This window comes from Eucalyptus grandis, chromosome 8 (genome assembly GCF_016545825.1).
Source record: "Eucalyptus grandis isolate ANBG69807.140 chromosome 8, ASM1654582v1, whole genome shotgun sequence".
NCBI classification, from domain to species: domain Eukaryota; kingdom Viridiplantae; phylum Streptophyta; class Magnoliopsida; order Myrtales; family Myrtaceae; genus Eucalyptus; species Eucalyptus grandis.
In genome coordinates this window covers 57,191,708-57,333,398 of record NC_052619.1, presented here as the reverse complement: position 1 = coordinate 57,333,398, position 141,691 = coordinate 57,191,708, and the positions used below count along the sequence as shown (strand labels likewise).

At 40.0% G+C, this 141,691-nt stretch overlaps 13 protein-coding genes, 1 long non-coding RNA gene and 1 other non-coding gene across 28 annotated transcripts; 5 read left to right on the top strand and 10 right to left on the bottom strand.

Annotated features, from left to right (window-relative positions):
• Nucleotides 1–6,503: 6,503 nt before the first annotated feature.
• Nucleotides 6,504–9,113, bottom strand: LOC104415245 (WRKY transcription factor 23). The gene is made up of 3 exons (XM_010026505.3): nucleotides 8,337–9,113; nucleotides 7,666–7,809; nucleotides 6,504–7,352 (listed from the first exon to the last, which is right to left on the bottom strand). The coding sequence occupies exons 1-3, from the start codon at nucleotides 8,912–8,914 to the stop codon at nucleotides 6,854–6,856; spliced, it is 1,221 nt and encodes a 406-aa protein (XP_010024807.2). The 5' UTR covers nucleotides 8,915–9,113; the 3' UTR covers nucleotides 6,504–6,853.
• Nucleotides 9,114–24,398: 15,285 nt separating this feature from the next.
• On the bottom strand, nucleotides 24,399–31,599 carry LOC104417554. Of its 10 annotated transcripts, none has more exons than XR_005545637.1 (6): nucleotides 29,589–31,599; nucleotides 27,295–28,239; nucleotides 27,121–27,192; nucleotides 25,210–25,322; nucleotides 25,027–25,129; nucleotides 24,399–24,791 (listed from the first exon to the last, which is right to left on the bottom strand). It is a non-coding gene; the product is annotated as an uncharacterized LOC104417554 (transcript). The 10 variants fall into 10 exon arrangements; XR_005545631.1 differs by having other exon boundaries at nucleotides 24,399–24,772; XR_005545633.1 differs by having other exon boundaries at nucleotides 24,399–24,772; nucleotides 25,027–25,322; nucleotides 27,295–27,874; nucleotides 28,025–28,239.
• A 6,897-nt stretch (nucleotides 31,600–38,496) lies between these two features.
• LOC104415244 (transcription factor bHLH148) lies at nucleotides 38,497–39,841 on the bottom strand. Its single transcript, XM_010026504.3, has one exon. The coding sequence runs from the start codon at nucleotides 39,382–39,384 to the stop codon at nucleotides 38,689–38,691; it is 696 nt and encodes a 231-aa protein (XP_010024806.1). The 5' UTR covers nucleotides 39,385–39,841; the 3' UTR covers nucleotides 38,497–38,688.
• An 11,736-nt stretch (nucleotides 39,842–51,577) lies between these two features.
• LOC104415242 (hypothetical protein) lies at nucleotides 51,578–53,436 on the bottom strand. 2 transcript variants are annotated; one of them, XM_010026502.3, is made up of 3 exons: nucleotides 53,320–53,436; nucleotides 53,034–53,135; nucleotides 51,578–52,207 (listed from the first exon to the last, which is right to left on the bottom strand). In XM_010026502.3, exons 1-3 carry the CDS (start codon nucleotides 53,416–53,418, stop codon nucleotides 51,776–51,778), a joined length of 633 nt encoding a protein of 210 aa, XP_010024804.2. In that variant the 5' UTR covers nucleotides 53,419–53,436; the 3' UTR covers nucleotides 51,578–51,775. The 2 variants fall into 2 exon arrangements, with proteins under 2 accessions (XP_010024804.2, XP_010024805.2); XM_010026503.3 differs by having other exon boundaries at nucleotides 53,034–53,132.
• Nucleotides 53,437–58,666: 5,230 nt separating this feature from the next.
• LOC104415241 (hypothetical protein) lies at nucleotides 58,667–59,634 on the top strand. The gene is made up of 2 exons (XM_010026500.2): nucleotides 58,667–58,826; nucleotides 59,023–59,634. Exon 2 carries the CDS (start codon nucleotides 59,045–59,047, stop codon nucleotides 59,408–59,410), a length of 366 nt encoding a protein of 121 aa, XP_010024802.1. The 5' UTR covers nucleotides 58,667–58,826; nucleotides 59,023–59,044; the 3' UTR covers nucleotides 59,411–59,634.
• Nucleotides 59,635–64,530: 4,896 nt separating this feature from the next.
• LOC104415240 lies at nucleotides 64,531–65,548 on the top strand. Its single transcript, XR_720342.3, has 2 exons — nucleotides 64,531–64,655; nucleotides 64,901–65,548. It is a non-coding gene; the product is annotated as an uncharacterized LOC104415240 (long non-coding RNA).
• A 1,908-nt stretch (nucleotides 65,549–67,456) lies between these two features.
• LOC104417553 lies at nucleotides 67,457–68,482 on the top strand. The gene is made up of 2 exons (XM_010028808.3): nucleotides 67,457–67,583; nucleotides 67,849–68,482. Exon 2 carries the CDS (start codon nucleotides 67,871–67,873, stop codon nucleotides 68,171–68,173), a length of 303 nt encoding a protein of 100 aa, XP_010027110.2. The 5' UTR covers nucleotides 67,457–67,583; nucleotides 67,849–67,870; the 3' UTR covers nucleotides 68,174–68,482.
• A 4,844-nt stretch (nucleotides 68,483–73,326) lies between these two features.
• LOC104415239 (calcium-binding protein CP1) lies at nucleotides 73,327–74,245 on the bottom strand. Its single transcript, XM_010026498.3, has one exon. It carries the CDS (start codon nucleotides 74,130–74,132, stop codon nucleotides 73,551–73,553), a length of 582 nt encoding a protein of 193 aa, XP_010024800.2. The 5' UTR covers nucleotides 74,133–74,245; the 3' UTR covers nucleotides 73,327–73,550.
• Nucleotides 74,246–79,554: 5,309 nt separating this feature from the next.
• On the bottom strand, nucleotides 79,555–87,920 carry LOC104415238. The gene is made up of 16 exons (XM_010026497.3): nucleotides 87,525–87,920; nucleotides 86,702–86,896; nucleotides 86,364–86,438; nucleotides 86,097–86,264; nucleotides 85,667–85,830; nucleotides 85,207–85,425; nucleotides 84,903–85,029; nucleotides 83,808–83,996; nucleotides 83,350–83,436; nucleotides 83,027–83,184; nucleotides 81,898–82,017; nucleotides 80,939–81,164; nucleotides 80,694–80,753; nucleotides 80,446–80,619; nucleotides 80,251–80,360; nucleotides 79,555–80,138 (listed from the first exon to the last, which is right to left on the bottom strand). Exons 1-16 carry the CDS (start codon nucleotides 87,714–87,716, stop codon nucleotides 79,973–79,975), a joined length of 2,430 nt encoding a protein of 809 aa, XP_010024799.2. The 5' UTR covers nucleotides 87,717–87,920; the 3' UTR covers nucleotides 79,555–79,972.
• A 2,315-nt stretch (nucleotides 87,921–90,235) lies between these two features.
• On the bottom strand, nucleotides 90,236–96,936 carry LOC120286698 (protein SIEVE ELEMENT OCCLUSION B-like). 4 transcript variants are annotated; one of them, XM_039299113.1, is made up of 9 exons: nucleotides 96,047–96,237; nucleotides 95,239–95,288; nucleotides 94,724–94,789; nucleotides 94,183–94,254; nucleotides 92,910–93,352; nucleotides 92,544–92,644; nucleotides 92,331–92,461; nucleotides 91,198–91,686; nucleotides 90,236–90,970 (listed from the first exon to the last, which is right to left on the bottom strand). In XM_039299113.1, exons 1-9 carry the CDS (start codon nucleotides 96,057–96,059, stop codon nucleotides 90,383–90,385), a joined length of 1,953 nt encoding a protein of 650 aa, XP_039155047.1. In that variant the 5' UTR covers nucleotides 96,060–96,237; the 3' UTR covers nucleotides 90,236–90,382. The 4 variants fall into 4 exon arrangements, with proteins under 4 accessions (XP_039155047.1, XP_039155048.1, XP_039155046.1 ...); XM_039299114.1 differs by lacking the exon at nucleotides 96,047–96,237 and having other exon boundaries at nucleotides 94,183–94,647; nucleotides 95,239–95,290; XM_039299112.1 differs by lacking the exons at nucleotides 94,724–94,789; nucleotides 95,239–95,288; nucleotides 96,047–96,237 and adding an exon at nucleotides 96,642–96,936 and having other exon boundaries at nucleotides 92,544–92,638.
• Nucleotides 96,937–116,081: 19,145 nt separating this feature from the next.
• LOC104417549 (putative ubiquitin-conjugating enzyme E2 38) lies at nucleotides 116,082–117,511 on the bottom strand. The gene is made up of 2 exons (XM_018860473.2): nucleotides 117,009–117,511; nucleotides 116,082–116,844 (listed from the first exon to the last, which is right to left on the bottom strand). The coding sequence occupies exons 1-2, from the start codon at nucleotides 117,509–117,511 to the stop codon at nucleotides 116,082–116,084; spliced, it is 1,266 nt and encodes a 421-aa protein (XP_018716018.2).
• A 2,693-nt stretch (nucleotides 117,512–120,204) lies between these two features.
• LOC104417548 (putative ubiquitin-conjugating enzyme E2 38) lies at nucleotides 120,205–121,402 on the bottom strand. Its single transcript, XM_018860472.2, has 2 exons — nucleotides 120,912–121,402; nucleotides 120,205–120,748 (listed from the first exon to the last, which is right to left on the bottom strand). Exons 1-2 carry the CDS (start codon nucleotides 121,400–121,402, stop codon nucleotides 120,205–120,207), a joined length of 1,035 nt encoding a protein of 344 aa, XP_018716017.2.
• A 6,088-nt stretch (nucleotides 121,403–127,490) lies between these two features.
• On the top strand, nucleotides 127,491–129,152 carry LOC104417547 (probable pectinesterase 67). Its single transcript, XM_010028803.3, has 5 exons — nucleotides 127,491–127,771; nucleotides 127,942–128,104; nucleotides 128,241–128,447; nucleotides 128,555–128,802; nucleotides 128,882–129,152. Exons 1-5 carry the CDS (start codon nucleotides 127,491–127,493, stop codon nucleotides 129,033–129,035), a joined length of 1,053 nt encoding a protein of 350 aa, XP_010027105.3. The 3' UTR covers nucleotides 129,036–129,152.
• Nucleotides 129,153–130,670: 1,518 nt separating this feature from the next.
• LOC104415236 (huntingtin-interacting protein K) lies at nucleotides 130,671–133,848 on the top strand. The gene is made up of 4 exons (XM_010026496.3): nucleotides 130,671–130,963; nucleotides 131,417–131,472; nucleotides 133,388–133,454; nucleotides 133,541–133,848. The coding sequence occupies exons 1-4, from the start codon at nucleotides 130,832–130,834 to the stop codon at nucleotides 133,619–133,621; spliced, it is 336 nt and encodes a 111-aa protein (XP_010024798.1). The 5' UTR covers nucleotides 130,671–130,831; the 3' UTR covers nucleotides 133,622–133,848.
• Nucleotides 133,849–134,218: 370 nt separating this feature from the next.
• Nucleotides 134,219–141,485, bottom strand: LOC104415235 (dual specificity protein kinase splA). Its single transcript, XM_010026495.3, is given in 14 exon segments — nucleotides 134,219–134,784; nucleotides 135,115–135,209; nucleotides 135,507–135,588; nucleotides 135,694–135,743; nucleotides 135,885–135,953; nucleotides 136,072–136,170; nucleotides 136,630–136,708; nucleotides 136,869–136,969; nucleotides 138,117–138,185; nucleotides 138,768–138,808; nucleotides 139,190–139,847; nucleotides 139,924–140,338; nucleotides 140,599–140,744; nucleotides 140,747–141,485. Coding segments are annotated over 14 exon segments (2,304 nt in total). The 5' UTR covers nucleotides 141,020–141,485; the 3' UTR covers nucleotides 134,219–134,657.
• Nucleotides 141,486–141,691: the final 206 nt, after the last annotated feature.

Sequence of the window (141,691 nt, the reverse complement as noted above, 5' to 3'; positions counted from 1 at the left end):
GGAAAGTTCCTCGAGTTCTTACTACCTGCTACTGATGTGGTAGTTTAGAGAACTTTGATTCTTTCACCTGTTCCCCTGAATGGCAGTGCCACAAAAGTGTAAATCGACGACGCATGCATAGTCAATATCAGTTAAGAGATCAAGCAGACTCAACCAAAACAAGTGGCTGATCAATGACGGTTGCACTTATGCCACATCTATATAAGGATCAGGGTTAGTCTCACAAAAAATTACAAACTAATACGCCTATAACAAATTTACCATAAACTAATTTAAATCTCAAATTGATATATTTGCAACAAATTTACCTTCCGATAGTTTCCATTAAATTGAATTAATATAAAAAGACTATAAATTGATACACTTGTGACAAACGGAGTATAAAACTCCAAATTAATGTACCTGACAATTGTCACATATCATTTAACTAGTAATTTGACAGAAAAATTTAATAAAACTAATGGAGATTAAATTTGTTATAGGTGTACCAATTTGAGTTTTTTTGTAGTCAAAAATTAGTTTGAGATAAATTTATCAGGTTTGAGATTTTTCCTATTATTAATCCTAAGCACCAAAGAATTAGGTCAGCACCCAATGAATAAAAAATGGCAACTGATGGGCCGCACGGCTTTGGGCCTATACATGTCTTGTTTTGATGGTCATGGGGGCCATGAAGATCTTCTAACCGGGTCGGTCCATGATTGGAACGATTGCACATCCCCTGAAGAAGATCCTATGATATCTTTTTAGGTGCTTTTGTTTTATGGAGGAGGGGTCCTCTATGAAATTAATAAATAAATAAAATAAAAAAATTAGGATCATGTATGAGCCTCCACCAGCACCACCACTGTTGCCATCGCAATCGCCATCACATCTCAATTTGCCCAGCAAATCACGCATTCGGATCTTGATTAGCACCATTGGTCGGTCATCATCCCACGCCCACCAACCAGCAACCACCGCCACCGCCACCGCCACCACCGTCATCACCGGGTTGGCTTCACAAATTTAGCACTCTCTCAATTAGTTTAAGAGAAGGCCTCTAAGCATGTGTGAAACTTCAAAACGGAATCAGGAATTTCTTTTTCCTGATGTGATATTTGCCATTGAAGGAAGAACAGGTTCTGTTCAAAAATAAAATAAAATGAAGAACAGGTTGTCTAACATCAACACTGTTAAACCCTGCGTGAAAGATAATTATTCTGTTCTAAAAATCAATTTATGGCTAGGAATTAATTTTTTTATTTTTATTTCCCGGACAAGTTTCTGAACAAAAATACGCTTTTGATGACTATACAAACTTTATGTTTTTGGAATAGAAATTCATTTGATAACAATTCAAAATGTCTACCTCTCGGGTGGCAGTGAAATGTGGCCAGCCGGGTGCGCAAGAACAGGTAGGCGGCGTCTAGCATCCAACAATGGGCATTCTCTAGCGTCCAACGGTTGACATTCAACGTTTGACAAGCGACGTCCGGTGTTTGGCGGAGCGGCGGCAAATAATAACGAAAGTAAAAAATGAGAAGAGTTTTCATTCCTCACTTTTAAAAGTTTTAACTTTAGATTTTGTTCAAAATCTATTTCTTGATAAAAAATATATTACAAAAATAGAAAAATGAAATTGTGTTATCAAAAGAATTTTTATTTTAAATCTATTTCGAAAATAGAAAAATAGAGAACTGTTATTGTGCTTGGCCTCGCGTGGCCTGAATTTTCAAATGGGATTAGGGCATACTATCCCTGTTACATGTAAGCTAGGGTTTCTCTCGGGAAATGCAAGAAGCTGACATGACGAAAAGTCAAACGGACTAGGAAGGAACTAAAACACCAAGAAAAGAGATGGCATGATAAGAAAAGGGAGTGTCCATATTTAAACCTTTAGTATGCGCTCTAATATGGTGATAGACAACAATTTATTTTAGGAATTTAGACTGTGTTTGGTTGTTTGAACGTTTTTATTGGATAAGATTGCGTTGAATGGGATTAAGAAATGATGAGATTTTAAATGTCATCTAATGTTTGTTGACGTCCAGATATAGCATGGATTCAAATAAATATTATCCATTCATGTCGGACACCCCTCTTCTCCGTGACTACAGGGAGGCCGTCTCCTTCTGCGACCTCCCTTTCGTCGCCCTTGACCAACAAGGACAAATTTTGCCCCACTCTACCCCAACTTCGTCGCTTCTAGATGCCCCCGAGTTTCACTTTTCCATCAGTCCCGCCATCTCCGCAGTCAACTCCTTCAACAAGCGTAAACCCCACGTCGACTCCTATTATTGCACTTCAACCTCGTTCGACAGCCTCAATAGCTTTCCCCGGGACGGCACAAATCCGGTTTGTGAGCGACCAACTCCTCTCGTCCACACTTGCTTCAAGTGATGCGATTGAGGAGCTCTGTCGCTCCGGTTGCCTGACTTCGTCGGATCATCTTCTTCATAGAGGAGGCGTCGAGCTCTGATCGGGATTACGAACCCGCCAAGATGGAGTTGAGCGACATATGGAAGAGACAAGGTAGGCGCTCCGACGTTGCTTTTCCGGCGGCCAAAGGCGGGAAGCAAGTCAGCTCTGGTGGGAGGAGCGTTGGCCATTAGAGTCTGCTTAGGCTTGGCATAGATTCCACCTCATAAATGCGTCGGCCCGACTTCTCTCGGTTGCAGTTCGCACACGCGACCCCTTATTTTTCACTTTTCCAAATTTTACATATCCTATATGGTCTATCCCACCTCTTAAGTGTAAGTTCTTTATTTAGTCATATTCGGATTTCACGTTACTCCAAATACCCACTAGGTCAAAAGTTTTCATATCCAAAATTTTATCCGACCTACCAAACGCAATCTTATGGCGAAGAAATGACAAATGATGATATCTTTTCCTCTTCCAACATGAAAAGTCCTTCAGCTTCATCGACCTCTGAAAAGCTCGACAAGGAGAACACTACTGAAAGATATGTTCAGTATACATCGTGATTACATTTTTCTACGACTCAAAATATTCAAGGAAAAAGGGTCTTCCAATTAATAACCCAATTTAAGAGCCTAAATCAAGTGGCCTGAATCCAAAATCCTCTTTCTTACTACTATTATGCCTACCATTCTATTATTGTATTCTTGTCTCTGGGGTTGACCGATTGATGTACGCGTGATGTTGTCCCGTTTGTGTTGTACTTTCCCAACACAATAAAATAGATATAGTGGAAAATAGAACGGTCGTCTTAACCCTATTGGGAAAGTAGTTATTGTGCCTTCTTGAGGGAGGGAAGTACCCATAAATATTGCTCCATTGACGAAGGTGGCCGTTGGCCACCACACACCTATCCATGTTCTTTGTCAGCCTCTTGACCTTTTCATTGCACTGCAATATATTCCAATGGAATAAATGAGAAAAATGAAATAGGGTTGAATCTGGTTAATTTTAGTGGCTAGGTTGTCGTGTCTGCTTGTGTAGATCACACATGGTTTCCAGGCCCTAGGGTTTATCATCGTTGCCCATTCTACTGAATAGGGTGGTCACATGCCCTATACAAGTTGCACTATGCGTTCACATGATGTTTCCCAAGTTCAGAATTTCGCAAGAAGCATCGAATTATGTAGAGAAAAGATTCTGCAGATCCAAGAGATCATGGAAACTTCACTGTCATGGTGGGGGAATAGTCACATACATGTGTCTCCTTGCTGTACATATAGCCCACTATTTGTCATTGATTTTTTTTCATTTGCGTGTATACGAAAAAGCCAGCTTATTATTAGGGGGGGCAGGAATATAATCGACAGTATATGTTCAAAAAGATGGCGCCGAGTATTTGGTTCTTAATGGAATCTCTTTTTGACTATAAGCTGCACTCAATGGATGATTGATATGCACGCATTTTCTTTGTTTTTCGTTGCTATACCAAGAGCAATAAATCGCTTCACTTTATGTTGGCCCTCTACCTAGAAACTCCCTTTCTTTTTTTATCCTTTACATCGATTCAAGTAAGCTTCAAGTTTTTCCTGCTTACATGATAAGTGATCTTTTTTTTCTTTTTTTTCTTTTTCCAGGTTTGAATATGAAAACGTTACCTAGCGCTAGAAATCTAAGCAAATTAGACTTTTATGTACATGTCATATCCCTTCTATAGCATTAAGCTTTTGGATTTAATTAAAATAGTCTGAGCGTTGGCACGGCCAGTCTCGAATAAAGAGCAAGGCGTTCAACCGAACCAACTCTAGGACCCCGAAACGAAAAGTCTAAATCAATAATTAAGCAAGACCTCGAAATGAAAAGCATAGCGCGCACAATTTACGAAGTTCAGATATAGTCAATCTTTAGCTGTAGAAAAGTATAGCAAACAAGAAAGCATTCAACTCCCTTTTGTCAGACAGCACATCTGTTAGCGGAGACACAAGTTGTTTACGGCAAATCCACGCGGTCTTGTGTTTTTTGACTTGCTGCTGATGCGTTTACACACGAGTGTTTTGCTCATACTTTTGATGGTCCTATTGACTGATATTAAGAATTCTTATCGAGAATAAGTGATCCGCAAAGTTTTAGTAAAGTATTTAAACGACTCAAACCATTTTGAGTGTTATTCTCACTTTTATTAAACACTCGTCAGCGATGTCATCTAGTTATTAATCAACTATAACATATGTTCCTAATATACATAGTTTTACTCCTTTTTGTATGTAATTATTTTCGTGGAATATATTCTTTATGTCCGTAATGAAGAGAATCGATTTGTGTAGTGGTGCTATCTATACGATATATGTATAAATTGGCAAAAGATAATCAAGACAAGTGCAAAGCACACACTAACCTAATTTGGATTTGCTCTTGTGGAGACTTTCAAAAGGTCTCAAGCTCAATTTTCCACCGTTCCCTACCCCTTATACGCCTAGAGATAGACGCGCTTTGTCAACAGTCGTCACATGTAAGCTTATTGCACAAAGGTCCGTGTGAAACAAAGAAGCGGAAGAAAAAAAATTCTCATTCTTAGCACTTAATTACTTAAGAATAATATATAACAAATATCAAAAACACCTAATTACATGGTACTTTTCTTCACTTGGCCATAGTTTTAGTGCTTTGATCCTCCGCCATCAACGGCTGATTCATGCCCATAACGTCATTATTCATTGCCACACAAGGCATGCACATGAAGATTATTCCTTGTAATCCATAGGCAATATCTAACCTGAGGAAAAAGTACATGAATGCGTATATCTACAAAAGGGATGAATGGAGAATTGGTAATGAGTTATGAAAACGAATCTTTTTCACCACCTTGATATAAGATCGCACATCCCATACTTTGGGAAAATATAGAAGAACCCACCTTGGATCCTGTAGAAAATACGTCGCAACACTTCCATATTCTCTAAAGAAAAAAAAAATGTTGAACATCTTCCCCCCAACGACGTGAACTTTGCTGCAAAAATTAAGTTTGATGTGGTGGCAAAAGATTAACAGGTTGGAGAAAGCAGTGTAGATTAAGCTTCTATAAAGTAGGCCATTAAATCTCGTTTCATCAAGCTTCATCGTGCATGCCTCAGCTCCATGTCATCCATGCATGGCTATAAGCGGCAAAAGCTTTCAAGAACCACACATATGCAAAAAATCTCACAAAATATGCGGACAAGGACTTAACAACTCCAACATAGGAATCATCATGCCAACATAAATCATGAACTATATGCTCAAAAGCTAGAAAGAAAAATAAGAAAACCAACATCATCCACTCAAAGAAAGATCTTCAAACCCATCCCTTCCATAGAAAAGCCACCCCCTACCTAGCTATATATCGTTTACATCACCCCCATCAATGACTCAAAACTCCCAAGAGCAATCACTTGAAAAGGAAGCCAAAAAAAAAAAAAAAAGTGACCCAAAAAAAAATAATAATGAAAGCCATCTAATTAATTGAAAAGGTAGATTGAGATCACTCTGTACGTCCATGTGAGATGTCTGAGAGTTGTGAAAGCATATATGCATTAAATCTCTCCCTATGTAGCTTTTCACACGACCATCCCATCTTTAGGGTTTATTCCCAGCTTTTGCACTATTATGCATGATGGAAGAACACATTCCCAAGTTGAATCTCCACATTTCCAAATTTCCTCGCCAATCCCCAAAATGCTTCCAAAAAGAGCTAAACTAAACAGTTCTCTCCAAGCCTCCCACAGGCTGACAAACCCTAATCCCATATCTCCGCCAAATTATTCCACATGAAAAAGTTTCGACATCCGGCGTGAAAAGTTTTAGCTCAGCTTTCAACACTTCACCTAACATTTGAACATGACAAGCATGCACGCATTTGAATTCCCAAAAAAAAGAAAAAAGAAAAAAAAAACAAGAAGAAAGAAAGAAACGATGTTCCTTACGTGAAAAAAAGAAAGAAAGAATGTATGCCATGCATCTAACACGATCTGCAACTACTAATCACGTCGTGCTGTATATACAGCATAAAATCCCATCAATCACACCTGATAACCAAAGAGAGGAGGAAAAGGGAGGAGATCAAGAACCAAAAAGAACAAGAATTGAATAACTTATCAAAAAGTTTAAGATACAGTACCGAATGCCCCCATGACTAATAACATGTTTAGATACAAATAACCAAAGAAGAGGTCAAATCAAAGTACCCATAAAACTAAATTACTCCATTTGCTAAAACTCTAAACCATTTTACAAAGAGAAAACCCCAAAACAAAGCACCAATGCATGCAATGGTGAAATGGGTACTCCTAAAAAAGAAGATACAGACCCCATAATAAGGCTACAAAAAAAAGAAGAAATGGTTAGAGGAACTACATACCAGTAAAATTAACACAACTTAAACGAACATATGCATATATCATCATCATGTGTTTTGTCATTCCTCTTTTGGCTCCTGCTTATTCCTCAGCTGCGATGGCACAATGACGTCCTGAAGCAGCCCGTGATCTCTCACCAAATCCAAACCCGATGACGAGGAGGTCGACGATGGCACGGCGACAAAAGGTTTCTCTTCATAAAACCTCAGAAATGAGGGACTAAAACGATGTGGTTCGGAAGTAGTGGTAGTTGTAGTACTTGTAAGGAGGCTCAAATTAGAGGGACGTGAAGTGAAAGAGTAAGGCACATTAAGGGGTTGCAATTGCTGGTGGTTATAGTGATCTGGGATCAGAAATGAGGCGGCAGTTGCTGGAAGACCACCGCAGTAGGATGCAGCGGCTTCTGATTGGATTATGCCAAGGCCGCTCTTCGTCGTAGCGGGGCTGAGGTGGGTGTGTTGGCCCTCGTAAGTGGTGACAACGGTGGAGGAATCCTCGGAAGATCTCTCCACCCTCTTCTTCACTCCACACCCTGCAGTAGTGCAACGATAGTAGCTCCTGCTCCATCATAAACATGAAAAGAAAAATAAAGAATCAGAAAAATAGTTAAATTCACAAAAGAAAAAGAGTCTACTTTCAACGATTGCACCCTAGATTATGTTTACCAATGAGAAAACGAACAGTTTTCACAAGAAACGAGCGCCGAGATCAAATTTTTTTATCATGTCTTCAGGTGCGCATGTTTTACCAGTGGTGGACGGGCGTTTTTTATATTGTTCTCTATAGTGTGAACAATGTATGAACGCGCACTCGAGTGTGAAATGAGGAAAAACGTGAAGCGGGTCTCCTTTTTCTTTTTTCCAGAAGATACCTCGGATAAGGACTGTTCTTGACGGCTTTCTGGCCGTACTTCCGCCACCGGTAGCCGTCGTCGAGGTGATCGACCTCGCTCTTGGTCACGAACGCAAATCTCGGCTCCCTTTGCCTTTTCTGGTTCTTCTTTTTGGGTTTCAACCTGAGCTCGCGCACATAAACAAGCACAGTACATTCACTTTCACAAGATCTTCGCTACAGAGAAGACAAAAAGAGAAAAGAAATGGAGGACTCACGAGACCCTCATCATATCATATATTTCTTGATTCTTGTCTGTGTGTCTCCACTAAATTTCATGCTTAAAATGCGCGCGGACAGATGCACACGCACGATATAAATATATATGTATGTATGTATGTATGTATGTATAGCTCAAGAAAAGGAACTCATTCATCAAGCAACCTAATTTTTTTTTGGAAAAACAAGAACATTTTTTCCATGTTAATGGGAATCTTATCATCTTAAGAACAAGACTCATGAGTTATCACAGCCCATGAACCGAAAAAAAAAAGAAAAAAGAAAAAAATAGGGTACTGGGCGAAATAATATATGGGACCATTATTTTCTGGGGCACCTAAGTACTGAAGGATAGGGGGAAAATTAAAGGGAGGATATTTATAAAATAAAACCGTGGAATTAATTAAGCAAGGGAACAATAATGAAACTCACTGTTTCTTAGACTTATCTTGATTCTGCTCTTCCTCCTCCTCTTCCCCGGCCTTGTTCGCCTCGCGCTCCTCCTCATCATTGCCCGCGGCCTCGTTCGACGACAGCGACACCGACGACGAGTTCGGCGTCGCCGGGTTGTTCACCACCTCCGACGACGTCTCCGGCACGGTGGACGCCGGCGAGGGGAGCGGCTGCTGCTGCTGCGAGGACGGCGACGGCGTCCCGGCCGCCCCCGGCAGATGCTGCGGCGGGGGCTGGTAGTGGTGGTGGAGCAAGTCGTGTATCAAGAAAGAAGGGGCGCCGGCGGCGCCGGCGGCGGCGGGAGGGGCGATGTCGTAATTGTCGGGGATGGCGAGCAGGTCCATGAAGCCCTTCTCGACCTCGTCAGAGGGCATGTCGAAGATGTTGTAATTTATCATCGTGGGTTCGTCCGCGAATAGAGAATTCGCCATTGACGGAGCATCCACCATCATCCTGTTCCTCTGCTGCTGGGGATACCGATCTTGATTCTGCTGCTGTTGCTGCTGCTGCTGTCGATGATGGTGATGATGGTGATGGGGCTGGTCTTTCTCTTCCATAAATATGTATGCGCGTCGATGGTGATGAATCACGGCCGCATCGTCGTCGTCATCATTTTCTTCACTTCAGCTGGGAAGCTTGCTTTAGCCTGTAGCTTTTAGCTTGGAGAGCAAGGGTTTAGAGAGCAGATAGAGAGAGAGAGAGAGAGAGAAAGAGAGAGAGAGAGAGGCTTTTTGAATTGGGATTTGAATAGACAAAGGTGGGGCTGGGGGCCTCCTTTTTTGGAGAACAGCTTGGATATAGGAGGTTCCACGCCTAGGTTTGACCGGCATTTGCCGGTCGCGTTAAGGTTACTAGAAATCGAGAAGGCCAGGAATTCCCCCCACCAATATATGTAAGCTCCCACACGAGCCAAACTCGAAATCGCAAGCGCAAAAGAAATTTAAGACGAGAGCCCGTCACCGGCCTTTCGGTTAGGTACGACCTCGCCGGATCTAGCCTCCAACTTGATGATATACAGTGTCCCCGGAAATTCGATGTTTACACTAAATTTCAATATATGTAATTAAGCCTTTTTTTACTATATTATATGGCGCAGAATTTAAATGGGAGGGCAATTATCGGATGCGTGGTGGTGTGAATAGAATAGGGGCGGGGGGAGTGCTGTGGGCCGGTCGGGGGCATTAAATGAGGGAGGCGACCGGGTACCGGTTGCGGTGGTTAGTTAACGCGGAGATTTGACCGGTTTTTCCCGGACCAGTGTGGACGGGGTTTTCGGTTCCCCATGGGCACCAGATAAAATTAAAAAAATAATTATAATAAAGAAAAAGAAGAATACGCAAAAGACGTATTCCCTTTCGCGTCCTTCTATCATCTTCGCTTTCTTTTTCTTTTTCTTTTTCTTTTTCTTAACCCCTCTTTCCAGACTTTTTTTTTTTTTTTTTGGTAAATGAAAAATTCTTTAGATACGCAACCCCCTTAAAAGGACTATTTATTCCTCGCCAGAGAAAATCGACCGTACCTTTTTTCATTTGATGGATTAACACTATGAATATCACCCGCCTAAATGCAAAGCGGGTTGAAATTAGAAAGTAAAAAGTGTTTGTGCTTGTAATCTATCGATCGGACACATGGTTGAAAGAAAATTTATCTCAATCAAAGGGGGTGAAGGAAAGGTTTTGATCCCAGATTCATAAAAAGTATCCCGTCGACAAATGAAACTTCGACGTTAAATCAAACTATTTTTCTTTGGTTCGGATCTTGGTTGCTTTTAGGCCTTGGCTTTTTACGATCGATTAAAAGTCAAAAAAGTGAGTTTTCTTTTCCTAACTTTCTGTCAAAATTTAACATGTCATCTACATTTTAATAATTATGTAAATTTATGCAGATCTACTATTGAACTTATACATGTGTTATGAGAACTTGACGCATTTCAGATTGAAAAAAATATCACGATGCGTTTAGCCACAAATTTTTTATTAAGTAAAAACTAAAAACTAAAAGCTAATTGGAACAACCCATTTGTTTAATTAGTTCAAGTGATTCACCTATTTATCTCAAGGGATTTTTCCGTTTCCCTATTCGACGGGGTTATTCAATTCTATCCGGTCCTTTAGTCTTATTCATCAATTTAGAAACCCACAAAACAAAGCATCTCGACTTTCTAATCTCGATAATAGCTTTCCTCTTGTTCAACCGAATCATTGCATAATTTATTTAGATTGAGTTCACCGAAAACCCTTATGTCTTTTCAAGCATATCTAACAAGAAACTGTTTAGAATCGTATACTTGCCGAGAAATAGAATAATTTTCTCGATAAGCATGTTTAACAAGTGTCTAGATACCCATCAAAGACTTAATAGGGCACCACCGTCAGGACAATCTTTTGCGATTTTCAAAAAGGAAAAAAAGGGCCAAAAAAACAAAAGAAAAAGAAAAAGGATTGCGCGGGGGGAGATAACGCGGGCAAGCGTGGGAGAGAAGCTTCTCAGCACGTGTGGGGTCGGGGGGCGACTGATGTGAAAGTCTTATGGCGGACGCCGACGCCATTTTAACACCGTCGCCGCCCTCCCTTCTTTTACCGACAAATCCAACGCCCTCAGACGACCTCCATCCCCAACCCTCTTCTTCTTCCTCTTCTTCTTCTTCTTTTCATTATTATTATTATTATTTTGTCGCTTTTAGGTTTACCTCAAACTTCAAACTTTGTAAATAAAGATGAGGTACTAACTCCAGGCCCTAATTACCTTAATTACTACGACATGGTAAGTATAGAGAGAACGGGAGGGAAAATGAATCGTAGCACAAGTCCTGGATAGAAGTGAAAATAAAAACCGCATCTAGTGCAACCATCGAAGTTGAGAATTACTTCTTGCTTTTTACTTATGGGTTCTTCTCTCTATAAAGTTTAAATTTTTTAATATATATATAGAGGATAGGAAAACCTTGTCGAGGAGCCAGGAACCTTTCTTCTCAGCTAAGTGATCCACGTTGTTTCTCTTTTCACCACATGTGCATGGTTATAGAATTATGTAACGTTATCGGTACAATCGTCTCGATTCTGTGCAATAAGTTTTCTAAAATGATTGGGATATGTTATGATCTCTCTTGACTTTAAGAAGAATCGATCTCGAGAAATGGGTCATAAATTTTACTACTTCGGAACAAAAGGCCTTCCTACTGTCAAATGAAAAAGGTTAAAAAAGAAAGAAGATGAAAGGCATGAGGTGCTCGGTTTGATTAATGGGTGATCGCCCCTATTAGTTTGTATGACAGACAAAGTGGAATGGGCAAGATCTTTGATTATACCTTCCTCCGAATTATCTCCCAAGCCCCACTAATTCAATAATACCCACATCATATCCCTTCTATCATGCCATCCAACGAAACGCGAATTTAAAACCCTACCCTAACGTGAAACCTAGGACATTATTATTAGCCACGGAATCGTCCTGTCATAGTACAATCAAGAGCGAAGATGATGATAAAACCCTTTTCTTCGTCACTTTTTTTGTTGCGGAGTGGGGTTAGGGCGAGGCGCTTTATGGCCGTGTCCCGTCTTTTGCTCGATTCGGTGGCCAAATGCATCGACACTTCCCATGCAAAATCCGAGGCGTCCTCGTGCAAGCAACCCCATTTGATTGGGCGATGCCATTACATATCGGGCGCCAGCTTTTGGCGACAACAACGTTCGTGCCCATTTCGCAAGCTATCATTACCAGATAAAACCCTCTCTCCCCCATGATGAGCAACATGCAGCAGCAGCCGTTTCTCGAGCAAGAAACCTCCGAGGGGAACCGTCTCCTTCCCTTCTTTTGAATTCGGATTTTGTCCCCTTTTTCTTGATGGAGAATATATCGTTTGGTACCACCCCCTTTTCCATTTAAGTGAAATCCAAGTTGCCCGGAAGTTGCCACGCCCCAGGAAAAGCTTTCGGGGATCGCGTGTTGTCTCTTGTAAAATCTCCAGAGGCATCGTGGCCACTCATCGATTCCTATGTTGACCCCATGGCCCAAGTTCAAGAAAGTGGTTAACATATCGGTTTCTTTGGGAATTCTATCTCCGATCTATCATAATGACCCCCTATCGCGAGTCATTTCGTCTTTTTGTTTGTTCATTTTAATTTTGAAATTATGATAATTTCGAAAAGGAACAAGATATTTCGGAGTTTTTAAAATATTGTAAAAAAGTACTTCTAAATATTAGATGTGCGATAAAAATCAAATCGAAAGATCACAAGACTAGAATTAGATAAAAAAAAATAAAAATGCAAAGTAGAATCCTCCAAAATAATATTATAAAAATTTATATATCGTTTGTATGTCATTAACCTATCTGTTTAATTTGCGCGTTTGATACATTTTTATGTAAATATTGCTATGTTGGTCGCATATTTAGAACATACTTACCCAATTTCTCCGACAATTTATGCCACTCGATTACGACTAAGAGTAGATAAAAATAAAAATAAAAATGTGATAAACCATTCGTATTTTATCGACCCTTCATTCCAATTTGCACTCTCGATACGTCTGAACTTAGAAATTGCTAACGCGGATCGCATATTTCTTCCACGGTTCACATCACTCGATTCCGATTGATTTCGACCGGCCCCGTCGGCAGATCCGAACACCGGTGCGATCCGATCTCCGACACGATTGCTGAGGACAGCTCTGCGCAGGGCTCAAGGCGGGTGCGGACAGGCGGAAGTCGGTGTCGGCCCCACGAGTCGCACAGTTCCGCCCACGTGTCGACATCAGGGGGGCGCGCTTTTTCTTGATCAGGGGGTTGTGAAAGCACATGCGCTTTACGCGGTTTTAGTATATTCTACGATTGCTTCCAATGCACGCCCTCCAGATCTTTTCTTTTTCTCTCTCTCTCTTTTTTTTTTTTTTTGCTTTTTTTGCCCCTTCAATCAAGTGATCTCAAGGCTCGCGCACTACCGTTTCTGATTTAATTTTATTTTTTTGGACCCCGCCGTAATTTTTTCGAGCACTAAGTAGAAATAAATATTTTATTATGGGCGGGTTTCTCAACTGCCATTCAAAGGCTATTTTTAAGGTAAAAGGATGTGATCATCTCGCGGTCGATGGCAAGGGTCGCTTTTTGGATCCCCTCTGTTTCATCAATCAATAGCAAAAGGTCTTGAAAAGGAAGCGCGCATCCTCAATTGCACAAATTATATGTATGTATTTGCACGTATAGGTGTGAAATTTATGTGTGGGGGAAGGAGGGGATTTAAAAATTACTTTTTGTAAAATTGTATGTTAAGGTAAAAAGGGTATTATAAGTAACTCGAAAAATGATATGTAAATATTTAATTGAGCTAGAATATGACTAATTTCATGAAAGTTTGTTATTTTTCCTTGTCGGGCGCAAAGAGACTTCACTGGAAATTTTTGTTTTTATGGCAAATGAATAGTTGAAGTTTGATGCAGGAAATAGTCTCTTTACTCTGATGAAAACGAGATTGAGTGCGTAAACAATTTTTTTTTCTTTATAATCCAAAAAGATGAGTATAAAGACGTGAAAGGCTCGTGAAACATCATATAAACTATATTACCTGATTAAATCCAAGTCTTTGACCGATGCAAGGCAATCCTAATCCTAAGCATTTTGCACGCGGTCGGTAACAGGTGATCTCCACATCCCAAAACCGAAAGCCTCTTTGACATCTCAATCAATTGCGCCAACCCTAGACGTTACGGGAAATAAAGTTTTAGATCTAACGAAAACAACCCCCTAACAATATGCGTCAATGTTGATCTTTAATCAGATGGTCCATCTAAGAATGACCTGTCCATCACTCTCTCACCCTCCCTCTCTCCCCCACTCTCCAAGCCACGTGAAAATTGCAAGATTGACCACACGGAAAAGGATCCGTTCACGAGGACATTCTTACGGATTCCAAGGGATCCTTAACTTGACCCGCGCGATTAGATTATGCCAACATGATCTGCCCGTTAGCTTGGACTTTTGTATTATAATGAATACAAAATCATCTTAGGGGAAGTTTCCTCTTTGACTAAAAAAAATGCACGGGAGCGAGATACATGGGTAAACCCTAGAAACCCTGTTTAAAACGCCTTTGACCATGCACATGTAAGGGTAAGTGCTGTGGAAGCTGCGAGACCCTCTAACCAATTGCGCACTAAACCATTAAAGAATCCATCGGTGACAAAGCTTTCGTTAGCTTCTGCTTTGGTGGGGGAATCCATGGCCTTACAAAGATCGACCCCCGTGATCTAGAAGATCGGTTTTACTTTTCTAAGTCATGCCCATCCATCATGTGGAGATGACAAAGAGGATGGCGAGTCAAATTGGGTGATAATGATTTTGTAAAGCTTTCGTGCATCCTTGGCTGTTGAAATGGTCTAAGTCATGAGGGAGAAGCGTCGTACAGGAAATGCGCCGACCCCATGTAGGGTCGACAAAGTTAACATAGACGTTTATTGCACTTGTATTGCGGGGGCCGTTGTACAAAAATGTTAAGTAAAAATGGAGCGCCAGACGCTTTACGTACAACATCATTTGATGCGTCATTAGTTGAGAATAAAAGGCGCACATGAAAGTAAATAACCAAAGTAGAAAGCAACTAATTAGTGTCAAATGTATATAAGCAATAGAAAATTTTGATGGCTACCCAGTATAGGAAAAAGCTTTAAATTACGTCGTTATGCCGAAATAAAACAATTTTTTAATACAAATGAGTAATAATTAAATAGTAAAAAATTGAACGGAGAGGAGAAGGATGAGGAGCAATAGATTAGTGGGTATGCATTTTGCTAATCGAGAAGCAAGAAAAGTTAAATTTCAGCTGATAATCTTGGACATAACTTGTATCATATCAAACTCGAAACGATATAATTTATCATGTAACAACTTTTAAGTGGTAGACACGCCTCTGACTAGTTAAATAATCCGACAATAAATTTGCTTTTGGCCCCTGGATAGAGCTAATACCTTATGCATTAAACGATTCTACATACTTGGTGCAATCAATGGGGATGTGAGGAGATTTTTAGTTTAAGAAATATGGTGTTACATCAACTACTTGCAAATTACTTTAGGACAACATCGCCTGCACAGACAAAAGGTTTGGAACGAATCGGTTCATGAGATTCGCACGATGATTGACAAGGCTATCTAGACAATCGGACCTACAAATCCGCGTACCTAAATCGTTAAAAACAAAAAAACCTTAGTGAACATTACAAAGAGCGCAAAAAGTGGCACAAGACGGACGGGCCACTTGATTCCCAATTGGGCAGCAAGGGGCAATGAGGTCATTCCACCCCCAACTCGGCGAAGTGCACAACGGATACATCGCGATCGGAACTCCCGAAGTTTGACCGTGGTTGCAATGCAATACATGGACCGTCTCAGGGGTGACATTACAGCATCGCTTGTCGTCTTCCCGGACCGCGAAATAGGATTCGGTCAAAGGTCCAAAAGTCCCGAATTTAATATTTCAATTTTTCCTAATTTTTAATATTTTTTTGGTTCTTTTTTTGGTATTTTATCTTCCGTTGCGGTTCCACGACAAAAGAACAGACGTAAACGTGAAGTGATGTAGTTGTTGGTGTTGGTGGGGGGAAGCCTATCTTGTATTATGGGTGTGTTAATACCTAGGGTTTTTGCAAGGCTGGTCCTTTTCCTTGGTATTATTATTATCTTTTTCGGGGAGGCGGGGAGGCTAATTTAGCCTTGCCGGGTCATTCACATGGTAGGCCACAAGCTTATTCAGGATGTGTGTGCAAATATCATCCATCGAGTGGGAATTTCTCCCCACCTTATAAGTAGCATCCTATCTCTTCCTCCTCCTCCTTATCTTTTCTATTTTTATTTTTTCTTATTCACTATTTCTTACGTCAGAGGTTTTTATTTCCTTCCTTTCAGTGTTATTCCCATTATGGGTATGTGTTTTTGTGGACGATTTTTTGCCACCGTGGAAATGGTTGTATGATCACCGGTACGGTGTGCCAAGGAATTGAGAATTATCTAGAATCAGACAAACGGTTCCCAAAAAAATTAGTCCAGTACCTAGTTCCAATTTATTGGAATTAGTGGGTATCGGTCTGATTCTCAATTTTAGATGTGGAACTGCCTACCGGAATCGAACCGTTAATATATACTATTTTTAAGAAATTTTCGACAAAAAAATTAAGAAAAATGAAAACCCTAAAATCTCTAATATGAAGCTCAACATCCATTGATTGAGTGTTCATATCGTCTCACTCTCATCTTGCCTAAGTCATTTCTCTAGCTCTCACTGCATGGCCTCAGCTCTCAACTTTCGATATGAGACCAATCTTTTTTCTAATATTGCCATTAAGAATAGGGAAGCTCTTTATTTTTTTACCTTAATTTGGCTTGTTGGAAAACATTGCACTGAATGCATGAAGCTTGGTAGGATTGGTTCCATGAACCCACCCAAGAATTGGACTGTCGACATGCAGTTTCCAATTCCAATTTTTAGAACTAGTCCTTAGCGGGAATCATTCACTTGAATCATGCTCACCCCTAACTACGATCATGCAATTGGATCTCTAGCCAGAAGTAAGGCTAGAGCTCACGCTAGGGGGTATATTACTACCTTTTCGAAGACTCGAGGTGGGACATTTGCAAAAATTCAAAAGTCGAGGGATCGTCACAATGCCAAAAACTAGGGGTGAATTGTATTTGCGCCGTATTTTCGCACACCTTCTTTGAAATCTCGCCTCGATATGTTTCTTGTAGGTGTTTATATCATTTTATAGGGGGTGATCAAACTTCAATAAATATGAGAGAAATGTTAGGATTTGACTGCGTGGACAGTTTCATCTAACAATTTTGAACCGAATGTGGAATTGAATGTGGAATTGAGCTGTGAACGCAGTCATTCCACGTGGAGAACCGAATGTGGAATTGACGCACTAGAAGGTTCTCGCCCCTATAAATTTGAGATGTAATATCGTCTAAATACCATGATAAAATATTCAATCCCAAAGTTTAAACCGATATATGGAGAGAGACTAAATGATTATATTAGTGAGACAAGCAATGGACGACACTTTAGGAGGAATACATCACTAAAATAATAAATTAGGTAAGACGCTAATAAAAAAACTTGGGAACAAATTGCCCAACAAGGGATTCATGCACTCGACAGTGCGGAGGGGAATTGAATTTCCGCCGTGCGCCTAATCTAAGCATACACCGCCCATTTGCTTAAACATTAAATTAGCTCCGCGGAATATGATTATGCCAATATCATCTGAATAGAATATAATCATCACAAGGAGACAAAAGCAGAATATCATGCTAGCAAATTCATGGGTGTTGGAATACTCATCGGGGTCTAAAACTTCCTTCAACAGGAACTTTAATTTATCAGATTTGATTCGATACATCATGGGCAAACAACGCTTCCTCCTCCAATATAGAATCCACCTCTCAAGACCATGATTGAAGTGCAAAGACAAAAGAGGCGGTCTTTTTTTTCTTTTCTTTTTTTGGTCGGTAAAAGAGGAGGTCAAACATGAACATGTGCGACAAAGAAAGTGCCATGTCGATATAGCAACGCATTGGAAAGGAGAATCTCTTCAGGATCCCTCCACGATATAAACAAAGCCTCCCAACTGCTTTCAACGGATTTCGCAACGGAACCACGGAATATATTCTACGGCCGACCAGTTTGGTTTTGTTCTTTTTTAATGGTTTGATTTGTTGTTATTGTTATCTTTTTGCTTGCTTTAGTCTAAGGGCAGGCTCAGCAAATGTACCGAGAAATGCTCGGAGGAGGGCGTACGTTGTTACCGAGCGCGGGGGAGCGCATTAGCTAGCGAGATAGGATCTCGTGTCGGATGGTTAAGGAGAGACGGTCAGGATGATTGAAGATGTGATCGGTCCACGGCTTCGTTGTTTGTGATTTGAAGTGGACGTTCGTCGGACTAAGTGAGCCAACGTGCGATTTTCTCTTGGATCTTATTATGGTGAAGTATGGGGCTTCTGTTTATCTTTCAACAAGGGGTGCTGGAGTGGGGGTCGATTGGATGATCGCCATCACGAGTCTTCACATTTTTATCGTTAGTTGGCTCATAATTGAGTGGCTTGACAAGGTGAGTCTAACTAGGTGTCGTGTTGAACGAAATGGAAAATAACCAAGTATGATAATGGGTTCAGACTCAATCTCCCTTTCGGTGACTTTCAAAGGTATTAGGCTACTGTTATGGATATTAGACAACATGAATAATCATCCAAAATGTTATAAACCTATTGTACGACTGTCAAATCAGTTATAACTTTTCAAATATATCAACTTAGTCATAACTTTTTTGTCGATTTGTCAATACAATCAAATTTGGCTAGGAATTGCTAACACGGACAAGGCCTGGCAACCCAAAATCCTATATGAATAACAAAAATAAACCGAACTTCAAAATCTTTGGAAACATCATTGATCCTATATCAATAGATATTCAGTTTACGCCTCTTGAGCATGGCAAGGTTTCCACAATGAAGTAATTTCTCGTCAATTTCTCCCCAACATTTGATGACCATTCTTTGATCTGGACGATAGCCGATGTCCGGAAATTGATCCGTAACACTACCTAACCAAACGAGGAAAATAAAAAAGGATACCATTTAAGTCACATATCTCTATCAAAAATATTCTAAGATCGAGCTTGATTTAGACCTACACACATAAAATAACAAACCGGAAAAACCCAATCCCATGTTTTTTTTTCAAGTATCTTCGCATCTCCATGCATTGCACTTGACGATTCTCTTTCTAGATTGATGCCCTAGGACGATAGAATTCTTTTCTATATTATCTCGTTCAACGGAACAAGCCTCGCTTTCGAAAAAAGGGAAAAACATAGTGTGTGCTCAAAAATAGACCCCGTGAATCTAATCGAGCATGACACAAACTGCTCACGAGAAGACAACATGTTCCCCCCCATCACAAGGCATCTTAGACAAAGCAAAGCATGAGCAAAATCGTCGGGGGTGATTCGAGAAGCTTTTTCAAACTATATAGTCGAGTTTAGTGCAATAAATCGGGTGATTAGATAGAAGAGATGTGTGCATTATTTGTGAATCTATTACGTACCCAATACGTCGATGGGCTTATGCATGATATTCTATTCCTAAGATTTGACGTTGGAAGTGGTAACCCTAACGTGCGATGGCAAACCCGACTATGCTTTCGCATAATTAGTACAAAAACCCTAGTTAGATTCTAGGGAGAGCCAACCACTAATTATTCCCTTCGCCATATAAATTTGAAAATTGGGATCGGTACAAAATAATATCCTTCCGATCTCGTTTCGAGAATATTGGTTTTTTTTTATCTCCCGCATTGTCAATTTGTTCTAAAGTGTTTCTTTTTTTTTGGAATGGTTCGAATACTAGCCCATGTCCACGAATGAGGAAACGAGAGTAAATTCACCATACTATGCACCCATAAAATACTATAAAGACAGCCTAGGTCACATCTCTCTGCAACACGCAACATACCAAAACCTAGGTTAAAGTTCGTGGTCCCTAAAGACTATAGTGCATACGTAGTTGGGTCGTTGAATTTTGATTTCAATAGATCAAACACTCAAATCGCCCCAGCCATGCAAAGCCGTAAAAGAACAACGTACCCCCAGAAGTTTCTCGGTCGATGTTCACCTTTGAGCGATACACTGCCGACACCAACTTAGCCAAAAAGAAACCCTAAAAAGTTCAAATGAAAGAGAGAAATTGAAAATTTCTCCATGTTTTGTTATCATATAGCGTGGCGCTCCTTGAATGTATCAACTTATTAATATCAAAGTTCAACACTCGTTGGAATATACAGAGTTATTAAAATCAAAATTCAACGATAAGATGAGAAACACACCAAAACCAAAGCCATCATCATTAGAAGTATAGAGAACTCAAAGTGGCCATATGTTTCTTGCGATGTTAAAAAGAAAAATTTTGATGTAGATAACTCGAATGAAACATCAAATTCAAGACGACATGGATGTGCGACTCTTTAACAGCAAAGAACATGATGACGAGTGCCTTGACATTCGGGCGAGACAACTTTGGACATGAATTGACCATGATTCAAGATGTTTTGTGCGAGCAAATGGACATACTAAGAATCAACACTGGTCGATGTCGTCCTGCTCGACTTGTTTAGTCCTCTCTTAAGCCTCATTGTATGCTTGCTACCAAAACTCGACACACAAACATGAGTTACCAAGCCTCACTCAGAAATATCGCCTTCCCTTCATGCATACTTGAATCTGGACCCACACCTGACCCGATCCAAAGCCGAACCCGTTGACCATTTCGCATCTAAAAGTTTGGTCCGATAAACATCTTTTTATTTAAATATTCTTTTTTAAAAAAATTGAAGAGAGAGAGAGAGAGAGGGAGGGATTGACCGCTGATTGCGGCATTTGCAAGTTATTCTAAGTCACCTCCGATGGAGAGAGGGGGCCCTTCACGACAATAATAATTATTTCCAGGCCTCCCCCCTATAAATTATCGAATTTACCCTTTGGGCTCCCTTCTTTTTGACTTGCCTCGCATCCTAGCCACACAGTCCCTAGAAGTCAAAGTCAAACAGGAGTTTTTTTTTTTAATTATTCTTTATCTAATTTTTTTTTCTTTCGATTTAAATCTTTAAAGAAATCTTTCGATGCGTTAACGCGTTTTACAGAAGCGGACAAAACGACTTTAATTTCGCCAACGCAGTGAAGGACAAATCTGCCTCGTTTTGCGTGCACGTCTCTATTTAGTTTTTTTATTTTTGTTTTCTCTTTTTATTTATTCCTTCCTCCTAATTTATTTATTATTTCTTTTCCGAAGTGGTGCCGTCACGATTTTGCATGAAACGGTGCAAGAAACTGTATATTTTTATTTTATTTTTATGGGTCGTCGGTGATTTCACCAATCGGGGGCAGTGTTTATTTATTTATTTATTTTTGTGTTGATTTTATTTTATGCTCATGTGGGAATTTTCCAATAAATGAAAGCATTCTTCTAATTGGTTCTCTGTATTTTTAAGTTCTCAACTATTTGGTCCGTCATAGTTGCTCGTAAATATTTCTATTTTGTGTAAAACAAAATTATGTCAATAGTTGCCAACCCTTTTATTTTTTTAATGCTATATTTTGTTTGAACAGATCTCGTGATTTCTCAATTATATTACTAGACGCTTTTTTTAACTTTCGATCGGATCGTTCTTTTCAACAATCGGCTCTTTTTCGCTGTTACCTAACTTTTAGATCACACTGAACTTCAGTTTGACTTTTCATCCACTTAAAACTCATCGGCTATTAATGAAAAGCAAACCAATTTAAGTTAAATTAAAGGAAGAACAAAGTTAGAATGACCTAATTGAAGATCCCAAAAGTCAAGTGGCCAATCGGAAAATAAATCGAGTAAAAACAACGACTGATCTGAACGACCGCTTCTATGGTTGACTCGGTCTTCACATCATTAGCACCAAATATGATGCAACTTTTTGAGCACATACGAGCCATCCATCTTAAACGTTTGTATACTAGTTTAGGGCAAGATAATTTCAAAGTTAAAAGTCACTTCAAGAACTCTCCATCCTTCTTATTTCTAGCATCATTTCAAGTCCTATTATTTTTAATTTTCGTGGACAGCATTTTTCCCAATGCCAAAATTTTTAGGCGGGTCATTGTTCAAGCCCTACGAATCTAACAAAAATAAATATATCAAATAAAAAAAAGGGGTTCTTCTCAATTTCTTTCTTGCAACTTGGATCTCCCCATTGGCAAAAAACTTAACTCGACCTACCAGATGAGAAAACAACATCGCACGACCCGGTGGGCACCTAAAATTCTAATGATTTCAGAAGGATTTACATGTGAGCATGTATGATCAAAGAAAGGAATCTTGGGACGAGAAATCGGGGCAAATCAAAGCTCTTTTCTCTGTGTTGCAAGATACTCTAAAAAATAGAATGTTAGGTTGTCAGGGATCACTACACACATAAATATGCATAATTCACTATCTTAAATTTAATTTTTTGGTGTTCAATTTTTTTTAATTCCTTTATTTTATTTTATTTTTTTGGGGGTTCAATCAAGCAAGCATGACCGGTGAAATGCGGTCAAACCATATGGGGACAGAATTGGGACCGGCATTGAATGAATTTGCATGGTCCCTCCTCCGCTGCAAAAGGTCAACCCAGTGTGAGGTGGTTTCAGCCTTTGGACCTATTTCCATGTTGACCGCTTTTGTCCATCAATGTCTTCCCCATGGAAACACCTTTCTTCTTTTGAGAGAGAGAGAGAGATAGGGGAGGACAATTTTAGTTTCTTCCATTGTCTGCCTAAGCCAAGTAGTTCGTCGGTCGCTTCTGTGCTTGGTGGTATCCGAGAGACCGATTTGTTCTAATACTAATCAATGATGTTCACACAAGAATCTATCTCAACCGTTTTAGATGATATACAAGTCGTGCCATTCATCTTCTCATGCACTCGTCAATCTCTCGTTATGGAAATTCCGACCGGAAAAAAGAATCTATTTTGCTGTAGGACTTTATCTCGATGATTTTGCAGATTTACATTCAATCCATTCAATCCCAACATTTTGTAATTGACATTCGCCTTTAGGGGGCACAAATTCAGATATCATCATGTTGGTAGGATATTATTTGGTCCAATCACCGGCGATTAGTACACAAACTACACACGTAATGATGACATCGGCAATGATGAATTAGGTGGTGCAATTGCATATTAAAAACAGAATTCCGGGCGTCACCTCAGTCCCCTATCGGTCAACAAATCTGGCTCTCGGTGCCTTTTGAGTCCTGTAAAATATCATTGTAAGGGGTCCCCAATCAACTGCTTTTTACATGTTGAGGGACAATGAACCGATTTTTTTCGCATAACAATGTTCCTCTTTTTCTTCCAACATTAGCTTCAAAACGATGACCTTGCATGTGAATGTCGCTCAAGGCTCCGTAATTTTCGAGTTGGTCGGGCTCCACAAAGATCGACTGTAACTTGCATGAGATTCTCGAACCACCTGTGTAACTTACAGGCTCAGCGTACCACCGAGACAGGACTGAATGAAAAAAGGAGCATCTCCAGGAAGTCATCCTGTTAAAGGACTATGAACATCACAACTCGGAATCGGGCGTGTCGTGTTCAAGTCGAGAAACATCCGTAAGGAAGAGAGCCGAGCACCTCAACCCACGATCTCATCACAGCAATTGTCGAGAAAATAATACTCGAGCGATCATCCGAGCATCGCTTGATTTGCAAGGCAGTCCAAAATACAGATTTATTAAGATGAAAGTGAGGAGCGACTTCTTATCATCGATTGTACCACTGCTACCCAACACACCCCACGCCCCCGAATTGTCAAGGGCTGGCGTAGAACCCAAAATATTCTCTGCCTCCCTCACATGAAAACTTTCAAAGAGATCGCACAATGTCGCAACCTAGAATAATGCAAATGCCGTTTGACTTTGGAGGATGTCTACCGACATGCCTGGGTCCATGCGAGAAAACCTAGGTCCAATGGTGAACCAGAGCATGAGCCCCCCCATTCAACTTCCTGTCAGATGCATATAAAAACACACACTGCCTTAACAAACAACCAACAATGAAGCCCCCACCAGAACCTGATACATCTGAGTCAAAAAAGCAGAAAACATTGTAGCAGAATGACGCATCTTTCAAGCTCCTAACTGCTTAAAATAATTTTTTCCTTTCTGGAAAGGTGCTGAGACCGAGTGTCATAATCCTCAGCTATAGTATGAAGATTGACTTGATCACACATCTGAGTCATTAATCATGTTCTTTCTGACCCAAGAACTGGATAATATAATAGAAAAATCGATGATCCATGACCCTTTTGATGGCTTGAGATAAGGTGAGGTCTGACAACATATAGACCCACCAAATTAAGACACTGTCACTTGACTTATAAAAACTTTTGCTGACACATCCTTCAAAGTGGAGCTCATACAGGTCCAAGTTCTTCCCCCGAGTTCAAATTTTATTGGTTCTTATTAACGTACATGATCAAGGTTAAATGAGACAAATTATATCGACAAAAGATAACTCAACATTAGTGTACAGCATTCAAAAAGTAGAGCTCAAGCCCAAGAGGTTCTAAATCAATATTTCTTTGCATGACATGAGCTTTTTGTACTGCAACAAATGACTCTAAACCTATCCAAAATCACTTGGTTTCCAAAGTTACAGTTGAGACCACAGACCAGTAAGTAATCCATGCACCTAACGGCAAATGGGAAGATCGGAGTTATACTCTCATCAGGAGTATACATTCTGATACCATGATTTGAATTAAAAAGAACCCTTTACACATCTTTTGCAGCAGCAACAGCTTGATAAACTCTCCAGTGGTGAACATCCCAATCATACACACCAGCAATTGTAACCTGCCAAAAAATAATTCACCTGTCAAGGGTTGTTTTCCCCCAGAAAAAAAAGGTTAGAATTTTTCAGGTGCACACAAGTGTGATATAACCATAAGACAGGTTGTCACAAATTACCATGACTTTCCAATACCCTCAAGCCAATTACAAAAATCACAGCAGCAGTAATTTGAGATTAAAAGACCTACCCAAAACTGATGAAGTAAATGGCTTGAAAGGTAACATGGACCCACAATTTGCACAAGATTCTGACTTACCTGTGTGATTGTTACCTGGTCCCTTAAGAATTGTAGATCAGCAATAAGAACTTCTAAACTTGCTTTAGCATTCTCTAAGTTCTTTCATAGAAGAGTTGAAGGCCTGCAACATGAATTTATGCAATAAATAAGATACTTGACATTATTGGAAAGAAAGGGACATTGCTTAAACTCAATTATGACCTCTTCACATGAATTCTCCAACACATAAAATTTGCTCCCCACCATAAGCATATACTGAATCAGTATTTTCAATGTGAGATGTCATCACAGACTGCAAAATCAGCCAGGAGTGCCTGTATCCAAATTACAGAGCCATAAAAACCATTCAGTTTGATGCGTGTCTTTAGCTTGGTAGAAGTTTTGAAGGCCTTAGGTTTTTAAAGCCCACTTTGATCCCAATCAGTTCACTTTCTTGACCATTGGAGTTCACACATCACAGTGACTAGATAAATGTTATGTTACAGGTGATATTTCAGGTGTCCGGGTAAAAAAATCACCCCTCAATCATTAAGATCAGCATTGGCTCTTTGAATCACTAACCTAGATTAAGGACATAGAAGAGACAATAAAAAAATTCCACGTCAAGTCAACTGCTTAAAAATTAGTTCCTAATAAAGCAAGAATTACACTTAGCGCATCCTCTACCTGCTTCCTTAAGTTAAAAAGAATATGATCGGTTCAGAGACTTTCAAGGAGTAAAAAGATATCTGACATGCAAAGTTTCTTGCATAATAAGAATGTGAGAAAATTTTATCAACATCACAGTCAGAAGATGATTGATGCAGGGTTGTATTACAGTTTAAAGTAACTCCAGAGGATAAAAGAGAGAACTCCTGATTTCAACAATATGATATGTTGACAAGATCAACAAGTTTACATAGCAAAAAGCCTCAAAAGTTAGCAGCATGAGAAAATCTATCATATACCCATTAGATACCTCAACTCAAATACAGGCACAAAGGTATTCAGCTTGAATTTCAATAATTAAATCCAGCTCCCAGGCGACTGTTCTATCTTATAATGCTAGAAACATACATGCTCATTGCACAAGCAGCCAGCCTAATGGCATGCTCAATCACAGCTTACTTCGCTATAGGTTATATAAGCCTCCCTCTGGGTGCCCAAAGAAAATCTAGTATCCCCTTATTGAGATATCTGAATATAGACTTGCAGGATGGAAAGGCAAATGTCGAAAAATGGGAGAAAACTAAAGGACTTAGCCTTCTGGGATTCAGTCATTGAGCTATCTGTGCATAGACTTGCAGCCAATATGAAACAGTAAAAACAAAGTAAAGAAATTAACTTCCGAATTAGATACACCTCAACCTTTTCCGTCACCTTATTAAGCAAGCCCTAAACTAGAATGACAAGTAAACCAATACCATGTTCCTGTAGTCTCGTGATTCCTCAAATCACAGAGAAAGGATCTGTAGAAGTAATTGCCATTATAGAACCCAAGTGCAAATACTCACTCTACATCATAATATTAACATTTGAAAAACTCTAATGCATGACTTGGCAACAGGGGAGACAATATCGTTATTTTCAATGCCAACCCATTGACAAGCTTTAGATGATAATTAAGATGTGGTATGGTATAAATAAGGTGAATAGGAGATTTACTAACAACTGATAGAAAAGTTCAGTTTACCACACACCAGATTCGGATATCATTTCTTACTTAAAGGGATCATATGAAGATGGAGCACCTAACCAGCACACTCCTCCTACGTGCATCAACACTTTTCATTTCAGTAAATGAGGGAGCAAGCATAAGACCTAATGTCTTGTTTCTATGCTAATTATTTGTGATCATCTTGAACTAACTTGGTCTCCACTAGCTGTCAAGGATAAGAACCTGTATCATACCTCACTAAACAGAAGAAAGAGCAACAGTCATGTGGTAACCACAATCCATCTTCAAGATTTAAAACCTCACAGTTTCAGCATGTAGTTTGTCCAACAACTCAGCACATCTCAATCAAATTACTAAAAGGGAAGCTCGTTCTTAAAAAGCAGATACCTCCACTTCCCTATCAACTTGTGAAAGAATAATTAAACCCCCAAAATCTAGTTTACACAATCAGGAACCTTGCCAATAGCCTGCTTGGCCTGCAAAGTAGTGACTATGTGTAAACACTTCTCTGTATCAGGACCATTTACCTGACATTAAATATAGAGATTGAATTAATAACTCAGAAAAAGCAAAAGAACAATATATCATGCCGACATCATAAAGATTAATATCTAACAAAATGAGCTCACCAAGGGTTAAAGCGGGAAAAGAGAGCTAAGTGCCTTCATATCTTCCAGTTGTTGTAAAGAGAAATTTACTATGAAACACCATGGAGATGCCGGCCTCACTGTTTATAAACTTTTTATTCTTTTTGGGCCAAATATGTGTTGTTAACATACACATCTCAGAACCAAAGATCGGATTAAACTAATTGCAGGAGTAAACCAATCTCATCTTCCTTTAAGGGAAAAAGAAAACTCGATCGAGCTTGAGAGAACATTAAACCAGAAAAATAGAAACCACATAAAAAAATGATGAAGAAAACTGCAAGCAGGTGTAGCAACCTTCCTAATCGAGGATATGCCCATTGCATTCATGAGACGTATAAAATGCTAAATAGACAATCCACTACAAGAGGCAGCCCACAAGCTTCTGTTGTGTGACTTGTTTCTCTTTCCCAAATACTCTCCTTTCTCAAACTAACTGATCATCATGATTGAAGCTTTGGTGTCAATGTCATTACACCTCTTAAGCATCACCATAGGAGTTGCACATTTAATGCTTCAAAGTTGTACTCGATGTTCAAGGGCGCGCGTGCACAACACACTTCTAAAGTGATCATTCCACAATATTTCAGAATTCCATTAGTTAATAGTATATTTTCTTTCTAAAATAAAATACAGTGGCAGCACAAATGCAACCAGGAGGAAAAGTGTATATGGTACTCAAATGTACATATGACCATGAGTCATTCCTTACCATGAGGCATATCAACCAAATCCCATTAATGAGATTTATTGTAAAGCTTAGCCCTCATCTGCCATTGCTTGCCGCCAAAGAATTCATACTAGCTTCTCAATATGTGCAAGGTCTACAAAGGGAAAGCAATAGTAATTATGAAGTCAAAACATAGGGTTGATTCACACTGGTGGAATGACAATTAGAGGATGATGGAATGTCCAAGAGTAGAGAATCTGTAAATGGAGCAAAATGTCAGATGTTATGGAAGTGGTATTGCCAGAAGGACATGCATCGAGATTAGGAGAAGACAACCTGGAGAAGAAGGTTCATAAGTAAGCAAAAGTGTGGTATTTTCTGGGAATAAATCCACTAAAGCATTGGTAAAGAAGGGGACATGAGTAGAAGAATTAAAGAGACAGAGAGTGGAGAATATCTTGTATTCCCAAAAGGTAAAGTGACCAAACACGCGAAGATGATAAGAGACAGGATTGCAACATATATACTCTTTGTGCTCAATGTCATACCAACATAGGTGGACATGAGATTCTAACTTTGTGAGTTCATGTGGAAGAAGATGCACAAAACAAATACTACCAAAGACTCAAAGAAGACAATTATTGGGGACATTGCCATACAAGTGCTCCTAAGGAGACATGTTTCCTATGACGAGTGACAAAATAAGATTGATAATGTATACAAAAGTATGATAAACCTCTCCAGATAGTATTTAGGACAAGAGGCGGCACCAAAAGAGGGTGTGCGATATCTAAGATATGTCTAGTTTACGTTTTGCTTAACCATTTTGTTAGGAAATTCCTGGACAAGAATAATGAATGATAGTATCATTTTGAAAAAGAATTTTAAAAGATTAGGTGTCTATATTTCAAGGCATTATAAGTACAAAAAACTTTAATATCTAGAGAAAATTGTTTTTATCATGGCAAAAAAATCACAATATGTACAACTAAATTTGGATTAATTCTTCATAAGACAAAGTTAGTAAAACTAGAATGATCTTCAACAAAAATTATAAAATAGCGAGAATAGCTCGCAGTGGGGATTGGAGATGGTTCCCAAATGTCAAAGTGAATTAGATCAAAGGAAGCATGAGAGACAAATTCACTAAGATCAAACCATAAGATGTGATGTTTTCCAACTTATAAGCCAAACAATCAAAATGTTTGTTGTCAATAAAACCTAGATGACAACTTGAAATCAAAGAACTTCATTTAGATGAAGAAACATGATCAAATTGAGAATGCCAAGTTTCTGATAACACAGTGCAACACCACCAGCGAAAGAGTTCGGAATATTTAAGGAAACAAGCTCAAATAGGCATCCCAATATATGGCCTGTCCCAATTGTCTATCCAGTTCATGGATCAAAACTGAGTACACACAATTGTCCAATGAAAATCAAATTTAGTGAGAGTTTGGGAACCAGTAAACAATTGTTCAAATTTAGTAAGGATAATGTAGATTTTGAAAAGTTTCCCCCATGACTAACTATCATTGTGAATAGTAGGTGCACATACAGTGAAAGATTCAAATCGACACAGGTCAGAATCTGAAGTCAGAAATACCTTGAATGACAGACAAAGTAGTATTGCCAGGGATGGAGGAGCTAGAAGTACCAGATTCTCGAAGAATGGCACAAAGAGGATAGAGTGACAAACAGTCCCTTTGAAGAAGCCTCTATGGTAGGATCAGTGGCAGATATTCTTGCATATGGCCCTCAGTTTCGAGATCGATTGTCCGGCCCTATAAGTTGCTTAGGTCATAGTTGGTAGCAATTGGATGCAAGATGACCATGTCGGCGACAATGCTTATAAAATTGGTTGAGCAATGAGGAAGAAGTGGAAGTAGCAAGCACCGTATTAGTAGGTGTAGAGATGTATATGGTATTGCATTGCGCTTTAAAGTGCCAATCAAGTCTCCTCAGTCAATAATTCCAAGACAACTGTCTCAAGACGAGGAAAAGGATCTCTATGCATAAGTGAACATCGTGCAGGTTGAAACTCCACATTCAAGGCTATCAAAAATGCATAAAATGCATATGATCACAATATTCAGCAAATTAACAAGCATTGGTTGCTGCATCCCATCATGGTTCAAATAAGGTTAATTGATCCCAGATAACATGCATCAAGGATAGAAAATCATTGATGGAATGACCTGCCTCCTTATGCATATAGCTTCCTTAACAGTTAATATTGATGGGCAACATCTGAAGTGGAATAATGACTAGCAAGCAGATCCCAGACTTCCTTTGCTGTATTGAAAAGACCAAACTGAAGTCGAATAGATAGAATCTAAGTGTTTCAAAACCATGTTAGAATCTAATGATTCTTGCTATCCCATCCATCCAACTGCTCAACAAATTTATCCTCAAATTCAATCAGCAGGCTCAGTAGACTCATGGATATCATCAGTTACATAATGCCAAAGTCAGACGTCCTCTCAAAATACTAGACATTTTGAGAGCCCATAAGATATAATTTCATCCATTAAAAATGATTTGAATGGGTAAGGGAGTTACAAGTTCATCCATGATATGCAGTTTTCCAGTTAAAAACAGCATAATGGATAAAGAATGTGAACAACCAGTCAGAAACAAAGATGTGTCAGGGGACATGGTCAACGCCAATCAAACGTCAGTAGACTCGTCCGGTGTTTCCTCATATGACAAGAAGGGCTCTACCACCAAGTTAAGATGCATGTTAAATCACCGAGAAAATGTAATGCGGTGTATAAATTACAGATCACGAACTCTGTATATAGGGTGCAAATGCAATGAGACCTAACCACAATTAACCTAATCCTAAAGAGTATGTAACAGAACCTTCAACTGATGACCCAACCACTCAACCTCCAAACTAAAGCCGGAATTACAACTACAGACGCCTGTAAACAATAAAGCCCTATACCTCCAGGACACGCCTTCTGACTATGAGCAGCTGCATCACCGTCCAAATCAAAACCAACAGAGCGAAATACGACAGCCCACCAGAAGATCCCCATGTTTGAGCTAGGAGTCTCATCTCTACCAACCAGTATTTGCCGTAGCTTGCAAGCAAGCACCACACCAATCACAACAAGCGCCCCAAGAGCGGAAAAATCCAAATTTAAATTCCCCTCCTTCCCCAGCAACTCTGCCGGCTCATTCCGGATCGTTTCCGGAGAGCCTTCAAAATCCAACAAGCACCAAACCACACAACCACACAACCACACACGCCTGCAAACGATAAAGCCCTAGACCTCCACGAGCGGGTCAAGCGCGCGACATCATTTAAATTCCAAACGAATCGAGCATTGACGTCGAACGCCGGCGGCGGAAAAACGGAAGAAGAACGCAAGCGATAAGAATGCGATTCGTGAGCACCGCTCCGGGCCTGACCGAGCGAGGGGGAAGTCCGAGCAACTTCCGCGGACGGAGCGCCCGACGCTCCTCTTCTCTCCGCCGCGACCTCGCCGGGACCCGACGCTGCGCGCGGTGGTTCTGGAGTCGTCTTGAGTCGGCGGTCACGACGTCGATCATTCCCGATCGGAGAGAGTAAACGACGCCGCGCGCGGTGGTTCTGGAGTCGTCCTAAGTCGGCGGCCACGACGTCGTGTTGGAGGATCGTTCCGGATCGGGCCGGGCGGTCTAAAAAGGATCCAGTGGGTGGGCCGGCCGGCCAGTTTAGGCCCCAGACCAGTCACGCCTGGGCTTTCAGTTGGTCAGGCCCAGAACCTTTGACCTAAGCCCATTGTCTTTTTAAAGTACAAATTTCACGTGAAAAAGAACTATTTTCTCTTGAATGATCAGGTGATCTCAAACACATTTCGGTAAATTACTGTGATAAAACCTGGTACTTTTCTTCTGGTATTCTATATAAAAAGATATGATCATCACTCATCGTATCGTTTTTCAACACATAAAATTCGCTTGGATTTAGGTAATTATTACTTTTACTGTGCACTTTGAGGAAGCGGCGCAGTTGATTGTCTAGTACGAACTTACCGACTGCCTGAAATTACGCCTATGTACTATGTTGAGACCATAATCAAACTTTCTCGATTTTGTTCCTGGCTCAAGTTTCAAATCACCTCAGTGCTTGCCTCTTTCAGCTAAAAGGGCAGGGCAAAAGAAATCAAACCCACAAGTTTCAGAGTCCCATCAAGAGCCAAACATATATAGCAAACTAGGGTTTTCTACCTAATCCCAGATTTAAATTTCATATGGCCAAAGTCCAATAATTGACAACCACCATGCATGTATCAAGCAAAGAATCCATCCTAGGATAATAAAATAAGCTTTCTTAAATCAATCAGCTATCCAAACAAATGGGGGCAAGCAGATTAGGCTGGCCAAACCCGCACCCACTTAGATTGGTAAGGTGCCTCTCAATTTCAGTCGCGCTTTACTCCATTGTATCATGCTTTTTCCATCCATAAAGATGACAGATGTCTAATCTGTATGCTGACTTGTTTCCCACCTTTTGCATATGAGCATACTTATATTTTATGTAAGTGATTAAGCATCGTAGTTAGATTCGAGTGATCGGAATTAGTATAAAAAGACTAAGTTTAAAAGGCGGCTTATTTGACACACAGTGAAAACCGAGCATTTAAAGCAAGTGGCCGACCAAAAAGAATATTCGTCACATCACTTTGTAAATCGCCTTGGTTAATCAACCTTAGTATGCCTAGCGTAATCTAAGGAATTTTATGCAATAATTCGCCAAAGAAATCAACGAAGACCTCATTCGATTTTAGTTACATATTGTTCTCCCGATCATGCGCCATTGACTATCTTGTATGAATGCTTGATACACATAATCTTTGTATTGAAAATTCTAAAGTAAAGATTTCATGAAAATCTCAATCATCTCTCTCTCTCTCTCTCTCCAAACACAAGCACAAACATAGAGGGAACATGCAATATGCTTAATGTAATTATCCATAGTGGACCCTCCTTTTCGTGTGAAAATGACACTACCACTAATTCCTTGCAGGAGGCATGGATTCATTGTACACGAAAAAGAGAACAGTACTGCATTTATTGAAGTGGACAGACTGTAGATGTAAAGGGGGCCTTAGGGTTTCTCTCTTAGGTTCGACCGGTTGACAAAAGAGGTGACCCGTACAGGGTTTTTCCATCCTCTTCTGGTAACCATTCTCGTGCAGGGGAGAGGTTTGAAAACACGAAGATCGTAAAGATCGACGTTAGATTAACTTGAGCGGCAGAGAGAGCTACATAGAAAGCTTACACTACGACGCCCGACTATCTACTTTGATTGTTAGCATCATTCCCGCCTTTCGTTGTTCAAACACCAATAATCACTAGCTTCTAATGGTAATGTCAACCTAAAACGCCGCGGTAGTACGATAACCGTTGCCCAACGATATGATTCAATCATTTCTTGCTTGGTTTCATGAGTGCTAGTCATAGAAAGATTGGCTTTTCTTATTTAGTCTTGAGCTTTTCTAGGAAAAACGTTTACTTTGACATGGGATCAACTTTAAGTAAAGTAAGATAATTTCAACAACGTAAGACAAAGAATATATTACATTATTTCCATAGTACTTCGCACAAAGAATATATAGCATTGTTTCTATGGTAGTTCACACGTTATTGTCTCGTGAATGATGCTTTGAGTGAGGGAAAATTATCTAAGTTGTTCTAATATATTGTACGAATATTAATTCAGTTTTAAACTTCTCAATTTTGTCAATTTAATCTTAAATCTTTACGAAAGTTCAATATTATCTCTCCAGATTGACATTACAATGTGCACCACATAGAATAGATGGCAATAATTGGACCATTTCATCGGCAATTTCTGGTGAAAATTAGTCAAAAATATTATATTTGAATTTTTCACAAAAATATAAGACTAAATTGGCAAAACTAAAAAGTTTAAGACCAAATTCACATATGTGTAAAGTCTAGAACTAATTAGACTATTTCCCCTCCTGAATGAATAAACATTTCACCCACATAACAAGTGGGAAGAAGAAAACCCTATTGAACAACATGAAACGAAACATAGAGAATTTCGATTCCATGCTTTGTCCAAAGTCGATTCCGGTGGCTTTAATTGTATATATCAAGCGGTAAAAAAAATAAATATTTATTTTGGTTTGCCATCTAAGAGACCTTTTTCTTTTTCTCGTTTTATCTAATTTTATGTACTTGATTTCTAAGGGACAAAGTTTTGGGCCCTCCACGTTGAAGCAGCTTCTTTTTTCTCTCTTTCTTCTTCCTTCGTGACGTTTTAATGCATGTGCTTTATCCGCTTTTCTCATGTTTCTGTGCTAATAGCTCACATCGTCACATGCTGCGCACCATTACACAAAAGGAGAGATTCTAATTGCTTGCATGGCCGGAAAGAAAAGTAGGGTTTGCAACTTAATTTTGTTAGGGTTTTCCACGACAATGGCTCGTGTTGAGTAATGATTTTTCATCTTGTATGGCCGCTATTATAATGCTCAAGACGTTTTACCCCAATCTAAGGAATCTACTCGTCATCTATGTCTCTTTTTCACTCGTCTGATCATCAGCAACGACGGATTTGAGTCGCTTTTGTTTTTTCAACTCCCTATCTGCAAAGGCAGCGTGAGAGGTAGAGATGGTAGCGGGATGAGTTTAGATCGATACACATCGTCTAGGCTTAAGCTCGATGAGTAGCGCGCGATCATATCTAATCAAAGCACGATCCCAAGGTAAGTAGTGAAATATCAAAACTATACTCGACTTTTTTTAGAAGAAAGTATATGAGTTCCGGTTTAAAAAAGGTGAAAGGAATAAAATTGGCTTAACTTCATATAGGTGTGATTTGAGCACTCTGGATGATAACTTTGAGCTTGACCCTACCATGCAAAATCCACGGCATTTTCAACAACTTTATCCTAAATCCAAAAAGAGAGCTATTGACACTCGATACTTTTTGGTCAAATCGAGAAACTTAACCTATGATAACAAGATTGAGAATGAGAGAGAGCTCGATGAGTAGTGCACAATCATAACTGATCAAAGCACGATTCTAGGGTAAGTAGTGAAATATTGTTTTTTAGAAGAAAGTCTATGAGTTCTGGTTTAAAAAAGGTGAAAGGAATAAGATTAGCCTAACTTCCTATGGGTGTGATTTGAGCACTCTCGATGATAACTTTGGTTTAAAAAAGGTGAAAGGAATAAGATTAGCCTAACTTCCTATGGGTGTGATTTGAGCCTCTGGACGATAACTTTGAGCTTCACCCTGCAATAGAAAATCCATGGCATTTTCAACAACTTCATCCTAAATCTGAAAGGGAGTTATCGACACTCAATACAGTTTGGTCAAGTCGAGAAACCTAATCTATGATCACAAGATCAAGAATAGAGATTAACAAGTAATCCCTGAATTTAAACAAAGAGGGTCTTATATATATATATATCAAATCCTAACACATTATATAAGAGCTACTATTGTCGATGAATTTCAATATCGAGGTGTGAGAATAAAAGAGTGGATTATTTTTGAAAAATTAAAGCACACACCCTTAACGCAAAGAAAACTTTGCACATGCGATTTTACCTATGATCAAGACTGTACTTATGAAAAAAATAATTATAGTGCTATAATTGCTCTTAACTATTTTCTTTATTGGACCAAGGTAACTACATTTTTAGCAAATCCAGTTATTTAAAGAAAAGATCATGATCTAAAACTATGAACTTCTAATGAAATTTGGTAAACCTCTGTGGCCTACCCATATTCCTCAAATGATGAGATCAAAGTTAATGAAATCAATGTTAGAGTTAAAACAAGAAAGAAAATCAAAATCAATAATTAAATACATCATTGTGCGTTTTTTTCGCGGAAAGTGCATAATTTGATAATATTTTATAAAAAAAATGGTCGGTTATATCTTTTTAAAAATAATGAATAAAATTTTTTTCATCGTTCATAAAAGTCTTTAAATATAAATTGTTATCTACAATAAAAATATTTTTCAAAACAAACCTATCATTAACTTCGTTCTCTCATTCGTTTAGCCCCGCGAGAGCTTGAGAAGCGATCGAGGAGAGTACCAATTACCAAAGGAGGAGGAGGACTCCGAGGAAGATGCTCCTCCTCATGTTTTGGCCTATCCACAAACATATGAATTTGTTCCTTTTTTCATCATTTTCCTTTTTTCACCAAAAAAAAAAAAAAAAAAAGAGAATGATAAATGACAAAATATAATAATAAAAAAATCAGTTTTTTTGACATGTGGACAGCTAAAGAAAGGTGACCTGAGAATCTGTCGCAAGGACAAAGGAATTTCATCTTTATCAAAAAAAAAAAAAAAAGCAAAGGGAAAACCTCCAAAAGCAACGGAAACAGGAACAGTCGAGAAAAAAGAGCACGAAATAGGAAACCCACATGGGAGAGGGGCTTTGGCATATGTGGACAAATCGAGATGCACGCTGACCCATGTGCCCTTTTTCCTTACAGTGTGCAGGAACATGCGCCTGCCTAATTAGCCAGAAATCAACGCCCCCCTTCAATTATTATTTCGACCGACCGACCCATCTAAAGCATAACTCGAGAGGAATGATATTGTTTTGGGATGAATTCGATTGATGGATCACAAAAAACTAGGTTAAATTTTATAGTTAAATAGTGATGATTGGAATCATCCAATTGATCGAGTATGGAGAAATTGAAGCTTTGGTATAATTGAAATTGTAATGAGATTACAGGGAATGTGCTGAAACTATTTAATTTACTTGCTTATGTCATGCATGAATAGGATTTGACTTTAGTTGCGAGACCGGCCTAGAATAATATCTAACCGGTGAAAACAACATCCTATACAAGAGGCCGGTTTGATAGATAACTATGATTATTGCGTAACATGGAATAAGAATCATTCTTCGGTATATTGGCTATGGTCTAATTCGAGAGGCGAGTTCTCGACACGCATCACGGGGGCGGCTGGGTCGAGTGCTTTGAAAGAATTATTAATTCTTTGAAGAGAATGCTTGGATTGATGGGCAACGAACGTGGTTTTGCCATTCCGTCCTGATCGAACTGGACAATGCCGGAGAAGTGACAACCCTCGCGGCAAACATGCGCTCCAATTGAATTCAAGCTGGGGACGGGATAGTGAGAGGACGGAAAGCCACCCCTTTTGTTGTCGGAAACCAGGCCCATTCCGGTCCGGTCCACCCCCCTTGATAGCCTCCCTTTCTCTCTCTCTCTCGATCCTTCTTAAAATATCATTTGATCAAATTTTTTATTATTATTATTATTATAAGAGCTGATAATAACGCATGAAGGGTGCTTTTTTAGTGGACTCGCGCTGTATTTCTTACAAAAGAAAAGAAGCTCGTGAAAGACAATTTAGATACGCATGATCCGAGTGGTTCCGTGGGGAAGGCGAGGTGCGACCATAAAGCGACGGGCTTTGTGAAATATCTGAGTACTCGACTCGACCGGGCATTTCTGTTTGAACCAGAATTGATGGGCTGGTGGGGTCCTCTCTTGCGGCAATCATCAATGGTCCATGATATACCTCCTTTTTCTAAGTTTATTTGGTTATTGTTATTCATTATTTATCGTTATATTTTCTGTCGATTTCTCTTGGCACTGTAGTTGATTCCCTCACAGAGCAAAAGTGGCTTTCTTCTCAATCGGTTTTAACGCCTCCTTTGCACTTTTCTGGAGGGAAACCCACGCCTCTGGGGACTCCGTGTATTTGATGATTCCGTGTATGAAGGTTTTAAGGTTCGAATTCACCTGCGATTATTCTCCTCGGACAAAAATTCCTTTGGCCTTATTCACTAATTTGGAATTTAAGACGCCAACTGAACTACTACGTAGGCATTACCCATTTCTAGCAGATCCTCACATGAACATCTTCGATAAACCAATTGAATGTTGAAAACTACAAAAATCAACACATGATGAGATGAGACTTGTTTGATAACCATAATTAACAGTGTCCCGAAAGATTTGATTAGGTTAATGAATTGATTGATAAGGTTAAATAAGCGGGCAATAACTTAACTCATTAAATAGAAAGAGTAATGAGATCATTCAAAACATTTATTACATTGAGTGATACAAATTCTTATGAGGATTTTCGAATCATCTCAATCACTCTTGCAAAAGAAATTGAAGTTTGATTTTTTTTATTCTTTGAGTAAGTGCTTCAAGAAACTGCAGTTCACTGCACTTTAATCAAATTAATTAGTTCACAACTAACGTGTTTGACTTAAAAGGTTAAATCCAAAATGCATAGGATTCATAGATAATGAGATTTGCATAAAAACAAAACGAACTAGATCAATCTTTTTCCTAAGCTGACTTCAAAATCAAATTCAAGTCATGCACGCCTTTCACAACCTCGACAATGTCAACTTTGCTCACAATTGATTTCATATAATATTGCTAAGTTGAGCGACAATCAATTTGTTTATTAAAATCGAAAAAAATTACTGATCCTGCGAAAAAAAAAAAAAGGTTGGTAGGAGGAAGATAAAAAAACTAAAATACCATTGGAAAAGAAGAAAGAAGAAGAAGAAGAAATTAGAGAAAAGAAAAAAACTCAATGCATGTATATTCACAATATCATATAGAAGATAGAAACAATTTAAGGCAAAAGATTGGCTTCACAAAATGGAAGTCGTTGTCCCGAGCGACCGGCCGACACGTGGCGGCGCAGCCGGAGTCACTGGCCCGGCAGCGGCTCGGGAGGAGAGCCGGAGCTCGAGCCGGCGCCGACGGAGGCGCCGCCGGAGAGGAGCCGCGCGAGCTCGCTCATGGCCCTGACCTGCATCTCCAGAGCCTCGATGTAGTCGGTGGCTTCCTCGAGTATCACCGGCAACGGCTCCTTCCGGCAGCCGGGGACCAGCCGGCCGAGGAACCTCACCTTCCTCTGCACGGCCGGTATCCCCTTCCCCCTCAGCCGCGACACACTCACCCTCGGCTTCCTCGACCGCCCGGCCGCCGCCGCCGCCGCCGCCACCGCAGCCGCGGGCCTCTTCCGCTTCCTGAACTTGCTAATCCTGATCCGGCCCGCCAGGATGGCCCGGCTCCACCGCGTCCTCCCCTTGGCCGACGCCGCCAGGGCCCTGTCGGCCGCCTCGCGGACGGCCCTCCCGCCGCTGCTGCCGCCGCCTCCCACTCCTCCGCCGCCGCGGCGCCGGGATTGGGCCAGGGCGCGGAGGAGGTTGGAGGAGAAGATCTGCTGCTGGGCCTGGGACTTCCACTTGGAGGACAGACTCCGGGCCTTGGATTGGGCCTGGGCTTGAGCCTGAGCCTTCTTCTTCCTCCTCCTCGTCTTAGCCTCCCGCGACCGGTCGGCACCGGCGGCGGCTGGGTTGCTCGTCCCGATCGGATTCGGCGAGATCAGGGACGACGACATCGCACGAGGTGGGTCGATCCGATTCCTGGCTCTTCAATTCAAACACGCAAAAGGGTCTCGGAATCTCAGAACTTCGCAGCCTTTTGACGGATGCTATCGCCTATCCTAGAGAGAGAGAGAGAGAGAGAGATGGGGAGGGAGGGAGAGAGAGAATCTGAACTGGGAACCGAAGGGTCCGCCGATTCGGTGACGTGGGTGAATCGAATCGAACCGAACCGAACCGAAACGAAACGATCAGATGCGGAGGTCGGGAGACGATGAGGGACGAGAATTCTCGCTGGAGGGTCGGAGGGATCGATTCATCTGCAGAATTCTCTGGGGGAATTGATGACGAACCAACGATCGGAGGGAGACGGGAAGAGGATAAAGATGGCGGACGATGCTGCTTTTAGAGAGAGAGAGAGGGAGAGGAAGAGAGGGAGAGGGTATCAAGAAAGAGCACGCGTCGTGTCGCTGATCACACTTTTTATATTGCTCTGCCGATCATTTCACGACGGGCCCCCCCTCGCCCTTTCCTCCCTTTTAATTTGCTCTTCTTGTTGTGTGCTTTGGTTAATAATTATGTGGAGCCTCCTCTCTTTTCTCTCTCCTTACTGTTTTAGGCCCTTTTTTTCGTGTTAAGGTTCTCTCTTAGCATTGATTTTTAGGGGTCTAATTAGAATTCGACATGCATCCATCCATCGAACTTTAACATAAATTTAAAATACCAACATTACCCGCCTTTCTCTCTCCTCCTCCTCTTTTGTTCTTGGTCATCTTTGAGCCCAATTTTCACCGTTCACGAAAAATGTTTAGATTGATAATGAATATATTTTCTAATGACTGATTATCTTACACGAGAATATTATGAGAAACGAACAATACTTGTTAAGCTCTACTAAAATTATCTTGTCTATCTCCGTACATTTAAGTGAAACCATTCATTTTTCTCGCTTCAGATTTTCTAAATCGCACTTCCTTTCATTATCTCCCGCCCACCTATTCTTTTAGATAACCAACCTACTTTCTTTCTTTCCCTCTCTCACTATTAAATTTCCTAAATTGCCCTCACTTTCTCTAAACTTATGCCCACTTATTATACACAAATACTGATTTTCTTTCTATGCATAATTATGTATATTATGCACAAAAACCAAAATAATTTTTCTTTTCACTTTTAGATTATCTAAATTGCCCTTAAACAAACACTCACCTCTTATTATACACAAATACTGATTTTCTTTTCACTTTTAGATTATCTAAATTGCTATTATATTCTTAAGCGCGTACTCACCTATTTCATACATAACCATTCATCTTATTTCTGTGCAAAGCAAGCTGTTCATGCACGCATGCCTTGACCCTAGTATTCAATAGGTAAGAGCAAGAAGGTGGTGGGGTTACCCCTCGTCAAAAAATCTCCTTGATCTTCAAAGAATAAAGACAAATTTAAACTAATATTTCTAAATAAGCGTGCCATATTTTACATTTATTATCGTACGATTTTTTTTTTTTAAAAAGAGAGAGAGAGATAGAGACAAAATTCTTCTGTGAAATGTCCGTATCAAGGGAATTCGCTCATTCACTTAAGAAGATTAATGCAGGCATTAAACACTAATCATCCTTGATGTCCAGGTTTACCTTTTTAACATTGAAATATAGATGCAGAAAATACGGGACAGAAGCTCTTGTCGGGCACTCGTACCTCTTTTATTTCGCTTGGGGACATCTCATTAATAGTGCTGAAATAAAATTTAGGATCATCTGAAAATGAAATCATATACAATTGATTTTACTAATAAATAAATGGATGCACACTGTCTAGACGAGGCACAATATGCAAGCTCGCTTTTTGTCGAACCACCGAGCTTCAGCGATTTCATATTTGAGCCACTTGCTCGAGCTCTATCTCCCATTTTACTTGATTCACAAGATTAACGAGTATTTCACGAGCCGAACTTTGCTCACTAAGTTTCTTCGTTTTTAACGAAAAAGGCAATGAGATTTTTACCGTGTGGAACATGAACATAAGGTTTATCTCGTGTTTTTATTATGTCGGGCGAGAAACTTCGTGGCCAATGTGAATGCGCCTTCGTCTAGTCTTTTCCTCATTATTGCCACCTTTGTGCACTTTTTGATAACTGTTAGAAACCCTTTTTTCATAAAAAAAAAAAAAAAACATGCGCATCCACGAATGCTTTAATCTCTATATTACAAATGCAAGGAAGTAGATTTTTTTCTCAGAATATAAAATTAAAAGGAGTTTTTATTTCTACTGGATTTTTTTTCAGGTTATTTTGAGTTGGCAGGACATGAAAACTTTGAGGTACAAACCTCTAAAACAGTTGCTATCATTGGCAGTTGGGGTCTCACCCATCGAAGATGCATTGGCCTAATTCACATGATTTATCGGCTAATGTGAAATGAAGTAATGTAGGTCCTTAGTAAGGAATAATTTTTCCAAGGAGAGCTATTTGTAGATTTTCCTCACACTCTTTCGGTACATTAATTCACTCCATATGAACCGTCTAATCATATAGGTCCGTGCATGAGCTAACGGCAAATCCACATGAAAAACTGCTTACTTGGAGCGGGCTTGTCGGGCCCTCAAGTTGGCTTCTCATCCATGGCTTTTCTTCTTAGTAATGTCCGGCTTCTATCAACATTCATGTCGCATGATATTTTCTTAGTAATGTCCAGCTTCAATCAACATTCATGTCGCATGATATTTTGAGTCAATTTTCACGTACATAATGAAATTCATGTATCATGTACAGTTAAAGGGAACTCTTCATACAGGACAAGAGGACTCGTAAGGGATCACATATGATTTTCTTGTTTCCACACTCTACAATATTACACTGGACATGTTGAAATCTTGAGACCTAAAATCTTCTATGAAATGGTCAAGTATGGTCCTACATCACTTAATAACGAGTAAAAAATACTCTTTATATTTATGTGGTCTCTTTTCACCTAACAACTTAAACTTTTGAGTTAGGCATTCTGACATGGTATTAGAGTAAGTGTTATCTCTTTCTCTAGTCAAATTCCAAGAGTCTTTTGAAATTTGATATATGAGTTCCCATTTTTTCCCTTTATCCTTACGGAACTGTTTTCATGCCATTCAAGCACTGAATTAAGGGCTAATTGACACACGGTCATTTGAGGCTAAACCCATTAAAAAAAAATACAAATTTTACACTCAATCCCCCTCTTATAAAAGGGCAGTTTTTCTTTTAACTAAAATGAAACCCAAAAGAATAATTATTTGGAGCGTACGTTTCTCAATAAACTCTTCACCCCGTAATCACTCCCTGTCGAACCTAGTTTTGTAATTCATGGAACGACAGTTCATACATTTCAACACGAACGATGAATTGATGATCCGTCAAAACTCCGTTGCTTCCGGAACATATTCATTGTGCTCAACGGACCTGACCAGGACAGCAGAAAAGTATAATTTGATTAAGAAAACAACCGAAAAGAGGAGCATAAACTAAAAAGATTCACAAAATTTGCGGTGTTGGCTTCCACCACCACCACCACCACAAGCACCACCGTCAAGTGGTGGCCGGTGGGCCCGTTTTTGTTGTCATTCCCAGCAATGATTGGTTCCGCTGGCGATGATCGCCAAAAGAAAAGATTATAATAATTAAACAAAAGGGGATTGCATGTGGTGTGTTGGCTTTATGGCCTCTTTGATTGGAATTCCCTTGGGATTTTCTATTGTCAATCGAGGAACCTAATGCCCCACATCCTCGGCACAAGTCTTAATGTTACATGATAAGAAAAAAAAACAATAGTTATATCATGATGATCATCAAAAAAGCATAGGCCGAATTACATACTCTCAAATGAAGTCATGGAAACGTTTTTGTGGCTCCAAGACTCACATGAATCTCGCCGGCTCGCTCCAGCTGGCTTCCGATGACCATCTTATAGAAAAGAAAACTATATGGTCATAATAATTAAATAAAGATAACTTAATTTACTGATTTATAAAAAAAAAAAGGGTTTACTGATTATTATCGTTTTGATGGTAATGCATGCGTTAGGCAACAAACAAGGGAAGATCAAACCCTGGGGTTTTCAGGAAGGGTGGTGAAACATGGCAGATGGTTTGTACTCATTAAACAGGAGTGATGTTGAATCAAGGCACTAAATCTTTGCTTCGAAGTACAAAAAAGCGACTTTAAATATATGGGTCTTTATAACCCACATGGAGCGCACACAAGGCGTGTCTCTCGAGACCCTCTGATGCCGTAATGATGATGGATTCGATTCGATTAGATCTAAGGTGCGACATATCGTCCTAAACCTAATTCGGTTTAGGGTGAGGTTAGGAGAGAATCTGGACAGATGTGGGTTTTTCGTTTTAAGTTCTTCGAAGGCATTATTGTGTAATGGTTTTCTAGAGAAGCTTGCCTCCCTTGCATTCGACATAATGAAACATTTCCCACCAAAACGGAGGAGGGGCATTCAAATTGCACATGGGGGGAAATTACCGTGTGGTGCAAGTGGCAACATTGGTAATTTTTCTTTTTTTTTTTTTATTAATTCAAGAACACGGACGAAGACCTAAATACGTGGAAATTCATGAAATATCCCACAAGCCCACAAATCATGTGAAGGGGATGACAGGGATGCATGGATTTATTCTTTTGACGAGGTGGATAAAAACACTCAATATAAGCATTGACACCGGTGTATTTAATGGTCACTTAATGGCGTAAGTGCCACATGGACGATTCTTGTGCATGCACAGAACGGAAGTTTCGGATTGAGTGTGATTTGAAAAAAGTCAACTTACTCAATTGAACATCTAAGAAAATTTACTAGTGGTGCCATTACCCCAATAGAAAATGAGAGGAACGATTAGAAACGACCCAATGGCCACCAAGCAAATTGATCTTATAAGGTTGGATATTTAGAAAGATGAGACAAATTCTTCCTTTCAATTGGGTGAATAAGTTAGTCAAAAGATTTAATTTAGACGATAAATTTCATTCAAATAGGGTAGTCCGAAAAATGAAATTTTAATGACATTACTCAAGAGCCTCAACTCTAGCCAAACCGCGCCAGCCAAATCCAGAAACCGTCATGGACCACTGGACGGTGACATGGAGCGTATCTCAATTCACATGTTCGAGGGATTCATCCAAGTACTTCAACAATGGCAACTATCCAATCTTATGTCAGCATGAACGAGGAATATCGGCATGTTGATCTCGAGAATCCGAGGGGATGCATGGATCCCCGACAACCGCTGATTCATCTCCAGAGCTGGGAAAAAAATTGGGGGATAAAAGAAGAGAAAAGAGTGAAAAACACGACCAAACTCTTCATTGTTCTTTTATTTTTTTGGGTACGATATCGTGCATAGCATGAAGGTAAGAAGTTGGCCGTTGAGAATTATGGCCTGCGCGGAAAACGATTTTTATTGTCGGCTGGCAAAACGGTTGCCAACAACGTTTTACGCCAAGAAAAAGGGAGACGGAAAGAAGGATGAGGAAGGAGTAAAGTTGAGGCAACCTTTGCGGTTCGATCCAAGGGGAGACCACCTCGGTTCATGCCCTGAACCTTTCCCTCGAGAAGACCCGTTCGTTGCTTTACGCGCCTGAAATAAATCTTTTGTTCAATGGGAAGATTTTTCAGATGAGTCTCAGACCCACGAACGATCTTGGTTGACAAAGTGATGATGGCATAGTATGAATGGTTTGCTTGTCAGATTTGTGTGGTTTTGTTATGCGTTCACTTGGTAAATCCATTTTGTAAAACAATCTAAGTACCGTCAGCATTTATCCTTGAGCCTTGTTTTCTCTCTTTGGCATTGCTGCCACCGCCAATCGTGACAGGACGGTGGCTGCAACAAGCCCAAACTGAGATCCAGGTTAGGGTCAAGTGCGAGCCAAAGACCTCTGGCTTGGCTATGCTCGGCTTGAGCCCTAGATCTCGCTCAATGCCAGAATGAGCTTGGCTTGAGCCCTAGATCTCGCTCGGCGCCAGATTGAGCTCGATCCTTTGGTCGGCAATGATTGTATGAGGTTTTTTCCCGTCGCGTGCAAAGGCCAGCAGTTGGCTCGTCGGAAATGGCGGGGTCAAGCGGTAGAGAGACCGGAGGCGCAGTGCAGTTCGAGGTGGAGGGGAGAGAGGGAGGAGGGAGAGAGAAGGGGCGAGCATGCTAGGAATTCTTTTTTCAATTAGTATAAAAAACGTCATATAATGCAAATTCAACAGTCGTAAAAAAATGAACAGGTACATCCCTCATCCCATCGCACCCGCCCTTCCTCGCCTAAATATTCTAAGACAGGGCAATGTACTTCAGCCCTTAGATCCAACAAACTTCAGGTGAGATTCACGCGATCGAATGGCCTATATTCATCAAGTTCATGTTCTCATATCGAACAATAGCTAGCTTCTGAGTAAATTAGGGTTTCGGATTATCTGCTCTTAGTGATTATAACTTGTGGTTTTAACAAGGACATTGCTTGAGAGACCCGGTTGGACTCTCTACTAACCCCGTCTCTTCCCCCCACCACCACCACCATCCAACCACTCTGCTAGTGACCTTGTTAACTTTTAGATGCGCACTCATCGCTTGTCCAATACGCTTTCCCAGCAAGTTGCAGGAAAACGAGCCTATCATACCGGAGTCCCCCGCGCCCTGCTGACCAATAAAGAAAACTAAATTTTCAACAAAGCAGAAAGCAGCGATCGCCAAAGATGATAGGGCAGATTAGAGGAGCGTCTTTTTGGGCTTGGGGATCGTGCCTTCCAGGTACCACGCACCACCTCGCAAGTTCGTCTCGATGCATCATTGATCTAGACTCGGCATAGCTGTAGTACAGGCTAGTGAATCGAAATATTAGGTTTATGCGTCGAGAATCGGATCGAGTTGTAAGACATGGTGAAATATCGGAAATCGGTACGTGGGTCCTAGGTATTCATGAATGATTTTTGTTAATGGGGGCAGTTGTTAAGATTCCGAGAACAAGTGATGATTTCTATGTGTAGATCGATATGTTACTCCATTTTCATTGTTAATGTAAGGATTACGTTCTATCATAAACCCACAAATCTTTACATGTTTTTTTCATTTATAAAGTGCATATTTTGCTTCCAATATTCTTGAAACTATCAAAATATAACCTGCATAATACAATACAATAAAATCAGATAATTCATAGGTACAGATACAAAAATCAAATTGCTAGAGTCAATAGATACATGTTGCATTGTAAATTCACAAAAGAATCAATAAATTCATTTGCGATTTAGGAGATCAGTGGTTTACTTGATAGTAGATCATGAATTGAATTGGACAAATCTAGAATCAATCGATTTTAATAGCTGTAGCATGAATGAATATTCCGAAAAAAGAAAGAAAAAAGACCCTCTTGCTTCCCCTGCTTAATCAGCTTTTTTTTGTTCCATTGATCCCGGATCTTTCTCACGACCACCTCCTTAATTTCTTTCGAATCTTTCCTACGCTGTTTCTTAATGGGTATAACTAAAAATATCTACACAAGATTAGATTTCCTCCTCCCTCCTGATGAAAATGTCACGTCCCAAGAAGCAAAACCCAAAAGGAGCAATCACCGATTCCTCAATTAATCGCTAATCAATCACGTACTTGATCCTGATACATGAGTTGATTATGTCCGAATCATATGATAATGAATTTTGCATCGGCATCGGTGGCTGCTAAATATATTAGACAAAGAACCATTATAATAATAAGCTGAATAGAAAGCAAACCCATGTGGCTGGAGGGAAAGAGATGGAAAAGATGCAGACGTCACGGATGATGGAGAATCAACAGTACCTAACAGTTGGATTAGTTGAGCAGTCCAATTGAGAAAAAAATAATAAAGCATTCAGCCAGATAAGTGCATTTGTTCTCGACGGAAATCATGCGTGCGTGCGTACGTACGTGGCTATGGACAGGGAAATCATGTAGAAGTACCTTCACCAGTCCGATGAAAACCGCACCGGTCACGTCGGTATCCCGAGATTGAATGTGATTTCTTGAAGAGGAAAAAATACATCGGTAGTTAATCATCGATTTACTCAAATTTCGACCTTGTTACCGGTCTAGGATGGAGAAGAAGGTAATCCTCACGTATGCACGCGATTGGTTTCGTTAGAACGTCTATTAAGGATGTGTTTGATTTGCGAAAAATAATTTTTAGGGAAATATTTTTCTCATTTTCCAGCGTTCAGTTCATTTAGGAAAATGAGTAAAGGAAAATCAATCGAAAATGTTTTCAATCCCAAAACTTAAATTTGAAAAATGATTTCCCCTTTGAAAGAATCGGAAAACGTTTTCAAAATATTTTAAGTTCCTTGCTTAATGAAAAGTTTATTATTAAAAATAATTTCTAATTACAATTTTTAAATTTGTTATTATTATATTTTTTTTCTTGTTTTCTATTTTCTTTCTTTGCCTGTGAAATTAAACCCTAACTCCTCCCCTCTCTCCTTCTCCTTCGTCCCTTCCCTTCCCTTTCGTCACTGCCGCCTTCTCCAACACTAGTCCCTCTTGCTCTCCCATTGGCTTCGCTCCCTCCTCTTTCTCTTCGTCGGTGTCTTCTACACCTTCAATCATTTTTCAAATGCAATCCAAACATCATAAAATATTTTCAGTTATGTATCACTAAACAAAAGAAAACTAACCGTTTTCTTGGAAAATTGTTTTCGGAAAACATTTTCAAAAACGTTATGTTTTTCGTGAAACAAACACACCTAAGTTTGAATCCATTTTCCGACTCGAATCAAAGTAGATGAAATTCCATTACTCACCTCTCAATTGAAATGAGTAAGGAATCATTGGTTTCATGGGCTTTTCTTTTCCTTATACATGCATGAAACTGGGGCCCCATAAACTGGCTCCAACCCAGAGAGTTTTGGATTGCACCGGGAATCTGAGACGCCTTCGTTCCGACGGCACTGGAAATTTTGGCTCGGCGACATATCTTGACGGGTTCACATGATAAGAACTAGTTATCTCCATTCAGCGGAAGACCGCCTAGATTGAACAAGAAGGACAAAAAAAGAAAAAGAAAAAAAGGACCGGCTGAAAGTCGAAACACGACTTTATTATTGATTTACAACCCTACGGGCCACAATATAATGATTTCTATGCATAAGACGATGTAATAATCTCGCTGGTTTTATTAACGTAAGGATTTCATTCAAATGTAGACCACCAATCTTTACAGATCACAAATTTTACTTTCCATTAATCTAAAAACCACTGAAGTATAGCTCGCATCATAGAAGACAACAAAAGTTACGTAATTTGATAGGTAAACATACAAACTGAACCCCCAAATTGACGGATATGTATCAAACCATAAATTCACATAGGAATCGATATGTATGCTTGCGGTTGAGTGTTGGATACCTAGAGTGTCAAAACTTAACACAGGAGAATACTTAAGTGCAAAAAATTACGAAAGTGATACTTAAATGTTATTTTAAAAAAAAAAAACACTTAAGCGTCAAATTCGGCGAAAGTGGCAAAAAATCCTACATGGTAATTTTTTAATAATATAACTCGCTTACATAATATGCAGGAGAGTTGAGTCAACGACCAAAAACCAAAACAACCTCATTTTGCCTTTTAAAAAAAATAATATAAATATTAAAAAAAGAAGAAGGAGGAGGTAGAAGGCGAGGGCTGCTTCCCTACCATTGCTAGAAGGGTCGATGACCAAGGGTTGGCGATCTGGCCGACCGCGGCCAAGGCCTATAGGCCTCGCTAAGATCTAGGGTGAGTGTCAAGGCTCTCCCCAAATCCGATGAGGGTTGCGGCTCGCCCCAGATTTTGGCAAGGGCTCGTAGGCCCTTACCGTCTGTTGATCAAGGTTTTGGCCCCTAACCAAGACTCGGCGACCCTAGCCAACTATCCCCCACCATTGTCGCCCTTTCTAGTGAACAACGAGGAGGTGCGGCAATGGCTCAACTCTTAGCCACTTGTAATCTTATTCTTCTTCCATTTAAAAATAAAAATAAAAATAGGTTTATTTTGAAACTTAATATAATTAATATTTATATAAATTGTTTAGCCATGTCAACAAAATTGTGTTGTTTTTACACTTGTTTAGCCATATTAGCGTGCAAAACAATGTCATTTTGCTTTTATCTAGCAGGAAAATCACCACCTCAACATTTTGACTAGATTTTCTCGTTGTTGGCATTTAACTAATCCATTTACTCCGATTTTGGTATTTAAGTGTTACTTTTGTAACTTTTGGCACTTAAGTGTTTTTCCGTGTCAAGTTTTAACACTTCAGGTGTTCTTTTCCTACTTGGGGTTCAGGAGATTAGTAATTTGCTCAATCAATATCTATTGTTGAGGTCACAAATAGAATCGAATCGCATGATACGAATCAAGATCGGCCGATTCTGACAATTGTCACAAGGATGGAGATTTAGGTTTTTTTTTCTTTCCATGACCACTGCCTTGATATCTTGTATACATCTTCTTCTTCTTTTTTATCCTGTCTCTTAATGGTTAATCTACATTATCTACACAAGATTGGATTCCCTCCCTGTTCAATGAATATGTCAAGTCCCAAGAAGCTATCTCGTAAGAGTAACCACCGATTAGCCACATATTTGATCCTGATTGATGAGTTGATTGATTCCTTATGAATCATATAACGATGAAGTTGTTGAAACTGGTGGAGTCATGACAAAGGACGACGGAATAATTAAGCTGGGGATAAGAAAACCCATGTGGCTGGAGAGGAAAAGGGATGGAAAAGACACGGATGTTATGGATGATGGAGAATCAACAGATGCATCACCCCTGTCACTTAACGGATTGGATTAGTTGGGCAGTCTAATTAAGAAAAAAGATGAAGCATCAAGCCTCCCTTGTTCGATCGGGAATAGCAAAGAGATACACAATTTTGTAGATACATAACAATGAACGCGGAAATCATTGTTGAAGTAACTTTGTTGTAATAAAAACTGTGCCACTTGTGTTGATATTTTGAGGTCGAATGTCGTTTCATGAAGAAAAATAACAGTTGTCAAGTGGTGATTAATTCGAATTTCGACTTTTTTTATCAGTCAAGAAGGACGAAGAGAATAAATTGTTTTGTTTGACTCATAAGAAAAACCCGACTCGAATAAAAATAATCTGAAATTCGATTCGTGTCACGTGGGATGTACCGTTGGTTAAGGAAAGCCACAGTTATGATGCGTTTCCCAATTAGATTGGTTTAAATTCGTCAAATGAAAACGGAAATATGCGTAATTTAAATGAGAAAGGAATCAACAGCTTCGTGGGCTTTCTTTTTCATATATATATGTATATATATAGAAATGGCGGCCCATAAACCTGCTCCGACCCGCCCATGTGATGATACTGTTCTAAGGTCCGAGGTCTTGAGGCTTCCCAAGTGAAAGAACTCCGGAAAAGGATCCAAATCCACCACTAGCGAAACTCGTTTGCTGTGTTTCGCTGATCTACAAGGGACTCATGGACTCTCCGTCAGTTTCTTTCCAGTCATGCGACCCGTGGATCCTATTTCAATAAGGAACATGACGAGCCGATTCGCCAACATGTCCTTGCTTTGGATTCCGCAGCATATCTTCGCATGTTCAGATAGTAAACGCTAGTCATCTTCATTCATTGGAAGATCACCTAGATTAAACAAGAAAAAGGACCAGTTGAAAGTCTAAACGCGACTTCATCATTGATTTGCAATCCCATGGGCGACCCAAAATATGCTGTAAGCTAGTAATTATGCTAGCTGATTGAAAAGAAGAGTCGCTGAGTAGTTTCTTTCCTTACATAACAGCACAAAGCAAAATTTGCGGAACATGACAGGCTAATTCCTAAAGCTCTATGTTTAGTTATTTGTAACATACAGTGAAAGCACATGGCGCAGCAGATGGGAACTAGCCCTCAATGTGGATCATTATGACCATCGAATGCCTTAAACAATGAACTACCCTCTTATATATGTTTGGCATTGAATTGATACCTGAACCCAGCTGAGACTAGTTCAAAACCGGCTCAAGTTTGATGAAACTGGCCATTACCTCCGTGTCTCCGAGCTCAGATGCCTATGTGTAAACACATGGAGCCCCATAAGGTCTCGGTCAAGAATCAAAACACAGAACAAATTACTGATGATATGCATCTCATTACCCTTGAGGCCAGGTCACAGAGGATAATTGTAAATGAAAGATAGGCTTAGAATCGATGGCTTTATTCAATGGCAAAGAGCATGCCGAACTGATTACTCAGTTCAATTCAAAGCTGTATCGATGTTCCCATGATGCAGATCCATATCAAACAAGTGTTTGGATCATCTTTACAGAAGAGCAGCAATGGGATCAAACCTACAGTTTTCACCATAATAGAACAATAAGCATTGAAACTTACACCTTAAGTTGGTAAAGGGCCGAAATACATCCTTTGAGATTCAGCACTGAAGAAGAAAAACACTGAAATTGCAAGTATCCATAGCAGAAGGCTAAAAACGAAAAGATGGATATTCAAGGCAGCGAGTTTGCTGGGGTAGGTTCTCTTTCCAGGTGGACTATGAAGCCGGTCCAATCCAGTCATGATTGCTCCTTCTAAAAGCTTCACCGAGTGACGGTTCACATCAAGCGACTTTAAGACCTGTGCTCGAGCAGCTGTGAGAAGATCTGCCGAAACTTTGGCACCAAGAAAACCAATCTTGGAATTGCCTGGCTTACTGGAATCACAGGTTTCCAACAGAAAACTCCCATCGTCACCTGTGATCTCTGAAGAGAAGCTGAGATCAGGTGAAACCGAACCCACGGAAAGTGAAGGGTCGAATGATTGCATGACGATCTGCGAACAGGGCAGCATAAAACCAGTGAAATAATGTCAGGCAATCTCTGGATCATCTAGTATCATCCGATGAGGAATGGTAGGTAAAGTTAAAAGCGAGTGGAAGCAACTGAATACTGGGAACAATATCATTAGCATTCCCAAATACGAAAAGCAAGAATGAGGAACTATGGCGAATCAACCACCAAGGAACTTTTCAAGTGTAGCAAACTTAAGACTAGTTCATGAGCCTGCATAATGCAATCGACTCAGATGACACAAACTAACGACAATTTCCTAAACCTATCAGCCAGTTCTGAAGCACACGAATGGCATTCGCAATCAAAGCATCCCATTCTGCTTTCGCATTTTTGAGCAATCACGCCCATCAAGTCATGGAATCAAGCATTTCATTAGGGGAATGAGCAATGAGATTCCATATCTAGACGCCGCTCCTAAAGACTTCACGATCAAGCAAGTCTTTGCGAATCCAGCTTGCTATGAGACGACCTTCACCTCCTCTTTCACGAAACGGTAGACACAAATTCGCAAAATCTGACAGCAGCATTAACAGCGCAAAGACGCAATTCTTCAATTTGCAAATAATAAATCGCATTAACATAAAATGTTTTCCCTAGTCAGAGGTACCACGACACAATCATATCCGCGATCGAACTGACTACGGCCAAAAACGGGAAAGATGACCATAAAAGCTCAGGCATATGTCTCTGAATCCGCATTTTGCAACAGAAAAACCTCCGCCGCGGCTAAGTTCGCGCAGATCATCCTAATCCTTCAAAACGATTCGCCTATTTCGGAAATTTCAAAGGAGAGCCAAAACCGTTACCTCGGCGGTCTCGTCATCGTGAGCGACGTCCGAAACTTCGGAGACGGAGGACAGATCGATCGACTTCTTCGCCGTTCCTTCGACGCCGACGCTCGCGCTCTTCTTCAGCAACGGAAGAAAGTCAGAGAACGAAGCTAGCGTTCCCCCCCGCGCACCGCACATCGCGAGAGACGAGTCCGAACCGATCGACGCGAACGGCGACGACGGCGGCTCGCGAGCCGCGACGGAGAATCGGAGCGCCGTCGCGGCTCGGGAGAGGGAAGGCGGGAGGGGAAAATCGTTTTACCTGCGCAGGTTTCTTCGGCGGGGCGTCGGCGGGCCTCGATCGGCGATCGAGAGAAGCGGAGCGGGAGCTCTCCTTCAATGGCGTCTTCTGCTCTCTCATCTCTCTCTCTCTGTGGGGTGCGAGTGGTGGCGCGAAACTGAGCCGATCGCAGATCGAATCTGTGCTTTATATGCCGCGCGGAGTACCGCCGTTTCGATCGACGGAATAGATAAACGGAAAATATTTAAAAAATAAATAAATTAGTATCTAGTATTTTTCATATATTATTTTTTTTAAATTTTTTTTCCCGCTCAACATTCGAAATGATTATCAGCAGCCTCCACCAGCTATTTGATTATATTTTTTTTAAATTTAGAAAACACTAACTGATACTTTCCAAGTTTTTATATCGTGTTCGATAGTCTTAAACACTTTCTAACACTTGAACAATAGATGTTGAAAAATCTGAGGGTGACTTTTTTCTATCGAATCGAATGAGTACTATGAACTATCCTTCAACCTGGCATCTCTATCTGATGTTGGTCGATCAACCCCATTTGCTTTTGTTCACTCCTCCCAAAATTGGCCATTCATTTTTTAATATAGTGTCTGGTTAATTGCATATGTCATTTTCTTCAATCGAGCCAAGTTTGTCATGGGCAGAGCAAGATTGATCCTAAAGAAGTGAGATTGAAACTCATTTTGAATGTCTTCCCTTTTCCTTTGTTTATTGAGTTCGATGGAAGATGATGAATATACCAAATATAGCCCCAAATGCGTAGCTTGTCAGTAGGAACTTGGGAATTACCTAAGCTTTAGGTAATCATCATTCAAACCCCCTACCATTGGCAAGTGAACTAAGCCATGTGGTCAATTTTTCCGACACTTGATCAAAGACACCATGTTTATGAAGTTCATTTTCTTTATTATTGAAAAATGAAAATCCACCATTTTTCTCTAAAAGATTTATAGTGTTTTTTTTTTTTTTTTTTTGCAATTGCATGTTATTAAAATAAGTATATAAGAATCTAATTTCTCTATCTTCCACTATACTTTCTCGATTTCTTTCACGAATCACAGATTCACACATCTCTCTCTCTCTCTCTCTCTCGTAAACACGAGTTTAATAGTTTAATTCGTTGCGAAGAAGGCAAATTTTCTGGGGAGCATATCCAAGGGCCTCCTGCTTGGTAATTGCCTGCTCTGCAGAGGAGAGGTGAAAAACCACTATCGTGACCCGACAATATTAGTCAAACTCGAGTGTTCTAAAATAAAATAAAAAAACATTTGCCTGATTTCAATTATTGACTTTACTTGTCTTTCCTGTTATATTTTCCTCAGACCGCAAATTGTAACGTCAGTTTCAATGTAACTATTGCATTTTGGAAAGATTTCACTTTTCATTTTACTACTTCCATTACAGCTCGAACCCTAAAAGATTGATTTAGTATTGCCTATAGATCAGATTGCTCACAAATCACATAGGTTGCATCCTTGATCCCATCTGCAACAATAGTTTACATATAAATTCTGAGTTATGAATTGGTCTTATCATCACATTATTCATAAGATTAGGACTAGGACATCTCCATTTTTTCTAGTCTCGAGATAGGACTACAAAGATTTTGAAAATTGGATCGCATGAGTTGCCTTAGATATCAAATCTTAATCATCATTACTTCTAGGGGCGTGGCTAAAAGTCAAACCTTCTCCAATGGTGCAGCAAGAGAGTGATCACCCCACTTCAAACTTGCTTTTTTAATTTTACTTGATACATCATGATCTCAAGTTCTTGACTACTTTTTTTCTTTTCAATCTTTGAAGCATGCTTGTCGCAACTGATAGATCCTCCAAAAAGAATAAAAAAGAATCTTGTACTATTAGATGATCGTGATATTATGTTCTGATTAATCCATTCTTTCTGTGGTTAGGCAATCGATTCTGATTATGAAGACAGTACTCGCAGCCTGTCTTGGCGAGTTTTGCTTATGCTCTGACGGCCATTCTCATCGGTTCTGGAAGCAAGAGCAACTGGAGCAGCGACCGGACTGGTCTCGACCGGTGACAACACCAAGAACGAAGGTTTCGGTACCTACTCAAGCACTCGGACTACCGACGCCTCGACTGAGAATTCTCACCACATGCTCATAACAAGGTCTGCCAACAACAAGCCTGGAGGCCGCTAAAACTCCTAGGCTCGACCGGACAATGGTCGGCGCCGATCATACCTAAATAACTCAGTAGTGATGACCATATGTTATAACGAGCATCATACGTACATATTATGCATATCACCGGTGCAATCCGGTCTTTGCTTGGTCTGCTTACGGTCATGAAATCACGTCCATCTACGCCAAACTTCAAAATAACAGTAACTGCTCGCGAACTACTAAGCTGCGCATTCCAGGAATCAAGAGACATAGTTGAAGTGCCTTGAGTTGAAACCCAATAGATACTTGCGCTTTACGAATATCATAACCAAGATGGAGTGGCTTGTCGTGAGTTGAATTTCTGTGTCGATATCGCTCACCGGAGTCTTCATTTCTAAGTTCGAGCTGCGTTTACGCGCTTGACAGAAGCAGAAGAAGGAATATGATCATCCTAGACCCTGCGCTCGGGCAAATTAACCAAGGCTCGGGCGTCTGCGATCTTTTGAGACTAGATGGCCCGACGAAGGTTCGTCGATGTGGTTATGTGCACTTCAGAAGCAAGTTCAGAGGGTTGGGTTGCGCCAACGCATTGAATAGAGCTGCTGTAGGGTTTAACTACTTAAGGAAAGATTTTCTATACTTGGACAATGTAATATGAAATCACACTCGTCGATTAACGGTGAGGTTTTTCTCTTGCAATTCGACACGCGCAGCTCGCTCGTCATCTTTTTTTTCTTATAAAGTAAGATTTGATATATTTTTTTAAATAAGGACACACGGACCCTTAGAGTGCCAAAACTTGATACGAGAAATAAGTGCAAAATCAAGTTATTTTATATATTGATGTGTGATATTTTTTTGCAAGGGACGTGATAAATAAAATAAGCCAAAAACGATGTTGTTTTGTCTCGGATTTGATATTTCTTTAATTATTAATTAAATTACATTTAAAACTAAATTTTAAAAATTAAAAAGGGAAGGGGAGATTGCAGAATGGCAAGGGCTGCTCTCGCTGTTATGCAATCTCCCCCTTTTAATTAATTTATTTATTTAAATGTTTTAAATTTAGTTTTAAATTTAATTTAATTAATATCTATATTAAAATTCAAATAAGAGGTAAAATGACATCGTCTTAGCTCTTCTTTGCTGACTCGACTCTCTAGCGAGCCATGTAGGAGAGTTATATTATTAGAAAAATGCTACGTAGGATTTCCAACACTTTTTGTAGGAATTGGCACTTAGTTGTCTCATTTTTTTTTAAAGAAAAGTGGCACTTATGCATGTTTTTCATAACTTTTAATACTTAAGTGTTCCCTATATGAAGTTTTGGTACTTATGCTGTATTTTTTCCTTTGAATAAATGTAGTGCTAGACAAGGGCTTTTATGCTCGATACATAAGCCGATCCAAATCTCCAGATGCAGAAATCAAAATGAAACACATAAGATCATCTTTCTTGTGACAAAAAAGATGCTGTGTAGATTAAATTGACATTTTCTTTTAATAGAAACCCACTCTAGACGTGCTCCTTGATCTCATCACATGGATTTTGACTTCTCCACATTGAGATCTTGAGATTGAATGGTATCATGAATCACCAAATTGAGCATTTGCTCCATTTAATGATAGAACACCTAACCAAAGCACTCTTATTATTGGAAGATGTCCCTTTGCCTGCTGATGACGACCACTTCAGTTGTGGCCATCTCAGCCACCACTCGCAGAGGATAAACATGATGTTCTTCACCTACATTCGGGATTGGACGGCAATTCCTGAGCCAGATGGATGCAACGTTGAAGAGATTGCATGAAGTAGGATGGAGATACGGTTTTTCGCATTTCTAAAGTGGAAGTCTCAATACCGTTTTATGTATTTATTGACGGTTTGGACTAAGTAATTGACGGCGCATGACCTGATGCCAAAATGAACTAGATGTACATGTGTGTGTGTATGTGTGTGTGATAATTCGTTCTGCAATCCGTCTTCTCTGTTATGTAAAACCCTAGGACCGGCAACTGCAGTTGGATAACCCCAAGAGTTCTCTCAGTGTTTCATTTAATGACATCATGCATATGTTCTCACACTTCTTGTTCGTAGAAAGTTAAGCAGGTCTAGAACTACCATATTTTAAGTATATACTTTATAAAAAGTTAAGTTGGTCAAGACCTACCCAACTTTAAGTAGGCCCTTCAAGCAGAAAAAAATTCCATCTCTCTTGGTCTCTCTGGGATGTGTATGTCGTCGTCTCAATGACGCAGCCATACCTCACATCTACTTCTGATTTCTTCTGTTTGCGTGCGTCGTTGTTGCCTACTCGATAACAAGCAGATCTAGCCCTCATGTCACCGTCACAAGATCTGTTATGGAGAGCTCTGGTTTCGATCAGGGAGAGAGAGGGAGAGAGGACCGAACAAGGGTTTGTGGTGGTTGAGGAGTTACTGGCGAAAGGGACTGTGGACATGCTGGTTGTTGACGAGAGTACTATCATCGCCGGCATCGGTTAGCTATGGCAGCTTCAACAAGTGGCGGTAGCGGCTGGTCTAAGAGGGGTAGTACTAACCAACAGCTACATGGCTTTTGTATTAATCTGATCAGCTTAATTCTAGGCATTCAATACTAATTTAGTGAAGACTTTATTCGAAGTTTTACCCTTCTAACGATTCACCGCGTCCCTAGCGATTAATGCGCCGCGTCTGTGAGCATGCAAATGACAAACTTGATTTCACGTACTTTTATGCTGCTGTTCTCATGGAATCACCCATTAAAGGATGCGTGCAATTATTAACACTTTTACCTCGTGATAATACTGGGACATCAAACTGTTAATGGCCGTTAAATAGAACCTATCTACCTTGCGATTATTAACTTTAACCACACCCCTTGGATCCCAACTTTGTCCGGAGTAAAAATTGTCCTCCAAGCTGGCATAGTTTGATGTATGTATCTTCATGCAATTATTGCGGATGGAAAAAGATGTCACCTTCCATCTCATTCCACCCATTGCTGAACCATATAATGGGGACATATAACCTCCTCGATCATCATGAACTGTTTGAATGTCAGCACACGAGTTGCCTTAACTATCTATGTTAATCATGATTACTTCCTTCGGTGGCTTATCACCTTCCAATGGTTCAGCAACATAGTGAACCCCCCACTCTAAACTTGCTTTTGGAGTTTTTCTTTGACGAAGAATGCATTCTTCTCTAACCCTAGCAACAAAACAGTTTCACTTGCCTATAAATTGCGCGACAATAAGGACCAACAAGTCATCGACACACTGAGTAGAGATACCTCCCTTGCAGAAACTGGTGTGTCCAACAAAACCCTAGATTTCAATATCTTCTTTCAGTTCTGCAACTCGTCCAGTATCAAGAAGTATGTTTAATCCCTTTCAAGTTGTATTGATTACTTACATTTTTGAATTCTTGGTGCTATATGTGAAAGGAAATTGAGAAATGCTTCTCGTCAAAATCAATAGGGTCTTAAACTGGTGTCTTGTAGCTCCGTTTAAAGAAAAAAGTCGGTTATTATTGGATGATCATGATGTGATTGTATATAGTCTGTCTTTCAGAGTCCAGCTACCAAATCCGATCATGAAGGTGATATTTGCGCTCTTCATTGTGCTCATGCTGACCACAGCAGCTCTACAAGCCGATGCAGAGCGTCAGCTCAGCGATGCGAGCATGGGCCGCAAAGCTAGTGCTGGTGTTAGTGATGCCACCGTTTCTACTGACAGTGCCGCTACTACTGCTGCTACTTCAAGCAAAACTACGAGATCTCTGAGCGATACAAGTGCTTCCACTCCTGCTGCTGCTGATGCTACAAGCGACGCGGACGCTGAAAACGGGCCCCTAAAACATGAGAAGAACGATGGTTATGGTAGCTACTCGAGTGCTCCGGCCAGCACCAATCCCGATAATTCTCACCATGAGATAAGAGCGGGGCCAATAGAAGTCTGAACTGAAAGTCGATAGGCTTTTGCGTGTACCCTCTGAACCACCAAAAAAGAAAAAGAGAGAAAACCTTTTGTGTAGCCATACTGTCTATTGTGTGATTTATAGGTATGCTGCAACATTATATGTAGTCAACTGGCTCTCAGCCCAAACTGCTATGTAATGTATCGTGCGTGTACTCAAGATTGACGAATAAAGAAACCTAGCCGTAGCTTGGTTTTGTGCGGTAACTTCTTGACCCCCAAACTTCAAGATTAAGGGCTGGGAAATGATTTAGGTGTTACAGTAGATTATTGAACAAAGAAGTGTCGAGTAACTACATATTCTCTCTGAGGCTGAGGGTTTATCAGGTAAAGCATCTGGCTTCAATAAAATCTTTTGACGTTGGAATGGATGAGGGACTATGCTTGTATCCCTTTTTAACATCTAAAGAATTGATTGAGTGATTAAACACTCAGTTTGGATACCATAAATCTTGTATTCAAATCACAATGAGCTATACTTGCTGCATGTGAATGGGGCAAGTCGCATGGACTTATGATGATTATTAATTAGTCGAGTTGAAAGGTTTAGATATTTCGTCTTCTAATTAAAAAAGAAAAAGAAAAAGAAAAAGAAAGGATAACATAGTAAGAGAGATATAGTGTTTACTTAGGATGATCCTCAGTATTTTGTCGATTAGTTATATCATGTGCCAATGACATACAAAGAAGCAAGATAGTTGATGATGTTGGAGTGGTAGGAGATTTAGAGGTTGTACCTATGCGATGAAATAAATGTTCACCACCTAAGGAATCCACCTTACGATACAAGGCATATGATAGGGTAAATATGCACCCCCAAAGGAATCCACCTTGCTACAAATGGCACGTAAATTACCACTTAATGGATAAAAATAATACAAAGTCAAGATAAAAATTTAATTCAAGAGTTTTGTTAGAATATTTAAATAATAAAAAATGCATTCATCTAACAATTTAACATTTTAGAACAATCGGTACTGGTTCGACAAAAATATCAGAAGTTCAATTATGAAACTCATCGACTAAAAATCTTTAACCATCAAGAAATTCCTAAGAGTTTAAAGAAACTCAATTTAGAACAACCTCAAGATATAGACAAGTTTTGATACACCTTCCCTTTTATTTTACAAGACAAGACCAACTATCCTGATCAAAATATAAAGAACACTGAACTCTTGACTCAACATGACTCTAGGAACAAAATATAGTCCGTAGGAGCAACTCCTGGAAAGACTCAAATACTCATTCTTGAGTAGACCGAGCATCACTCGGTAAATTAAGCATAACTTCCTCTAGAAGACTCCAAATCGCTTCAAACTTGATATATTAGAAACTAGATAAATAGATTGTGAGATCATATTGGAGCACGAAAATCTTCATAAAAGTACAGAAGAAAGCGACTCTTGAAATTCTGCCACCGGTGTTGAACTTATCTCCCAAACAATTTACATTAAGTGATGAAAAGCCTCAGTCTCGTTAAAAAAAAGAAAAAGAAAAAATCATTATTTGATCCTATCGGAGGACGAGATCCTACGTGGGTTATGTCTGAGTATTCGCAATTTGAAGGTTACTAGCCAATGAATGCATTTGTTCTGTCCTGACAAACACGGCATATATAGTCTCTAAATAGATCAATGCCCTTCAACGATTTCAATTCTTTTATATGTTATTGCTAATTTAGACTGCATTCAATCACTTAAACATAATGAACTTTGGCTTTACATGTCATCGATATCCATTCGCCTTTGAATTCAAATATCTATAATATATTTATCAAACATGTCTAAAAGAAGGGTCCAATTTTGGCGTCACCTTTAAAACTAAGGTATGTCTCCACATGCAAATAATCTGAATCTGCTGTACTGGTTTGGTGATCGACATCGGTGCTATACTCCCTACATTAGAAAGATTTAGATATTATAATTAAATGAGCTCCAACAAGTAATTAATGCGGTGTGACTGCGAGGTGCTATATAAGGCAGATCTAAAGTTGTTTAAGCTACTGTTCTTCTTTCTAATTGCACATTAATGACGATGCATGGAGTTAGCACTTTACCACGTAATAATACTAGGATAGAGATATACAACGTTGGTGGCCGTTAAAAGAACCACTCCCTTTGATCCCGACGTTGTCTTTTAGTGAATTTGTCCTCAAGGTTACACTTTGTTTAATGCACTGTCATGTAATTATTGCAGATAGAACAAGGTTTCACCTTTTATCTCGTCACTCCACGTACTTTGAATTCAACTCACTAAATTGAAATTGTACTGCAAATTGGTGCAGTAGTCTTTACAGCCTCGATGCCTTTTGCTGGTTGATTCCACCGTCACAAAGCCGCTCCAAAATTGGCTAGGTTCCAAGACATTATTACCCGGTAAAATTATAAAGAATTTGAATTCAACTCGCGAGTTGCCTTAATTATCAATCTTAATCATGATTACTTGACTTTTCTGGTGGCTTGACCTCTCTTCGAATGGTGAAGCTGCGTTGTGAGCCCCCCACTCGAAACTTGCCTTATTTTTTTTCCCGAGTGCTTTCAGAGCTGATATCTGATGATGATCGACGTGCTGTCATCTCTAATCCTAGCAGCAGAACAATTTCACTAGTTGCATATAATGGACCACACGAAACATAACACGAGTAGAGATTCCCCCGTTACATGAACTAATCCGTCCTACGAAACCTTAGGTTTTGAATGTCTTCTTTCAGTATCATGCCTCAGCTAAAATCAAGAAGAACTTTAAGTGGTCTTGAGTATGTCAGGTAGTCCCTTTTTTTTAATCAATTCTAAAGAGTGGACGTGGGGGTAAATTGAGAAATACTTTAATCTGAATCAGTAGGTCTCACAATCGTCCTTATTGCTTCCCAAAAGAGTCATTCTGTTACTATTGGACTATAGTATATCCTTTCATGGTCGACCAACTGGATCCGACTGTGAAGGCATTATTCTTGCTCGTCCTCGTCTTCGTGCTGATCACGGCAGCTCTACAAGCCCACAAGCAGCCTATGAATCTGCAGGGGCGTCAGCTCAGGGACGCAAGCATGGGCCTCAGAGCTAGTGCTGGCGGTAGCGATGCTACTGTTTCTTCTACTGCTGCCAATTCAAGCAAGACACCGGATCAATGGGTTGCTACTAGTAATTTGACCCCTACCACTTCTACCACTCCAAACAACACTGATGCTAAACCGGGACGAACATGAGAACAACAATGGTCATTTGAGTCATAACAACCCGAGAGCTCTGGCCAACATCAACAACACCGTTCCCAGTGGTTCCAATGGTTCTCACCATTTCTCAGTGGGCCGCTAGACTGCTTGTCTTGGAGGCTGGGATGGTCGATCTTTATGTAAAACATAGGTATAACAAATGAATGAATCAGTTGGGGAACTTCACGTTTGAAGTATAGATCGCATGCACCAATATGTGATCACTCTTGGGCACTACAAGATACAGAAAACTGAAGAAAACTTGGCCTAGCTTGGTTATACGTGGCTGTGAAATCATGTCTGCTCTGAAACTTCAAGACTAGATAAATGAGAGTGCGGAGGAATGGATTTGGGGGTTACAGATAGTGAACTTCACAACTTTCCAAAATGTACGATGCCACCCAACTCGTTTCCGTTTTTGGATGGCTGTTTACACTGCGGGCCAATTTTTAAGAACATAGGTCGGGGGCTTATCACAAGTTTATATATAGCAAAGCGCATACGTAAACAGTCCTTGTATAAAAATCATCGTGCATGCAAACTTTTGTCAATTTGAATTGGAAATTATGAACCATTTTATCGTCTACAAGCTCTTTAAACATACCAATTTGTGAATCTACAACGTCGATGCCCCATGTCTCAAGCTCCCCATTGAAGGAGTTTAGATATCCAAAAATCTGACATGCTCCCACATGCAATAATTGGTCATTTGCCTTGTGTCATTTTCGAAGCCTGATTCCACCTACGACAGACTTATGACCTGATTGTGGCCTATTTAAAATCTTAAGCCCTCAATTCAAGAATGGACAAAACCTTAAATCTTGTTTCTACACTTATTCCAATCTAATACTAATTTAACTAGCTTGTCTAAATAAGAAGGTACATTTTTTTTTTGGTAACCGAGGACTCCACCACGGGCCTCTCGTGCCCGGACGGCACCGAAGGGCCGAGCCCCTATACCTCAGGGGAGACTAGCACAGGACTCCAATATCATGGCCTCCCACTTACACCGCTAGCAATTGTGGATTTTGAACTCTCGACCTCGGTGATGAATGAGAAACTCTCAACTAACACAGCTACCTACGGTTGGGTAAGAAGGTACATTTTTGTTATGCTTTCTCCGAATTTGACATGTTGTTTACGTTTTAAACTATAATGAATTATATGTGAAAATCCATGTCAACATTTATGGATTGTGAATGTTCAATTTCACATTAATATAGAAATGTCAAAGTTTAAAAATTCGAAAAGTAAAGACCACTTGAAACACTAAAGAGTATATGGAGGTTGCATTTAAGAGGACTGGTTAAGTGGAGAGAACATAACCCATACAAAAGATTTTCATTTCTTTCCTAGAGATTAGTTGGTTAACTAATGCGTCGAGACTGTGAGCATGCAATGAAATTCTGATCTAATGGTGATTATGCTACTGTTTTTCCATGCTAATCCCTCATTAACGATGCATGTAATTGACAACTCTTCAACCATGCCATAATCCAAGGACAGAGACCGTTAATGGCCGTTTTAAGAGCCCCTACGTAACAATGATGAACTCTAACCACGCCCCCTTTAATCCCAATTTTGTCTTTAGGTCTATTCGTGCTTTCCAGTCAACGAAGTTTAACGTGGTGTCGTGTAATTATTGCGGATGGACAAACGATCTCACCTTTTATCTCATTACTCCCATAAGTGAACCCTAGAATGGGGACATCGCGCCCCTCGATAATCACGAAGCATTTGAATGTCGACGCACGAGTTCCCCTAATTATCAATCTTAATCATGATTACATCCTTGGTGGTTCAACCAGTTCTAGTGGTGCAGCAGCATCGTGATCCCTCCACTCCAAATCTGCTTTTTTAGAAGAAAGATTCGACTGCTATGATTTGCAGTTCTTATCTGATGGGCATGCTGCGTTTCTCTAACCCTAGCTACAGAAGAACTTCGCTGGCCTATAAATTCCACGCAAAGGACCACCAGATCATCACATTAAGCGCAGACACTTCCTCATCGCATAAACTGGTATGTTCAGCAAAACTCTAGGTTTCAAATATCTTCTTCTTGTATTATACCTCATCTATCAAGACTATGCTCAAGTGGCTTCGAGTTAAGTTAATTACCTTTTTTTCTTTAGTAAAGGAAACTGAGAAAAGGGTTCTTATGAGAATCAGTAGGTCATAAATTGATCTTTTTATCGCCTCCATAAAGAACAAATCATATGATTTTTGTTGGACGATCATTGTGTGATTGTAAATCCACCCTTTCAGGGTCAAGCAACTGAATCCAACCATGAAGGCAGTATTTGCGCTCTTCCTTGTCCTCGTGCTGATCATGGCAGCTCTACAAGCGGATGCAAAGCCCATGAATCTGCAGGGGCGTCGTCTCGCTGATGTGAGCATGGGCCGCAAAGCTATTGCTGGCAGTAACGATGCTACCATTTCTTCTACTTCCGCCGCTACTACTACTTCAAGCAAGACCACCGATCCCACGAGCACCACTAGTACTTCTTCTACTCCTACCACTGCTACTACTACAGGCAACACTGAGGCTAAAACAGGGCCCCAGCGGGAGAAGAACGATGGATACAACAACTACTCAAGCGGTCCGGCCAGCTCTGACAACGATAGCTCTCACCATTTGGTCACAGGCCCCTGAACTGTTCGGCTGGGAGGTGGGGATGGTTAGTCTATGTAAATTATAGATCTTATGACAGGCACAAGTTGATTTCCACCGGAAAGTTGAAATGATCAGCTTTTTTGTGTTCCCTTATGGTGTCTCTCCTGTGTGATTTATGTGCGATGCAACATATATGTCGTGATCATAGCCCTTAGGCCATACCCGCTATGTGGTTTGTGTTCTACAAGATATGGAAATAACGAAACCTGGCCGTAGCTTGGTTTTATGTGATTATAGAATCATGTCTCCTCTGAAACTTCAAGATTAAGTAAACGTTGTGACGAGAGATAATCAGGTACCAAAAAGAGCGATGAATAACATCATATGTCCTATTGCATGCGGAGGTTTATTAGGTTAAGAATTTTTTATTCAACAAAAACTCATGATATTGCAATGGACAAGAAAGAAAATGAGATAAGATTTCACTTGATGAAATCCCCAAAAGATGAAGACCATGCTAGTCTTGAAGAAAGTTTTTTTGAGCCTATGTCATATCAGTCGAAAAGCAAGTGAACATAAAAAAAGGTATTTCGCCAAATTCAAATGCAAAATTTATTGGATTCATATTACGCTAGCATTGTAATCGGCTCGTCACACCATGCCAAGAATACGATTGATACATATAGTACTTTTTCTTAATTTTAAATTTGAGGTTGGATTTCTATTGAGGTATGTTCATATGTTGGTAGGAATTGAGAAAAACCATGTAAATTTATAGACGGATATCCATTCATATATATGATTTTGTTTAAGTTAATGGCACATGAGATATATAAAACTAACCGCAATGTAAGAAATGCATATTTTTAAGTGTTTATTATATGTTCTTTGGTACAAACAAGAAGGGAAAATTGTCTCAAAGATCCAAAATTTTGCACTTTTGCCATTTCAATCCTGTAAACCTTTCAATTTTATCATTGAGTCTTAAACATTTTCATTCTTGTCAATTGAGTCCATCCGGCTAATTTTAGCAAAATATTAATAACATGGACATTGGCTAAGCGTTGATGTAGATAACTTTTAAATCATATTTTAATACTTTTTGAATTTTTATTTTTATTTACTTTTATTTACTTTTCTTTGTTTTTTAGTATGGCTAAGCTAAGTATGTGTTCTTTTTATATCCAAAGATCTATGTCTTTGCAAGATAATATGTTATCGAGGGCAACGGCACAATATTGACTTTCCTTGATCGCTCGTTTCATCAAATTATGTAATCAAGGCTATATTTGTGTTGTTATTCAGCTTAATTTGCACATTATATACCGTTGTATATATGCAGTGCAACGATGAAGAAGGAGCTTTCCTTAAAGTTCCTTTAGATCTAACGATGATGATGCTTTTAACTCGCCATGTACCTTGAATCCGATGATGGTTTGCTGCACGTTCCTACAATTTCTATGTTTGGCGCTCTTTGCATCGTCAAATCTACGGGAGTTTTCATTGTGAACTGGCCTTAAGATTACGTTAACCACTCGCATCAAGTATCCATATCTTTACTCTTCATGTGTAAACCCGCGTAAGATAAAAGACTTGTTTTTTTATCAGCTAGGCTTCATTTGCCTCCACACGAGAGTTTCACAGCCGGATAATACTCATACCGAAACGACCATAGCCCAACATCACGCATAATATCACCACCGCAATATAAATTTTGTCTATGGAAAGGTTTCTTGATTACCTACCAACTATCATACCTTTGGTACACCTCTGCACAAGAAGGGCCTGAAGCATGCAAATTCGATACATGTGGGTGAAAGGACATGTGGAAACCCAAGATGTATGTGCAAAGAATGGTGGCCCCAAAAAATTTGGTAAAAACGGGTGTGAGAAATCGGATTCGAGCCCTCAAAAATTGACATCTCTTGCTCTAGAAAGAGAGTCAAAGACTTGGGTTATTACAGACCTCATATTAGAAAAAAGATTTCACATTTTATCTCATTACGTCACTGTACGAACCCTAGAATGAGGACATTGCCCCTCAATAATTATTAAACATTTGAATGTCAAACCCACGGGCGGCCTTAATTATCAATCTTAATCATGATTACATCTTTGGTGGCTTAATCTGAACCAGTGGTGTAGCATTGTGATCCTCCCACTCTAAATTTTCTTTTCTGAAGAAAGATTCGAGTGCTTTATTTTGCAGTTGTTATCTGATAAGCATGCTGTGCCCTACCCTAGCACCAGAAGAATTTCTTCGCCTATAAATTCCACGCAAGAGGCCACCAGATCATCGCACCAAGCAGAGACACTCTCACGTCGCATAAACTGGTATGTCCAGCAAAACCCTGGATTTCAAATGTCTTCTTCCTGTAGCAATACCTCATCTATGAAGAATATGTTTAAGTGGCTTGGAGTTAAGTTAATCACTTCTTTTTTGTTTACTTCTTGAAACTAGGTGCAAAAGGAAATTGAGAAAAGGGTTGTTATTAGAATCAGTAGGTCATAAATCACCTTTTTATCGCCTCAGTGAAAAAAAAATCATATAGGATTTTCGTTGGATGATCATTGTGTGATTGTAAATCCGTTCTTTCAGGGTCAAGCAACTGAATCCAACCATGAAGGCAGCATTTGCACTCTTCCTTGTCCTCGTGCTGATCGTGGCAGCCCTACAAGCCGATGCAAAACCCATGAATCTGCAGGGGCGTCGGCTCATGGCTACTACTGCTTCAAGCAAGAACCCCGATTTCACGAGCACTACCAGTACTTCTTCTACTCCTACGACTGCTACTACTACAGGCTACACTGACACTAAAACCAGGCCCGAGCGGGAGAAGAACGACGGATACAACAACTACTCAAGTGCTCCAGTCGATGATGATGAGGCTGAAAATTCTCACCGTGTGATCATACGCCCCTAAACTGCTAGGCTGGGGTGTGGGGATGGTCAGTCTAAATGTAAATTATAGGTATAGTGATGAATGAATAAGTTGGGGAACCTCATGTTTAAAGCATCGATCTTAGGCATGGCGCATGTTGATTCCCACCAGAAAGTTGAAATGATCAGCTTTTTGTACCCTTATGGTGTCTCTCGTGTAATTTATGTGTGATGCAACACATATGTCATAATCATAGCAGGCCCTTAGGCCGTACCTGCTATGCGGATTATGTCCTACAAGTTATGGAAATGAAGAAACCTGGCTGTAGCTTGGTTTTATGTGGTTATAAAATCACGTCTCCTCTGAAATTTCAAGATTAAGTTAACGATGTGACAAGAGATTATCGGGCACCAAAAAGAGTGATTAGTAATATCTCATATTCTCCTGCATGCAGAGGTTTATTAGGTTAAGAATTTTCGGTACAATGAAAACTCTTGATGTTGAAATGGACAAGAAAGAAAAGGAGATATAATTTCACTTAATGGAAACCTTAAAAGATGGAGACCATGCTAGTCTTGTAGGAAATTTTTTGAGCATATGTCATATCACATGCCAATGGCATGTCGAAAAGCCAGTTAACATAAAATGGTATCTTTTTCAAATTCATATGCAAAGTTTATTGGATTCAAATTATGCAAGCATTGGAAGACAATATGTTATCAAGACTATATGCAAGCTAGTTTCATCAAATTATGTAACTGAGGCTATATTTGTGTCATTATTCAGCTTAAGTTGCACATTGTATATCATTGTATATATGCAGTGCAGCGATGAAGAAGGAGCTTCCCCCAAAGTTCCTTTAGATGTAACGATGCTGATGCATCTAACTCGCCAATGTATCTTGCAGTCATTCATAGGCCCGATCAAACTAGCTACTTTCTAGAAGTTATGGTTTTTTTTTTATTCGTTTCTAGAGGTTCATAGTCGGAGTGAAGAGATCAAACATAAGGCTTGATGATAATTTGCTGCATGTCTCTAGGATTTTCATGTTTTGTACTCTTTGCATCGTCAAATTTACGGGAGTTTTCATTGTAAATCGGTCTTAAAATCACGTTAAATACTCACGTCCTTTGAGAAGTTAGATCAATAATATTATCCGACCACAGCATACAACAATGTCTGTTACAATCTAAGAAGCTCATTACTTATATTCACTGCAAACTGATTTAGGGAGGAAAATGAAGAAACAGAAATAGACTATTCCTGGTCTATTGTCTTGCTGTTGATAATGCAGTATTCTCTCAGCTCACTTAATGAATTTTTAATATGTATACAGTCGGTAATAATAGCTCTTGTGATTGACTGGTTGAGACGATGACTCCGTGAATGTAATCCAGCAATCATAGAAATGGATAGGAAAATGGAACCAAGAGGAGGTATTCTGCAAGTAAATTATGGCCAAATAGTTCAAAAAATCAAGCAGTGGACTGGCGTATGTAATCACTAATGAACATGACTTAGTTGGCGTATGTCAAGTCATTCAATCGACAAGAATGCTGAACCAATGGATGAGCGTATGGCGATTGGTGGTTGACTGGCAAGAGATGGCGTTAAAATGTCTGTTCATTTCACGGCTCAAAGACTCCTTTGAGCTTGAAACAGATCGGTGATCTGATCAGATACATTTTGAAGACGACCTGGATTGAGAACACGAGATGAGAGAGTTTTCTCCTGATTTCCTCAAGGCTCCTGTCATCTTTTCCTAACACGAAGATCGAAACGAGCATAAGTTCTCGCTGACCGTAATGGTATGACAGCACGAGAATGTGTTGCACAGGCTTGTTTGATACTGTAATGTGCGAAAACAAGAGTAAATAGGCTTCCATTATTGCCGAAAGTCGATTATTTCCACTTTGCAATCACCGAAAAAACACGGGTCATACGTCAACGAAGCCGTCCAGGAGAGAGTTCCCGTTACATGCTATCCTCTCGAGCAGTGTTTCTATCCGTTCCCATCGTCCCATCACACGAATGATGTAATAGCCACTCTCCATACATACAATTCCGATTCCTTCATAGGACCATAGAGATGCGCCAATGATGCTTCTGGAGCACCTAATCCGACGACAAAACCGAATCACGGTGGCACGTAGTTAAGGAATGTATCTGGTTATATTAACATCAGCAGGCGGTGGCACTTTTATTGGCTAGGGTTTGCACTCTGTATACCTCTCATATCATGTCAAACACTGTTAAGATCAGTGACCTTGACCAAAAGCATACCCAGTGAGTAGGTCGGGCACAAGTTATACAGGACAATTCCGGATGTACCTAGAATTGTGGCCCAAAAAAGGAATTTAGAACATCAAATATAATCCAGGTCTTATATGTGATGTAACAGTACATGTCAATATGCATATGTAGTTGACATATGGTCTTGTGTACGGGTATTAAGGAGGAAAAGAAAAAAAAAGTCATAAACTTATTGCATTGATACTAATTAAGTCATAAACATTTCAATTGAATCAATTTACTTTCAAAACTTTTACATTTGTATCTGTTGACAACTAAAATTACCTCTGGTATCACGTGCTAGCCACGAGGGGATAATAGGTGAAATGCCTATTTTGTTCGTAAAGTCAAGGGCAAACAGCTTTTGTGGAAGCTACTTAAATTGAGTTTCGATGGAATTCTAGAAGCAAATTCTAAAGTCGATAGCCAGATAACTGATTGCCAAGTGTCAAGCTATGCGGTTAGTGCACCAGATTTGAAGATTAAGTGAAATTAACATCAGAGCACAAGCGAGAATAATTGCTACAAGAAATACGCAAAAAAATAGAGTTGTTATTTACTTAATGAGCAAGTTGTGTAGGCATCGTTGACAAGTTGGGAAGCAATTGCTTATAAATAAGGATGTTAAGAGGAAATAGAAAACGTGGAGAATGTTAGAAGTAGTGCCCAAGGAGAGGAAACCGATTGATGGCTACCAGTTCATCCTATGAATACCACAACCTATTCAACAAAGAACCCCCAGAATAATACAACAACTATCTTTACTTTATCTTTACTTTATTGCATTTTAGCTGTAATTTTCAAGATTCCTATTGTTAATCGAATTCCAACATCTTTAGTCGGTCCAACATCGTCGATTAAATTTTAATGTTATTCCACAAGCCCAACGTCATTGATTAAATTCCAATATTGTGTTTCCTATCTGGGGTTATCACTGTCGATTAGATTCCAACTTTATGCCTAAAATAAGTTGTCTTGTAGATTAAATTCTGGCATAGTTTGTACTAATGTTTTTATTACATCATTGATTAGATTCTGGTGTAAATTGTGCCTAGAAGCAGTTGGTCTTTGAGCCATCAAAGTATCAATTGTCAAGACTGTATATACAAATTGAGAATAAAATTTTCCCTTGCTTTTAACATTCTTTGTTGAAGCTCAATACAGAACTTGAGTCTCCTATAATAAAATCAAAGCGCAGTGTTTAGTAAAAGATTTTTCGTGAGAATCAAAACTGGTGAAACAGTATTAATTCAGTCAATCCGATCAATTTAAACCGAAAATTACAAACGTAAATGCTAGTGCTAATCGCCAGCGCTAATATGGACATGTTTTTTTTATAACATCTTAATTATTTTTTTGCCCTTCTTTTCATTGATGGCCAGCACGGGCCCGAGCCAGCAAGCATTAGCCTTGCCTAAGCAAGGGATATCCTCGCCAAGTGTCGCTTGGGTGAGGGAGAGACTCAACCTCACCAAATCCAATGAGGGCGGCCTCATTGGAGCTTGCCCTCGTCGACCAAGGCCTATGTTTGGCCATCAACGGAAAGAAAAAGAAGAAAAAAAGAAGAAGAAAGAATCCAAAAAAATATTTAAAAATTAGGCAAAATGTCTACGTTAGCACATGTCATGCCATGTGGAACCATGGACATCCACATCAATAATTTCCTAATTAAATTAGCCTAATGGACTGAAAATAAATGTGAAAATGTATATGATTAAATTGCTCCAATTGAAGATTTGGAATTGAATTAGTATTAATCCAAAATATTTAAAACTTTTTTTTTTATATTTTTCCCAGATATTGAGTGGGTAGTTGAATAGAAGCTCCAGTGTTGTAACTTGTATACCATCATCAGCTTTGCGATTTGAATCAAGTATCAATCTTTAAGCCTCAGACACATCATCTTCCTCCCAGGCCACATGCCATTCTAGTCATTATATGCATTTGTATACATAGGGATGAGCATAATACAATCCAAACTGTTCAACTGAATCACATCCAAGATATGGTTCGATCAGGTTTACAGGGCATGTCTTTTAAAAATAGTTCATAATCTTGGGTTAGACCACATTATGCCATTTAGGATTGGCTTTGAAACCTCTAAAAAGACCTAATGTTGCCGGGTCCGCACTCTCTAAAGTTATCAAATCGAAGATCTGACATGCTTTTCCGATAGAGAGAGAGAGATTTGCCCTATGATCAAAAGATATACTCATGTAAATTTGTCCATCCGGATGGAATCCTGTGGCGGGTTATTAATTCAATACATTTAGGCGAGGTAGGTAACGGTGAAGCTGGACTTTTAGCAGAGAAATTGGTTGCTTGCAAATTTCTCTAAACTTTACAAATATAAATGAATCCACGAGACCACAACCCTCCAATTTTCTATCTCAACTTTATGTCAGAGTCACGAATCCGATCCCTACGTACAAAATCAAAATTCGCATCCTGCAACAAGAGGTTGATTTGATTATTTAGGGCCAGCTGCCAATTGGACACATCGACAGCCGAGATGCTCTCTTTACCCACTCGATCGGACCGACGTGGATCCATTCATTCACGAGAGACGGGACAACAGACAGGACACCCCCCGCAGAAAAAGAGAGACGGCTTTCGATTCTATGCTTTTTAAATAGCGTCCCTAGACTATTATTATTTCCCTAGATCTCGTTCGGGCACGCGAATTTTGTCCACTCAAATTACATCGTTGGCTCATTCCGGTCGGGCCCCTTTGGCAGAGAGACCCCTCTTCTATTTCGCCGTGCAAAATTGAACTTGGCTGGGCAACCAACAACCGCCAATAATGCAAAATGAGGTACAAACAGTAGCAATGCAGTGAATTCTTTTCTATGTCGGATAATAATTGTAGCAATGCGATGGAAAAAAATAAAGCCAATTTATCATAAACACTAAACAGCTCGTAAGGGCCGAATTAAAAATTATATAATAAAGTGGAGACAATATAAATTACATTGCCCGCTAAATTTTACAAACATGTTCTGCTAATTTAAGCCAAAATTTATTCCACATCAGCCAGCTCCACCTTAGAAATCGTGTTTTGATTTGGGGCTTGCGGAAAAAGAGGACCGAAAAAGGAAAAGGAGTTCCGCCGGAGAAAGAAAACCCCTCAGAAGAAGCCGCCGTCGTCGACGGCCAACACCTTCACCAGCCCGTCCAGCGACACGCCCTCCGCCTCGCTGCCGCCGCCGAGCCTGATCATGGCCTTGATCTCGTCCTCGCTGGCGTCCAGCCCCGCCCACGCCATGTAGCTCCTCAGGTCCTCGCAGCTCAGCCTCCCGTCTCCGTCCTTGTCCATGACCCTGAACACGTCCCCCATGAGCCCGCCCGCCGCCCGCGACTGCGGCGGCTGCGGCGGCAGCGGCGGCGGCGACCGCGTCCTCCTCCCGGAACCCGTCTCAGCGTCCGCGTCACCGTCCCGGCCGCCGCTCAGCACGCGCTCGAACTCCTCGTACTCCACGAAGCCGTCGCTGTTCGCATCCGCCACCGCCATCATCGTCGCCAGCACGTCCTCGTCGCCCCCGGCGGCGGCGGCGGCGGCGGCCCCGGACCCGGAGAGCCCCGCGTAGAAGGAGCGGAGGTCGTCGCTGCTGATCTTGCCGTCGCGGTCGGCGTCGAGGACGTCGAAGGCCGACCGGAGGTGGGGCCTGGCCGGGGCCTCGCGGCGGGGGTGTCTGTCGGAAGGGCACATTCGGGAGGGATCTTCTTCGGGGCGGCGCGCCTCGGTGGGTTTGAGGTTTTTCTCTCTTGTATGGTTGCGAATGAAAGGGAGGCGAAATGCGAAACTTGATGAACAATGGAACGAGAGAGAGAGAGAGAGGAGCTGTGGCTTATATAGATATATACGGCCTGCGGAGACCCAGGTGTGGGGCCCACTGTTTTTATTTTTTTATTGTCTATATATATAATGGTATATATATATTTTTGGGAGGTGGGGGGTGTTTATTGAAGTTATGCTCCGTCTTCCCGATACCCATTTTTGCATATCACGAAAATAGCGGACTAGTTAAAATTTAGAAAAAATTTCAAATAAAAGTTTCGAATAATTCCAATTTCTTAAATAAAGACATGAAGTGAATTTCATCTAAAATATAGGCATGAGGTGGTCATGTCAATATCAAAAAAATACTTGACCTCACCAACTAACTAATAGGATTAATCGATTCTCGGTACGGTTCCCAAATTTTGGGATTAGAATCAGACCGACCAATTGGTTTGGTTCAATTGGGTGGAATCGGTAAATTTACTATTTTAGATCAAAAATAAAATAGATAATTGGAGAAATTTGAAAGAATTATGGTTTTTTCTTAAAAAATTAAAAAATATATATCATATATGTAAAATTAATTGGTCCAATTTGGTTCTCACATTGGAACCGGGAATTAGATCGACCGCCATCAGTTCTAAAAGCGGGAATCATGAACCGAACCGCCCTCTTTGAGAATCACCAAAAATGGGTTGATTCAATCCGATTCGAGTGGTTTTCAATTTGGGCGGTTCCCGATGCACACCCCTACTAATTAAAGGACAATTTCATCCTTTAAATTTTCTTATTTTTCTTCATTTTTCCCTTTCTCTTTTCCTTTTTTCTCTTTTTCCCCATAAAATAGACAAACAAAAAAAAAGAAAAAAAAAGACTAAAACTTAAAAAAAGAAAACACATTATAAAAAATTCAAAAAACAAAAAGGCAAAGGGCTAAGGCCAACCCTTCCCTTTGTGGCTGCCGTCCCATTATTGATGGGGCATCAGCTATGCCCAATAAATATGCTGACAACTTAACGAGGGCCAAAGACCTCGCCAACCAAAGGAGAGTGCTAGCTAGACAAGGGTCCATCGGACTAGGCCTAAGAACTTTTACTATTTACAATTGCCTCCAAGGAAATTCTTGTCGAATTTCGATATTTTAGATACTATATGGATGCTATTAAGTTATTTATAGCCATAGATATATTAATTAATTCCAGTCAAATAGGTGCATCAAAATCACGGCTACCCGTGGGTGATCGTTGTCGCGACGCTTGGCTTGGTGGACAAGGTAAGCGCGGTGGGGTTATGTCGATGGGCGCACGTGTCGGATTGACACGCAAGTCGTGACGTCATTGGGGGGGGCGAGAAAAGAAACGGTCGGTCGTCGCACGTGGTGGCCACGTTTGCTGTCGTATTGCAGTGCGTACTAAAGCTCTGGGGCGTGAGCTGTTTGGTTTGACCGATGGATCTCTTTCCTCCTCCTTTCCTGATACCTGATATGGCGGTGATTTACATGTGATTAGAAAGAAAGAAAGGGGGAGGAACTTCTCATGATTGAATGATATTGACCTTTGCTTGACTGCTGGCGTAATACCCTAAAAAGCTCAAACTTTAATTCTTGTCTCGTTTTTACTTTTATTTCATAAAAAAAAAAAAAACAATTAATTTTAGATCATGCCCCAAATTTATCGTAAATTTTGATTCTCATTGAAAACTATAAACTTTAGGTTCAATACTAATTTTACCATAAACTTCTTGTTTTTGTCTCATAAAAAAATAATATTTAGGTCCAGTTTAAATCACACTATAATTTTTTTTGAAGTCCCAAATCCGCTCCTATTGACCTTTCGTCATAATCACCCTTAGTGATTTTGCACTCATGGATCCCTTGTGCTTGAAAATGTTTATTTTTAAGGTTGAAGAGCACTCAAACAGCTCATGTTTGGTAGTTTTCCATCTATTTGTTGTTAACGAGAAATTTTGGACGCAAGATTAATGGTAGTAAATTTGTGACTCAAGTAAAATTTTGTGATTTTTTATGAGATTGTAAAAATTTTGGGTAAAATTTAGACTAAACGGTAAAATTGGGACAAGACCTAAAGTTTTTTATTTATTTTTTTCATTAAAGTTGGAGGTTTTTTTATGAAACAAATGGTAAAATTGGGACAAAAGTGAAAATTAGAGGTTTTTAAGGTATTAGGCTGTGGATGCATAATTTTCTTGAGGTTTTTCATATCAATATTTCGGATTTCGGATTTCCAATTTTCAAAATTAAACAGCAAAAAAATAAAAACAAAATTCAAGTCCTTTAATGTTGAATTGCAAGTTAGTAACTATATAGAGGCTAGAATTCTTCTTTTGGGATCAAACAAAATAGGTTCTAGACCGCGTTGACAATGATGTAGCTACCATATTCTACTTTGTAACTTAAGGTTAGTTTTTATTATTCTGCCAAATTAGTTTCTTTTTATATTCGTATATTCAAAAGGTATATTCTAGATTATTCTAAGTCAACCAAGTCAATCATGGACCCCAAAACTAATATCGCATTTTTTCTATTTTTTCGATGAGCTCGGCTCGTGTATCATGCCAAAGGATTGCCGGCCAAAATAGGAAATCATTCCTGCCAAAGAAAAGTCATTTTTCTTTAAATTACGAAAAAACATATCTTGAATTTCCAATTTGATATTAAAAACATATCTCCGCTCTTAAAATTATAAATTTGCTACACCAACTCTGATAACCCTAACCCACGTCACCGAGATACCACAACTCTCAACTCATGTCCTCGGCCGCCGTTGCCGCCGCCGCTAGCCTCCATAATTGCTACCTCAGACTGCTTGGCCGACATCCCCTATCACCGTTCAAGAATTGGCAACCACGGGAGGTCACCCCTGGAGTCCACAGCCTCCATCTGAGGCTGCGACACCATGCAGCTACGGTTCGGGAAGGTCGATGACGTGTTGGTCCATTGGCTTAGCCGCCGCGTCGGGAGTGCCCATGACGAGTGGCGGGCATTCTGGCAGCTGGGAAACGGGCTAGGGTTTGTGTTCTATTTGTTGGTAATGTTTGGATGTGCATGGGGTGTGACAAGATGAAAGGCAAATTTATATAAATTTATATATAGTTTTAAATGAAAAATATGTAGATTTAAAAGTAGATGTATCATTTATGTTATGAGGTGAAAAGCCAAGTATTTTTTTTCCTTTCCGAATAGCAATGATTTGCGATGCATTTCTGAGAATATCGGCCAACCAACTCCAGCTTCCTCGGTCGTACCTCCCCAAGTCAGCAACTCAATGAACACGAGCGTTGATCAAAAATTTGTGCAACGATCGTTGTCGCTTGTCACGAAAAATGGCCACGAAAGAGACCCACGTTGATCTTAAGGCTTGAGAATTTTCTTTCCTAACTCATGCGTCACGGAACGAATCGTGCCAAGAGGGGCGAGGACTAAGAACATAAAGTACTGCTGGATACACTGATTATGCGAGTTCTTAAGAGAATTTTCTCTTGCTCATTTCGAAATCTAACATGGCGAAGGAAGTTAAATATATCAAAGAGAACTTGCAAAATGCATAGCATAATTGCTTTAGTCCACATTATTGAGATCTAGATAACTTTGGAAGTATTATAACATAGCATAGAACCATATAACCTTTTTTCATTTGCATAGTGGATAGGTGGTCTTCAGGACAGTTTTCGCGTATCTGGACTGGTCCACTTCTCGAACGATCTTAAGAATATGCTCCCCAACTCTACTTATGGCATTCATGATTTTAATTCTACAATGTTCCAAATAAGAAACAAGCCTAATAACACGATGCAAGAAGAAAACTCTTAATGCATTCTAAAATCATGTAAAATTTTACTTCTACCAATCAATTAACAACTTTACACTTGTAAATTTGTCATTGATTCTTTCGCTTATATATATATTCTTCCATCTCAAGTTCGTAAAAGTATCAAACTAATCTCACGTGTCATAAAAGAGTAAAGCTGAAATTTGAATATCAATTACAATAAGTTGTTTATCCCTAAAGATTCAAAAGGTTTAGATGTGTTTGTACCAAGAAAATTCGAAAAATTGTCTAAAACCTATTGTAATAATGCCAATTCAATTCTAAACCTTTTTAATTTGGCCGATTTAACTCTAAATCTTTAGACAACTTGTCAATGTCTAGCTACGGGGCTCGTGAACCATAAGATGGGTCATACGGTTAGAACCACAGAAGCCTTTGTTCCCTCCCTTTCCACGTTCTATTTATCTCTCTAATTTGATGGAGACTGTCACCGATGTTTTCGTGCCATTGATTACGCATGGACAAATGGAGTGAAGTTGTCCAAGACAAGAGAGTGTCGACCGAAGCTTCTGGACTCTAGCACCAGAGAATATATTCTCCCATCTTAGCATTTGTTTACCACCGACGATCCCACGTATGGTGGTCCAGTTGTAGCAAACGTCCAACCTCGCACTTCAATTTATTGCATTTTCTATTTGACTCCTTCCTACCCACTGGGGACTAAGATACTTATTTCTAGACGATCACTTGTCATAAATGACTTGACCAAAAATTCGGTCTAATGCAAAACCTAAAATTTAAATCAAACCTAAAATTTCTTTTGTGGGGGCCTTTTCACCAGAATAAACAATTAGCTGAATTTGTGACGCCAGCAGTGACATGGTAGCTAGCCCCACTCTGGCCAAGGCCCGACAATTCGTTTCCAGATGCGATGGGGACTTGTCCTTGGTGGGCCTAAGTGTAACCTCGGCCATCTTTGTGTTGGGAGGAATGAGATGCTTTGCCAAGAAAGAAGATTTGGAATGAGATGCGCTCTCAACAGAACTCGCTCACAATTTTTCTCACTCGCTGTGTGATCATGCACGGGTCGTTTTATACGAAGCTGACTTGAATTCTCCCTTTCTGTTTTTCCTCAGACCCAGCGGCGAAATATGCCCAGTTCTCCAGTTCTTTCGATGCCGACTTTTGCCAGTTGAGAGCGGAGGGTATCCCCGACATGACTTGAATCGATGTCACTTCTCAATAATGGAGAAGTGGCTCTCTTGCACATGATTGCTCCAATTGACATATCAAATCCCCCCATCTAAGAGTCTACAAAGATGACTCGGCATAATTTCTTGACAATCGTGTGCTAAGACTAAACCAGCAACTCCACCGCATCTTCACCAAAAACTTTTCCTTCCGTCAATGAAGGAACAAAAAAATCCATTAGTTATCTTATTTACATAAGTTCTCGAAAAATGTACAAAAAATCAATGAGCATAAATTTCCAATTTGAATGCTCCGAAGTAATTAAAGGTCACGTTAAGGAGGCACAACAGAGACGCATTGAAAACAAGAGAAGACCAAACAGAGATGACCAAGGTCCATTTGAAGTGATTAATTCTTCGTTTTGTACACGCTAGTTGTTTAAGGCCAACCAAAGATGAGAAGACGGTCCTAGGACAATTGTATATCCAAGTTCCAACATGGCATCAGCCAAATACAACAAAAACCAACTCTTTTTAGCTTTTGTCAGCTGCAAGGATCAACATTATCATGTCACAAAACGACCAGATGCTCTCATCTTCCACCACACTATGTTAATTGACTACCTTCCCATATCAGGGAACAAAAAAGATGTATTCTGTGTTGTGTGTGGTCATCTAATTACATCAGTGAAAACGCAGCAGCTCAAACTAATGTCTGGCGACAGGCGCTTCATCCCAACAGAAGCCCTGAGAAGACTGGATGCAAATCTTCTTTGAACCCGCTCTTGAATCAGCGCACAGGATTAGAGAAAAATATGACCGCGAAATAGACAATAAATCCAGCAATAAGAATGCCACCATAAACATAAGTTTGAGAAGACTGCATGGGATATTTGTAGTGAATGTTGCAGCATCTCATTTTCTCACGCTCGCCAGCCAGAACCCGGTCCACGTATCTGCACCAAATATAGGCATAGGATTTAGAAAAATGAAAAACAAGCAGATGCTACTCAGTCTTTCGGATGCAACAGCAAATCAACTATCTTGTTTCACGGAATATTGACTTACTGTAATGTGAACATAGTGCTTTGAACAATGTCCGAACTGTTTAAATGTGCATCTTGTAACCGGTGATCATACAACAACGAGGATAGATCTACAAGCTGTTCTTCAAGGCTCTGTTCATCAAGTGAAGTCAGGGCATTTTGATATCATCAAAACATTGTCTTGAAGCAAAACTATTTTAAGAAGATAGCCACTTACATCCAAGTACTTCTCCAATCTTTCAACTAATTCATGAGGGAAAGGCTCTGGCAAGTTAGTAGTCTTTTTGTAGAACTTCTCCAGCCACAGCTCGGTGCTTGATTTGCTCTTTTTCCCCTTGACTGGTTCACCAAGCGGGGTTTTCAGATATTCCGATGCAAAACCTTGTACAACCTGTACAAAATGAGCCCTTGATGAGCATCGACAACAGTAAATGAATAACAAGATTAAAATGTAGATTAAATCACCTCTGATGTATCACGAATTTTGCGAAGCGCAGCATCCACTCGTGCATATATTGTATTCCTCTGTCAAAAAAATTGAACAGACTCTTAATGACAGTCACTAAGCTAACCTACATCTTCAACCAATCAAGGTCAAGAAACAAATAGATATGCTGGGCCAGATATTCAAGCTGTTTCCAGCATCCATCATCAGGCAAAGAGATAACAGTGAGATTCACTTTATTGTGTTTTGCAGGAAGAGGCCTCACCAATGCAACATCTTTCAGCATTTGACTGACTTTGGAAGTATTAGAGAATGGGCCAAATGGATGGCAACCAGTCGCCCAGAGCCAATTAACAACTGCTCTTTCATGTACATGAGAAACCTTCTCATAAGGTGCCGTAAGCCCACCAACAGCAGATGCAAGCCCTGCTATTATATGGCGCTGAACCTGATAAGGAAGAGCATGCCTTCGCTCTATTTCTGAAACATAACTGTACAGAGGACATATAACTTTTCAGATGGTCAAAATGGTACATACACTCTCAACAAAGACAAAGACGAAGACAAAGCAGGGTGCTCTGAGGGAGATAGAATAAACCCAAACCATTTGCAGACGGGAGCTAATTGTGAAGCAACAAAGAAAAAACGACAAAGCTGAGTATATAGGTTGCAGTGTTCTAAGTAAATAATAGAAAATAATAAGAATAAACTAATAAATAATGTGAAAAATATGAATTTCCACGTGAAGTCAAGTCATCTGAGTTATTGCCTAGTACCATTCCAACGCAACAATTTAACAGTAAAGTTTGATGGAAGCTAACGGAAGGTAAATGTGGCACGGATTGGACTTTTTTTGTGACACGAAAATATATTTGGGATAAATGTGGCATATGTTTACAAGTTTGAGGCTTTTTGTAATATTAACCCCATAAAATAAGGGGTGGTTAGATGGTTGATTGATGGTTGCAAAAGAAATCTAGTAATCAAAATAACAAAGAAATTAAGAGCTTGACTGTGTTCACACCCACGGAAGGAGACAGCAAACACACTAGAGATACCTATACCAAGGAAATAAATGGTAAAGTAGGAACATTAAAGGCACAGAGAGCCAACCAAAGTCATCTTCAGAAATCCTTACTGCTAGAACTCTATGACTTGACACTGAAGGATGCAGTAAAAACAATACTTTGAAACTTGAACCCTGCAAATGACATGCCTCCTTACCTCAGTGGTATCTTTTCATTGGGATGCTGAAGTACTATCACAACATCACGGCTTGTCCACACAAGACTCTCGTCTTCCATCATAAGACTTGCATCCACATCAGCCAGTGATAACACGAAGCTGGGGAGAAGAAATACAAATTGAACTTTAATATCAATTTATTTAATCTTCTTTGCTCAAATGCAGGAGAGCAGAGAAAATCAGCAAGGATGGCAATGATAGTACGGTTCCTAAAAATTTACAAAAATCATGCACTTTGTCATAAAGTATTTATATTTTATAGTTATAGAAGACAGGGAGAAAATGTACATAGCGTATGACCTAAAGATAATACATGGAGAACTGCATTGCAGAGGTATTGCTCTAACAGACAGGAGCTGTCTCTACACCAGTACATAGAAACCAACAAGACTCTTATCTCACATGAATATTGAATGTCTTCAGAGATCCATCAAGGGTTATTAATGAGTAGTCAAAGATAGTTTGACATGTTTAATTTCAAAATAAGCACGTGGCAACCAGAAATTGGAACTAATTTGACATCAAGAAAGCTTCATTCACCAATCTCAAACAGCTCAACAGTTCTTTGGAAATAGTATATTGTCTGCCATCGAGTCTTATGCAGAAGGGACTCGGACTCATAATTTAGGCTTTCAACACAAGATTAGTGGAAGGTATTTTTTTTTTAAATGGTAGATACACCCAAAAAAAAAGTATCCATCAGAAGACCCCAGAGAAGTCAAGCAATGAAGGTTCTTACTTTTGGTTGATTTCAGGATTTGACTTTAGTTAATATGACACCCAAAGCCACCTTTCCCAGAACAGCCCCTTACAAATGCTAAGTGCAGTTCTAAACCAAACAACTACTAATCTATGGGAAGAGAATGAACTAACAATAATCTTTACCAAAAGAAAATTATGCAGGATTACATAAAAACTTCACCCTCCTATATGAGAACAACAAAGTTGTTTCGGCCACTTTGATGTAGGATTTAGCACAGTGCAATAGCATCATTCTTAACAATTATAAATTTTATAGAGAAAAAAAAACAGATGAGATCTAGGAATATGGCATTATAAAATAGCAACAGAACTATGCAACAGAATTCCAACAAAGTGATATTCTCACACAGGAATCACTCTGGTCCCATATGTTCGGTGCAAATCCCCCTCATTCTTTTTCGCCCCCTTTTTCTTGTCCCTTCCAATCTTGGATTCATAAGTGGCCCAAAGAGGCTTATGCTTAAGTATGGAATCACTTGAATCATCTGAATTACTCACCCAATCCTACATAAAGAAAACCAAAGAAACATTACCACACTAGATACTGAAAAGCAAAATCTCCAATGTTATAACATTGAGTGCTCTGAGAAACTGGAAATGTGCAGAATGCTAGCCATTGATCTCATAACACCAGGAGATAATTAAATTGTATAGCGAGTATGTACTAACCTGGCGGAGAAAAAATTTATTTGAAAGAGATGGATCTGCAACTTCCAGTAAACCAGCAGCAAGCACATCAGTGGACCGTTCCATTTCCTGCAGATATCATCTCCAAGTAAATCCATTGGCTCATAGAATGATTAGCAAAATCCCTACAACATTAAGGCCTCTGCTAGCCACAGCACTACACATGGTCTTGGGCACATTGTTTTCATCCCTCACCCTTTTCATAGATTGTGAGTGATCAAAGGATCAATGGGGTGAAAACACATATACATATGAAGAAGGAGCTCTTCAAGAGAAGGTAAGCACAGGCCAAGCAATCTACAATCATTGACTACGGAACTATTCCAAATTGTTGCACCTTTTCAAACCCCGCCCAAAAGAAAAAAATTGGCATGAGTATTTATCAGGTATTGCCTATATATATATATATAGAGAGAGAGAGAGAGAGAGAGAGAGCTCACTTCTTTGAGAATAGCCCCATCAAGATAAGTCTTAGTATGAACATGAAAACGTCCATCCTTTTTTGTTTCTTGCAATGAATGCCCTCGCATTGCTTTAGAGACGGCAATGGCAAGCTTCTCATGGCGATGTAAAGCATGTGAACCCGCAATAATAACTACTTCTTGGCCATCATGAACCATCTTCTTAACCTAGAAGCAGCAGAAAAATAACATAATAAAATTTCCGACTCTAGGGAACATGCAAGGCAAAATAGGGTGCAATAATTAGAGTAACTCTTATTTAGACAAACTGATATAGATGATTGAATCCAACCAATATGCCATGGCTTTAACAAAAAAACAACCATGTTCATGGTTAACAAACAAGAGAACATTGCTACGGCCTATTACAATTAAGTTATGTTGTTAATCGTTTTCTTCAATTGATCAAACGCTAACAAGTTTCCTGAAGCCACATGTCTCACATTTTGAAAGGAGGACCAACCTTATCACCAAGAAATTGATCCAACAGGCTCCATCATTCTATTCTTACACAATCTTAGAAAAGTGAACGAATTTTTGTGAGCTGCTCTACTGGAATTTCTTTTAGTTGACAGATGTTATCCTAATTCATTGAGCCAAAGCTCAAAATTATTCTTTTAGGTGAGCACATTAGCAGATTGTATGTGTTTATGCAAAACCTGTCTTCCTCCTAAAAGCCTGGGATGCCCTATATTCCAGAGGGCAATCAAACCTGTAACCTCCACTGATTAAAATGAGGAAGCAAAATCTTGGATAACTTCCTAAATTAAAAGAGAAGTACAGACAATTGCTCTAAGACAGCTAACAACAAACATAAGCATTATCTAAATTCTGAATAACCATGACACAGAATGAGGTCTCAACATATATAATTTTGAAATTTTCGCTTTACTTCTTGCAAATAATGGAGTCATCTTGTACCGTGAATAAGATTATGACACCAATGGCATAAGTCAAGACACAATCAGCCCGATAATAGTGTTAGAGACGGTACGACAGGATCAACACACAATTGATATTCATCAGAGATAGCATAATTTAGCCCAGAGAGAAGAACAAGAAAAGGCCATTTACCTCAGCCTCGATTTCCGCAATATCTATGCTGTAATTGTGGCCTTTTTCAATAATATTAAACCGATTATGATTCTGAAGAACGATGATTGGTATAAGCAACCTTGTTGTGAGATCAACAGTTTCAAACCTGGATAAACAAAATGCAGAGGAATTTTGTAAAGAAAAAGACGAACAGTAAACCCATAGAAATAATTCTAGGCTTCAAAAGTATGAGTGCATGACAAAGCTCAATCTAATACTAGGTATGTCCGTATTATGCAGATAAAAACTTGGCAATTTGCAAAACCAATTAGGTCTCATGTACCTTATGTCTGGAGCTATAACATGCTCGACTGTTGTTGCTATAAGACTAGCAAGTTGTCCATCAAACACTTCAGGGGAAGCATGGTCATTCACACCACTGAAACCCTTGGGGAACATAATGTTTCGTAAACGTGGCAGAGTTCTGGAGCTGACACTTCCCTCCTCTGTTTCAATCTTTCCATATGTGCAAGGACCAGCTGAGAGGTCAACCACAACAAATCTGAAGTGCAACACAAATTTGACAGACTACACTTGTCAGAACATTCTTGCATTCTAAGCACCTAAACTTCTCATTTTTTGTGGTAACTGACAATTTCTTGACAAAACTGAAGTCAAAGAACTGTAATGTGGAACTTTCCATATCATACCAATCACTTCAAGAAAAAGTGAAACATAGAAACAGAAAAGGCAAACAACCATCCCATCATGTGTTTTCAACATAGTAACTGCTGGACTGGTACCTGCCAGATCCAAGCCAAACTTGAGATGCCCCTCCGCCATTATAGCGGTAGCGGTATATGTAATCTCCTTCCTGTTTCTTCATGTCTTCCTCAGTCAATTGGCCTATTCTCCCAAACATCAAAGTGTCAAGATCAGTTTCCTTATTCCTGGGATCCATTCTGACCTGTAAAAACCAAAAGTAAGCCTATCAATAGAAAGGATGAGAAGGTCACAAGCCAACAGGAGAGAAGTCTAAAATCCAGCCAGACACCCAACCAGAAACTCCTTGAAGGAAAAAAGAAAAACGTCCTAGAAGTTACAGTTTCAAATTAACTTTTCTGGTTGTCCATCAACAACTTAAATTACAACAAAGAAGAAAAGGAAGTGAGAAGAAAATAGAATACACCATCGCTATGTGAACAACAATAAATAATGAATTTGAGACTATACTTTATCAAAGTTAACAATGAATATCGCATTCGGCACAGGTCTATCCATCTCCGAAGCAGAAAATCTACCATCCTCCATATCGAATATGTAGGCATATAACCTCTGAAATACAGGTTCCACAGAAGTTGCTTCCACCTCAAACAAAGGTACCTCTCTCCCAAAATCAGTCTGAATTTTCGGGAAAAAAAAAATTGTTAAGAAGCATAAATACATTCAAACTGTAAAGACAATCAAACACAGCAATCAACACAACTTTGTAGAACTTACCTCTCTTGCTGATCCAGAAGGAACCATGTGCTCTTTCATGGCCTTCTCAAGTGCAATGAGTTCAGGTTGCGCAGCCTATTAAGTAATACATCAATTACAGAAGATGAGTTTATGTTTACTGCCAAATTACATATACAGACAAGGATAGATACCAAATCACCAACAGTTCATGACTAACTCTAGAAGATACCAATGCAGAGAGAATACTACATCTACTGAAAGAGATATTATCGAGCAAAATTGTTATGACTGAAAATAGAAAACAAAAACAAAAATAGAAGATAAGGGAAAACTCCTGAGCAGAAAGATATAAACAAAATCTACAAAGAAATTATTACATGATATGCATTATACACAACGTGATGCTCAATGTCAATGGGCTCTCCTGTCTCCAAACACGAAGGCCTGTGTGATGGAAAGCTAACTCTCAGGAACTCTTCAAACTTGTGAGCGTCCATTTTGTACCTATATCCTCCATCACCGTCAAAACCTATAAGGACTACATTCACTTCCAATGGGACTTGAAACGGCACCTGCATCAAAATCCACCCACAATCAAGCGATACACAAAAATGTTTCCCAGCAAAGTAAAAAATTTCAGTAGACGCATAAACTAGACAAGAGCACTGGCGACACCACTACTTTACATCACATATAGTCTCATTCATTTCTCATATTATAAAGCGATACAGCGACTGGAAAATCTGTTCCTTAATTTCATACTAGTGCCAGGATCCTTAAGCTAATGTCGTCTGTACAAAACATGCAAGAAAATCTTGAGCCAGTGAACCTGAAGCTGGTCACATTTCGATATCGATTCCATGTCTTAATGACAAGCAGCAAAGTGCAATCAGCCAGTTCGCTTATCCTTCAAAATAAGACACCACATGATCATGCCGAATCACAATTTCGCAGTACTTTTACTACGAACGCCCCTAATTCTCGCAGTTGACGATCCCAAATTCTTCCTAAACTCACTGATAAGCCTCCCCAGCAAAGGATCGCCCCCTCCTCCCCCCACAAATCCTCTCTACTTCGCTCCATTCACTCGTATACACGCAATCACTAACGCAACACCAAAACAGCTCACCGGAGGAGCTGAGAGCATTCAAACAGAGAAGCTGAGGAAGAGGGAGAGAGAGGGATCGATTGATCTAGAACCTCGGCCCGAGAGTGAAGCATGCGGCGGACGTCGGACCGGACGCCGTCCCTGACGTCCTGGAAGGCGCCGTGGTGCCACTGCGGATGGCCGGGATCTCGCCGGAAGGGCTGCGGCGCCGGCTCGGATCGAGGCGCGAGCAGACACAGCGCCAGGAGGAGAGGGAACGCCAGGGACCTGGAGCCGAGAGCCATGGAAGGATCGCGGAGGAGTCGCGCCGGGATTCCGTTGACTTCGAAAGTCTGCAGAAAACCCCTCCCGACGAGGAGCGCGGGGCGAGCGCGAAGGTTTTCAGTGACGATGACGACGCGAATTGACGAGCATTTTTCTCGGAGAGCTGGCGCCGCTCTCTGCGCGAGAAGAGGAGAGGAGAGGAAGATCGCCGTATTTACGAAACTGCCCCCGTCGATTTTTATGTGTCCCATGTTCGAAAACGGAACGATTTTTCTAATTAGTACTTGCACTTTCACTATTTAGTGGTAGGACTCCCCTTTTTTCTCTATTTATGCAATCCAACCCCTTACTCGTTCGATTATTGAAGAAATCTCAAATCAAGAGTCAAATCAAACCCAATAATTTCGACCTTTTGTCATCCGGCTCGCCTCGAAGTTCAACGTCAAGCCCGTATTGAATAGAAGTTCCTTATTCATTTACTGAACTGTAAAAAAGGATATGCAAACATCAACAAATCATGATCATAATCTGTTATTATAAATAAGGAACGTTAAAGGAACGTTAAGACATATTATTTGAGTGATAAAAGGTAAATGAAAAGCATGGTAAAATTTGACTTAACGATGGTGATTGCAATATGTCCATCAACTTGAGTCTAAGCAAAGCAAGAGCCACTAATGAGAGTGAGCCGTGAACCTTCCGTTTAATTGATACTTAAAGCATAGAAATTATTAACGAATTACGATTCATTTTTTCTACAGAAATTGGGATTTTTGGCTTGTACGTGGTAACAAGTAAAGAAAAGAAAGGGCAAAAAGACAAACGACAGAAATTCTTTCGCCATGGATCTATGCTTCACCCTAAGTGTTGTTGCAAGTCACATAGACTATGCCCATCTCCACGTTCAATCTATCTAAAACTCGATTTGTTTTCATGCACTATGATTAACATTGTCCGTCGCATCATTAGTGTAACGTACCCATCAAGTATCTTTGCTGACTATCCATTTTCTACCCTATTTCAACCAGGGAAACTTCTCAAACATTTTGACGACATTGAACCCTAAACCCTTCTTTTATCGACCTGCGCCGGCGGAGGGTCGCTCAAGCATGGCATCTCGTCCAAACTCGACTCTTCGCTCAAACCGGCCAACGAAGCCCCTTGTTTGCTAAACGCTTCAAATGGTTGTGGATACAAGATCTTGATGGACTCCTTGAACTTCTCCGGCACTGCCACTTTAGACGACCCCTTGCGGTGTGCCACCCTGGAGTACCTGACCCAGACTCGCCGATCGGCGCACACCGTGCAAGCGAACGGCGGTATGGTACGGGCTCGATCCCGGAAGTGCCACGCGACTGGAGGCCTCTTGATCAGGCACGGCATGGACTTCCCCGAGAGGGTGGAGACTTCTTACTTTTTACACAGGCAATGTCCACAGAAGTGTAAAATCAACGAAGCCGCGAAACAGGAACTAATTTGGATCTTCAACACATCCTCGGGATGTCAGAATAGGATCAGAGATCACCATGACATCCTTTTACGGAAGCAGGTGGCGATCAATTGCCTCTGATACATCCAATCGGTGATGGAAAAAAACATTCGTTTCCATGCACTACATAAACCCAAAGGCAATATGAACATGACATGAAGAGAAATCTAACAAACTATATATGAGTGTTATATATTAGATAGTGCGCGGAAATATAGTTTTTGGTATCGCTGATAAATTTTGGTTAGGGATGTACAAGAGTATATGTGTGTAGTATGTATTTGGTAATGAATGGACAAGGGACAAGGTAGGATACTTGAAGCAACAAAGGTCATGGATGTAGTTTATCTAATTGATGGAGATGGGTAGTAGAAGTGTTGGTGATGGAGGAGTATTTCATGGTACATAAGCTTTCTTAGTTTTACTCTCCCACTTCTTACACGAGTGACTCCTCGCCGATTTATAGGCAAGTTGCTCTGATTAAGTGATGGAAAATTCTCTATTCAAGTCATTTTTCTGTAGCTCTTACTCTTAGCTAGCTCTATCATTGAGCTTTATGAACCGACTTTCAAGACAACTATCTCTGCCAATTGCAGGGATAATTTTGTGGACTTTTCTACACAATTATAGTGGACTATAGATATTTCTTTAACCGCTGCTTGGTTGCTTTCATTCGGCTACTTCTTGATGAAGAAATATGTTTCTAGATTTTGTTGAAAATGGATCACCACTTTCCAACAAGCCAATTCTGAGAGAAAGAATGCAAACTAGTTTTGCGATTCTATATTTGGAGTATCTTAGTTCATGGAAGCTTGATCAATTCATCAATTTGAATACAACTTGAACAAAACTATATCCTTTGAATATGGAAATCCCACATCGCATTTAGAAATCAGAATGGCATAGATCAGTCCCCTCGCTCATATGAGATAATACGCAAATGGTGACGGACGAAGAGATCGAGCTTAGAGGGTGGGATGAATTGCAGGTTTCCCCTTTATGAACAAGGAAACAGAAGGACTAACGGAATAAGAATCTGGTCACAAGACATCACATATAACATCTCCAGATTTATTTATTCATTCATTCTTTGATATAATGGCGATAAGGCCCTGAGAGGCTTTCATCGCATCACCATACAAGCATATGAAGGTAACATAAACGACAGATACCTGTTATGTTCTGAACTGAAGCTTTTCATTCAGTGGTGGCATTGGTTGAGGAATTTCCATCTTGCCCGCACCCTCTGCCGGAATACGAATGACAGCATGTGAAGCTAACATCATACGTTACGCGTTCGCTACAAACAGGGCAGCACAAAGACCCTAGATCTGGAAACTGTGGGACGAAGGCGTGCTTGCAGCCAGATAGTTCTTGAACACCTGGTTCTTTCTTTTTGAAAGCTTCTGCAAGATCCATCCCACCATCCTTCGTGACCTCATACCTCACCCATTCTAGATCACTCACAAGCGTACTAGTCGTGTGGAAGAGGCCAATATGCTGCGTCTGCAGATCACGCCCTTTGGTGAGTATTGAAAACCCGCCTATTTGACAGGCTTCGTAGGCTTCACCCATGTCGCATACTATGGGATCGGCCAATGGGTTGATTTCAGTTGTCACAGCTTCCATCCTAGAAATCAAGCAACTCCTTAAGCGGATGAAGAAGCCCTTCGTGTCCTTGATATGAACCATGCTAAGGCGAGGAATTCCACGGGTGATGTCAGAGTCTAACTCAGTAGCAGCAGCAGCAGTTCCTCTATAAAACAATATGTACTCAGTCTCAATCTGCAGGAACATGATAACGTAGGTGTGAGATTACTAAATCCAATTCAAAGCGCAGGTGCCAATTAGCACATGAAATCACATGCCTAGGTGTGTGAGTACTAATGCAGTGCAAATCTTTCCCATGCAGGACGTCGTGCTTGTTTGTTAGTACAAGTGCAAGGCAAACACACCTCCGGCGCACCCTGCAGAAACTATTATCGACAATTTCGAAAGACGAGTTTGTTTACCGCATCCAATGTCTCATGTGGGACTATCGGTCCTTTGATCACACGCTGAACCCAATTGAATGGGTTCGTCCGAGGATGGGTACTTTCAGTCCTCCGTGAAGGGAAAGGAAACGTCTGCAGTATCCGTAGCATGGGCATGGCATCCGGATTCTCCACCCGACCCAGCGAGTCCAACACCACAACCATGGTTTCTTGCCAGAAACCCCACTCTTTCTTGATATATGTAGGGGCCAACACGTTCATTCTACGCGGGTCTACCTTAACAGCCCATGGCATCTTAAACTTGAATAAGTTTGGCGGTGCTTCTGAATGGTCGGGCCTTGCATCCACAATGGGAATCCAAACAAGCTCGTAGAGTGTCTCCGTCTCGGTTCGAGAGAGCTTAATTTTATCATGGATACTTTTAAGAATTTCGATGTCGTCCGAATAGATTTTTAGGTCTGAAATAATCAGCAATACCCTCTTCCCTCTGAACGACTCAAACTTGACCTGCGAATGTCCAATGAAGAGAAGAAGAAAGTGTATAAGTTTGATACCTCCTAAAATTTAACGAAGATATATATAAAGAATTAGTTAATTTTTTCTCCTCTGGTCTCTGTATGGTTCTCTAGCAGGATATCGTGAAAAAGCGACTACGGAAGCGTTTCAAATAGTAAACCAGCTTTCAGTATAACTAAGGAAAGGTAGCATCCGAGGTCACCATGTCCAAACAATTAGGGGCATCAGTCCCTTCTCAAACAGTCACGAGGCCACATGGAGATTCTCCATTTCCACATGCAGTCTGATAAAGTGACGATGTGTATGAGGATTAAAGGTCGATACCAATGCGAATTTAAAGACATCCTGGAATGGAAGGTAGGATTTTGAGGACACTGGGATAACCTCAAGCTTGTGTACTCTCGTGCAATTAAAAACTAACTAGTGATTGCTCCACATGATTTTGCCTGGTTTATTGCCTTATGTTCAAGATAAAAGAACGACTCTTCACTAAGAATTGATATCCTTGCCAAGACCAAAGGGAAATGCACCCTATTTCTTTTTATACGCTAGTGAATTGTCGCTTCCGACAGCATAGATTTCCTAGAAAATGGATTGAAGAAGGGGCATAAAGAGGGAATCTGCAGAGGGCAAACCCGCTTGTTATCGGGACCAGTAATCGGATCCTGCGAGGAATCCTTCTCATCAAGCAGTGATTTCAGAAAGTCCGCGATGTCCCTGGTTCTTTTGACCTTTTCCACGTACTCCTGATACTCCTCCATCGAGCCTAACATCAATAAAATGGACATTAATTTGTCGAACACAAAAAGAAAATCAACACACTAAATCAAGTATCTGTGGAGGGCTACGTATTTTCTCCTTGCAAGCGTCGACCTCCATGAGAACTGCGCTCTTCCTCTCCGACACGATCGACTCAAGCTTTTCCAGCTCCGATCCAGCAAACCTGAGACTATTTCCATAACTATAAATCACTAGAATAAAAAGTAGAGCTCCATCCCATATCGAACCACGAAAACACGGCGTCAGAGATGAGGTATATAGCTGAGAAAGTGCATATGAACATTTGCATTATTCGAATGTTAGGGTCATGTTTCAAAAGCTAAAGGGCCTTGGTAACAAAGACAGGACAGGAGAAGAAAAGGTGTATTTTCTCTTGGGCATTTCCACGCGTTCATGCAGTATCTGAGATATAAACCAAGAAGTGGGAATCATACTTATCGACATGGATAAGCCGGGCGAAACAGTTCCCGGCGGCCAGAATGGCGATGATAGTCTGGCAGCTCCGAAAGGGTATTGCTAGAAATGCTTTTGCCAATTCAGGCACGTGCTCCTCACGGTGCTGATCCAGCAGCTTGACAAGACCATCCAAGGAAGTGGTCAACTCCAAGAGGTCTCTGACCACCCTGTTGATCGCCTTCTTGTTCTCGTCGGATATTAGATTCTTCTTCAGTGAGCTCAGGCCCTTCAAGAGGCAAGTGGACATTGCATTTATGCCATCGCAAGGAGCTTCGGAGATGTACCAGAAGTTCCCGTAATGCAGAGCGAAGGCTGCGAGGACCACCAGGACTTGGGTGGTCCATCGACAGCTGGATAGCTTTTGGAAGATCACCGGCAAACTGTCTCCTAGATTTTTGCCGCCCAGAGCCTCGCCTGTCATCTGAAGAAGAGAAGAACATTTTTGTTTTGTTTTTTTCCAGAAATTAAATAAATAAAAATTTGAATATATAAAAGCTATTAATAATTCATCATTAATATTACTTTAAAGTTCTCATCTATTGATTTCTTATTTTTTTGGTAAAGTATTGATTTCTTATTAATTTTTATAAGAAATTAAAAAATAATAATAGGATTAACTCTTAGCATGCCTTTGATTTGGTTTTGGAATTGGGTCTTGGAAAAATGCAAAGGTCTTGAACTTTGGGGAAATACATATTGCGTTTAGTGAAAAAAAGCCTCCGTAAAGCAACTTTGGGTTAAATGATATCGGACAAAAATATTTTTGCAAAGGACTTTGGTTGCATTTTTTTCTAAGTTTTTATAAATTAAAAAATAAAATAAAATAATTCGCCAAATCCAATAAAGCCAGATCTGGCCTTGTCGACCGCTCTCATACAAAGAAGATGAACAATAACAACGAACACAAAAATCGGAAAACGAAAAAATTGGTGAGAGTAGTTTTGGAAGAAAAGAGTTATTTAACCCTTAGAAATAGCCTTTTGCGAATTTGTCCAAATCAGCACCGGCGACGCCACATAAGACGGCTAACGTCCACATCTACGCCAGCGATTTCTAGCCAAAATTAGCTGCATGGACTGAGATTAATTGCCAAAAAATTTAGGATCAAATTGGCTAAATTAAAAAGATTTAAAATTGAATTGGTACAATTTCAACATGTTTAAGACTTTTTTTTATCATTTCTTTGGGAGTTAATCAAATCATAAAGGTTTGAATATGCTATGTTGTAAGAAAATAATAGGAACAACAAACCTGGTAGCAAATCCAGCTGATCATATGTGAAATGTTGATCGGAATAATGGTTACCGAGTCACCTTCAGGAGTCTACAATGATGAAATCTCAAGTAGTTAGGAGCAACTTCTACTTCAAATCAATTCTTAGAATCGCACTAGCATCTTGCTTACTTAATCAACCCTGAAAATTTTAATCTAAGTAGTGACCTTTTCTTTTGTAACTATATGGGGTTAAATAGATTTGTTCGGTTCAATTAATTGTACGGATGCACACAATCTTGCATTGGGCCCGACTTTTTTGGGTATTTAGGGGTGTCAACGGTTCGGTTCGGCTCGGTTTTTCGGTTTTCAGCTTTTGGTTTTCGGTTTTCATATTTGTTTTTTTTTTCGTTTTTTGTTTTTTTTTTTCGTTTTTTTATGTCCAACTCAAAATAATCTAAATTAGTCTGGAAGTCTTCCTTCGTTTGGAGAAACTCTTGAATCCTGCAGATAGAAAAAAAACTTAATGAATAGGCACTCGTAAGAATTATCTTGCTCACATACAGCTAAAACAGAGTACCTTTCTTCTGGGAACAAAGTCGATTGTGGGACCTCCAGTGACTTCTACTGCAACAACTCCTGCTAGCTGAAACAGGCATATTTCACTCATAATGATCAATACTCGCAATTGATAGACCATTTTTTATAGTAACCACTAGAATTGATCAGCTAAAATATAACATTATTCAACCGCTAAACAACCAAGAAAAATACCAGTTGAACTAGACAGAGGAGATTTCCTATAAGCAACTGAGAACTAAATTCCCAGAGGACTAAAAATAAGATAGATAAAGATTTGCTCCTAAAGCATCTGAAAATAGAGAATTTGTGGGTTATGCCAATTAAGGGCTTCACTACGTGCATGCATATAAGTTTTGAAGATGTTGCATGCTGGAGGGCAAAAAACATCAAAGTTACATGGCAATAAGTTTTGAAGATGTTGCAAGCTTGTTATATCAACAATGATTTTGTCCGCCTATTTGGGGAGCCAACTATGTAAGACAGAAGAACCAATCCTTTACAGAGTCTTTTCACCTGGTATAGATCTGCATGTGTAATCCTCGGACATTTGGACTTCACCTCCTCTGTATCCAACAGAAAAGCAAATGTAAATATAATGACTGAAGTTATACCTCAACTCCATTAGTAAAAAACTCTACTCATCAAACCTATGACCTTATCCATGACGGGTTCCTAAACTTGTATAAGTGAAACTATCAGAAACATAACATATCTACAGGTTGACTCATGTAAAACATATGCAACAGTCTTAGGATTTCCTCGGTCGACTATCATGCAGACAAAACAGCCGTGAGTGTAAATCTATCTGGCATAGGCCCACTCACCAGCATATCCAAAAACAAATCAACGGCTTTCTTTGGACTACCCAACTGAGTACATCTCGTCATCATCAAAGTCCAAGCAACCACATTCCTCTCGGGCATTTTCTCAAACACCTTACGAGCTGAAACCAAATCAGCACTACCCTTTGCAAACATGTCAATCAATGCACACCCAACACACACATCAGAATCAAGATAGCCGCTATTGATAATAAACCCGAAAACCGTATCACCAATCGATGCATTCTCTGACCGAGCAAGCCCAAGCAACCACCACGAAACATTTATCATTAGGGAAAAACCCATCCTCGAGCATATGAACGAACGTATCCACCGCTTCAAACTCCAAGTGATCATGGAACTCCAAGAAACCAATCCCTCTTATCGCCCATGTCCCCAAAAACCCTCTCCGCCTCAGCCCGAGAGGAGGAAGCGTAGGCACGCAAGCATGGGATTAAATTAAATGACGGCGAGCAATGAAGACGGGATTAGAGACTTGCCTGCGCAGGACATGCTCGGGCACGTGGTCACTACAAATTCTTCTCAGTCGCCGTCGCCATCGCCGTCGCAGTCGCCGTCATCATCGCCGTCGCCGTCGCCGTCGCCGTCGCCGTCGCAGTCGCAATCGCAATTGCCGTCGTCGACCAAGATGAGTCACGAGAGGAGAGGAGGAGACGGGAGTCGGGACAGATAAAAACGGTTTGGGATTTTATCGGTTTTCGGTTCGGTTCGGTTCGGTTAACCAATAAAAATCAAATTAATAAAAAAATATTAGTTTTTAGTGAGAACTTAACCGAAAATTGAACAGAACCTTCGGTTCGATTTTCCGTTCGGTTTTTAACACCCTAGGTATTAAGGAACGATGGACCAATTCAAGTCGTTTATTAGAGGCAACCCCAAACGTAAAATGGGGTAATATCAAACCGCGGGAGCTTTGTAACCAAACCAACTTGGCACGCAGCCCCCGGCCGGATCCCCATGAAGCCCACGCAGTAACCATCCCGTTCACGGTTCAGGGAAATGAAGGCAGCTGGTTACAAGTTTGGTAGCAAGTTAAATTCGATTTTAAGAAATGCTATCGTTCCTACTCAATACCTCTATGGTGCCACCATCCTTATCGACAAGCGCAGCGGCACCAACGAGGATGTTGTTGATGATTTTGAGGAGATCATTCGCATTGCAGTCTTCTCCATCAGTGGAATCGTGAGATAGCTTTCCCATGACCGACTCTATGAACCAATCGTTCTCGATGAAGTCAATTACATCGAAAAAACTGCCGCCGCTGCCACCACCGCGAGAAGAGTTGGACAACGCCGGTACCTCCATGTCTCTTCGACAGCGAAAGGAAGAAAATGGGAGATCAAGTAATGTTAATGAACAGGAAGAAGAAGAGAAGAATGATGATGATAATGGAGGTGCGATGTGTGTTTACTCTTGCGTCAGTCTCTCTTTATAGCGCAAACTGTGAAGTGGCGGAGTAACATTGATTGGTACACATCTTGGTGGAAAAACATAGTGGGTCCAGCTCAATAAGCCCGTTTGCCGATGCTTTCATAAAAATTAAACTTATTGCACTTTTATCAATTCAGTCTTAAATATTTCAATTTTGCTAACTGAATCCTAAATATTTTCAAATTTTGCCAATTAAGTTCATCTAGTTAATTTTAGTTGGAAATCACTAACATAAACAGTTTTTATAATTTTTAAATTTTTTATAATTTGTGCTTCTTTTTCTTTCCATTTTTCTTCCAAGCTTGGCAAGGGCCAACTGACCCTCCTCACGCTTGGTAGAAAAAAAAAAAAAGACACAAAAAAAAAAAAAGTTATAAAAAATTATTCATATCAACACCGACCGTTCTTCGTGGCATTACCGGTATCCATGTCAATAATTTTTCATTAAAATTAGGTAAATTGACTTAACCGATAAAATATGAAGATGTTTAAGACTCAATTGACAAAATTAAAAAGTTTAGCAATGAATTTGCAATGTAATAGATTTATGACTTTCTGGATAATTTTCTCCGTTCGGTAATAAAAAGGTATTTTAATTATTTTTTTGTCGATCTTACTCTATTTCTATTTTAACTCTCACTTTCAAACTTTTTGCTCTACCTTATTGCAGGGCGTGGGAGTCAAAACCCACTCTTGAAACTAAATCGTTCCCACCCTAACCCCTTAAGAAGATGGAGATTTAAACCCCTAAAAAAGATATTTTAATTAAAAAGACACATTACAAATCACCCTGATTGCCAATACATTCTGGATTTCAAGATTGAAAATATTCAATAGAAATTATTAAATCCACAGTCAAATTTGATAGATTAAAAAAAAATCAAAGTCAAAAAGTTAAAAACTGAATCCCCGGGGAACCCAAATTCATCTTTATGCTCTCTAATCTAAAATATTTTGAGTGAATTGAGCTTGTCGTTAACTCTTTGAGATGTTGATCAACAATGTCGAAAATCTTTTGTGCAGAGATGCTACTTTTGAGGGTGTTTTCATGGACAAATTTTGCAAATGAAAGAATATCCAATGTTTTCCCCGAATAATATTAAGTTATGTCAGAAAGTCATATGAGGTTAGGGCTTCAATACTATTGTGTGTTGCCCATCGCTTTTGATTTTGCATATTGAATTTTTCTTTTAGTCATTTATTTACCTGAGTTTATTAGTTATCACCGCATGATATTCCTTCATGATTATCTCCCCATATCTTTAATTTGATATCCTCTAAAAGAAAAAAAATAATAATCCCGCATATCATAGACCCCATGATGAGAGCATTACAAGATTCATCATAAATCAAGCAATAAAATGGAAATTACAACCACAATCAAATGACTCAAATACTTTCGATGTTTTGTAACTTTTTTTATTACACCCAACAACCACATAATATTTAGCCCCACAATTCCTTATGAAACAATCTTTCTATCTTATAAGTGTGTTCACAAATCTTACCTACAAGATATATTGGCGTAAACACCACAAGTTCCTCTTAAATTGATTTAGAGTGTAGATCACAAAAAAGCCTTTCTCTTCATGAAAAATAGCCACTTCTTATACAGTGAGGAATCGGGTCCAAAATAAAAAATAAAATAAAAAATTTACTCAAATTAGGAAAACTTGCTTGAAACTTGCTTGAATCAAGTTTCCTTTTCAGGCTAAAACTCGAAAAATATTTCCAACAATCTCCACTTTGGCTTGATTTAGTTAAGTCACAATTGGAATATGAATTTCACTGCTACTCTCTCACAAGTTCTCATGGGCTCAATAGCCACAAATATCTTCCAACGGAGGACCTCATTAAGACACCAATTCTCCCTGCACTTTTAACCATTCTACAAAAGTTTTTCACCACAACCTCATCAACCATAGACAAAGCAAAATCAACGCTGCACTCATATCTTTTGAGGGATCGTATGTACCACTTTTCCAATTCAACGGATATGGTATTCCTTGACTCTACAAGCTCCACCTCATTATCATTTGTGTCGATTATCACGCTAGTACTCACTACCTTAGGAGTTTCCGATTACAACTCCACCTTAAGCTAAGTATTGTTCAAATTAGTATAAACATTACTAATAACTCTCCTAGCCAGAAATATTTGAAACTTGTCAAATGTGGAAATCTAATTGTGAGCATCACAACCTATGACCTCACTCACCTTTTGTATTAGCCTAGGAATATATACTTTTTTGCTATCCCATCAAACTTACCATCACTAGTTGGAATATAAAATGGATAACCAAGTATTTTAAGAATGGAATAATCTACAATATTACTTAATGATGCACTTCTTCGACAGTCCGACATCTAACAGCAGTCAATCCCATTGAGTTTACCATCACTAGCTTAAATATAACACGAACAACTAAATATTTTAATAATAGAATAATCGGCAATGTTTCTTGACTACGTACTTCTTCGAAAGTCCAACATCTAATAGCAATCAATAGAAATCTATTCACAAAATAGCTTGCCATAGGAAATGCATCCGTGAAAAACTTCCTAACCATAGTGGCAATAGTGAGCATTTTATGAGATAATAATTGAGAAATTTTATGATTTTCAATATGTGTGGCACTTTTTTTGGGCCATCAAAACACATAATTGTTAATTTCTACTTTTTTTTTTAATTGGACAAAATGATCTTTTTAATAAGGGGACCTGTGACGTCACTACAAACACCATTATGAATATGATGAGTCACAGCCAATAATGAGCAGAGCACGTTGAGGCCAAGCACCCCTAATTGTGCCGTATTATGGCACAACAACCATCACAACTATTCTTAGTCTCTCATCAATGCTAGTGAAAGTGATAGTAAATAAACAATTATGACTAGATACTTGATTACCAAAGAAAAAAGAGGACATGTCCATTCACACATCAACAGTAACAAAACTAGCCATATCGACTTAGTGAAGTTTGCACATGTAAAGAAGTTAATAGTATATGTGTGCCACTACCATTCAACACTAGTTAGGAAAAATAGTCTTCTTATTGCAAGATACGTTTGGTTTTTTAGATTACATTTAGTCGTATGGTTTCTCAATGGAATAAACTGAAGAATGATGGAATATGATTGGAAGAAAAAAGAATGGAATTTGTTGTATTTTATTATTAATGCGATGTGATTCAATAATATTCAATGTGGATGTATAAGATTCCGAATGGTATTGGGTAAATCACATTTCGAGAGGAGTGGATTTGAAGTTAAAATTGACATGAGAAAACTTTAGAGAACTCAAGTGATTGATCTCCCAAGAACGCTGGTTGCTCGAGAACAACAACCATTATGCATTGAAGATCATCTACAACTTCTCATTCTCCTTCTCCTTCTCCCTCTCCCTCTCCCTCCGCAATATGGACAAAGATTCATCCCAGGCAAAATTCCTTCGGGTGATTAGATCCTATGAACGGGAAAATCAAATTGTGAGTCCACACATACTGAAAGAGACTTAAATCCAATTGGTAGTTGGCAATCTGGTGGGATGACGGTGACTAGCTGACTCGACTCTATAAGACCTTTAAGAGGTTAGTTCGCAATGTCGGTGCACCTTATATTGATCATTAAATTCCAAAAATAACAAATAAAGTATACACATTAATGCCGATTGCGCCACATAGGATAACTGGCATTCACATCAGGAATTGCCAAATTTGGCTAGGAGGACTACTTGGGTAATTCATCAAAAGTGTTAGAATTAAATTGACACAATTGAAAGGTTTAGAATTGAATTAGTCGTCATATAATAAGTTTAGAATTCAATTGGACAATTATCCTAATTTGATTGTAATATCTAAATTTAGTAAATGCTATATAAATATTAATGATGTTATAAAATAAGCTATACATCAAATCAATAAATATCTGTTTGCTTTTTTAAAGGTAATTTTTTTTCCCACCAAAAAATTTAACGTAATATCGAAATTTACAAAATTATGAAAAAAAAAACTATAGATAAACTTATGTGTCAACATTTCGTATACCGTGAAAATTTTGAGAATTTTAGCTAATTATAAAAGTCATAGCGCGTTCCTTGCAACATTAATATAAAATAAAAAAATTTGTTGAGATACTCTTATAAATATTATTGATGTGCTAATATAGAAAAGTCATGTGAATTTGGCTTTAGATTAAATGGAAGTACTACGCACCTCAAGATGGCTTATTGATCCTATTTTAATTAGTGCTTCACTAATCTTTTAATAACGTTTAAACTGGAAATGATATTTTAAATTTTGATGAAAAGTAAAAGGGCGCCCTTATTAATTGCGGTGACTATAGACCAAAAAAGAGTTAGGTGACTATTATGGATCCGATGACCCTTCGAGTCTCAATCATTAATGTCCTATTCAAATATGTGAATCACCCGTATTTTCTATTAGTCAAGGCATCATAAATAATATGTAACCACTCTCCGTATGACTTCAAGGATTGTCACATTCCCGTCTTTATTTTTTTTCTTTTTATCATTATGATCTCCTTTTCTTTTAAGTTAGGTGACAACATACCCAAAAAGAATTAGGTGACTATTATTGATCCGGGGACCCTTCGAGTCTTGGTCATGACTCTCCTACACCTATTCAAATACATAAATTGCCCGTTTTTCTTATTAGTCAAGGCACCATAAATAATATGTTGCTACTCATTTCCCCTTTTTCTTTTTAATCAAGGCACCATAAATAATATGTCGCTACTCTCTCTATGACTTCAAAGATTATCACCTTTCCTGTCTTTATGATGAATATGTCAGGACCCCTCTTATGATTTTTCAGTCGGGATAAATTGTTAATTCCTGCCTTCTTAAAACGGACAAAGTGATACTTTCAATAAGGGGACCGATGACATCGTTGCGAACATCATTGTGAATGCGACGTCATTCGTCATCATTCATTCCTAGTCTCTCCCGTTTATCACGCGTGAACAAACGGACAAAAAGAGAGATCTGTTTCAACTTGTGATTCCCGCTGTGTTTTTGGGCTCATAATAGCGATAAAGGTCCGTCTCAGGGCCACACGATCATGCTAAACATGTCTCTCCTGATGCTAGTGAAGGTGATATAGTCCGTGTAACTCCAGTGAGATAACAACTACGACTTGATACTTCATTGCCAGAGAAGAAGAGGACATGTCCGTGCACACACCAACCGCGACAAAACTAGCTGTATTGGCTTAATGATGATTGCGCATTTAAAAAAGTTTATAGTTTATGCATGCCACTACCAAATCTAGTCAGGAAGAATACTCTTCCGGTTGCGGCAACTCATGCTTTTATATTACGTTTGGTTGCGAGGATTCTTAATTTGATAAATTTAAAAAAAAAATGAAAGAATAGGATCGGAAGAAGAAAGAATGGAAGCTGTCATACTTTATTATTTAGTTGGCAGTTAGCAATCTAGCATGATCTTAGTGATTCGCCGGCCCAACTGTAAAGACCTTTAAGAGGCTAGTTCACATTATATTGATCATAAATTTTAGAAAGAAAAAAAATATCCACATCAATGCCAATTGTGCCATGTGGAAACGGCCGGCGTTTACATCGGTGACCGGACAAAATTGACCAAAATGATTACATTGGCAAATCGCCAAAAGGTTTACATCTGAATTGACATAGTTGAAAAGTTTAGGCTTGACTTGATCGCCATACTAGAAATTGGAATTTTTTGGACAATTATCCCAATTCAATTGTAATATCTAAATTTAGTGAATACTATATAATTATTAATCCTGTTGTAAAATAAGCTATACATGAATACAATGGATATATGTTTGTTCTTTTTAAAAGGTAATTATTTCTTATTTTCCTGCCAAAAATTTGATGTATTATCTAAATTTACAAAATTATAAAAGAACTATACACGAACTTATGCATCAATATTTTGTTTACCATGAAAGTCTCGGGCATTTAAGCTAATTGTAAAAGTCATAACACGTCTCTCATAACATTAATGGAAAAAGTAGCCATTGGCTACTCAATGGTCGAGAAATTAAATAAAGTGGGGACGCTTAATTTCAAGTACAAGATTCGGTTCCCATTTATAAAAGAGGTAGAGCAAAAATTTAATAATGAGATGAGAATTACACTAGAAAGGATAAAAGAATTGGTATGGTGATTATCCGACAAAAAAAGGTTAGGTGACTACAAACCAAAACGAAATTAGGTGACTATTATTGATCCAACGACCTTCTATGAGAGAGAGTGCTTGAGTGATTGATTGATTGATTGATTGATTGAAGGCTGGATGAGAAAAATATGTGGAGTTAAAAGCACCTTGTCCTTTCCTATGTCAAGTAAATGAGACGATGTTGATTTCTCAAGCATCGCTATAATATACCAAGTGTTTGCACATGAATCACCTATTTTCTAGAGATTCAAAAAAAAAAAAAAAAAAAACACCCATCTTTTAATTGATGCATAATTCATATGTATTACGAAGTTTTTTTTTTTTTAACCATAGTTTTATTCATATCATGAGTCATGACCATCACACAAGTCTAGTTGGAGTCAAGCCACCATAAATATGGCTTAATCTCCTAATAAACCCCAAATTTTAGGTATAACCTCAATTATGTCCCAAACTTTTTGTCTAAAGAAAAACTTCAAAATTTAGGTTCAGTCTTTATTTTGGCCCGAACTTTTTCTTATCTAATCAAAAAAAGTCCAAACTATAGGTTCAATCCCAAATCTATCCCGAATTTTTATTTGTCTAAATAAAATTACCAACTTTAACTATAATCCCAAATCTGTTTTGAATTTTTTTATCTAAAAAAAAACACCAACTTTCAATTTAATCTCAAATCTGCCTCCATTAGCCCTCCATCTAAAAATCACCATTAGTTGTTTAATGTGGTATTTCCACATCGGTGACAAATCCATGTCAGTAAGATGACGTGGAAAATTATCTCTAAAATGAAATCATTCTTTGATAAGAAAATGAGAGAAATTAGGGATGACTAACGACAATTTTTGGACAAAAGGCTAACAGGGGGAGATTTGCACTAGCCTTAATATTCATGATAGATTTGGGATTAAGCCTAATATTGGGAATTTTTTTTAGATAAAGAAAATTCAGAGTAGATTTGGATTGGATTAAAAGTTAGTGGTTTTGTTTTTAGATTAAAATAAAAAATGTTTATGGTAGATCTGAGATTGAACTTAAAGTTTGGGATTTTTAGGGACTTAGGCTCTATAAATAATATGTTGCTACTCTCTTTATTACTCTAAAGATTATCACCTTCCAATCTTTTTATTTATTTCTTTTTATTATTATGAATCTTCTTCTTTTATTCTTTTTGTTTGGTATCTGGGGTTTTAGAAAACTCACCCCCATAGTTTGTGGAGTTAAAAGAGAAGGATAATCATTGGGAGAAATTACAAAAAAAAAAAAAACGAAAAGACCGGGATTAATTAAGAATTGAGCAAGCTTTGGAGGGAACAATCGAGGCCATTTCACTCCGACCGAGGATGCACGATTCATGAAAAGCTCCATATCTTGCTCGTTGGTAACATTGAGGTCACTATTGGTAGTTTCTTTTTTTCTTTTTTCTTTTTTGGTATGACTGTTATTTAGGTGCATGTGGGGTGAATGTACATGTGTGTGATGGAGCTAAATCGATTAGTCTTTATATTTTCTTTCACTATAATTTGGTTGAACTGGGCTAGATCTCGACTTCCGATATTGCTTAGGAAGCTTGTCTAACGAATTTTATTGTAAACACAGTAGGCACAAACAAAAAAAGTTTCTCCAAAAGTATCCTTCATCGACCACCACCATAGAAAGTTATGACTAATACGCATCAAAGGCAATGAAAGCAGCTTGTCATTCCTCTCTATCGAGTATTGATGCTTTTAAAATGGAATAATTACCAAAAGGTTCTACATCTTTCAATTTTGTCAATTGAATCATAAATATTTGATAAGTTACTAATATAGTCTTTCCAACCAATTGACTAGAAATCTCTAATGTATATTTAGTTGTCCTACGTGATATGACCGACACTGACGTGGATAATTTTTACAATTTTTTATCAAAAAAATTCAATTGTTTATTTTTATTTTTATTGTTTATTGTTTATTGTTTATTTTTTATTATTTTATATTCATTATGTCACCAACCACAGTGAAGATAAAACAATAACAAAAAAAAATTTAAAAATCCAATTTTTTTAAAAATTAGAGAAAAATTATCTATATATAATGGCCGTTGTCCATGTCAACGATTGCCAGTCAAAATTGATTGAATAATTATATTAACAAGTTATTAAAATATTTAAAACTAAGTTGAAAGATTTATAATTGAATTGGCTTCATACAATAAATTTAGAACTTTTTTGGTAATTTTTCATCAAAACTTATTACATTATGAAAATGTAAATTTGGTTAATCCACACGCAAACTCCTAGCGCTGAATCTTTGGTGATTATGAAACATACAAAACCTAAATTCGCCAACAATCTAAGGAAATAATAACTAAAGCATTTCGGGCATTTTATTAGCTAACTAATTGAGAATTTTCAAATTGGGGCAACTTGATCCATCATCATTCAAGCGGCTCAAGCTGTTCCAAAGTTAAAAAGAAGAGTCGGAGTACTTCGAGTCGAGTACATGTAACTCCATGGTAAGTCGACTCGTTTAACATGAGTTACAGCTCGATCGGTTACGGCAAGATTCAAGCCTAGACGGCCCCTTCGTCGTTGTGGCAAATGTAATCTCCTTCCTTGTTCCTTCGTTTTTTTTTTATTATTTAATTAAATTGGGCTCTTCTCCTCTACATTACGAGAAAAAAAAACGTGCATCTTATTTAGCCAACGCAACAAAAAAGAAGGTCAGCTCACGACACGTGTCCAAAATGAGATCCAATGTCAGATTATTATGAGAAGTCTAATTTTCAGCCAGACACTCAAAGGGAAACTCCTTGAAGGGATTAAAAAAAATGAAATCATCCCTAGAATGAAGTATGCACCTTCACTATGTCAACAACAATCAAGACTGAATTTGAGACTATACTTCATCAAAGCTAATGATGTTGCATTCGGAGCAGGTCTATTAATCTATGAAGCATAAGATCCACTATCTTCCATATCGAATATGTAGGAATATAACCTTTGAAATACAGGTTCAAACAAAGGCACCTCTCCCCTGAAATCGCTCTGAATTTCCACACACAAAAAGATTAATTCTTTAGAAGCATCAGTAGCTTCGAACTGCAAAGACAGTCAATTACAACAATCAGCACAAGCTTTGCAGAACTAACCTCTCTTGCATTTCCAGAAGGAAGCATGGCCTCTTCTGAAGTGCAATGAGTTCAGGTTGTGCAGCCTATGAAGGAACACATCAATTGCGGACGATGAGTTTTGTTTACTTGCAAACCACACGGAAGGACCAGGATAGATACCAAATCACCATGCACATTGAAACTCCAACAATTTATGCCCAACCCCTAAGAGACACCGACACAGAGAGAATAAGGCCCTGTTTGGTAACCATCCAAACAGGGCCAAATTTTGATTCTTTGTTCCCATAATCAGTTTCGGCCCAGAATCGCGTTTGGTAACTTTTTTGTTCCCGGGAACAAATTTGGTCCCAGAATCAGTTTTGGACAAGAATTTAGAATAAAAAAAAATATGATTCTTGATTCTGAATCAGAAAAAAGAATCAAAAAAGTGGCTCTCTCTCCTCTGCTCAACGTACCCTCTCCTTCTCCACGTTTTCTCTCTGTTCGAACTCTTTCTTTTTCTTCTCTCTTTTGCTCGACGTTCTCTCTGGTTCGTTCTCTCCACAACAACGGCGACGGCGACTACTGCTTCTTCATCGTTGAAGTTGCTCGTTCAAGGTGAGTTCCCTTCACTCACAGCTAGCGTCATTGTCGGCTGATCTGGGTGACGGTTTGCTCACCATCACCGTCGTTTGTCGTCTGCAACAGTTGGCAGGAGCGCCACCGGGCTCGAGTCGGCGGGCGCCCCCGCCGATCTGGCCGAGGAGTCACTCACCGAGCGACCCCCTTGGCCCGAATCGGGCGCCGCGCCGATCGCCGGCCATGGCGGGCGCCAACCGATTCGGGCCCGGGGTTGCTCGGCGAGCAACCCCTCGGCAAGCTCGACGCTGGCGCCCGCCGATTCGGGCCCAGGGGGTCGCTCGGCGAGCTACCCCTCAGCCTTCTAGGTTGCCTTGCTTTGATGCGCTGATTTTTCAGTGATGCCTTGACCCTGTTCATGGTGGTCGAGTGCTTTGGTGAAGGCATTGATTAGGTTTCATTTGCTTTTTAGGGTGGGGGATTCGATTTGGTTCCGTGGGGAGTCTCTGCTCATAATCGATTGGTGCGGTGCAGGGATTAATTGGGTTCGTGCGGTTTTGTTTGGGGTGAGGAGTGATTTTGAGGGTGAAAGGTGTGGAGAGGGTACTGTTGTGGTCCAAAATGTGAATGATATAGCTCCGAGCTCGCGTGTTTTGCTTGGTGTTCTGTTTGTCAATGCTGTGAATGGCATATAGGGTTGCTGAACTAGGAAAAAGAAACGGAGGAGAGAAAAAATGTACTAGTTCATCCTCTACTGATAATGAAACAGCAAGTTCTTATTTTTTTTCTTTGATGCGCTGATTTTTCAGTGATGCCTTGACCCTGTTCACGGTGGTCGAGTGCTTTGGTGAAGGCATTGATTGGGTTTCATTTGCTTTTTAGGGTGGGGGATTCGATTTGGTTCCATGGGGAGTCTCTGCTCAGAATTGATTGGTGTGGTGCAGGGATTAGTTGGGTTTGTGCGGTTTTGTTTGGGGTGAGGAGTGATTTTGAGGATGAAAGGCATGGAGAGGGTGTTGTTGTGGTCCAAAATGTGAATGATATAGCTCCGAGCTCGCGTGTTTTGCTTGGTGTTCTGTTTGTCAATGCTGTGAATGGCATATAGGGTTGCTGAACTAGGAAAAAGGAACGAAGGAGAGAAAAATTGTACTAGTTCATCCTCTACTGATAATGAGACAGTAAGTTCTTATTTTTTTTCTTTGATGCGCTGATTTTTCAGTGATGCCTTGACCCTGTTCACGGTGGTCAAGTGCTTTGGTGAAGGCATTGGTTGGGTTTCATTTGCTTTTTAGGGTGGGGAATTCAATTTGGTTCCGTCGGGAGTCTCTGCTTAGAATCGATTGGTGCGGTGCGGGGATTAGTTGGGTTCGTGCAATTTCGTTTGAGGTGAGGAGTGATTTTAAGGATGAAAGGCGTGGAGAGGGTGTTGTTATGGTCCAATATGTGAATGATATAGCTCCAAGCTTGCGAGTTCTGCTTGGTGTTATGTTTGTCAATGCTGTGAATGGCATATAGGGTTGCTGAACTAGGAAAAAGAAACGGAGGTGGAGAGAATTTGTACTAGTTCATACTCTACTGATAATTTCTCACCAAGTTCTTATTTTTTTCTTGATTAGATGTGGTGTTCTCATTTTTAATGACCATTGACCAGAATTCTTTCTTTGAAAAAGTTATTCTTAGAGTTAATACTGAAATTCTTTTCTTCTATTGGGATCTTTTACAGAAAAGGCTGCAAGAGTTTGAAGCCACTTTGAAGCCACACTTACTACTTCTCCAAGAGATACCACAGCGCTTGAAGTAAGTAATGAGTCTAATATCAGCTCTCCATTTGCGTTTAGCTCTCTATAGTACATATTGACTCATAAGTTTATATTTTCCATGATAGTTTTAAGTCTCATCTCAATTAACTTATATGATACTCAATCAAGGTTATTATGGCATCCCAGAAAGAGATGTTCAATGCAAAATGGACCGAGCCTTTAACCAACTTGTTTGTAAGTTTGTTGGTAGAGGAGGTACAAAAGGGAAATCGCACAACTTCTACTTTTAACAAAGCAGGGTGGAACAACATACGAGCAGAATTCACTAAACAGTCAGGATACCAATATAACCTATTGCAGTTGAAGAATAAGGTGAACAAACTGAGAAGACAGTATGGTAGTTTTAAGAAGCTCATTTCACAATCTGGTTTTGGCTGGGATAATGTGAATAACAAAGTTGTTGTCGACGATCCGAGTATTTGGGAGTCTCACATCACGGTATGTTTTAAGTTTCGATCATTTTGATATTATTATAGATGTAAGTTTTAGAAGATTTGATTATGTTATTGACATTTTTCATTATTGTGAAAATTGCAGACCAATAATGGGTGGGCAAAATTCAAGAAGAATGGATTTCCTCAATATCCCCAACTGTGCATTGTATTTGGTGATACATATGCTACTGGAGATCATGCCATAGGAAATATCCAAGATTTGACGGTGTCAAATGAAGGTGATGGTGGTGGCAATGCAATCAGTGATCTAGAAGACTTAAGTGAACATCCCATTGATGATGACGTTTTTACATCCGACCATACTTCAACTCCCATTCATAACCAGCACAGGTTGGATAGGACTCCAAATGTCAAGAGGAGAAGAAATAGTAGCTCATTTAGTATGGCAGACACATGCAAAGCTATACAGGACATGCTCAAAGCTAGGTCAAGTCAATCTGAGAGTGGATCTATTGGCTCACAAGTGACACCACCACCTGTGACACCACCACCTGTAGACCCCTTTTCTATAGCAGTTGTGATTGATATCCTTGTTAATATGAATGACTTGGACCAAGATCTTTACAACAAGGCAGTGGAACGAGCATGTAATAGTGCCATATGGAGAGAGGCATTTGTCAGAACACCAGCTGAAAGGAGACATGGGCTTCTTCAATTTCTTTAGTGGATGTTGAGATGTGTTTTGTGGATTGCACGTGGTTTCACTTGATTGTGTGTTTAATTATGGAAACCCTATGGTTGTATGGATAAGATGAATTGTTTGAAATTTTTATATTTGATTTGCTTTTACTTTAGAACTTATATTGTTGATTGTTATTGGATTATTTTCATCTCTCTTTATTAATGTTATTGTATTTGTGTGATAATATAGGTACTATGAAAGAATGATCAAATAGTATGTCTAATGAGCAGGTAGAATCAGTTGACCAATTCTTGGATGACGAGAATCTTGATATATTGGTAGCATGGTCATGCATGGTTGCGATGGACATGTCCATGCATACGAGAGAACCTATTAGGGACAGCAAACTATCGGGACTGGAATGAATAAGAGAGATTGTTTGTGGACATTCATATAGAATATATGAAGCATTCAGGATGGAGAGACATGTTTTTCTGAACCTATGTGATTTGATGAGGATAAGAGGTTGGTTGAAAGATAGTCGGTATGTTAGGATAGATGAACAAGTTGGGATATTCTTATCTTTGGTTGGTCATAATAACTCTACTAGAGATTTATGTGAGAGATTTCAACGTTCAGAACAAACAATCAGCAGGTATTTTAATTTAGTGTTGAAAGCAGTTCTAAAACTTGCAAAAGAGGTTATCAAACCACCTTCATTTGATATCGTTCCACCGGAAATTCTTATAAATCCCAAGCATGCACCCTATTTCAAGGTATAGTTTTCATATCAATTTTGCATCATCAAATATATGTAGTTGATAATCTTCTCTTTTCATAAATTCACGTGATTTTTTTTTCTAAATAAATTCACAGGATTGCGTAGGTACTATTGATGGCACCCATATAGATGCTACCGTCCCCACGTCTTAGCAAATCCCATTTAGAGGCAGAAAATGAAATACTACTCAGAATGTGTTATGTATTTGTTCGTTTGATATGAAATTTACTTTCATATATTCTGGGTGGGAAGGATCGCCAACGATTGTCGAGTGCTTTCGGCAGCACTTGAGACTCCTGAATTGCAATTTCCTCGACCGCCACCAAGTATTTAATTTGTTTATAAGAAATTCATTTTATGATTGTTTCATCGTTGCATATCATAACTAATTTATATATATATATACATGATAGGCAAATACTACGTGGTAGATTCTGGTTATACAGCACTCCCGGGATTTTTAACTCCGTTTAAAAAAGAACGATATCATCTGAACGATTATAGGGGGAATGGAAGACGGCCAAGGACAACAAAAGAATTATTCAACCATAGACATTCTTCTTTAAGAAATGTCATTGAGAGGTCATTTGGAGTATTAAAGAATCGCTTCACCATTTTGAGACGCATGCCTCCATTTACAATTAAAAAGCAAGCATTTCTTGTAATTGCATGTTGTGCTCTTCATAATTATATTCGTGACCAAGATAGGATGGACAAAAACTTTTCCCGATATGGAGATCCGGAGTACCCATATGGAACTAGAGAAGAGGAGGTTGTGGATGATACATCAAATGAGCAAGCAATTGAGATAAACATGATTCGGAGAAGTATCACAAATCAAATGGCAAGGGATTACAATATGCCAGAGATTCCATAACTTTATATTTTCGAATTTTGTAATATTGTTATTAATTATTGACTTATCAAAGCCAATATTTCAAAGTTGAACAATGGACTAAGTTACTTCAGTATTCATTTATGGATAAGTTGTAGTGATGAGTTTCTTGTTAAAGTCTTTTTTTTTTGTTTCAAAGAGTCATGTTGGTTTGAAGACTTATTTTTTTAAACGTTGGGTGTTCGGTTTTGGGGAAGGGAATATATATATAGAGCGAGAGAGAGAGAGAGAGAGAGAGAGAGAGAGAGAGAGAGAGAGAGAGAGAGAGAGAGAGAGAGGAATCTTGGTTAAATTAAAATTAACATCCATCCATATTAAATTCAAAATGGATTAGATATTTAATCATAGAAATGTAAATATTTATTGAAAATGAGAAATCACCATGATAAAAAAAACTCTTATTTAAATATAAATAATATTGAAATTCTAATAAGAAAAAAATTAAAATAACAACAATTTTCGTTTTTATTTTTATCTATTTTTTTATTTCTATAGTTTATTTTAATTTCCTCCTATTCTGAAATATATATTTGCTATATATAGAATACATATTTAATTTTGCTTTATAATTTAGGTATATTAGTATTTATATTTATTACATATTTTAGGTATATTAGTATAATTTATACTATGGTTTTTATTAACTATTTAATAAAAATTGATTAGTTAATATTTTTATTACTTAGTATAAATATAATTAATCAATGAGGGGTTTATGAGAATTCAATATCAAATTTATATTTATCTAAAAAGGTAATTAAAAAAGAATTGGAATAGAAATTGTATGCAATTACCAAACGCATTTCTATTCTTTTTCTATTCTAGAATCAGAAATTTTAATCGTTACCAAACGCGTTCTTTTGCTCAGAATCAGTTCCTGGGAACATAATCAAAAAGAATCAATTCTGATCAGAATCTACTCCGGGAACAGAATCGTTACCAAACGCGCCCTAAATGTAAAGAGATGACACTGAGCAACGTCGTACTAATCGAAAATAGAAAATGCAAAATAAGAATTGAAGACGTGGGAAAATTCCTAAGCGGAAAGCACATAAGCAAAATCTACGAAGTAACCATTACATGATATGAACTAGACATAACGGGAAGCTCGATGTCGATAGGCTCTCCTGTCTCCAAACATGTAGGCCCATGTGCTAAAAAGCTAACTCGCGGGAACTCTGCAAAACCTATAAGGACCTACATTCACTCCCAATGGGACCTGAATCGGCACTTGCACCAAAATCCACATGCAATCGAACAATACACGGAAAACGTTTCCAAGCGAAGAACAAAATCCCAGCGGGCGCATGAACTAGACAAGACCGACCACCACCTTATATTAGATTTATTCTTGCTGGTTGGTCATATAATTAATCAAGATTGTCGAGGGTTGGGATAGAAACGATTTAACTTCAAATGTGAATTTCAACTCCCACGCATTGTTTCCTTGTAAGGCAAAAATCTAATAATGAATATTAATGTAAGAGTAGAGTAAGACTGACCAAAAAATAAAATATAAGAAAATTGTGTTCCTCAATCTCATACTAGTGCCAATATTTTTAGCTAGCATCCCTTGTATAAAACGTCTAAGATAATCTTGAGCCATTAAATTTGAAATGACTTTCATAGAGGAGGCCAGTCTTCCCCCTTAACCTACTCTAGAGGGCTCGATATCAATTCCATGTCTATTTATTAGGGGTGATCGGTTCCCGGTTCGGTCCGGTTCCACCCAAGAACCGGGAACCGGACCGGGAGGACCGGTTCCCACTTTTCTGGACCGTGGACCGGACCGGCTATCTTGGAACCGAGAACCGGACCGACCAACCGGTCCAGTCCGGTCCGGTCCGGTTACAATGAACCATCACTTATTTTCATTTCATTTAACAAAAAAAAATAAATAGCAATTACTAGTAAAGTAATGCACGAGATTATGATCCGGTCAAGTTTTCTTATTCACTTTGTGACCAACAAAGTGACGCCCTATTAAATTATAAACGTCCACTTTGTGGAAACAAAAATTAAAATTCTGCATCATACCCTATGTCCTTGCACTATTATGAAACAAAAAAATAAGCTAAAGATCCACACAAATTTGAAATATCAAAGAACAACTAGGGTTTTACTTAGTAAGCAAAGAGATGCATATGCATAGTTTAATTAAATGATGTATATTCGATTTCCTAATCAAAATCCTTGAATCAAAATACCATCCGCAATTCGCATCAACAAATCGAGAGATCGACATGATAACATAAACCTTACCGCCTCGGAACCAAACTCATTCCGACCATCATAGGATTGCCCTTGAATCAATCAATCAATTGGCAATTAAAATTTTCACAACTTGTGGAGAAGGAGAATATTGGATAACACGGGGAAGGAAACAAAGGATAAAGCATACTTGAATGGGAAAGAGATGGGTAATGCCACGTTTCTCAAGAGATTCCACGAGCCTCCGAGGCAAACCCAGCTTGAGAGAGCAAGCTCGTCCTCGCTCACACTCTCGTCTCGCTGCCCTCGACACGAAGCCGCCCTCATCCTCACTCGTGTCAACCTCGCTCTCCGAGAACCCACCGGTCCCCAACTTCTTGAAAGCCTCCTCGCTCGGCACCGAGTTCGGCGTGGCGATGGCGGCGCGTCACGAAGCTCCTCGGAGCTCCTCCTAAGGCCGCACCTTTTCACGCACCCACTTTCTAAAAACCCAAAGGGTCTTCGGACATGGCACTCATTTGGACGAACAGAGCAAGGAATTGAAGTGGGGCTTCTCGAAAAAACGACAGAGAAACCACGGCACGGGGTTGACGTCAAGGCTTAAGAACCTTGATCGAAGCAAGGCATAGGGCGAGGCTACGACTACGGGGCAGCGACTTTAAGTCTAGAAGCAGAGTGACGGCGGCAGTGAGACCCCTGTCGTTGTGTGGCAGAGCTTCGACTTTCCAGCGGACACCCTCGTGGAGAACCAAAACTTCACGGCCGCCGTGTCGCTGACGTCGTCGAACGAGCTCTACTCGATGCGCATGGGGACTGACTTGTTCGCGCTCTACGCGAAGTTCGGCGGTGATTTGGACCAAATGTATTGGGAGCACAAGGCGCTGGAGGCGAAGGCGCAAGTGGTCGACGGGGCCGGTGCGGTCTACACTTGGCTCGACCCGAGCGGGTTCATAGCCATGTACCAGAACAGCAGCGTCCCGGTCGATGTCGAGGCCTTCAACAGCTTCCAGAAGTCGATCGACTCCTTCCTCCTCCTCTGGTTGGAATCGGACTGTGGGAGGCGAGATGTTGCGGCAAGGCACTCCGAGGAGGAAGAGAGCTGAGCGTCCGAGGCACTCGGAGGAAGAGAGCCGAGTGTTGGTGTGAGTGGGGCGTGAGGTGAGGCGTTGGGGGTGTCGGGCAAGGCGTCGAGCGAGCAAGGGGAAGGGTTACGGTTTTGAGAGGGAAAGACAGTGGGAATTGCCGCTGAATTAGGTTGTAAAATTTGGGGAAAGGGAGGTTGATGTGATGGTTACTGTATATGAGAGCACAAACTTAAAAAAATAAAGAGAGGGGTTTAGCCGTTTCAGTTTCAAGAGGGAAAAGGAAAATAAGAATTGTAAAATTAAAAAAACTGATGTGATGCTTACTGTAGAGTGTAAAGAAACGCAAGAAAGGAATTATCTTTGAGGAAAAAATGAATCTGGTAATGGGTATTGTAAATTAGTTTAGAAATTAATATATTTATATATATATATATATGGTCGGTCCGGTCCGGTCGGTCCGGTCGGTCCGGTTCCGACCCCCAAACCGGGAACCGGACCAACCGGTCACCGGTTCCAAAAATAGGAACCTAAGACCGGACCGAGACCCTCTAGAACCACCCGAAACCGACCGGTCCGGTCCGGTCCGGCCGGTTCCCGGTTCGGGCGGTTTACGTTGCACACCCCTACTATTTATGCAATTTTCTACTTAGTACTTCCATTTTCACTATGTCGTGATGGGACTCCCTTCTTTTTTTCTCAATTTATGCAATCCGATGTCTGACTCGTTCAATTATCGAACAAATCTCAAATCAAAAAAGTCAAATCAAACCCATTACTTCACTTCTGCAGATTATACCCGTTTCGTTGTTTGTTTTTTTTTTTTTTTTCATATGACCCCTTTCGTTGTTTGGCTCGCCTTGAAACGTTCGACGTCAAGCCCATGTTGAATGAGAAGCTCGGTATCCATTACTGAATCGTAACAAAAGGATACGCAAAACATCAACAGGTCATGCTAATGATCCGTATTTTAATACGGATCGTAGATATATAATTTGAATTATAAAAGAGTAGATATAAAGCATAGTAAAGTTTCACTCGTAATCCCATTACGTCCATGGACTCATATCTAACCAAGAGCCACTAACGAGATTGGGCCTAGGACATTCGATTCCATTTCTCGGCCACAAACCTCCCATTTAATTCAAACCCAAAAACAGGAATCAAATTACGAGTTCACTACTCCGAATTGCCGCTTCACCCATAAATGCCGGTGCACATATGTAGTCACATAGACTATGCAAATCACATAAGTGACACCGCACGTTCAACCTCTCTAGAAATCAATGTACCTTTATTTGTGCACTACGACTAGAATGGAATGTACCCTATCAAATAACTTTGCAAATTGTCGATTTCCTATCCTATTTCAATCCCAAGAACTTCTTAACCGTTCCGAGGACACTCACCACTAAACCCTTCTTTCCCGGCACCGGAGGCAGGTTGCCGCCCTTCCGGTCCACTAAACTATTCATTCCCAGGGCCGGAGGCAGGTCACCGCCCTTCTGGTCCGCTAGACCCTTCTTTCCCGGCACCGGAAGCGGGTTGCCACCCTTCTGGTCCGCTAGACCCTTCTTTCCCGGCACCGGAGGCAGGTTGCCGCCCTTCTGGTCCGCTAGACCCTTCTTTTCTGGCACCGGAAGCGGGTCACCGCCCTTCTGGCCCGAACTCTGCTCTTCACGCAAACCAGCTAACGAAGCTCCTTCTTTGCTGAACGCTTTGAATAGCTGCGGATACAAGCTCTTCATGGACTCTTTGAACTTTTGCGGCACCGCCACCTTAGACGACGGACCCTCCGGGGGAGCCCCATCCTGGAAGTACCCAACCCGGACTCGCCCACTGGCGTAAGCCTCGCAGGCACGGAGTATGGTGCGGGCCCGGTCCCGGAAGTGCCACGCGACAAAAAACTCGAACCCTCTCGGGGGCTTGGCGAGCAGGTGCAGCATGGACTTGCACGAGAGGACGAAGGCGTCCTCGTTGTAGGCGAAGGAATACTTCTCGGCGGAAGTTCCGGACATGAAGATGCCGTAGGCGGGCTCGTTGAAGAAGGGTCGCTCGTTGAGCACGAGGGCTTGGATCGACAGCAGCACCTGCAGGATGGTCGACTCCTTCGGGTTCCATCTCTCGCTCTTCCACTTGCCTAACACATACAAAATTCCTATATTTCGATAAACAAGTTTCATTCCGAATTAGAAACCGAGAGTTTCTACTTCATAATTGTCATTAGAGAAATAAAAAATTCATTAAATATATAAGCTTTTATGAACATGCATTGTGCTGTGAATGCGAACAGAAAGCTACCGCTCCACGTATTGAGCAAGCTCAAGCAGACGGTGCCGTTCGTGTAGAGGTTCGGGTTGATCCGGTACCCAAACGACAGGTAGTGGACCTGAGGCGGCTTCGCCGGGTAATTGGGAGGGAAAAATATGTCGAAGAAGTAGAGGCCGTCGTGGTAGGGCGTGGCGGCGGCGCCCACGATGGCGGCCCGCAGGAGGCCAACCTTCTTCTCGTAGGCCCGCACGGTGATTGACTCCGGCAGGTGCTGCTCCAGGAGCTTCCACTCGTGCATGATCCTCTTCTGGGTCGAGGCCGGGATGGTCTGGCTGGAGTTGCGGTAGAAGTGGTCCGAGTCGTCTGCGACAATGTCGAAGCGCGGGAAGGGCTCGATCTCTTCGATCTCCGACGTCGCCCCATTGGGCTCGGCGACGTCTGAGACGCTGCTGCCGCCACCGCCGCAGGCGGAGGAAGAAGAAGGAGCGAGGGGCGGGGTTTTGCGGCGCTTGTTCCTTAACATGATTTTGGTGGTTCTTGGGTTTCGGCCAAATATCGAGTGACTGTATGTATAGCTCTGAGAAAGAGCGGGAGGAGATATAACTGAAGGATTACGGGAGGAATTGCCGAATTGGGGTTGGTTTAGGAATCTGATATTCAGCTTCTGGATTAGATTTTTAAAATATTCTATATTTTTTGGAATAATGTCAATTATATAAAGACGATAAATTTTACAAAACATGTATATTTGAGGAATTTGATAACGGGCGGTCTACTTTCTACAGATATTTTGGTTTTACCATGAAATTCATGAGGGATTGATGTTTGTCTAGATATGTGATCTTCCTTGCATTGTGGACTTTTTTTCAGTTTGAAACTTTGATAAAAGATACCTTCACTTATTTTAATCGCATTTAAGTGAGGGAGGAAATAATTACGATACGAAGAGAAACATCGAATATTTATTTTTGGATAATTTGGCTTTCATAAATAACAAAATTCTAGGATTTTTTTTCATGAAAACGTGATAGATATTGAATTGGAACTTTGCGATTGAATAATAACAGACAGATGAATAGATGGATGGGTGTATCAGTAAATTCCACCGTGATAAGGTCAAATAAAAATCGAAATCCATAATCAGATTTTGGTGATTCGCCATCCATCTTTTCAATATTCGAAATGAGATTATCATAGTTTCTTTTTTTATGCGCTCGATCGATCCGTGCGTCACCCAAGTTCCATAGACTCAAATTTAATGAACCCAATTTCTTATGGATAACTCGTATTTTTCTAAATGGTTGAGAAAAAATAAAGTCCAAAAAAATAGGTCATAAATGGGTCAAAACAAGTTATTAACCACCACAGTTTACCCTAGTGACCATTCTTCTCATATGGAAGGGGAGAGATGAGGAATTCAAATTCTCACATTCTTAAAGGGGTTGAGATGGAAATAATTTAGTTTTAAGTATAGATTTTGATTTTCACGCTCTGCAAGAAAACAAGGCAAAAGTGTGAAAGTAAGAGTTAGAATATTTCAAGCAAATTATTTGTCATTTAGCAATAAACATTATAATTAAGAGTCAATTACTAGCTACAGGTCAAAGTCAACCTCAGATGCACACTCGTTGATACTGTCCCGACGGTAAAAATGACCCTCGGTGCGGGGGTGATTCTAAGCCTCTTAAGTACTCTCTATTCGTCGTGCTTTCGCCCTAATTGAGTTGAACTCAATCGTCGATCCCTAGTCGCGCTATCCACTTGGCATGATCCTCCCCCATCCACCTTGAGTTCGTGATTTGTGTTGGGGGTTGGTGCCAGAGGGAAATTTTTGGATTCCAAGTTAGGATTCAAGGTTGGGATTTGATTTGAGTTCGAGGGATTTGAAGGCTAGTCTGGCCAACCATGCTATCGAATCAGCTGCAGAACGGCATCAAAATAGCCAGGCCGGTCTGGTCTCGGCTTTATGAACTTGGAGGAGGACGAGTTCAACCCGGTCAGCATCTCAAAGAAGAGCAACGGAGGCAGCGTCGCAAGACTCAACTATGAAGTTATGAGAATTATGTCTATCGAGAAAAAACAGGCGAGTTTTCTTATTCATTTTGTTTCTGAGGAATTTTTAGCTTGAGTGGGTCTGGGTATGAGTTTTGGAAAATGGGTTAATATATTAAACTGGCCCATTTGTGACCTTTTTTTTTTTTTTTTTTTTTTGCTTTATTTTTTCTCAACTCACTGATAACACATTAAAACAAATCAAGTTAACCATACCAAATTGGGCTTATCGAATTCGAGTCACAAAATGGATAACCAAAACTCAAATCCAAACCAACACTTGCTATAGATTAGATCAACACAATAATTTCAACCTCTATAGATCAAACCAACACAATAATTTCAACCCCTAGCATCAATGTAACCAATGCCTGACTTGTCCAACTTTTAATAATATTTTAATAAATTTTCAAAAGTATTTTATTTCTTTCTTTTTCGTTTTTTTCTTTTTATTCTCTTTTTATCGTTTTTTTTTTCTTTTCCCTTCCTCATATGACCTCGATCGGCTAAAGGCAAGGGCCGGTGAGGACGAGCATTGTCAGGGCTAGACGAGGCCCAATCTCACCAAATCTGACGAGGTCAGGGCCCTGCCTCTAGCAAGGTCAAGGCTTGGTAGGCCTTGTATCTAGCCAACCGCTCCAACTAAAGGAAGGAGAAGGGGGAAAAAGAAAGAGAAATAAAAGAAAATTAAAGAAAAAAATAAAAAAAATCATAAATAATTAAAAGTTATTCACATTAGCATTAATCGTGCCACATAGATCGACCACATAGATCGACCGATATTCACATCAGCAATACCAAAGTTAGTCAAGACGAAAGAATCGGTGTTACATCAAAATGTTTAAAACTAAATTGAAACTAATAAAAAATTCAAGACTTTTTTGACATTTTTCCCTTAAAAAGTACATACAAAGCATAGTAAAGTTCAACTCGGCATTCTACCCATGTCTAAGCACTAGATACTAATTAGAGCAGGCTTAGGACATTCGATCCCATGTCTCGGCCGCAAACCTTCCATTTAATCACATAGATTATGCCAATCACGTAACCGACACCGCACGTTCAATCTCTCTAGAAATCAATATACCTCTATTTATGCACTCCGACTAGAATGGAATGTACGCCATCAAATAACTTGGCAAATTGTCAATTTCCTATTCTATTTCAATTCCAACAAGTTCTTAGCCATTTCAACGATATTGGCCATAAACCCTTCTTCCCCGGCGCCAGAGGTAGGTCGCCGCTCAGTTCTTTGTGCAAACCAGCCAGCGAAGCCCCTTCCTTGCTGAACGCTTCGAATAGCTGCGGATACAAGCTCCTCATGGACTCCTTGAACTTCTGCGACACCGCCACTCTAGACGACGGACCCTGCTGCGGCGGATTGCCCTCCAGGAAGTACCCGACCCAGACACGCCCGTCGGCGTACGCCCTGCAGGCCTGCAGTATGGCGCGGGCCCTGTCCCGGAAGTGCCCCACGACGAGGACCTCGAACCCTCTCGGGGGCCGGCTGAGCAGGCGCAGCATGGACTTGCACGAGAGGACGAAGGTCGCCTCGTTGTAGGCGAAGGAGCTCTTCTCGCCGTACGGTCCGAGAATTTTGAAGATGCCGGAGCCCGGTTCGTTGTAGTAGGGTTTCTCGTTGAGCACGAGGGCCTGGATCGATAGCAGCAACTGCAGGATTGTCGACTCCTTCGGGTTCCATCTCTCGCTCTTCCTCATGCCTAACACATTCAAAATTCCAAAACTTCGATAAATAAGAGTCATTCCGAATTAGAAAACGAGAGTTTCTACTTCATAATTGTCATTAGAGAAGGAAAAAATGATGAAATACACAAGCTTTTATAGACATGCATTGTGCTGTGAATGCGAACAGAAAGTTACCGCCCCACGTATTGAGCAAGCTCAAGCAGACGGCGCCGCTCGCGTAGAGGTTCGGGTTGATCCGGTACCCGAACGACCGGTAGTGGACCTGGGGCGGCTGCGCCGGGTAATTGGGCGGGAAGGATATGTCGAAGAAGTAGAGGCCGTCGTGGTAGGGCGTCGTGGCGGCACCCACGATGGCAGCCCGGAGGAGGTCGATCCTCTTCTCGTAGGCCCGCACGGTGATGGACTCCGGTAGGTGCTGCTCCAGGAGCTTCCACTCGTGCATGATGTTCTTCTGGGTTGAGGCCGGGATGGTTTGCCTGGGGTTGCGGTAGAAGTGGTCCGAGTCGTCGGAGACCGCGTCGAAGCGCGGGAAGGGCTCGATCTGTTCGATCTCCGACGTCGCCCTGCCAGGCTCGGCAGGGGCCGAGACGACGCCGCCGCCACTGCCACCGGAAGAGGAGGAAGAAGAAGCGAAGGGCGTGGTTCGGCGCCGCATGTTTCTTGGCTTTCACCCAAATATCCAGTGACTGTATAGCTCTGAGAAAGAGGAGGAGATACAGCTGAAGGATTATAGGAGGAAATTGCCGATTTGGGAGTGGTTTGGGAATTTGACTTTTCAGCTTCTGGATTACATTTTACAATATTTTGGTTGTACGATGAAGTTTGAGGGATCGATGTTTGTTTGGATAAGTGATCTTACTTGCATTGTGGTCTATTTTTTAAATTTGAAACTTTAATAAAAGATACTATCATTTATTTTAACTGCATTTAAGTGACGGACGAAATAATTACGATACCAACACAAACATCACATATTTGTTTTTGGATACTTTGGCTATTTAAATAGCAAACTTCTAAGTTTTTTTCTTTTTTTTGGTCCTGAACACATGATAGACACCAAATTGGAACTTTGCGATAAAATAGTAAAAAAAGATTAATCAGCAATTTGGGATAGATTGGTGGATGGATGAATAAGTAATCTACCACAACAAAGCAAGAAGTTAAAAAAAGAGAGAATAACTTATTTCTTCCTCAAAGCAAGAAGTTAATTTTTTTTTTTTATTTCTTGTTTCAATTCTAAATCTATTCCCTAACCACTTTTCTATTTTTGAAAAAAAAAAATTAACTGACGTTACTAAATGAATTCCTATTCTTTTTCTATTCATGAGAACAAAAGAACAAAGAAACAGAAATGTTGTTATACAAACCCTTAGTTTCCAGTGATCGTAGTTTATTTTCAAATTTGATGTCCTCGAATGTTTTTGGTGCATTTGCTTGAATTACTGTTATTAATTAGGGGACCCTAGAGATTCGGGTTCAAAATTCAATTATAGTCAATCTCCTTGGATATATAATTGAGGTGATTTTTAAATTGAAACTTGTATTTGATCTTTTTAGAAATTTATTAAAAATATTTCTATGATGAATAGGGAAATTAAAATTCCCAGATATTTGTTGATTTTCTTTTCCCTAAATTTTCGGGATAAGCATACCAACACAATGAAAAGTAGCTGCCTTAATAGATTTAATCTATAAAGGATGCCATCCGCAACCGTAATTTTTTATCTACTCTACACAAAGTGAATTTCAAAAAGATTTTTCGACCAAAAAAAAACTTCAAAAAGATTTCACTTAGAAGTACGTGGGTTTATTTCTTTTCTCGGGTTACATGTGACCGTGTATATTATTGCTAAATTACTCTCTTTTTAATTGAGAAAGAATTCACTTTAATGCGATTTTTTTCCATTTGGTTTATTTAGCCAAAAAAGAAATGTGATTTTTTATTAAAGTTGTTTTTTTTTTTTTAGCAAATATTCATAAAGTTGTTAATGTGTTTCTTTTATATTGGTTTCAACATCCAAATTGCAAATATTATGATCATTGCATATTCCCATTCAAAACAAACTAAAAAGTGACGCCGAGCTTAAATACGTAATATGTCAGTCCGTCCTGTCTCCCAAATTAGAAAGAAAGTCTTTCTTCCCTTGCCTCTTAAAATATCCCTAAATTTTACGTCCTAGAGTTTGAATGAAGCAGAACATACTCATATATCCAAAAAAGGTTGAATTGATCACATAAAAAACATTAAATAACTTTTGAAATGTATAGTCTTTGCCAAATGACATTTATGATGCATTTCTTTAACAAAAAATTAGTAATTTAAAAAATATTTTTCAAAAAATAATCACTTATATCTCTTACAAAAATAAAATTGAAATTTTTTTCATCACCCATGAAAATAGTTGGGCATGGATTGTAATCGATAATGAAAACATTTTCTATCAACTAAATTTTTTAAACAATATAAATAATTATTTTTCAAAATATATTTTTCTAGTCACTCATTTTCCGTAAAAAAAAATGCATCCTTAAACCAAAGCTTCTTCCTAACATACTTTTCAATTATAAATTACAAAATACTACTTGCACTTCATTATAACCCTTTTGTCCAAGTTCAGTTATATTCATGCAAAGGCTTTTTCCAAATACTCCCTCTAATACACACTATATTATATATACGGGATCATCCATCACCTATAAAACCTAAGCTTTTTTATTGCACTTTCTAATAATATCCGCCGTGTTTTTGTTTTAGATGATCAACCACTTTAGTAGCGAAAATTACATGTTCTTATCCCAACTCAAAATTTAATCATTTTAAAGTAAATAATCACTCGATGTGCTCTTCATTAATGACACGTCTTTCTTAATTAACCCCCAAGTTTTAATTGCATAATTACCTAAATTTAACACGATGGGAGGTACTTGGGAGCTCTTGCTGGTTTGATGCACTCTCCGTCTTAGAAACAGCCGACAACATAGGCTCACGCAAAAGAAAAGGTCGAACCGGAGAATACGAGAATGGACGGGATTTTGTGTGATTCAGTCCGAATGAATGACGATGCTTCGAGGTAAATCATGCCTGCCGCATGACAAACAAAACCGTGGAGCCCCGACATATCAAATCCCTCTGGGTACGGTAATACTAAGGATGTGCGATGACTCGCAACCATGACTGACTTGCAGAACAATCGCCATTATCGCGACAGATTGTTATCGCGCTTCATGCTACAATTTTGCATCGGCTCTCCAGGTGGTTGACTGCATTTGGGTTGTCGATAAATGCGACACATCACTTAATAAACAAATGTTTACATGATACACGAGAGAAAGAAACTAGAAATGCCGCAACTTTCATACAATGCCACTTTAGTATCAAAATTTTTCGTCAGCTCACTTAAAATATCAAATTATGAGGAAAAATGTTTACTTAAATGTGTCCTAAGTACTCCGTGTTTTTTTAATAAAATATTAATCATACATGGCTTGTTTATAATAATGATAGTAATTAACAAGTCTATCACGGATTATGACGTCGCCTTTCTATACTTGACATTAATATTATATCCTCTTCCAATTGAATCTCTCTCTCAAAACAAAGGGCGTGCATGGAAACGTTCCAAAGAAACGTTTCTGGAACACTTCTGTACGGATTTTGTTCCGGAACAAAAAAGAACAGAAACGCGTTTGGTTGCGTTTCTGTTCTTTTTTTTTTTTTGTTTCGGAACAAAATAAGAACAGAAAAAAAGAAACAACAAATTATTATTTTTTGTTCCAGAAACAAAAATGAAGAAACGTTTTTCTCATCTCTCTCTTCTTCTTCTCTTCTTCTTTTCTTCTTCTTTTTTTCTTCTTTTTTTCTTTCGCCGGTCGCCGGCCTCGGCCATGGCCGGCGACCGGCCGTCGAGGGCCGGCGACGCCCTCGAGGGTCGGCGACCTTGCCGGATCCGGGGGCGAGCTCGGGCTCGCCCGGCCAAGGCAAGGCTCGGCCTCACCCGCGCGCAACGCCGAGCCTCGCCTTGGCCGGGCGAGCTCGGGCTCGCCCTGATCCAACGAGGCTGCCGGCCCCGTCGGCCGGTCGCCGGAGGCCGGGACCGCCGAAAAATAAAAAAATAAAAAATAAAGGAAAAAATGAAAAATAAAATAAAAATGTTTAAAAAATTAAAAGAAACAAAAAAAGAATAAAATTTACCAAACGTGTTTTTATTCATTTTTTATTCCCGGAACAAACGTTACCAAACGCGTTCTTTTGTTCAAAAATTATTCCCCGAATGTAAACACTTTTTTTTTTTTCGTTCCCTAACAAAAAAAGAATGTAAACGTTACCAAACGCGCCCAAACGTGTCTCTCCGTGTCGCCGCTTGTTCTCGCTCGCCTTTTCTTCCCTCATCTGCAAAGTTCTTTGGCTTCGGCGATGACCCCAAGTCCTCTCCCGACAATGGCTGGATCGACATCATCCTCAACTCCAACAATCCCGACCTCGCCTCCTAGGTTTCGGCCTCTTTGCCTCCAATAGTGCCCTCATGAACTCGATTTTCACCATCGATCTACTCGGCCTCATGAACGAGCGGCTGCCATGCCAGAGCGGGACCGCTTCATGCTCGACACCAGCTGGGATGGCCACGTGCTGGTTGAATTGTGCCATCTCTATTCAGACCAAATTGCATTCCGAATTCAGATTTGAAGAAATTGGGGAAATTACTTGCTTTGTCCGAATTAAGTTTTATGTTTGAGAAAAAAATGCCAAATGGCGTTATTTAAGGCTATTAATGCTAATTTAGAGCACTAACGAGCCACTTCAAATAGAAAAATTGATAAAATATTATCACATCGGATTCTTAGTGTCTTAAATCAATGTTGACACTTCAGGGTACGTTTGTTTGTGTTCTTTTTTTTGTTTCCAGAAACACAATTTATGTTCTTTTGTTCCAGGGAACGAAAAAAAAAAAAAAAAGAAATGCGTTTTTTTACGTTTTTGTTCCGGGACTTGTTTCGTTCCAGGAACAAATTTAGAACAGAAACAAGAAAAAAGAAAAAAGAACAAAAGAACACTTTTGAAGAAACAAAAGAACAAAAACACAAAACTTATTTCTTTTTTTCTCCTTTTTTCTTTTTCTTTTTTCTTTGGTGGGTCACCAGCCTCGGCCATGGCCAGCGACCGACCGTTGAGGAGCTTGCCCAAATCCGGCGAGGCCGAGCTTGCCCAACCACTAGCAAGGCCGAGCCTCTTCAATGGTTGGGGGAGGTCGGCCTCACCCGGCCCAGGGCGAGGCCGAGCTTTGTGCAGCCATAGCGAGGCTCGGCCTCCCGGCCCTAGTGAGGCCGGGCCTCGCCGGGCCGAGGCAAGGACGACCTTGTGTCGCCTAGGTGAGGCCGAGCCTCGCCGGTGGCCTAGCGAGTTTCTTTGGGCCTCACCTTGGCCTAGCGAAGCTCCGACGAGCTCGCAAAAAGAAAAGGAAAAAATATTAAAAAATTAAAAGAAACAAAAATATTATAAAAGTTTACCAAACGTATTTGTTCTTTTTTTCTATTTTAGGAACATAAATTTTGTACAATTACCAAACGCGTTCTTATATTCAAAAATTGTTTCAGGGAACAGCAGAAAAGTTATCAAACGCACCCTTAGTGGTAAGGGTCAACATAAAGGTCTGCTATTAAAAAATAGTTTGCTCCCTCATCGGAGAAAAAAGGTTGATAAATAATTCAAATAAGCCAGCGATTTAGTATAAGAGGTCGTAGATTCAACAAAAAAAAGGATAGGTCATTTAAAAATTTGATCATTTGAAGCAAATATTTGCTAGTTTAAAAAAATGTAATTAGTAAAATAGTTGGCAACTTAAATAGAGAATGGTTGTGATTTACACAAATTAAGGTTGATAATCGATAAATGATAAAAAATTAAGGAGAGTGGAGTTTTGTGGTGGGGCCATGTATCATCTCTAAGCTCCATTCCTTTCCACTTCCCTCCCACGTTAATTAGGAACCATTACTTTTTACTCCAATAGATCAAAAAGCTTAATTATACTGATAAAAAAACTTACTTGTCTCTTTTGATATTGATTTGTTTAATATATAAGGAGGGCATTACTAAATAATTATATGTGTTGAATGATGAGTGATTACTTAAATTATAAATGCTGAATAATAAGAAGAATACTAAGCACGAAATCTTTTGAAATAGAAGATAAAAAAGCATATATTGAGAACAAAGTTTTCAATTTTTTTTAAAACTTATCAATGTTCTATTGTCGATGCATATAAATGTTTCGTTTTTTCTTTCTTCACATGGAACACTAGAATCATCCCTAAATTGGAAAAAGCGGCCTCAATAAATCGGTTATATTATTCAATTTCCCGTCCATTTTCAACACGCGAGAACGAAATTCGCTCTCTTTAAAAATAGCAATTTCTTGTTTCCCCAAAACCCATCTCCCCCAGATGGCAATTCGGTTGCAATTACATCTAAACCACACAACACACACACAAAAAAATCATCTAGACTTCCCCCGCAAAACAGTGAAACCTCTCCTTCATTAACCACCTCCTTTACCTGCCCCAAAACCATCACCATTCCCCACCTCCCAAATTGAAAGCCCTTCTCGACGATCACAAAAAAAATCATCCATTGAAATCCCCCTTCCCCGCATTCTCCATTTTCGCACACCACAAGCCTGCCTCCCTCCCTCCCAAAAGAACTCTGAAAAAGCCAAATTGGAACAAGTATGCTCCCCTGCTCACCCTTGATGAGGGCAATCCATTTCGCCCTCCTGGCCGCCCTCGTCGTCTCTGTCTCCGTTGGGCTCCTCCCCCCTGCCACCGCCGCCGCCGCCACCGCCGCCCATGGGTCGTCCCCAGCCACGGTCATCGACTCCCCGCTGCTGACGCAGAAGATCAACACCGACCGGGCGATAAAGGTCGACATAAACGGCAACGGGGACTTCAAGTCCGTCCAGGCCGCCGTGGACTCGGTCCCCTCAGGGAACTCCAAGTGGGTCATCATCCACGTTAGGAAAGGAGTTTACAGGTAACACAAATTAGGACATTCTAGCTTAGCGAAACATTTGTCGAAATGGAGCACGTCGCGCAAATATTCGCTTTGAGCTCAACGAAAAACTGCATCGAAATGGAAGGTTTTGGCGATTGATCATCCGAACTGCAAACTTTTCGTCTCTTGAAATTGATTCGGATTGGCAGGGAAAAGGTGCACATACCAGAGGACAAGCCGTACATATTCATGAGAGGGAATGGTAAGGGAAGGTCCATCATTACTTGGGCGCAGAGCTCCGCCGACAACGTCGAATCCGCGACTTTCAAAGTCGAAGCCCCTAACTTCATCGCCTTCGGTATTAGCTTCAAGGTTTGAACTCAAGATTTCGTCTTCCATTTCATCGCGTCCGGCTTCTGCCGAGACGTAGGTTAAGGAGAGAATGCTGCACGAGTTCTGTTTGCCGATCTCGATCGTGCATGATCCTGATCCTTCTTTCACAATGCAGAACGATGCGCCGACGGGGGTGGCGTACACATCGCAGAACCAGTCGGTCGCGGCGTTCGTGGCGGCGGATAAGGCGGCTTTCTACCACTGCGCCTTCTACAGCACCCACAACACGCTCTTCGACAACAAGGGCCGGCATTACTACGACAACTGCTACATCCAGGGCTCGATCGACTTCATCTTCGGCCGAGGCCAGTCGGTCTTTCACGTAAGCAAACCTTCCGAATGAATTCATCTCCGTACCGATGTCGGCGGACGGAATCGACCACGGTAACGAGATTTTAATCCAAATGTCTGACCGCGGCGAACGCGCAGAGTTGCGAGATATTCGTCATCGACGACAAGAGGGTGGCGATCCACGGGTCCATCACGGCGCAGAACCGAGAGAGCGCGGACGAGAACAGCGGGTTCGTGTTCGTGAAAGGCAAGGTGTACGGGATCAGCGACGTCTACCTCGGCCGGGCGAAGGGCCCCTACTCGAGGGTCGTGTTCGCGAAGACGTACCTCTCCAAGACCATAGTCCCCCACGGCTGGACCAACTGGAGCTACGACGGCAGCACAGAGTAAGTGATCCTAACTCGTTAGATTCGGTAAAATGTTGCCGGCGCGGCGATGACGGTTTTCCGAATGGATGAATCTCAGGAACTTGCACCACGCGGAGTACCACTGCCACGGGCCGGGGGCCGAGTCGAGCAAGCGAGCACCGTGGTCGCGTCAGCTCACCGAGGAGGAAGCCACGCCGTTCATGTCGATCGACTTCATCGACGGCAAGGAGTGGCTCCCTGCCTGGCTATGAAGTCGCCCCCCCTTACCGATACCGGCCTATGTAGATACATAATCCTCGTACGTTGTCTGCTCTGATTTCCCAAAAGAAGTCCCAAGCAGCAACAAAATCAGTGCTTTCTTAAGAAAGTTGCAAATTAGGATCGTATGTCACTAGCTGAATTCGAAGCTCCTTCTCCTATTGTTGAAGCGCGAATTGTCCTAATACCAACACGCGAGTTACTATAGATGTGAAACTCGGACCGTGTTTGGTCGCCTTTTGAAAAGTAATGCGGCTATTGCTCGACGTCACATTCGAAATGTACTTGATTTTCTTTTCTTCTTGCTCCGACGGATGTAATCGGCTAGATATGAACCCGAATATATGAACAAATTCGATACACAAGAAGTAGGAAAACACAATAATTCCTTCGTCTGCTATATTCTTGTATAGGAATTGAGGATCGGTTCGATACATAAAGAGTGGTATCATTAGCTGAATTCAAATTTAAGTACGAATGTATTGATACGGATGCGCAAGTTACTATATTTGTGAAACTCAAACAGTGTTCATTTGCCTGTTAAAAAATAATATGGCTATCGCTCAACATTTTATTCAAGATGTACTTGATTTTTATTTTTTTTATTCTGCTTACGGATGTAATTGACTAGATATGAATGAAACTAGGTACATGAACAATTTCAACGCTCAAGCAATAGCCGAGAAAAGTAGGAATTGATGGTTGGTTCGGCTCGGTTCGCTGCGATGTGGAAAGACTTTGAGGATTGGGCTTTAACCAAATGATCGGAGAAAAGCAGAGGCATGTTTGATTAAAATGAAATTAAGAACGGAAAATCGAAAATGTGAAATTTTAAGCGTTGAAATAGAATTAAAACGATCGATTCAATGATAATTAAAAATTGATAATTATATATTTTTTTTTTTTTTTTTTTTTTTGATTCAGGAACCGCACACTATACCAATCAACTTGCACGGACGGCCGAAAAGGCTCGGGGTAACAGGATAAAGGGACAAACGTCTAACCATCACACACGTGCCACCGAGCAGTAAGTCACCCTGCGATACCCGAGAATCGAACTCCTCCCCTTGCGTAAGGGGGAGAAGCTCATCGCGTAGCGCCACCTGGGTGGTGATAATTGTATGTAAAGGTAATGGTGATTGATTTTCAATCCAATCCGATCTCGATCCAATAACAAATATTAAGATATTGATGGAAGCAATAATGGGTGAACAATTATTATGCTATAATTTGTAGTGTCACTAGACAAAATAGTATTTTGTTCATATTTTATTAATTTTTTTGAAGAAATTAAAGAAAAAGTACACAAATTTTATCTGGTCCGATTTCCCTTAAAACTTGGAATCGAACAACTTAAACATCGATTCCACTTTTAAGAATCAAGAATTGGACCGACACTCCCAAGAATGGTTGGATCTCCCAAGAATGGTTGGATCTGGTCTGCACAATTTCCTATTCGAACGGTTCATTTTGCATACCCTTATAAGATTAGGTCATTTTCGGGTTTTATCATATTTAGAAAAAATTCGGAATTTACCAATACTAATTTTTTCAAATTCGAACAAATCAACTCCCTAAGTGAATTTTTTCGATTTAAATCAATTAGTTTACGGGATACGGGTAATAAAGCATTTGACGTTAGGGTTTTGGAGCTCGTCATCTCCCAGATTCTTCTTCTTCTTCTTTCTTCGTCATCTTCATCTTCATCTTCATCAGCCTCTTGTTGTGAGCTCAGCCTCTGAAGCGAGCGAGAGAGAGAGAGAGAGAGAGAGAGAGAGAGGCGGCGGCAATGGAGGGAGCAGACGATGCGGCGATCGAGAGGATGGTGGACTCCAAGGACCTGCAGCAGCAGAGCAAGGCCCTCGACAAGCTCACCGACCGCGTCGAGGATCGCCAGCTCGATTCCACTCGCGTTCAAGAGGTCTCCTCCTTTTTCACTCCTCCCTCTTCTCTCTCTTCCATCGCTTGTGCTCTGCATCCGGGAAAAAACGAAAAGGAAAAAGGAAAAAAGGAAAAATTGAAGGAGAAATGTGTCGGTGAAGTTACGAGATGTTTTTCTGTGGATGAATTTTGATACGAGAGGCTGCTGGAGATAAATGTTTCTGTGTCGTTTTTATCGTATGTGTAACAAGAATCGATCTTTGTGCGGGTGGGCAGATCATTTCTTTCCGGCGTTTTTGTTCCGAATTTTGTCGATATTAATCCTTTTTTTGTGTCCTAAGATTAATTTGAGCGCCTGTTTTTTGGAAATTGAAGTGCGCAAGTTGGCATAAGTGACGATTTCGCGGAATTTTGGAGCGATTCGGTTGAGTGGATGCTGTAGTTCTTTCGCAAAATCTCAATGCGATATCTGACTGACTGTTTGATGTGGCAGGCAATGGCATCGATTGCTGCATCCGCAGAAGCCGATAGGCACGCCATGAGGATGAGGTATGATTCGAATAGAATCCGGGTTCTTTGCTATGTGGAAGTTGTTTGATCGGTTGTTCGCATTATCTGGTCTTTTAGAGACTCGGTGCTCGAGTGGGCACTTATTCTCCCACAGATCGAAGCAAACACTTATTCTTCATGCAATCTCATCTATTGCTTGTCGGTTGCTATAGCTAGCAAATCAAAGACGTGCATGGCTAACATTGAGATCAAGCACTTCACTGCACTTCACTTCTTCAGTCACCAAAAGTCACTCACAGCAGAAAAAACAATTGATACATTCTCTCAGTGAACTTCACTCATGCGGGACTCACGTGTATTGTTACTTGTGTTTATTTTGCAACTCTTGCTAGTGTTTACTTGATCAAAAGCTAAGTGCAAAGTACCCTATTCATGCTAGTTTCATACTGCAATAGTTGGATAATATGAGGCTGTATAGTCACATAAGATTTTGAGAAAATTGAGGTCTTTGCATTCATGAAAGACCATTCTCAAGAGGAGGTTAAAGGCCCATTATAAAATAATTTTTCACATGATAAAAAGCTAAAAAATTTTTGATAAACAAGTTAAAGTTGCAAGTACGTTCGTGTAGAATTTTATGAAACCTCATTAGCTAGTTGTGGGACCAATCTGATACCTGCAGGGAACTTTAGAGTGTGGTAATTTTTTTTTTTAACCAAAAAGTAGTGAAATCCAAAAAGCTTGACAGATGTTGTGATGCTAACAATGTTGGATTTTTGCACTTGTCTATAAACCAATTGTTAAGTATTTAATTTGGGTTCTGGGCAATTTTTTTGGTATAGTAGCCTAGTGGGAGACAATCATTTGTATCCCTATCAACTTATGAGGCAGAGTATGAAATAGTAATGATAGTGACTCGCAAAGTCTGAGAGATTTAGACCCAAGTTGTTGGTCACTTCATACACTCCTATGATTGGCTTTATGTCTCATGGAAATTGCCTGCTTTCATATTCAAGGAAAACATGTCGAGTTTGACTGCCATTTTATTAGAGAGAGTACTTGAAGGTAAAATAGAGGTGAAGTTGTTGAAACAGAAGCAAGTTCTTTCCCTCTGCAAAGTTGGCAACATTCAGAGAATACTTGGCTTGATAGCAAAACTGAATTAGGTTGGAAGGAGTGTTAACAATAACAACCAACTTGCTGGCTTCTTGAAGAGTTTAATCTCTCCCCATGAGGAAGGATTTTGTGGAGTTGGTCTTTCAGCTTTAATCTTCATTAAATTTGGCCTCTCACTTACATGGCTATGTGGTCTCTCCTGTCCAAGTATTTAGTTATGCAACTGATATCAAAGGGGTCATTTGCTTTTAGTTTTTTAGCGAGCAAACACAATCAAGAAGCTAGCAAGCATTTTTGGAATAAACAGTGTGTATGCAAGCAATTCTGGCACATATAGGCTTTGCAGGAGAGAAGTTACTTGAAAAAGAAATAGAGATGAAAGTGGCTTTGAGTGTCCGCTACGCAGTGGAGTGTGTAATTGGAGTACTGTGTGCACATATGCTTCATGTTTCTTTATAAAAAAAATTCAGCTTATGGTTTCATTGCGCACCTTCATTTCAAGTAGAACATGCCCTCTGACAAATGGAAATTCCCATGGCACCACAATCATATAGTTTGGTTGACACCATATTACCACATTTAAGCTGTGGAGGATGTAAGATCTTCTGTGTGTTGAGGTTGGTACTCATTACAACTATTAGGCTCAAAGGTTGTCCATAGCGAAAATGCATCCATGCATTATCATCCCTTTTTCAGGGAACTGTTTCATCTAGTTTTTGGCTTGTGTTAACTTGTGCATCTCTGGTGCTGTTTCACAGGTACTCAATGCATAAATTTCTTTTTGGTTATTTGTCATCTCATTTGACTTACAATTCGCTTGTGGCCCATTGTTCCCTAGGGAGAAAGAATTGGCTGCTGTGAAGATCAATGCAGCTGACGCTGATATAATCGCTAATGAACTTGAGGTCAGTCAGCTTATGCCATGTGCTTGAACGCATTTATTCTCACTGGCCTGAGCTTTCTAATATCGTATGGTAAATTTTGAAAACAGCTGGACCGGAAGGTGGCTGAAAGGACCTTACGTGAGCATAAAGGTGATGCTGTTGCTGCAATTCGTTCCTTGCTTCGATAAAGAATTGGTGGCATGAAAAATGGGATTTGTGATTTTTCAGAGGACATACCGACTTGCCCATAACATTGTCCAAGTAGGATCAAAAAGCTGTATGATTCGTGCTTCTTTTGGGGATACATGACTTGCTTTTTGGGAGATTGTTTGTACTCTCGCCGATTTTGGTTGCTAATGTTCAGCCCTGCATTTTTGCCCTTCCATGTAGTTCATGCCGGGAATTTTGGACAGTACGAAAATAATGTACAATTTCGACGAACAAAAAATCATAAATCCTCGAGCCTATCCTCAATAATGTGAGGTCGATTTCCGATACAAAGCTTGTAAGAGCTGTTGGGTTGATGCCTGGTTGGATGGCGACCCTAAGTCTGAGCTCATTAGACTGAATTTAATTCGAGAAACTAAAGCATCAAACTTTCTGGAAAACTGAAGACCTTTGATTGCATCTAAAATTTTGTTGAAGTAGCCCCTGGCACAATCGGCTAACGACTGTAGAGAAGGCATGGATATCTTCATCGATGGACTTCCATGGGGCGAACAACTTGGGCTAACGGCAATTTAGAAGCGGAATCTGCCTTGAGCTTTAGTAGTGCGCAACCCCTGTTACCATTGCAAATCTCTCTGTTTCACCACTAAGAGCCGTCAAAGTCAATTTGATTTGTACAGCTTTATGATGAGAATGTAATGTTCCCCTATAAATGTATCACAAACAAATGGATGGCAATGGCTAATGTGCTTAGCCTCCGATCTCCACAACACTTTGCAACATATCTACAAGATCCTTTGTGACTTTTCCGGTAAATGCACAAAACCGACATACAATCGTCCTAGATCCACCCGCAATTGAATTGCTCAAACGAAGGACAAACATTCTATCCTCTCAAAATGGTCCCAAAAATCTGGTCGCCAAATTTTATGGTCCAGAAGCGGCAAAGCGGGTCGAGATTGGTTGGCAACATCAACTTCCTGGCGAATAGCCAGGTTTGCTTGGACCGTTCACCAATGTAATGAATAGACAAATCCTCTTGATGCACCGGATGGTTCACGTTTCCCTTGGAGTGTTGTCGCTGGCAGCAGAGCGGGAAGCCTGGAATTGAAGTGCGTTCTGTCTCTGCAAATCTTTGAGTCTTTCCAGTATTTCCTGGAACGTCGGTCGGCACTTCGGATCACTGGTTAGGAGAAAATGCAGTTCCCACATCAGTATCGAATCGTAACAAATTTACAATTTTTGTCCTCACAAAAAGGAAAAAAAAAAGCTCCTGAATGACATCAACTTATGCCAGAAGAAAAAAAGGTCATGAAACTGCCCAACTACAAGTGATACATGTCGAATGCTCATCAGAGATGGAGCATCGTTTTCTGTGTCCAATTCTATTGCATCAGTGACCAGAAAAATGCTTCTCCATTTTCTACCCAAGATGAATGAATTATCCTTTGCAGACTCCATGCTTCTGTTAAGTGTACTTAGGGCTTGATAAACACTAAAGGAGAAGAAGCACCTGTGCCAACAGCTCTCAATTATAGATGTCCACTGTGGATCGACATCATGAGGGATATCTAGCCGCTGATTCATAAACCCCACAGCACCAATTACCTGCAAGTATCCTGAGTAAAGCATTGTTCAAAACATTCCAAATAATAGATTTCATGTATTTCCTAACAGAAACAAAAGGGAGAGAAAAAGACGGCAGATTGGGCATAGTCATTCATCCCCCCTTCATGTTCACATAAAATGTCGCTGAATACAAAGCCTGCCAAGTCCATCTCCACAGAGAAGTGAAAAAGAGATCCAAGATGCCACAATGCCTTTTTCAATGTATCTTGTTTACTGATCCAAAAGGTGCATTTTTCAGAAGAAATGGAATGTGGTGACAGAAAAGGAAAAAAATACCTGCACTGCATTGAGATTATCCCACGGGATCTTCTGGGTGGCAATTTCCCATAAGACCACTCCATAACTGTACACGTCAGATCTGGAGATGCAGAGAAATATTAGAAGTAAATGAGGATACCAAAGCTATCTTTAGATAGATAAAGGTAGTAGTCTTCAAAATAAAACTCAACAAACAAAAACATACTTCTCGTCTGAGGCTTCATTACGGAGAACTTCAGGTGCCATCCATTGAGGCTAGAGAAAGAGAGAGAGAGAGAGAGAGAGAGATCGCAGGTCAAGTCAGCCAAGAATTATAATTTCAGATAGTTAAAGAGGAAAGTTACAAATGATGACTAATAAGAGTTATTGAAGAAATAGTAAGTAAAATTTTCATACCGTTCCCTTCCCAGTTTTTGTTGTGAGATCTGCTTTAGATTTCAGACGCGACAGACCAAAATCACTCACCTAAATTACAATTTTAGCAAATCATAAATGAGCTCATAAGCAAAAACCTGCATATTGCATCTAAAAAAAGGAATATATCTTGAAACAGAAGGACAGAACTCTGTAATTGAAGCCACACCTTCACATTCCAACTCTTGTCAACTAAGAGATTCGAGGACTTCAAATCACGATGAATGATAGGTGGATTGTAATGATGCAGATAATTCATGCCCCTAGCCTGAAATGTACCCAATTCAATAATTACATGTTAAAAGCAGCAAGATAACATACAAGAGATAGTAGAATTCAAATAACTGATGAACTCTGTACACCAAAAGCTCATGGGCCAAGCAGTCTCAGGAGGTTAGGAATGCTAAGGTTCAAGACACTTGTCTCAAATTTTTATCAGTATGGAAGTAAAATGTACATTTAAAAGATATCAACAAGAACAAAATGAGGGCAATATAAAAAGGAGCAAAACAAATGCTGACAGGGAAACAGATTGGAAAAAAAAAAAATTCAGGTGACCAAAAGATATCAACAAGAACAAAATGAGGGCAATATTTAAAGGAGCACAACAAATGCTCACTGGGAAACAGATGAAAAAAAAAAAAAAAACATTCAGGTGACCAAAATGTAAAATGCTGCACCTAGAAGACAATGGATTAAGTTACACAAATAAGAAGCAGATACTTACCACATCCAACGCCATATGAACGCGGCGTCTCCAATCCAACTTGGCTGTGTTCCTCTGCAGTAAGCGAAACAAACTTCCACTGCATCAACACACGTAACAACTACTGTTAGCTCCATAGAGACGGGATATCAACAGAAATTACAATCACTGAAAACCAATAAACCAGACACTACAACAAACTTTAATATGATGCGCCATATAATCAAAGAGCCTGATTTTCAAAAGCATTGAGAAAGTACCGTGGAAGAAACTCTGTGACTATGCAGAGGCGGTTAGGTGAAGTTACTGCTCCCATGAAAAGCAAAACATTGGGATGCCGAAGTCTTTTCATAAGAGAAACCTGCAAGGACAAAAAAACTATCATATTAATGGTACTTTATGAGAAGTAAGAATAATTGTGGTAACATCAAAAGAGATTCTCAGAATCTGCATGGTACTATGCATGCAGAGGGAGAGAGCATGGATATATAACAATCGCAAAGTCCTATGAAAAAGTTCCTCATTTTGAGTAAAATGAGAAGGTATAATCCTTTGGTAGACCCACATGCTACTAGATCTATCCAACGCAACACAATTAATCATAATGCAATGGATCAAGGCATGGAAAATATAAGGAAAAATATCCATAATCCTTTGGCAAAAAAAAAAAAAAAAAAAAAGGATCAAAACCTGCTATCACCACATGTACTGAAAATGTTGTGTTGCTGTATTAGTGGAACAACGCTTGAATTAAAATTGCCAATGCTATCACTAATAGAGCTGACACCAATAAACTATATCCGTGCTTTGGGGAAAAAATCCCAGTTGCTACAGAATAAGCACCAAAAATTCTATTCATTAAAAGGCTTGAGAATTTTATAAAATAAAAAAATACGGGCTAGTCATACAAGTACAGAGAGATGGAGATAAATGCATGCAGCTTTAACATATCGGTCACTCTTACTTCATCTCTTTATCACACTGGTTTTCAGAATGTTCTTCCTAAACCATCTGACTATGTAGTTCTTATCAGGAAAAGCCAAAAAAAAGAAGAAGAAGAACCATCAGAAGATGTAGGGGCAAGTGACACCATAGATGGAGTCATTTGGCACCTCGATGTTGACCCATCACATCCTGGGATAATATAGATCACTTTTTGGGCTCATTATCAACTAAAAGGCCAACCCATCATCCCTCACTGCCTCAATCTGAATCTAGATTATCAACTGCAATTACAACCTGTCAAGGAAGGCCCTTATCAAAATTAAACCAGCCACCTTGCATCCAGCAATCACTAAACACTATCATAACTATGTTTTCATGATGTCAATTAACAAGTCAAGGACAGGCCAACAGGCCTAGAGCAAGACATAGCCTGCATTTCATGTCCTACGAGAGATGCCTTATTCAAATTGAAAGGTCTAAGTGACCCTCAGCATGTCCTGGCTGAATAATATTAAAAACAAAGAGAACTCATAAGACATGGTAAAACAACAAAGAAAACAAACCTCTTGTCTAAAGGAATTTATCAATTCTTCTGTATATTCTTGCATCGAGAATACCTTCACTGCCACATCCTGCAATCAGATAAATTGCAGAGAAAGTTAAAATCCCAAAAAAAAAAAAAAAAAATCATAATCAGGAGATCGCATACCTCTATACCAAACAGTGAGATAAAGTAAGAAGCCAAATGCATTGCACTAAATCTCCTCTTTCATTTAGCAAAATAAGTAAAACATAGCAGAACCCACCAACTAAAGTTACCCACATCATTTAGTTATATATGGGAACAACATGATATCACAAAGTCAATTACAACACTACTCTCCTTTCTTTCCACTTCTCCTGAACAAGTATTTGTGCCACATTTATCGTGCCACTTATAGCAAAACACAGAATAATACCTACTGTCCAGACAGATGACACATTTCTCCTGTGTTACACGTCGGCAACATGAGTAAAATTCACTCCACCATCATGCATTACATATTATAAATAAAACTTGAAGTCCGTAATTGAATATCATAAGAGATAGCCAAACGCTACTAGAGGAGTGAGACAAGTAGTACGTATACCATGAAGTGAGGTACATGCATTTTACATCATGACAGCATGCATCACTCTGTTAAATTAAATTTAAGGGGAGTAGAAGAACATACTGATCCGTACCACAGAGCGTGATAGACAGTTCCACAAGAACCTGAGAGAGGAGGAACGGCAGACTAAATATCAGAATGAACACTAAGAGACTACAGTTTATTACCATAAGCATCGCAAATACAGGGAAACAAATATGACCAAATGATCCGAGAAGCAAGAAAAATCTACACTGCATGACAAAAATCAATTGAGACTGGATGCATTTGCAGTGCATCTCAGCAAAGTTATTAGGGAATATACATATAAACATCAATAGGAAGAATAACAGATCTGGCTTTCTAAGAACTATCCATGATTTGCAACAATAGCACTCATTTTATAGCCGTTTCAGAGTATGCCCTACTGGCATAATGAATAACCAGACCCAAATTAAAGAAAAACTACAGGCGAAAAGCATACTACTTTCCCAAAAGACGATTACCTTGCCCAACTTGTTCTCCAATTGTCAAGTCTTCCCACAGTATCTCACAATCCAAACAGTCTGCTTCCAGGTCCGCCTTATTCACAGCACCACTACTCGTGCTTCCACAGCTACTGGCACTGCTCGTGCTGTTAACATTAAACGAGGACCAAGAACCCGATGCTTCATTGAGAGTGCGGTTATTTTCATTGTTCTGATTTTCTAGATTAGCCATGGGAGGACTTCTCTTTTCTTGGTCAGCCATGGGAGGACTTCTCTTTTCTTGGTCATTCTGCGACGATATGAAACCAGATCTTCCAATCCTGGCCTCTAATCCTTCCCTTTCATTGCCTTTCCAAGGCCAGGATAGCCCTCTTTTACCAATCCATGCCTCTGCCTTAGATGTAATGATCTTGTGAATCGGAGGTTTTTCACTCTCATCGCTAGAATCTTTAGCATGTTTTCCTGGCGACTTCTCCTCTTTCTGGTAGTGAACACCAAAGGAGGATGGAGGTACATCTCCCCTGGGCGTGCTAGCTCCACTCGATGCTGCATCCTCCCTATTGTCATCCGAGAGACAATTATCAGAATGATGAGTATCACTACTCTCATAATCACGATCCATATGATTCTCTCCTGTCCGAATCCTTGACTTCACTTTGTTGCTCACCTTGGATGCCTGTTAATTTGGTTCCAACAGTAAACTCGTGGTACATGGCAATAAACCATATGATATTTAAAGCTAAAAGACTGACCAAATTGGATATCTTAGAGGCAATTGCGACTTGCAGAGGCTGTTGAGCATCAAGACCAAGCTTATTTGTAGCAGTGTTTCTCAGGCGGCTTAGGCTTGACTCTGCTTCTGAATGCCTCACTTCTGGCATTTCAACTCTTGGCTCCTGAAAGGGCTGTGAATCGCTCGAGACGCATATGATACCCACCAACGCTCCATCATCATCATAAAATGGAGTATTCGTCGCAACAGCTGAAAATCTTTCGCCCATCTTATTCTTGACAGGGATCTGTCCCATCCATCTCTCTCCCACCATCGCCTGATTGACAATTTTATTCGCTATTCCAAAGTCCCGGGAATCAATTAGGAGCTCAATGGCATCCTGTCCCAGGGCTTCTGCTGCGGAATAACCATATAGGTTTTCTGCAGTTTGATTCCTGCAAAAGTCAACATTGCCAGATCATTCTCGGAACGTAAAAGGGAACAACAGTAGAAACTATAGAGTGGAACAATTATATCAGAAACAGGTTCTGAAAATTCAACCTTTCTCTACTCCTTGAGTAACCACCAGCAGAAACCAAAATCCGACATAAATTTCGCAGCCCATCGTATTTTCAAATCCGCAATTTAAACCACTATCCGAGCATCCCACCGCAGGAAAAAACGAGAGAACGACTAAACATTACGAGCAACTCACCAGTAAATTATGCGACCCTCGAGATCAAATATATGAACAGCCTGCCCCATAGACTGCAGAATGTTCAAATACTGCCTCTCCGTGAAATTCATCTTGGCAGTCCCGCCGACGAAGCTGCCCGCGCCCCCACATTCGGCGGCTCCTCGAGGCTCCGGCTCTCCCTCTGCAGCGGCGACGAGTGTGTGAAGGTAGCGGAGCCCTTCTTCCACCCGGAGGCGCGCGCCGCGAGCCCGGCCCTCCTCCGGGCGGCCGACCGCTCGGGCGACACCGAGTGGGAGCGCTGGCGGGCGCGGTGCTCGGGCCTGGGGTCGGGCCCGCCGCCCGACAGCCTGAGCCTCGACATTTCGTTCTTCAGGTTCGCCTGGCCAGCCTCCAGCTCCTCGATCTTCCGGAGCAGTTCCTCCGCCGGCGGCGTCTCCATTCGATGACAATCGCCGAATCGTCCGATGTCGGCGGCACCGAGAGGACCATGGACAGGTTACACTCCTCTAGGGCACGATCCTACTCGCCGGCCTCCATCATCGATTCCGCAGTCCGAAACTCCGAAACTCCGAACTCGAGCTCTACGGCGAAAGACGGCGGCGGCGCCACTCGAGTTCAAAACACAAACCTCCCTTTCCCTCCCTCTCTCTCTCTCTCTCTAGAAGATGTTCACGAGCTACGAAAGAGACCGAATCGCCATTCCCAAACTCACTCTCGAACTGCAGAGAATCGATTGCAGAAGAAGAAGAAGAAGAAGAAGAGATTGCTCGTTCGAATGGTCAAAGAGCTGCGCTCTCTCTCTATCTCCGTTGCTTCTGCAGAGGGGTTTGGTCTGGGCTTCTTGCTGTTGTCGCTCTGTCACTCGTCTCCCATCTCCATCATCGCCATCATCATCATCATCATCTGAATCTGAAACTATTTAGACCATAGGTTAATCCATTTTTAACTACCCCGAAAAAAAAAATAATAATAAATAAATAAAGGCGGTGGCGCCCCCGCCCAGATGCTTCCGCCCCAACCCTCACGCGCTGCCGCGGCGCGTGGAGCACCCCCCGGCCCCCGGCCCCGCAGCCGCGGCGGTTCCCGGCGCCCTCTCCCCGTTCGCGCCGGC

Bases quoted from the DNA above. Each gene is read 5' to 3' on its own strand.
- LOC104415245 (XM_010026505.3), bottom strand. From the start codon at position 8,914: ATGGAAGAGAAAGACCAGCCCCATCACCATCATCACCATCATCGACAG. The intron at 7,810-8,336 runs GTGAGTTTCATT...GCGCGAGCTCAG, and splicing joins CAAGATAAGTCTAAGAAACA to GTTGAAACCCAAAAAGAAGA. The intron at 7,353-7,665 runs GTATCTTCTGGA...ATGATGGAGCAG, and splicing joins AAGAACAGTCCTTATCCGAG to GAGCTACTATCGTTGCACTA.
- LOC104415244 (XM_010026504.3), bottom strand. From the start codon at position 39,384: ATGTCGTCGTCCCTGATCTCGCCGAATCCGATCGGGACGAGCAACCCA.
- LOC104415242 (XM_010026502.3), bottom strand. From the start codon at position 53,418: ATGAGAGAGCAGAAGACGCCATTGAAGGAGAGCTCCCGCTCCGCTTCT. The intron at 53,136-53,319 runs GTAAAACGATTT...CCGTTGCTGAAG, and splicing joins CGCCGAAGAAACCTGCGCAG to AAGAGCGCGAGCGTCGGCGT. The intron at 52,208-53,033 runs GTAACGGTTTTG...CCCTGTTCGCAG, and splicing joins ACGATGACGAGACCGCCGAG to ATCGTCATGCAATCATTCGA.
- LOC104415241 (XM_010026500.2), top strand. From the start codon at position 59,045: ATGAAGGTGATATTTGCGCTCTTCATTGTGCTCATGCTGACCACAGCA.
- LOC104417553 (XM_010028808.3), top strand. From the start codon at position 67,871: ATGAAGGCAGCATTTGCACTCTTCCTTGTCCTCGTGCTGATCGTGGCA.
- LOC104415239 (XM_010026498.3), bottom strand. From the start codon at position 74,132: ATGTGCCCTTCCGACAGACACCCCCGCCGCGAGGCCCCGGCCAGGCCC.
- LOC104415238 (XM_010026497.3), bottom strand. From the start codon at position 87,716: ATGGCTCTCGGCTCCAGGTCCCTGGCGTTCCCTCTCCTCCTGGCGCTG. The intron at 85,831-86,096 runs GTATAGTCTCAA...TGGTTTTTACAG, and splicing joins TCATTGTTAACTTTGATAAA to GTCAGAATGGATCCCAGGAA. The intron at 83,997-84,902 runs GTAAATGGCCTT...TGCTGCTTCTAG, and splicing joins TTGCGGAAATCGAGGCTGAG to GTTAAGAAGATGGTTCATGA.
- LOC120286698 (XM_039299111.1), bottom strand. From the start codon at position 96,872: ATGGAGGTACCGGCGTTGTCCAACTCTTCTCGCGGTGGTGGCAGCGGC. The intron at 92,462-92,543 runs GTAGCCCTCCAC...TATTGATGTTAG, and splicing joins CGCTTGCAAGGAGAAAATAC to GCTCGATGGAGGAGTATCAG. The intron at 91,687-92,330 runs GTTTGCCCTCTG...GGACATTCGCAG, and splicing joins CTGGTCCCGATAACAAGCGG to GTCAAGTTTGAGTCGTTCAG.
- LOC104417549 (XM_018860473.2), bottom strand. From the start codon at position 117,511: ATGTTAAGGAACAAGCGCCGCAAAACCCCGCCCCTCGCTCCTTCTTCT. The intron at 116,845-117,008 runs GTTCGCATTCAC...CAAGTGGAAGAG, and splicing joins ACGTGGAGCGGTAGCTTTCT to CGAGAGATGGAACCCGAAGG.
- LOC104417548 (XM_018860472.2), bottom strand. From the start codon at position 121,402: ATGCGGCGCCGAACCACGCCCTTCGCTTCTTCTTCCTCCTCTTCCGGT. The intron at 120,749-120,911 runs GTTCGCATTCAC...CATGAGGAAGAG, and splicing joins ACGTGGGGCGGTAACTTTCT to CGAGAGATGGAACCCGAAGG.
- LOC104417547 (XM_010028803.3), top strand. From the start codon at position 127,491: ATGAGGGCAATCCATTTCGCCCTCCTGGCCGCCCTCGTCGTCTCTGTC. The intron at 127,772-127,941 runs GTAACACAAATT...TCGGATTGGCAG, and splicing joins GTTAGGAAAGGAGTTTACAG to GGAAAAGGTGCACATACCAG. The intron at 128,448-128,554 runs GTAAGCAAACCT...GCGAACGCGCAG, and splicing joins GAGGCCAGTCGGTCTTTCAC to AGTTGCGAGATATTCGTCAT.
- LOC104415236 (XM_010026496.3), top strand. From the start codon at position 130,832: ATGGAGGGAGCAGACGATGCGGCGATCGAGAGGATGGTGGACTCCAAG. The intron at 130,964-131,416 runs GTCTCCTCCTTT...TTGATGTGGCAG, and splicing joins ATTCCACTCGCGTTCAAGAG to GCAATGGCATCGATTGCTGC. The intron at 131,473-133,387 runs GTATGATTCGAA...ATTGTTCCCTAG, and splicing joins AGGCACGCCATGAGGATGAG to GGAGAAAGAATTGGCTGCTG.